Here is a 143,728-nt window from a genome sequence, read left to right as displayed (position 1 = left end):
TTGTTTACGTACATGTATCTCAACAAAGTTTGTTTTATTAGTCAACGATTTTGTGAAGTAGTTAATTATTTTCCTGTTGTGAAAACTTATTATATTAAATAATATTTATTATGGGTTATGTTTACTACATGTACGCCAATGATAGCCTTGCAAATACTAAACAATGGAGGGTTGCTTACGTATCTCCACAAAGTTGTATCATAGTCGACGATGTGATTGACCAATTAGTTGTCCAGTTTACGAAAACTTATTCCGTATTAAATAATATTTATTATGCTATCGGCTCTTGTCCCCACGTCAACGTACAGCCTTGCAAATACGAACATGTTTGTCAACAAAGTTTCCTTATTATTCAACGATGTAATGAAGTAGTTTTTCCAGTTTTGATAATTTATTCTGTATTAATTATGGGCTCTGTTTACTAAGCCAAAGTACAGCCTTGCAAATTCGAAACAATTGAGGGTTCTTGTTTACGTACATGTATCTCAACAAAGTTTGTTTTATTAGTCAACGTTTTTGTGAAGTAGTTAATTATTTTCCTGTTGTGAAAACTTATTATATTAAATAATATTTGTTATGGGTTATGTTTACTACATGTACGCCAATGATAGCCTTGCAAATACTAAACAATGGAGGGTTGCTTACGTATCTCCACAAAGTTGTATCATAGTCGACGATGTGATTGACCAATTAGTTGTCCAGTTTACGAAAACTTATTCCGTATTAAATAATATTTATTATGCTATGGGCTCTTGTCCCCACGTCAACGTACAGCCTTGCAAATACGAACATGTTTGTCAACAAAGTTTCCTTATTATTCAACGATGTAATGAAGTAGTTTTTCCAGTTTTGATAATTTATTCTGTATTAATTATGGGCTCTGTTTACTAAGCCAAAGTACAGCCTTGCAAATTCGAAACAATTGAGGGTTCTTGTTTACGTACATGTATCTCAACAACATTTGTTTTATTAGTCAACGATTTTGTGAAGTAGTTAATTATTTTCCTGTTGTGAAAACTTATTATATTAAATAATATTTATTATGGGTTATGTTTACTACATGTACGCCAATGATAGCCTTGCAAATACAAAACAATGGAGGGTTGCTTACGTAAATGGGTCTCCACAAAGTTTCCTTTATTAGCCAACGATGTGATGAAGTAGTTTAATGAATCCCTACTCACTGTGAATGAAGATCTAATAATTGTAATTATAATTTACCCGTAGATAGCTTCATTAGTCGTCAGGTTCTTGTAATGACAGGAAAAAGTGAAAATCACAGAGCGATGTTTTCAGGAGAGTCGCGTAAATGCGTTGTTTATGCTTAACTAATTTTCGTCTCCTGAGACGAACATTATTTTCGTGGCATTGTTTCACTCATTTCTCAAAACTACATCACCTTAGCAATAGGAGACTTTCCAACGCTAGGTGGCAGCAGACATACCGGGTAAATTTCCATTGTTTACGTAGTTCTGAACATGCGCATAATTCTGAGAACATAGATTTACCCGGTAAGTCTGCTGCCCTCTATCGTCCCAGAAAGTCTCCCATTAATATTTTAAAAGGGAAGCCTATTTCTACCATCATTGTCTTCAAACCGTGTAAGTTTGTGTTTTTGTGAGTACAAAAAGTACACACCCTTTAAAAAACATCTCCAACAAACGGATGGTTCGGGTTACAGCATCAGCGCCAGTCTGCCTCCTGCATATTAAGTTAGTCATCCCTTTGGGTATAAGATTCAGTGTATCAATTCCTCCTTGAAGATTGCCTACTCAATCCAAGAAATTGAAGTCGTTGCATAATTTGAGAGTCGTCCCAACTGCAGTTGGGACCGGTCCCATAACTTGAGTGTTACAGTTGGGCAGCCCAACTATAGTTGGGATCCAGAGATCTGTCTCCAAGCAGGGAACCAATGGTAATGGTAGTGGTTTCTTACAGATTTCCTGCAAGGTATGTGGGATTAGACTACGATTGAAGTATGAGATATATTCCTTAACATAGCACCATGTAATGATTTACAAGGTGCTGTGGCACAACATGCTGCCAATCCAGCCAGGAACACTGGGGCGAACCCCTTCTCTTTACGATATGTGCACGCGTTACACATCACACGGGACCAGCGGCTTAACGTCCCATCCGAAAAACGAAATGAACAAACAAAGCGGGTCTTATGCATTGGGTCATCACAAATACTACACTAGACTGTTGGTGGTTCTATTATGTACATGTAGCAAGTGATGCTACTAAATTGTTGTCATGGTTAGGGTTAAGTGACATACCATAATAAGTAAGAATTCAGACAAACGTCTGTAATTTTCGTATTCATGCATGAGAAAGACTATGCATCACTTATATAAGCCACAATGCAGGCCGAGGGAAACTTTTAAGTTTCTGATTTGTTAACCTCTTAAAAGAGGTTAACAAATCATTTTAGAAGCCCAACTTGAGGTATCAATATATATATGTATTTGGTTTGCGGTAACACCATCTGTGTATAATTTATGTATCTTCTTGCCAGGTAGAGTTTGTTCTTAAGAGAATTGTCTTTCTATATTCTACTACCGCGGCCTTATCGCGGAAGACTTCTCAGTTCTGAAAAGAACTGTCCTGCTTTTTAACCATTACCGGTGCGGAAGGTATAGACAATCACTATTTACTGTCACTATCGTCACTATTGGGCCTAATCCATAGTTGGGCCGTCCCAACGGTAACACTAAATTAGGGATCAATTCCAACTACAGTTGGGATGATTCTACAGTTGGGCCGTAAGAGCCTCAACCCTTTTCGTCCCTCTTTCTCTGTGAGTTCTCGGTAAAACAAATAACTTGAGATTTGTAGAGTTTGTAGAAGAGGTTTACCATCTGTGAGTATAAAGCAATCAGTACGTGAATTCGATACAGAGAGTTTAAAGGCACTGGGGCAGCCGATTTCACGAAATTCTAGGATTAATCCTTTCTCGAGTTAGGACGAGTTTAGGACGAGTAACTCGTCCTAAACTTCGAATGGGTTTAATGCGTTCTAAATGCCTATCAATATGGAAATTAACTCGTCCTAAGTCCTATGATTAATCCTAGCTTAGGAAGGGTTTGATGAAATTGCGACGGCTGGAGACATTTAGCATTGTCAAGAACCAGTGTTCTTACTTGTTCTATCCCAACATATGAATAAAATAACAAACCTGGTGATTTTTTTTTGCTGAATTGGTCATCATCGAAGTTGCAAGAGAATAATCACAAATTTGTGAAGGGTGTTTTTCTTTCACGAAAGAGACAACACCGTGGTTGCACATTGTGTGTGCTTGCAAATAAAAGGCTTCAAGCCGGAAGAATTTTAATTTTAATTTTATGTAACAGACAAATTTCCTTTTTCTAAAAAAGAAAAAAAATAGGTTACTTCAGAGGGAGCCGTTTCTCACAACATTTTATACTATCAACAGCTCTCCCTTGCTCATTATACCAAGTATAGTTTCTATGCTAACAACTATTATGAGTAAATACCTTAGTGTTCAGTGCCTTTAAGAATTACGCGAATCCACGCGTGCTCTGACCGGCTTGAAATTTTCCGCGAAAGGGTGAGAACTCGGTCATGTAAATTGTGTGTTAAACAGTTGATTTGTCTTGGGGGATGTAATGGGTGATAGCTTTCCATTATGCTTCACTGAAAATAGTAAATTTTATACAAGGGAAATGGGGGCATTGGTTATGGCATGAATACACATTTATTTTTAGTGATATCCCAATTATGACCGATGTGTTTTGATTAAACCAAATGATTTTCAGACTTTTCTATATCCTTTTATGAATAAATTACCAAACAGGCTGTAACAACATAAAATAAATTTACCGTAACAAATATTTTAAAGCCATCGCCGGAACTAAGCTAACGTTTTACGCTATAATCCTTGCTGTGAAACCACCGTGAAAACTAAGTAAAATGCAGGATTAAGCCTAAATTCAATGAGCTATTTCTCTCTCCTCATGCTTGGAGGAATTTAAATTCCCTTAAACCATCTATAAATAAGAGTTCCCAGACTAATTACCGTGGTCCTCCATAGTTATAGAGAAAGCTTCTTAGGCTGTTTATTTATTTTTCATTGCTTTGTACATGTATTGTTAATTTCTTTTTTTTTTTTTTTTTTTTTTTTTTGGAAATCGTTGTGGTACCTTTTTTTGTGTAAGAACACTATATACAGGCTTAGATTATTGCTATTATTGTTATTAAAGCCCAGACCCAATTCAGGGAGATAACTTGATTTACACTCTTTTTTCAAGAAGATAAATAATTGTGTGTTAGGGATTACATTACGAGGGGATAGAGGGACACGTCTGGCCACACTGCAAACACCCAGGCCGTTAAAATTGTGTCTCTTTCAATTAGCGCAACCCCGCCCCAGATGAAAGTAGTTTGAACCGGCAAGAGCTTACTTTTTCACCAGGGGTTTGTTATTCTATTATGTTTGGCCACATACCGAGGTTACCAGTGTTTGACATTGGAACCGTCCAATCAGAGATGAACTAGATTTGGTTGAACCATAATATTATTTTCCTTCCTCCATGGTTAAATATTAAAGGCACTAGATCCCCTTTGGTTAATAACAAAATAATATTAGCATGTTAGCATTAAAATTTACTTGGTAACTAGCAACGGGGAGCTTCTGATAGTAAACATTGTGGTAAACGACTCCCTGTGACGTAGTTTTTGAGAAAGAGCTAATGTCTCACTAAAATATTTGAATCTGACAAAAGGGACTTGGGCTGGAGCCTTTCTCATCCATTCGAAAGCATTGTTCAACATGCGTGTTTTTTCTTTCATTATTCTCTTGTAACTTCGATGACCAGTTGGGCCACAATTTTCACAGGTTTGTTATTTTATGCATGCTGGGGTACACCAAGTGAAAATAGGCCTACCCTACTGTTATGCTAATATGTTGGGCCACGTAACGAGGTTACCAGTGTTTGCCATTGAAACCGTCCATTCAGAGTTGAACTAGATTAGGTTGAACCATAACACTATTTTCCTTCCTCCATGGTTAATGGTTAAAGGTACTGGATACGTTTGGTAATTACTCAACGTATATATTTGCATACAAACTTACTTTGGTAACGAGCAACGTAGAGTTGTTGATAGTATAACATATTGTGAGACTCCCTTTGAAGAAACGCAGTGTTGTGCAATGATGTCCAATGGGAGACTTTCTGGGACGATAGAGGGCAGCAGACTTACCGGGTAAATCCATTGTTCTCAGAATTATGCGCATGTTCAGAACTACGTAAACAATGGAAATTTACCCGGTATGTCTGCTGCCACCTAGCGTTGGAAAGTCTCCAATTGATCCCAAATTTGCACAGGTTTGTTACTTTATACATAATGTAGGGATACACCAAGTGAGAATAGGCCTACTGGTCTTTAAAGGCAGTGGACACTATTGGTAATTATCAAAGACTAGTCTTCACAGTTGGTGTATCTCAACATATGCAAAAAATAACAAACCTGTGAAAAGTTGAGCTCAATCGGGGTCGTCGAAGTTGCGAGATAATAATGAAAGAAAAAACACCCTTGTCACACGAAGATGTGTGCTTTCAGATGCTTGGTTTCGAGACCTCAAATTCTAAACTTGAGGTCTCGAAATCAAAGTCGTGGAAAATTACTTCTTTCTCAAAAACTATATGTCACTTCAGAGGGAGCCGTTTCTCACAATGTTTTATACCACCAACCTCTCTCCATTACTCGTCACCTATTAAGGTTTTATGATGATAATTATTTTGAGTAATTACCAATAGTGTCCACTGCCTTTAACAACTACAAACAAATGTGTCTAGGCCTTTAAACCAACTTTTTCTGATGAATAACGTTGATATTATTACTATCAAGGCTACCCTGTGTATTTACCCAATTAGTCCATCGTAGAGTCTTATCTATGCGTAGGCGAGCATCTTCTATTTTTATCTCAGAGCGATGGCAGAAATAGCCAATTAGCCACCAAGATAAGTCACTGATTATATGTTTTCATTGAAGACAGAATAGGGAAAAAATGCCAATCACCACAATGGCCTGGACACGCAGAGAGGATCGGACTCGAAAAGAAACCCCGAGTGTGTCCTGTATCGCATAAACTAAAATGATCGACAAGGTGTAGGTGACAAGGCACAAATCGCACAGTTCATTCTCGATCTGGTCTGAGCAAAGCTTTGGGGACTTTCGTCTGGACGTTTACATCTTACAAACAAAGTCTTGTGCTTTTGATATTGTGCCATTGACTAAAGCAACTTACATAGAATCTGAGTGTCAAGTGAACCTGTACACAGGGCGAGTGGCTCGGAGTCGGAGCAGATTTTGTTGCGTGTCTTTTTTTTTTTTTTTTTTGCAAGACGTATCATTGTGACTGTACTTCAGCAGCCATTCCAGTGATGTTCTTCCTTGGAGAATTGAACGAGCTTCCATGCTTGGACTCTCCTGATCATTGACTTGTTATGCTGCGGCCGTCTTGCTTTTCTCTATTAAACCCATGATACCAGACCGAGGCTTGGGTGAAACTACATAGTCTGGTACCTTTCATGATGGAAGAATAGAACTGCGACTGTCACTGTTGTATCCAGGGTACCTTAAACGACCATAGCATACAGAACAGGTGCAATGATAGCACCAACGTTTCTAGCTCATTTTGTGTGTTTGTACAACAATTAGCAGCAAATAACTCTGACTGGACTCAAACCGGAGCACATTCGCTACATCACGAGCTGCCATTCATCGAAGCAACGAGTTACATGACGAAATATTATGTGGTACCTCTGGCTTTCATACGCTGCAACGTTGCCCAATGATGACTCATTCCTTATAAAATGCTGAACGTTATCTCCAAGCATGGCCACTAAAAGACATTACAGTTGCAACCACTTAAAGGTGTGCACGGCCGAGAGTACATCCATCTTTGAGAAGCCAGACAGCTTCGGTTGGCTCAAGGCTTTTGATCCCAGCAGAACTTACCCCGGAGCAAGCTACAACCTTCTCCCGTCCTCATCATCTCTAGTATTGCCCGCACTCTGCCCGAAGGCACCCGGGATGTATCGCCAAACCCATTACGACTCACCGCAGCGAGACACGCGGCCCAGGTCCCCTACCCCCGTTCTTCCCAGGTGCTCAACGGTACCCACTTTACCCCTCTTGACGATAGAGGAACAAGATCCTCCCCCAGACGGGCACTCCTACCCCTCCTCTAAACACACCAAGGAAAACCCAGAAGGAGCAGTAATTGAGGATCCGAGTTGTACCGGCGTCTCGGAGCGACTCAGCTGGCCGACTCGCCCTCGTCTTCCCCCGCGGCGCCAGACTGTTCCGATGTTCCGAAAGACGAGGAGAGTGCGTTTCCTCTCGGGTACCACGGATAATCAGGACTCGTTTGAAGGGCAGTATGAGAAAGCATTCCATGTGACATTTGTTCTGACTCACCAGGAGGCAGAGGCGGACGATAGGGTCCGGGCTGACCATACAAGAGGTTGTCGCTTCTATTAACACTATGAACCCGTGTGAACTCTAGCTGTCTCAGGATAACTACTAAAACTGAATAACTCTTTCTAAAAATATTAATTTACCCTCATGATCCTACCAGGTTTCGTTCCATTGCATTTCCGAAGAATCAACTTGGAAAATACTACTGCTAATTTGTTTAGCCAATACATCGTGGTCAAGTGGTTAGACTGCATGACTTGCGATCACACGGTTGGGGGTTCGAATCCACCAGCTAACTGCTGATTTCACAATGACTAGAATACATATTGTCGTCTAGTTAACGAGTCACAATTTCTTGATTTGTGTAATTCATAATCATAGACGTTTATAAACCAATGTTTGCGAGAGAGATTGGCTGTTGTCAGCTTGGTGTTTACATGTATATTCCTTTGTGGTTTGCCGAGTTCCCTTGATGGGAAGATCATTCAAACAAACAAATATAATAACTATATTTTGTATGATTACATAATGTTATGAATTCAGCTGTTGCATTGATATTTCAATTGTTTATGATTACATTGTAGTCGCCATAAAACAATAAAGAAATGCAACGGTTGTTTTTGGTTTTTACAACCATGACATTGTGCTTATAATAGCTGAACATTGTTCATTTTTTTGCTTCTATTTTCTCCTGACTCTCAAAGCGGATTATGCTTAAAATTACAAAGGTTTTGTGTTCCATCTGGGGATCACAAAACATGAACACTATATTATATGCGACTATTTTGTTGGTTTTACTGCAAAACGGACAAGCCAAAATTTCCACAGGTTTGTTATTTCATGTACGGTGTTGGCCATTTTGCCAGATCTATCATCAATCCCGTAGGCCAAATGTTATCTTTACTTCCAAAATAAATCTATCAGATTGCGAACATGTTTGGACACTCAGAAGCAATTCCAACACTCTATATATTTAAAAATACAATCTTGAATTTCTACTGTTTCTCTCGGTTAAAAAAAACTGTATCACTTTTATAACGAGCCGCGTTCGGTCTCATGCAAACGAAATTCTATCTTGAGCATAACAACTTGGTTTTATGTAAAGTAGTCTATTAAAGGCATGGACACTATTGGTAGTTACTCAAAATAATTGTTAGCATAAAAACTTACTTAGTAACGAGGAATGGACAGCTGTTGATAGTATACAATATTGTGAGAAACGACTCCCTCTAAACATGGAGCAAACTAGTCTATAGCACCATGGTATGAAGTAACGTATACTTTTTGAGAAAGAGGTAATTTCTAACTCAAATATAAAAAGGGTTCAGGCTTGAAGCCTTTTTCGGCATCTGCAAGCACACACATTTGTGCAATTTTGGTTATTATTTTCTTGCAAATTCGATTACAAATTGAGTCAAAATTTTTACAGATTTGTTATTTTATGAATGTGTTGGAATACACCAAATGAGAATACTGGTCTTTGACAACTAAAGGTGTCAAGTGCCTTTAACTGTAGTATGGAATTTCACTTCCGAGGATTCTTCTTGAATATTGCATGAGGCAACGACCGTTGAGTGTGGCTCGGAGACGGTAGGGTGAGTGGCGGTGGATGGATAGGGAATACGAAACGCCGCAACCCACTGTAAATGCAATATAACTGTTCCATTATACATGCAGCTCAAATACAGGCCTAGAGCCAAGGTTTTGTGATCAACATTAAACCTGGAATATAAAACCTGTGAAAGTTTGGGCTTAATCACTTGTGTTAGTCAGCAGAAAATAATGAAAAAGAAAAAAAGTACACAATTTTCAGCGTGTAAACGCATGTTCCTTATATTTAAATGTAGCAACCGAAATTATCTGCTGTTTTTATTATATGCAGTTTTCTCGAACATTGTGACTTAATTTCCAAAGAAAACATTTCATAGTCATGAACTTCGAAATCAGTGAACATCACAGGCTCCTCTAATCATAATATTTGAAAGTAAAACTGAGTAAGCTGTTAAGTTTTACTATCTCTTTTTTATTATTTTTTTTTGTTCAAAATCTGATATTTTTGTAAAATTTCTAAATTAAGTTTTTAATGTTACATTTGTATTGATACTTTGTTTTGGAACCTGTATAAAAATAGGCTATGGTTTTGTTGTTAATGTTTATTTTGCAGCTCAGCTTTATGGCTGTCAGGAACAATATAGATAAATAAACCAATATTTAAATAAGATTTGTCTGCACTGACTGCGTCCATTGTAAAAACATTTACTAAAAACACTGAATGACCATCGTCACAGTAAAACTATGTTTTGAAGAATAACATGTGAACGAGACAGGTCGTGGGAAAATATTCAGTATAAACAACACTCAAAACAAAAACATCCATGCCCCGTGATGGATCCGCCACCAAAACAACAACACAAAACAAACGCGTCAAATCCCCTGATGAAGCCGCTAACAAAAAACAACGACAAAACAAACGCACCACTGCCTCCCAATAGACCGTCACGTGACTGCTGCTCATTTTTCAGCTGCGTACCTGGCGTTGCGGTTCCTATGGTACCCGGATCCCCCAGTGACGTCACTCGGACCTGTCGGCAGTAAACACGATAGACTGGTCCCATGTTTCTATACACAAGCATAAATATTGTATTGGCTTGAAATGTATGCATATCATAACGTCAGATTTAACTTCAAATCTTTTAGTGACGCCACTCGGAGCTGTCTGCGATGACGAGAGCAGTAAACACGCTAGACTGGTCACATGTCTCTACCCGCAAAGATAAAGACATGTATCGGCTTCATATGTGTACACATGTACGTCAGATTAAACTGCGAATCTCCGTTACCGTGTATGAAGGCAATGTTAAATGAATGTGAGGTCAAAGGTGATAATGGACGTGGGCTTAAAGACAGATCTCTGGCGTGATTCAGGAGCCGTGTGACGTCATATTATGTTCAGGCTCTGTAGTAAACACGCTTGTTTTCACTGTGGCATTTGCGGTTGCACTACGTGCACCTAATATGCCTTTTCGAAACCGTGGCTTTTGCTTAGGTTTCGGCTCAAGATAGCTTGGCCCCCCAGTTGTTTTTACCAATTGCGCGTGCTTTGCGTATGCGCTTCGGGCTTCAGACGAGAGGACGGAGCCTGAAGCCGAATCCAAAGCAGAATCTGTCGTTTTCGAAAAGGGCCTATGTCGTACGATGCATGATTTCAAACACTCGAGTGAGAAAGGCAGCATCCATTAATTTGATCGGATACAATAATAATATTGGCTGAGAGACGAAGGTTGAAGGGGTTGCCGTGGAACGAGGTTGATGAACGGCGAATGATGTTGCAAGAAAGCGGCTTCGGGCATTCTTGATTCTCGAGTCGAATAGTTGAGACTCTTGTGAGCGGATGTAGAGAACGTGTTGAGAATAAGTTGTAATGGCGCCAAGGCCATTTGTTATTTACTGGGTTAAAAGGTGCAGGCCTATTGTAAAGCTGGCAAAATAGTCGTAGACAGTGTTCTGTTTTGGTGATTGACCGTACACTAACAAACCTGTACAAATTTGGGCTTGACTTTGTGTAGATGAGCCAGGAAAGTGAAAAACCAAAGCTGAACTTTTCAGCAACTCAACATTGTCCTTAATTTGGGTTGGACAACCGAATTAATCTTTTGTGTTTTTTGTTGAGGTTTTCGGATACAATTTTCTCAAGTTATTATGACTTTATTACAAACAAAAGCTCAGCCTGAAGGCGTCGCCATTTTTTATAACGCGCGGGGTGTGCAGTTACTATTGAGAGTTACTGCACAAAATTTGATTTCTGGCCCCAGACTCGCTGTAATCATGACGACAGTGCCCCTTTACGAAACACAGTTTCGACCAAGTACAAAATGTAATAAATATTTACATTTATTTTTATGATGCAATCAATGTTAGTTCAACGGACATTTTGGTTCAATATCCGGTATTAATCACGTCTTCGGAAAAAAACTATGTGAGTAAAAAAAACCCCCAAAAACCTTATGTTTCCACGGAATACGACCGGCACTTACCCGAAGTCGACTCAGCTCAAGCCGGCGATTCGCACGACTTGGCCCCACGGAAACTGACATCCGTGTCCCGGATTTTATGTTTACTTTCGGACTGCCGTATTGTGGTTATCTCAAGCATTGCAGATGACTAACGGCAAGCAGTATTTTTTATAACGTTCGATAGTCACCATGTTTTATTCTTGACATTATAGACCTATAGTATGAGCACGGAGTCTTTTGTGTTAGGGCCTAGCATTCAAACAACGTTGACATTATTTTGATATAATTTCCTGATTTTCGTAGACATTGTTTTGTATCCCCGATGAAACATTTTATTTGAAGCGCTGTTTCCAAACGACCCCCCCCCCAAAAAAAAAAAAAAAAAAAAAAATAATAATAATAATAATAATAATAATAAAAAAAAAACCAAAAAACCAAAAAACACACACTTACATTAGCCACAGACAATGCACACAAAAAATATATATCGCATAAAATTGCAAGTTATGGCTGATGGACGCAAAGTAATTGCGGGATCATGTACTACTCTTTTTTTATTGGTGATTTTCTTCAAACAATACCTAATTAAAAGCTTCATATTACTTTATTAAATCGAAATAAACATAGATTTAAAATATAAATCTAAATTTTCTGCCCGTTCGTATATACAGCCCTTGCACGTCAGTTTTGTAAACAAAATATATCAACTGAGAAATGAGGATTTTCACTCCACAAATCAAGAAGAATATTGTCACAACGGCTGTTACAGAAATCTTTGAAATGACTAACAATGTCAGGTCTCCCAATAGAGACACGAATCTGGTTGATTTTCCTGACCAACGCGGTCTAGACACCCGCCTCGACCGTTGATTACTACGCCTACGGCATAAACGAAGTAATCAAAAGCATGGTATCCAGGTATTCTTAATAAGAAATTAAATGGAAAAAAATCATTACTATTACATAATATGTAATCCTGTTCGAGACACCATTGCCTCTTTTTCAGGGCAACATTTTAAAGAGCTGCTAAATAATTACTAACAATGTCAGGTCTCCCAATAGAAACACGAATCTGGTTGATTTTCCTGCCGATACCAATTTCCTGACCAACACGGTCTAGACACCCGCAAATAAATAGATTGGCAAATAAATATTAAATGACCATTATGATTATAGATTACCAGTATTAAATGGTCATAATACATCAACCTGATCGGTAGAAATACGGAGGCTGAAATCGTGGACCGTCCAAACATGATGAGGGATAAACACCTCTGGCGTGACGTTGTGACTGGAATCTCGGTTGCGACCGCTAAATGATGAATGATGGTCTAGGAGAAGAAATACTTAAGCTATTGATTGTAAACCTATTTTGAGAAAATATTCCCTTCGAAGTAATTGGTTTGAATATTATTCAAACCAAATTACTTCGACTTAAATGCCTGTAAGATGCGAAAAGGTACTTTTTTATTTTTTCAGCATTTTCTTGCAACGGCGATGACCAATCTATGAACCCAAGTTTTCATAGGTTGTTTATTGCATTATTGGAATTCACTTTAGTGAGGGTACTAGTCTTTGACAATTACCACAAGTATATATACCCTGCATTTAATTAACTCTAAAATTGTTTATATTAATCACAGCCAGCTTCATTAAAGTACGGTACCCATTAAATCACACTTTCTTCACACTGTCGTCATTATACATGCTCCCCTGCACAAATCTCCAACCATAACTCCTCGTAATGATATAAATTCACTCTCTGCGGATATTAAAGGCACTGGATACCTTTGGTAATTGTCAAAGAGCAGTATTCTCACTTGGTGTACATCTCAGCATAATAATAATATGCATAATGAGTTAGTTTAGGCCTATATTTACCTATCATACATTTAAAGGCACTGGACACGTTTGGTTATTGTCAAAGACCAGTATTCTATCTTGCATGGTGTACCTCACCATGCGTAATTTACCAATCATACGTTTGAAGGCACTGAACCCGTTTGGTAATTGTCAAAGACCACAGTATTTTCAGCTCTCCTTTGCTCGTTATACCAAGTGAGTTGTTATGCTAATATTTATTTGGAGTTAGTGTCCAGTGCCTTTAACAAAAACAGCGAGATATTACGAACACATCCAATTTACGAATTTCGATTTTTTTTTTCTCCCCTCGACACGGCGGCATAGAATCTGCAGCCCCCGGTTCTACAATAAGCTCGAGCCTGTCATCATCGTTCAATTATTTCACGCACAGAGAGGAAAAGCTCGAGAGAGCTTCGGTAAAATCTGAGCCGCGGTTTTATGTGTCGATTTGACCTCGCCGCTTCTTGAAGTCGTACGAGATGCTCTGATGTAGTCTTTATGTACATCTAATGATTAAAGGCATGGACACTATTGGTAATATTACTCAAAGACTAAATTGGTGACGAGCAATGGAGAGCTGTTGATAGTATAAAACATTGTGAGAAACGGCACCCTCTGAAGTAACATAATTATGCAATGTTTGAATTGAATAAAATACCTCAGCTGAGGTCTCAAATTGAAGTATCTGAAAGCACACAACTTGTGCGACAAGAGTGTTTTTTCTTTCGTTATTCTCTCGCAACTTCGACGAACAACTGAGTCCAAATTTTCGCAGGTTTGTTATTTTATGCATATGTTGAGATACAACAAGTGAGAAGACTGGTCCTTGACATTTACCAAATGTGTCCAGTGCCTTTAAAGGGTTTAGGTACTTTTTGTAGGACACAAACACAATATCCACAGATTTACATTAAACTTACACGGGTTGAAGTGATATTGGTAGAAAGCTTCCCTTAAAATATTACTCACCGATGTGTTGCATTTTTCTGAGAGTTGAGTAAAAAGATTCAGGAATTTTTTTTTAGATCTCATGTACAACTGATTTAAACGACTCTCCTGAAAACATTGCTCTGTGATTTTCACTTTTTTCAAAAACCGAAAGACTAATCAAGCTGTAACTTTTAAATACTTGAAGCAAGGTGAAAAAAAAATAGCCCCCCCCCCTCCATGAATTTCAGCCAAATTACTTTACTGAGATTTCACGGTGGTTTCACAGCAAAGATTTTGTTATTGACACTGCATGCCCTCCTTGCGGCCCATCCTCCAACTCAAGAAATATTAAACAAATACAATCATCTGAAATTGCATTCCGATGGTAAACAAACATTGCTGAACCGATTAAGCAATTTCCGTATCTGAAGATGTGTTATTAAAACTACGAAGTGCACACAAAATACAGATTTCTGTGGGCCACTTGCTGAAAATTATGCAGTGGTTGTGAGTGAGCACCACGTCAAAGTTTTAAAGCCATGTACCTTGTATACCTATAGTTGTATACAATGAAATTAAAGATGCACGAAAATGGAGACAGAAAAACACAATTTTTACAGAAGTTTGAATGCTTTTAGATGCCTCCTAGAGAGGCTTCAGGCCTGAAGTATTCCAATATTTTAATGTTTTTATTTATTTAATAACCTCTTTCTCAAAACCTACGTTGCTTCACAATGTTTTATGGTTCCAACAACTCTCCATTGCTCGTTACCAAGTAAGTTTTTATGCTTACACTTATTTTGAAATTATCAATAGTATCCAGTGCCTTTAAAGGCAGTAAACACTTCTGATAAATTACTCAAAATAATTATTATCTTAAAACCTGTCTTGATTACGAGTGTAATGGGGAGAGGTTGATCGTCTAAAACATTGTGAGAAACAGCTCCCTCTGAAGTAACGTAGTTTTTGAGAAAGAAGTAATTTTCCACGAATTTGATTTCGAGACCTCAGATTTAGAACTTGAGGTCTCGAAATCAAGCATCTGAAAGCACATAACTTCGTGTGACCATGATGCGACAAGGTTTTTTCTTTCTTTCATAGATATCTCGCAACTTCGACGACCGATTGAGCTCAAATTTTCACAGGTTTGTTATTTTATGCATAAAATACACAAACTGTGAAGACTAGTCTTTGACAATTACCAATAGTGTCCAGTGTCTTTAAGAAACTGTTTTTCTCGTGAGGCAGCGATCGTTAGTGCACGATCCTGATGTTATCTTTTTAGGGTAAAAATATCCATTAATCAGAGACGGAGCAGGCCCTTCTAATCTGCTTCTCAGATCTGTGTCTTTTCAATTTGCTAAGCTGTTTCCCTGGCGATGAGGCAACCCATCAGTTTGTCTTATCTAACCCAACATACGTTCAATTACTTTGCTCAGCGCCCCCCCCCCAGTATTTTCTTCTTTCGGTCCTTCTTGATATTTAGTTTCTTCGATGCTTGTTTTTCTCTTTCTTCATTTGTTGTTTATCCCTGGGATGGGAGTCCAATCAGTTAAACTCTGTTGTTGTTTTCAAATCTGCAAAGCGGTTGAAAACATTCAGTTATATAAAATTTGCAAATTGTAATGAAACATTATAGCGATTTTGCAGTGTATAGATATAATGAATAGTGATATTTGGGGCAAGGCTAATGACGACATCATTAGGTAAGCTCCAAGACTAGTTATGAAACAAAAATATCTAGGCCAGTCAGCCGGGTTGAACAAGATTAATACACAGATGTTACTAAACGATCGGCCTCATACATTCCATTGCCTTTCTGTCAGGCAAGATAGTGCGCTGATTGCAAACTCCACCCTTTGTTGTTCCTATATCAAAACATACAGTGTCAATAACAACGTTCAGAATGTTCTTCCATGATGGACGGAGAGGTGTACAAAATAAGCCAGCTGGATTCCAGACCATTTTATGTGACTCTTTCTGTAAACTTTTGATGTCACAGGCTCTACTGAACCTGGGCCCAATTGCATAGAGCTGCTAAGCACAAACATTAATTTGCTTAGCATGACATTTCTTGCTTGATAAAAACAGGATTACCAACCAAATTTCCATTTGTTGCATATTGCTTGTTACTGGTATTCAATTGTTGTTTTCTTATCTTGAAAATCACGCGGAAATTTGGTTGGTAATCCTGTTTTTATCAATGAAGAAATTTCATGCTAAGCAAATTGTTGTGCTCAGCAGCTCTATGAAATTGGGCCCTGTTCATCTCATCATTTGGTGTTATCCCATGGACCCCAAAACAGATTTAATGCATGTATTCAGAATCATGTTATCTATAACAAGACCTCTTCCGGGCTCGTCTTAAAAATGCAGACGTCGATTGTGGTCCGGAATTAATGAATATACATCAGTGAGTCGGGTAAAAAACAAAAAACAAATTAATTAATAGTGTTACGTCACACACGCGCTGCTGTATCAATTCCATTGATTCACACTGCGCAAATTAGACCTATGTCACACAAACAGAAGCACTGTGTTGCTTGTGTGTTGTTCAATTAGACCCGTGTTTAAAGGCACTGGACACGTTTGGTAATAATTGTCAAAACCAGTATTCTCACTTGGTGTATCCAAACACAGTTATGCGGAAAATAACAGCCTGTGAAAAATTGGGCTCAATTGGTCATCGTATTAGCAAGAGAATAATGAAGTATTGTAATTCAGTAATTCAGTAACATTTATTTCAATGCTGCAATTCATTACAAAAAAAACACATTAAGTTGAAATTACCCAAGTAACACAGTAACATGAGATAATAAATATATTTGGTGCACAATGAATCAATAGTAATCGGCAGAATGACAACATTTAGGAGTAAAGTGAAGCTTTGCATGGTGTGGAGAAATAAGAAGAAACAAATAAATAGTAAACTTGCGGGTGTGTTGGCACTGAAGAATAATGACAGAAAAACACCCTTGTTGCTTGACTTTGTCTGTTTTCAGATGCATTATTAAAAGGCTTCAGCTGAAGTCTTTTATTATTTATCTGAAGGCCTACCTCTTTCTCAAAAACTACCTTAGTTTCAGAGTTAGGGGGCCGTTTATCACAATGTTGTATACTACAAACAGCTCTCCACTGCTCGTTACCAAGTTAGTTTATGCTAACAACTATCTATTTTTGAGAGTTACCATTAGTGTCCAGTGCCTTTAAAAATAACAAGTACTGTGAGTTGATTGGGTTGAGTTCCGTTGAGAGGAAAGCTTGGCTCTAAAAACAGGAAGCTTAGCGACAACGAAATGACGCTCTGGGACTCAGCTCGTCGACTTTTATTTTGTTATATCTAATTAAGTGATTTGTTTATTTCACACTAGGAAGTAGTCTCATTACAAAGTACAGGTCGTTAATACAATTAACAGAAACAGATGTCTTAATATTACCGTACTTGTTATTAAGTAGTATTTCTCGTTAGTGAATAGCAGTGTGGTGACGCGGTCACTGCGCGTGTTAACAGAAACAGAAACAGAAACAGATGTCTTAATATTACCGTACTTGTTATTAAGTAGTATTACTCGTTAGTGAATAGCAGTGTGGTGACGCGGTCACTGCGCGTTTTAAGGACCGGGTTGGTTGTTGACTACTGACTGTGGACCGAGCCAAGTCTTCACTTCGTGGTAATGACCGGGTCAGAACTGTCATAATTTGCCCATATCTGGGTTCCATGGGAACTGACCCATTTTGGGGGGTCACTTGACCCGGAGGTCAGTATGACCCAGAAAAGTGTGTCACAATTACCAAGAAATGGGTCAAAATTACGCAGAATCAAAGGTCCAAGCTAAGTAATATCGTTAACGTACACGATAAGCCTGAATTATCTTCGATAAGTTGTTCTACGTACAAGATAAGTTTTTGAAGTACGTAGACGTTTAGACTTATTATGTATAGGTAAGCTTTTAAATAACGCACGTATGTACGTTCGTGCACGAAATTTTGGAATTATCCTGTACGTGCATGATCTATTCTTGTACGTACACAATTCTTGTACGTACAGTACAAGTTCAAACGTACCGTGTACGTACACGATAACTTATGTACACGATAAGACCTATTTGTTTTATTCATGTGGCGACAAACCGTAATATCGTGACTGTTTCGAACCCATTATTGTTTTTCGTTATTTATGAATGTTATATCAGCATTTATGTAAGCGGCTCATCGACCCTCTTGACACAGATAGTGCGAGGACAAGCTGCCACTTGAGTCACCGGTGAAGCTAGCTCAGGAATCAGTTTGAAATCAGTTTGAAATCAGTTTATTAAAATTTTACATAGCATCATGTATTTGTGTACAAGGTGCTGTATGCTGCCAATCAAACAAGAAACATTGGGCAAACCCTTTCTCTTTTCAATTAGTGTACTGGGTTCTTTTACCTGTGTTTACGCAATGCACGGGACCAACAGTTTTACGGTAGCTCAGAAGTCAATTTGAAGTCAGAAGCTTTCATTCAAATTGGTGGTCGGTAAAGCATTGCAAACCCGCCTCCTCCTTTTGGCACTGGACAGTTTGATAATTACTCAAAATAATTTTTAGCAAAAAAACTTACTTGGTAACAAGGGTGTTTTTTTCGTCCATTGTTATCTCGCAACTTTTAGTTAAAAATATCCACAGGTTTGTTTTTATGCTTATATTGAAATACACCATGGTGACAAGACTGGTCTTTGGCAATAGTGTCCAGTGTCTTTAAAGACATTAATTAAATGTTTGCTTATTTTTAAAACTACATTTAAACTTCATCAAATATTATAGATAAGATTGAAAGTGAAGTAGTTTTTGTTTTTTGTTTTCTTTTAGTATTTGAATCCGAAAAAGACTTCAGCCCTGAAGTGCACAACAAGAGTGTTTTGAATGTCTCCTAGGACTTGTCCGAACTCTTTGTGAAATCAACCCCAGTGCCTTTAAGTAGATTCACGAACCGTAAACTTCGATCTCTGAACGAGCGGGCGAAAGGAGCTTAACGTATTGAAATTTATGCACCGGCTGGACCGCTTTACGTCAAATACCTGCAATATACCTACGTCTTGGGGGAAACGGATATTGGCTCTCGAGCATAATTAATCAGACAGGCTTCGGCATACAGGTGTGGCAATAAATAATAGGGTCAGGTTCGCCGAATGGCATTTTAAATTGATGCGACAGATTCGATTGTATCAAATTAGAAAGTAGTGGATTTTGTTTCCAAGAAAATACAGTTTTAATTTTGATGAAATTACACTCTGAACACTTCCGGGGTTGTCTCAGATTCTGGGTCACAAAGGGCGTGACCCATTTACGTGCCATTCTGACATGGAACTGGCTTTAAGAAGAAGAAAAAACGGAACCAAAAAAGATGATTGGATTATAAGCAACAGTTTTACCCATTTCTTGGCTTATTGTGGCCATGGTGGTCGGATTGTTGATGTATTTTGTTATGTAAAGACAAGCCGCTAACAAGAAATATCCAAATGGGTTATTATTGCTCTTTCACCATGCTTTAGGGAATTTTAGTTTACTTGGAAAAGGGTCTCACATACCGTCTTAACTTTCGTTGATTTTCTTCTCATTTTTAAGACGAAGAGTTCCATAGTGTTCCATAACGCCATCAGAAAATACCCCACTTAGCACACAGTGCCATTTTGTTTTCTTAAACCTAATTGCATTTTCGATCAGCAAGCATTTGGTGGAGAACACGAAATAAAGTAATGAGGAATTCATGGAAGCCCCATGAGTTGTTTAAGAGGCCTACAATTAAGCGAGCAAAATGTGTGCGATGTTAAAATTAACCCCGCGTCCTAAAGTCTTACGGTCCATAAACTCCCAAACCAAAGAACCGAACAAGACAACTGCCTCTCTTCTGAAAATCTTACTGGCAAAATCAAACAGGCTGTTGCTAAGAAACGCATCGTTGGCGAAACTTAAGACGCCTGGAGTTGGTAACATAACTCCGGGGGTAATCATCTTGAAGAGTCCACTTCCTGTGCGGTGTGTAAAGTCTGCAAATCACATGGGAGAATTGACCCCTGTGTCCCCTTCCGTGTGAACAGGTTGTCTGATTAGATACGTCATCATCCTGGTTTTTCTGGGACACAGACACAAGTGTGAGTTCAAAGGAATGTTCAAACATCTATAAGATATTCATCGTTTATGTGGAATGTGGACTATGGGTGAAAATAAACGACACCAGCAAAATATTAAGCACAAGTGATGGGAGGAAAATGCTTAATCTAACCAAAATAAAAAGAGTACGATGATGTCAGCTCAAGCTAAGGCTTGTAGCAGACAAACTATTATAGACAAACAGGGAGACATGACCAATAGTTAAATTGACTGGTTGTTTCATTACGAATTCAGGAATACAACCCCATAACCCCCATGTTGTTCTTTGGCAGCTTGTGGTTACGTATTCACTCCAAGCGCTTGCTTGGAGCAAGTTCGAGTGGGCACAATGGTTAACTAAAGGTTGACCATTTTGACTCAAACCCAGGCTGGTCGACCATTGGTTGACTACTTTGGTCGACCATTTGGAACCAGCCTCGATCCCATGGTTTCTTCACTGGTCCCAACAGCATGTTCCATTCTAACATGTGTTAAACGCAGAAGGGAACCACTGACACTTTAGCGAAAAGGTGGAAGGTTGACGAGACTCGTTCGGGTGAGCACGTCACTGCGCATGTGCGTTGCTAGTCTGTGGTCGACCACTGGTGGACTAAATGTGCGCACTCGAACTTGCTCTTGGTAGCCTGAACATCTGACGTCACACTTCGAGGCGCGTGAACTGCCTCCAAAACCGGCGTGTAGATTCACCTTTGACCTCAGTCATTTCACATAGAGAATACGCAGTCAAATTATATTGCGGACGTGACAGCACTGACTGTTTGGGCAGCTTCTCGTGTCACTGCACGTTTATCATTGTATTCAACCGAATCACTTGATCTAGCGGCAGGAACCTATCTTTATCCTTGCGGATAGAGACGGGCTCAGTCTACTTACTTGTCTAGTGTTACATCAGATAGTGCCAGGTGATGTCCTGCCCATCTCAGGCCGGCGTCTGTTGGCGATTGTGACACTCCGAGGTTTCTCGTTGGTCTTTTCATAGACAACTTTATGTGACACCTTTTTGGGCCACTGAAGGCCGAGGTATTTTTTTTTTTTTTTTTGTTCTTACTAAAGGGAACTTTTGATCATGACGTCTATAAAACTGTCATTAATTACCTATATGAGTAGACGATACGTGTTAGACACACTATAAGTTAGGAAAGGATTCCAGACACCCTTGAGTCTTAATAAGAGCGACAACTGCATTCTTAATCAAAGGCTCAGAATGAGTGATAACCAATCTCCGATTACATTATGAAACTTGTTGAAAATCACACCCGATGCAATTTTTAGCTCTCTATTTCGTGGAATTTTAACAACCGTTGTCTGGAATTAAGTGCATGACCCTTTTTGACGGGGAATCCCTCAGACACACCGAACAGACATGACCATTTTAACGTCATGGAAGGGAAAGTCCCGTCACTTTACATCACACAGTGTACAGTCAGCCATCTTAAAGGCACTGACGGACACTATTGGTAATAACTCATAATTATTAGTATAAAAACGTACTTGGTATTAGCATTAAACGTACTAATTGGTATAACGAGCAGGGGAGAGTTGCTGTGTGTAAAATATTGTGCATGTGAAGTTTAATTTTGTCCTTTGTTTAAGTCATTAGGCGTAAAGCCCCATTGCGTTGTGTGAAAATAAGCCACTCCAAAACAAAATAAAAGCAACAAACAAAAACAAGCTTTGTTCAAAATTTGTATACATCGTATGATTTATTATTATGTAATACTAGTTTTAATGAGGCATTTAAAACCACAGAGAATCGAACATAGAATACCACATTTCATGAACAGAGAATACTTTGAGTTATAAACAACCATGTTAAAAATAGCGTAGACCTTGAAGGTCCTGCACTGTTTCTTTACATATTCTTATTAAAAACTTTAAGGAGCCTGGGGAGATGAAGATCTGTTGATGGATATGTAACATGGTGCCCCCCCCCCTGATGAGTAATTCGATGACCAATTGAGTCAAAATTCCCAAAAGTCTGTTATTTTATTTAGGTTGGGATACACCAAGTGAGTAATGGTCTTTGACAATATTACCAAACGTCCAGTGTCTTTAACCGTCTCCTCACGAAAGCAGACACAAAAATACCAAATATCAGCCTGAAATAAAATCCGGCAATTTGTCTCGTTTCCTGCAAAAAGGGAGAATCCTCCAGAGGTCCCTCGAGTGCAAGCTTAGGTTATTTATAGCTAGTCGTGCGTCGTGGTTTAATGCCTTTAAGCACAGAACTTGTCACTGCATTTGTTTTTTTTTTGTTTTTTTATAACTCTCTCCGTCACGACGGCGAGCACAAAGATCACTCGACTCAGGCATTAATTCTATTTTGATATACTCAAGCAGTAATAATGAATGTGATATAGTTCATTTATGAGGTACTTTTTAAAGATTAAATGCTGACGAGAGTAAAAACAAAAACATCGCTTATAGTCGTTTGATGGAATCTTAAGTCTGTAAACCTGACTCCAAAAGGAGAAAAAAATCACAGTGAAAAACAAGATCTGGGATAAACATCCTTCGGGTAGTTTGTATGTTTTTTAGCCTTTAAAAATAGAAAAACTGAAGAAGAAAAAAAAGAAGAAGCATGTTCAAACAGCCCGGGTGCCTCATCAAGCCAAAGTATTGATTTCGTAAAGGCTTTTCGTCTTCGCATCTAAAATCTACAACCCTAAACACCCCCCTCTCTCCGCCTCCTAAAAAGATATATATAAAAATACAAAAATTTAAATAAATACAGTAAATAAACAATGAGCGTCAACTAAAGTACATGTTTAAATTAATTCAAAGTAAGAGAAATAGGACAACAAATCCTACCAGTCCATGTTTTAATTACTGACTCAATAATTTTATGTAGATTTCTTTTTGTGTGAGTCGTGATTCGGCAATCAGGATGCAGAGTCAGAGGGGATTTTACCGACCTTCCCAGCTTCGATGAGTCATGCTTCTATGAAAGAAATATATAGATCTACTCACTGTTACATAACACATGTCCAACTACAGACTCGGGTGAATATGATGTTGCATGCTACTGCGTGTGGACTGCGTGTGCGTATGCGCGTGTATCGTTGGACGGTATGTGTTGTGTGTACCGTACCGACGGACTGCGTGCGGTGGACGGCGGGAGCGCCCTTATGAATGTTGGGTCTTTAGACAATGGAACAATGGACACCAATAGAGAGTTCTTTGTTCAACATGGACCCCCACAAGGGAATACTTTAGAAAAGAAAACAATAGAACAGCAATAGCACCCCACAAGCAGGTTCCGTAGAGTTGCACGCGTGTCTGCGACTGTGTGTATCATCCTTTGCGGACTCCGTGCGCGGTATAAACCGCCTGGCAAAAGAATACCGTAAGAACACCTTGATTAAGGCTGAAGTCCTGTGCGCTTGACCGCTCGGCCACGACATGCCACAGTTCCCATCAGCGCCATTTGTCTTTTCATTCGGTCATTACTGTATGTCCCACAGGGTACACTTTACGGCCCACTGAAAGTCATGCTTGACCACAAATGGTTTCCATTACGACTGTCAGTCAGCCACATCATTATTCAAATAAAAATCTGCAGCAGAAAAAGTATGCGCTTTACTTTGTATTCCCACAAGCCATTTATAACAGTTGATGGATCATTGAATTAAAGAGATAGGTAATACTTAGGCGCATCTGAAATTGAAGTAATTCTAGCAAAAATACAAGTTCACTTCTATGCATGTGTACTTTTTTTGTATAAACACTTTCAGTCTCATCAGTATGTATATATATAAATCTGCAGTAGAACTCCGCGCTTTACTTCGTATTCCCAGTCCAACAAGTAATATAACAGTTGATGGACCATTACAATTAAATGAAAAAGATATGTAATAAAATCCGTGGGCTCGTGCTAATTTGATTCCACCCTTACACACCGATGTGTGTTAGCACTGCATACTCGGTACTTTCCCGAGTTTTGTGAAAACAAAATCACAAGGATATTACTCACATTCCCGCGTCGAGAGTTTAAGTAGTTCTAGCGAAACATCAGTTTAATTAAATCCATGTACTTTTTGTATAAAATAATATACTTTTATTGCATTGCTTGCAGGTAAATTTATATCTCAGACACCTGCCCACTGACCCCACTTAAGCTAAGATTTACCGAGAAATCAGCTGTTTTCAAGGGTCTTCCTGAGCAGGCAAGAAAGCCCACGACAAGTGTGCATTAAAGTGCTTTTAAGTGGGTGGAGAGTGTGAGCATGGTGAACTGTCATGGTCCAGGGGTAGGCTTTGCCGACGAGATCTTGCGAGAAAAAAAAAGAGAAATGAAAAAAATTGCTATAGTCCCAAGAGATCTTTCGAGAAGGAAAGAGAAATGCTTAAACATGATTTTGGTCCCATCGGGGACGTCTAACGCGAGGAGGATGGGTAAATAATGAGGTTTCAGGCTGGTGAATTTGCTAGAGCGAATACGACAGGGCTATGTTTCATAACTTAATCTAGGTCAGAGTGTCTGTGGTTTAAGCCTCATACCTTTCTCCATAAATTGATGATGAATTCATTTTGTTCCAAATACAGGGTCCTTATTAAAGTAGGGGAAAGTTTACAACTCTCAATAATCATATAAAAATGGTGTAACGTGCCATTTTTATTTGATACCTTTTTTCAGAGCGAAATTTAAATATGACTTCATTGAGAATAAATTGAGTCTCCAACATTATCTAAAAAAAATAAGGGTTTAAAATTAAAGTTCGTTTGAGCGATATATTTTGAAATATGAATTATGAAGTTTGAAATGTGAAACATCCGTGTCCCTTTAACCGTGTCCCTGACTCGTGTACCTCACCACTGTTCCTCACCCTGTCCCTCACCCTTGTGACGTCCTTGTCCTACGTCATTGTCCCTCAACCGTGCCTCTAACTCTTGTACCCTACCATTGTCCTTCACGCTTGTGCCTCGACCTTGCCATTGTCCCTCATCCTAATTGTGCCATCTTCCCCCTCACCCTTGTCCTACACACTGGTCGTTCCGTCTTGAACCTCACCCCTGTTTCTCACCCTCGTCATCCACTCGTGTGTCCAACCCCCCCTCCTTCACCATTGTCCCTCTTCTCACCCTTTTCCCTGTCCCTCACCCTTCGCTTTAATCCGTGTTCCCTCCTTTGTTTAACCCATGTACCTCACCCTTTTGCCCTCACCCTCGCCCAGCTCCCTTTTGCTCCTCCTTTTCTAGCCCATGTGCCTAACCCCTTCCTTTCTCCCCCTCCCTCACCCAGTGTCACTGAACTCGCCTTTCACACTTGTGCATTCACACTTTCTCTTTACATCGTCTGTCACATATGTTCCTCTCCTGTCACTCACCCCTGGACCTCATCCCTGGACCTCACCCTGGCCCCACCCCTGCCTGAAACCCCTGCCCCTCATCCCTAGCCCTCACTCTGTCCCTCACCCCTGCCCCTCACCCTTGTCCCTCACCCCTGCCCCTCACCCTTGTCCCAAATCCCTGTCCCTCACACTGGCCCTCACCCCTGCCTGAAACCCCTGCCCCTCACCCCTAGCCCCCACTCTGTCCCTCACCCCTACCCCAAACCCCTGTCCCTCACCCTGGCCCTCACCCCTGGCCCCCACCCCTGTCCCTCACCCTGGCCCTCACCCCTACCCCCTGCCCTAAAACCCTTGCTCCTCACCCCTGGCCCTCACCCTTGCCCTCATCCCTGGACCTCACCCTGTCCCAACACCCCTGTCCCCCGTCCTTGGCTCGTCACCCCTCGCCCTCACTTCGTTTTCACCCTATGTCCCTCACCCCTGCACGATTCATCTCCATTTATAACCGGGGTTTTGGTAAGAGTAAATAAGAGAGTGGGCGGAGAAAGAAAACAAAAACTGTCTCCTGTCGTTTCCGCCTTATACATGTTTTGTAATGTCTAGAAAAGGATGACCCATACACTCAACCCCCACGTGTCTGAAAATTGTATCTGGCTCTATTTGTTCTCATTCTTTTTCTTCCTAAAAAAAACAAAGCCGTTGGAAGAAAAACAGTCGAGTAAAATGTCTTTGTTATTATATTGGTTTATTTATTGTAATATTTTATTTTCAATAAAACATTTAGTAGACCAGCTACTCGATCATGTACGGCAAAAATAAACTTAAATTTTAATAAGTAGTGTATTTACATTTTCATTGACTGAGCAATGGTTATATTGGAATAAAACTACATTTATATTCATTACTGAATACGGAATAAGTATTTTGTAAAAACGGCCTCTAATGCATAGAAGCAGCACTGACGTACACTGAAGACATAATTATTAATCTCTAATGCGTTTACGCTATCGCAGTTACTTATTTATTATTCAAAGTACTAAAGGAGTTGGAGACATAGTGTCCCTAACATGTTTACGTTATCACAGTTACTTATTCATTTTTCAAAATACTGAAGGAGCTGTAGACAAATGTGTCCCTGACATGTATACGCTATAGCAGTTACTTATTCATCATTCAAAGTACTAAAGCAGCTTGTAAAATGTTTCTCTTTATAATGGATTGAGCTCTAAGTCTAAGTACATTTTGGAAGTAGAAGGACAAAAGCACTCTTATTGAGCTGAGTATTGCAACAGAGCTGCTGGTGGTAGTTTTTACACTTTCTTGACACCCCTTGATCAACATTGATTCACAACGTCCAGCAGATATACAATTAGTAAACCATGAATGCAATGGACACTATTGGTAATTACTCAAAATAATTATTATCATAAAACCATACTTGGTAACGAGTAATGGGGAGAGGTTGGTAGTATAAAACATTGTAAGAAACGGCTCCGTCTGAAGTGCCATAGTTTTCGAGAAAGAATTAGTTTTACACGAATTTGATTTCGAGACCTCAGATTTAGAACTTGAGGTCTCGAAATCAAGCATCTGAAGTGAAGTAGTTTTCGAATTTGATTTCGAGACCTCAGATTTAGAACTTGAGGTCTCGAAATCAAGCATCTGAAGTGAAGTAGTTTTCGAATTTGATTTCGATACCTCAGTTTCAGAATTTGATTCGTCCCGAAATCAAGCATTTCGAAGCACACAACTTCGTGTGTTAATGATGTTTTGTTCTTTCATTATTATCTCGCAACTTCGATGACCGATTTTATGCATAAAATATGTTGAGATACACCAAGTGCGAAGACTGGTCTTTGACAATTATCAACAAAAGTTATTCACACAATTAATTGTTTTACCTCTTTAACGAGTTATCGCTAGCTAGAAGTGTTTAGCAGATACGAGAGAAACCAATGTTTCTTTGAGTAAAGACTTTACACACACAAAATATATTTTTATTGTATATGCAGTTTCTGGAAGTTTATAAATGTGTTATTAAATGTTAATTATTTACACAAATAAACTGACACCTTTGGACACGTTTGGTTCTTAGGCTGTGTCTGCTTCAATAAACGCAGTTGTACAGAGCCAGTTCAATAGAGAGCTGCTTAAGCAGACAATGCTTAAAGTTTTTTCTTAGCAAACAAACTTAGCAGGGTACAGTCACAAATTGTACATGTGCCATTTTGTTTTGGCTTGTAACCTTATTCGGTTCAGAATGACAGTGCTTAGCTACTTCTTGTGCTTAAGCAGCTCTATTTAAAACTGGGCCCAGCATAAAGATCTTAAGCAGAAAACTGTGCTCAGCAAGAAACGAGTAGGATACCAGACACACCAATGTAAACTGTATAGTACTTTGGCTGGTAACCTATTTCTGCTTAGCATGATTCTTTAGTGCTAAGAAAGTTCAGTGCTCACACAGGCTTTATGTCATTGGGCCCATCCGGGGTGTACAACACATGGCGCTGTAAAATATTCACCTTGTTTAAATTTTTAACCCACCACTCTGGGAGTCTCAGCAATATTAATTATAGAGATTATCAATAAATATTAAATTTATAATTATACAAGTCTAGTCTACCATTCTCATGAATAAACATTGAGTATAAAATCTCCTCCATAAGATTGGTTACAATTACCATAATCTATTTATACACTTGTTACGTAATAAAGTGTAATTGTTTACAACTGGGAAGATTCTTAACTTCGAAACTCTCACACAAAAATCAATCCTGAATCTTAAAGTGGCGTTCAGCTTAATATAAAATGTTAAGCAGATAAAATGTTGCTTAAATAAGCCAATGTAAACCGCCCGTGACTTCTTCCCTGCTACGCTTTGTTTTAGCAGAATACATATGTTGTAGAAAAAGTGGAGTCAAAAATGTGCGTTAAATCTCTCGTAGATGCTCAGACAGGCAAATAATGATTTTATCTAGAATCTTCTTCAATGTAAAGAATAAAAAGAAGCAGAAAAGAGAACATGCTACAATTTCTGCTTCCCAGATCAATATTGCACATCCATGTTAAAAATAAACTTTTAAAAGTCTTCACAGATTTTAGAATTTGTAAATCTCTTTGTTGGAGTTCAAACGTGAGTACCAAATCACATAATAACACTTAAGTAAAATACCTGTTAATTATTATAAAAAAAATCAATTTACCTTTTGGCCCAATTCCATAGAGCCGCTTAGACAGCAATTGTCTACTAAGCAAAATTAAGCAGGATACCAGCCACAGACTGTACATGGTTGTGACTGGTATTTTGGCTGGTTACCTTTAATCTGGTAAGCATTGTTGTGCTTGGTTGCCTTTTTGCTTTTAGCAGCTCTATGAATGGGCCCCCTGCATCACTCAACGGTGGGAGATATAGATATAATATCCAAATAAGACATAATTATTTTCACACATTTCAAGAAATTATTATTTTGTTACGGCTGGATTACAAGGCCTTGAACCCAAAGGTGGAAGAAGGCTAATATAATACTAGCATTATATGGATACAAAATATAAAATAAAGTTCACGCTCACACATTATTTTGGGCCCAAATTTCATAAAGCTGTTCATCAGATAATTTCGCGTAGCACATATTCTTTGCTAAGCGAGAATTGAGTGGAGTACCAGTTGCAGCAATGTAAACTGTATTTTGGCTGGTGACCCATTTCTGCTAAGCAATAAATGTCTGTTATTAGCAAGTTTTGTTATGCTTTGCTTTAGTGAAGATAGGCCCTGTTGGTGTGCGGCGTAAATTGGGAGGCCATAATAAATGGTAAATGTCTTCCCTGAAAAAGTTTGTTGTGGCCTCGCTCTCAGTCCGAGGTCAAAAGGCAAGAAACCTTGATGGCGATACTTGGGATGTACTAGGACGAAGAGGGTCCATTGACATTAATCCCCGTATCCTCGGCCTCAGCTTGCTTGGCTAACCATTCGCGAACCATCCTCTCTCGTTCCTTCTTACCTTCGGCAATGTTCGGCAACTCGGTCGAGCCCACCACGAACGTTGCTCGGTATGCACGCTCGTAAAGTCCTTCGTACGAGTCCACTCCTTCAGAGAGTAAGCTGACCCGACTACCGGCGTGGGAGTCGGTCTGGGTTGGGGTGGATACTTGGACCGAACAAAGGGATAAATGACTCGGGCATCGCAGTGGGTCCGGAAGCTGTTGGTGAAGTTGCCTCATGAAAGATGGCGACTCGGTGTCCCCCTGCCTCAAATCACCGCAACTTTTGCTCAGGCTCTCCACAGCGCTCCGTTCAACGGAGAGGAATTTCTTAGAGCGTGGCGAACCGGTGGATACCTCCCGCTCCTGCTTGGGTTTAGGGTAGTTGTCGTTTGAGTTCACGTCTAAACTACTCAACGATTTGTGATTGTCCATGACGAGTGATATCGGCCGCCTGTTTCGTCGCTGGGTGGGGTTGGTTGTTGACTTACCACCATCAATTGGAGGAGTACGTGGGATGGAATTAGAACAGTCTTTATCGCTGAGTGATGCCGAGTCCGCATCGGACTGCGTCCGCGTGCGTCCGATCATACACGCGGACGCCGGACGGGGTGGGGTCTTGCTGCTCGCCATGACGGGCGGTAACTTCGACGAGACGCACCTCTTCGGATCGAATGCCCTCAGCCAGCCGAATTCGTCTGGTTTCTCACGGACCAACTCGTTATCCAGTCGACTCCGTCGACAGAATCTTGGCGAGCTGTAGAAGCTAAGTCGTTCGTCACGGGCTTGGTGGGCTAGCACGTCTTGCACTGAAGGCATGGTGTGTACGAAACAGTGATTCACACACTACTAGCAGCCTGTAGTATGCGGCGGCTAGATTGAACCTCAACTCTTTTGCACACAGTCCAGCGAACTAATAGAGAGTGATGTATGGCGGCACCACAGTATAGCTATCGTAACGTCATTTACGAGGAGTCGTCTACTCTGTGTAGTCGCGGCCGTTTTTATAATCGACCAATGATATGCAGCGCTCGCATAAGTAATGTGGTCACCGCCGGCACATTAAAGACGTATAGTACGCGGGTGTTGCTCTTGTGCCGTTCAAACGTATGTGAATGGTTTAAAAGGTTTGGGTACATTTTTGCACGACACACAACAGAAACTTACACACGCATTTTCAAATATGCATCCCTGTGAAGATATCTTTTGTTCTTCACCCTTTTGTTCTTTCCATTATCCCTGTACTTCGGATTTTGCCATAGACTTTCTCACACAAAATGTCCTTGTGGAGCGCCCCGGTCTTTAGGATTTCCCTAATGGGTCCCTATTCAAATTTATTTTTTTCTTGTTGTTGTCATACGTTTGGGTAAACTTGGAACCCACTGTTTGTTTTAATCATTATTTAGTTGTAGATATACCATAAAACTAACATTTGAAAATTTCATTTGAAAAGGTAGTTGCACTTTTTAGATATCGCCGACAAAAATCCAGACTGAATTATGTCTGGCACAATCACGCATGAAAATATATAGAAATACAGAAATCCGTAGCTATCAGTGGTTTATGGGATTGTGTACGTTCGGTAAATGAAACTAACTATTTGTTTCAATCATAGTGAAAACACTGGTCTTTAACAATACCAAAGGTGTCCAGCCGTCGATTTCACAAAACTCTTCCTAACGTAAGACTAATCTTAGGACTAAGGACGAGTCCCAACCCTGCACTGTAGCATGCAGACCTTAAGATTAATCCTAAGTTAGGACGAGTTACTCGTCCTTCTAACTCGAGATAAGACGAGTCCTAACTCTTTGTGAAATCGACTCCTGTCCCTTTAAAGGATTTGGGTACTTTTTAAAATGTCCATAGATTTACATTAAACTTACAGGGTTTGAAGATAATGATAGCGGAAAGCTTCCCTTCGAATATTACTTACTGAGGTGCTGTAGTTTGTGAGAAATGAGTAAAACAATGTCATGAAAATATGTTTGTAAATGATTAAAATAATTTTCGTCTCTGAGACGAAAATTATTTTCATGACATTGTTTTACTCATTTCCCCAAAACTACAGCACCCCAGCACGTAGTATTTTCAGGGAAGCTTTCTACTATCATTATCTTCAAACTGTGTAAGTTTAGTGTAAATCTGTGGACATTGTGTTTTTTGTCCTACAAAAGTTACATACACCCTTTAATACATGCGCCATAGATGGACAGCACGGACGTGACCACAGTCAGGTACACGAAGTGTGTGTTCACGTACGCCCTTACGGCATAGGCATTGGTTGACTACAGTAGGAATAATGGATCGTTTGCGGGCAAGATAAAACAAATGTTAAAGGATCTTTACAAAATTGGTAAGAAGCTCACATACTTAAAACTTACACGGTCTAAAGATAATGATTGTAGAAAAAATTCCACGAAATAGATGTGTATGAAATGTCATAATTGATGACAAATAAATAAAACTAATTTCCCGTTTGAAGTAAACCGCTCAGTAAACCGCTGAGCGTTTTATTAATATTTTTTTTTGTGTCATGCGAAATGTGTAATCGGTTTTTCATTATTTTCTCGTGAATCAGATGGCCGATCGCTCTGAAAGTCTACAGTTTTGTGAGTTTATGTATATGGTGGATTACATTGAGTGATTACACTGCCAGCAACTGTTTAGTTAGAAACAAGAAAATTGTGTTATGTTCCTTTAAAAGACGTGGTCAACTTGAGAGGCGCGGGGACGAGGGTGTTTGTGCTGGGTGTGGAGAGGCTGACTCACGCACGTATGCCATGACATTATGACGCAGTGGTCGGGCCTATATATCAGGCCATCCTAGGCATCATCATAATGTATAGACTTGTCTCAAGTCACAATCCCGTGCCATCGCCAGAAAATTATTGTTTTGTGATGCTCTGCGTATATTCCACAACCCATTTAGATCGGGACCACATTTTGACGGCGAGCGAGCACTGCTATTTTGTTTGCGTTGTAGTGTAGTTGGCGCGATATGCTTAGGGACATCTCACATGAGAAAATTACTTGAATCAAGTCTACATAATGTAGGATTGGGCAAAACATGACAATCACACTATAATCGTAATTTTATGTCAGTGCTCCTTGTTGTATAGTCACTGTGTTTGAGTTCCCTTTCGGTGCTTCTCTGATCTGTGCCCCCCCCCCCCCGCACTATGGAGTGTTGAATTGGATGTACGAGGATAGTACTTAGTTATCTCTATAAATGTACTTTTATTTATCAAAGTAATATCCGTTTACATTGAGCTAAATAATATTTACCACCAGGCGATCCCAAACATCAACATAATGTAGTATGGGGCAGAACAGTCCTTCTTCCTTGACAATATTTGTTTTATACAATTATAGTTACATTTTCTTTTTACAGTACATAATTTATGACTAGTTGTGTTTTAGTTCCCCTATGGAGATTTTCTGTTCAACCCCCAAAATGGGAAGTTCTTCTTCTTCTTCTTTTCTTATTATATCGTGTCCACACACTAGATGTTGTGTTTCAGCCAGAACTGATCACAGTTCCTTGCAAAATCATTGAACTCTGCAAGAGGAATGGCAAGATCAATACGTTCATCAGTAGACTGGTACCCTGTCTGTATTCTTAAGGAGAACATGTATTGGGTTTACGTGTATACACATGTACGTCTGATTTAACTGCAAATTTCCAGATGAAGGCCATGTGAAACGGTGCGAGGTCAAAGGTGATTTTGGGCGTGGGGTCAATGGTGGGTCTCTGGCGTAATTTACGAGCCTCGAAGTGTGAATATCAGTGTTCGCCACTAGAGGGCGCAGTTTTCATCAGGCGTGATTTCACATACTATGAGAAACCTTTGTAGACGTCGTCACAAGTCGCAAGATTTGACAACCTCGAGATACAGTAACTTGTAATACTATCACTAGATGCAAACAAAAAATACCCAAAACATTGAACAAAAAATAAACTCTTGTTTAAAATGTTCTTTAAAAGGGCGAAGGTTGATGGCCAGCTCTACAGAAACATGTGTCAATACTTGTTAAAACGCTATATTATACAGAAGAATGGCAATGGATGCCTTTTAAGTAAAAAGTGGAGTTCGCACGAGCACAAGCTAAATTTCCTGCTAACACGTGAAATACGCTTGACGCAATTAAGCGCGAGATCCCTGCTTCCGTAAGCGCCGATTATTTACTTACGGTGTTAAAGACAGTGGACACTATTCGTAATTACTCAAAATAATTATTGTCATAAAACCTTTCTTGATTACGAGTAATGGGGAGAGGATGATAGTATAAAACATTGTGAGAAATGGCTCCCTCTGAAGTGACGTTGTTTTCGAGAAAGAAGTAATTTTCCACGAATTTGATTTCGAGACCTCAGATTTAGAATTTTGAGGTCTCGAAATCAAGCATCTGAAAGCACACCGTACTTCGTGTGACCATGGTGCGACAAGGCTGTTTTTTTTCGTTCATTAATATCTCGCAACGTCGACGACTGATTGAGCTCAAATTTTCACAGGTTTGTTATTTTATGCATGTTGAGATACGCCAACTGTGAAGACTAGTCTTTGACAATTACCAATTGTGTCCAGTGTCTTTAATAAAGCAGAGTCACTTGCACTGATTGGTCTGAATCATGACATTGTCCAGCAGCAAAATGAAATCAGTTGCGAATGAGCACGTTGCAAAACACGTGTTTCCGTTTGCATCCACAATATTGACGTTTTTAAGTCGAAGGTCTTGACAGTTTTCGTCGTGGCTTGATTGGATCAGTTTATGTCGCCCTTAAAAACGTAATTTCCTTTCAGATCAAACGTTTTAAAGGCACTTGACACCTTCTTCTCTTTAATGTAAAAGAGCGAAAAATCACTCATTTTGTCCGCCACACCACTCTTGCAAAGAGCCATGGCGGACGGCTCTTTTTATACGGGTACTTCCGACTCGATTTTTAGTTTAGATTTTTGAAGTTTAAGTAGGATTTGAAGCTTTGCATGGTGGAAATACGATATAGAAAGGTTTGCGGTAACACGTAATGACCATCTCTAATGAGTTGGGGTGGTTCTGAAAAGAACCGTTGGTTTCAGAACCACCCCAACTCATTAGAGAGTGAAGTTTGTTTTAATTTCACTCGAAAAGAGTGACACAAGTTGACTTTCACTCTCAACAGAGCGAAAGTGACACCTCTTGGACTCAATATTGGTCATCGAAGTTGCAAGAGAATAATAAAATTTAAAAAAATGCACCCTTGTTTCACAAGTTTCGTGTGCTTTCAGATGCCTCAGAAAGCCTTCATCAGACTTGAAGTATTTCTCAGATTAAAATAATTGAGTGAGAAATTAACTCTTTTTAATCAAAAACAATTTTTTAAATTTTAGTGGGGGTCGTTTCTCATAATTTGTTTTTACTATCAACAGCTCTCCATTGCTCGTCAGTAAGTAAGTGTTTTAATCGACTAGTAAGTGTTTATGCTAGTAAGTGTTTATGCTAGCAAGTTTTTATGGTTACAATTAATTTCAGTAATTACCAAAAGTGTCCAGTGCCTTTAAGTGGCAGCATCTTTGATGTAAATTTTAATATTTATACCCTTTTTGCAGTGTCAAGATTAAGTGACTGCGAACACGTGGACTTTCACGAGACTCATCGCACGTTCATATTATCATATTATTGTCAAACACCTGTGCCCACAATAACTGACTATAGGCACTGGACACTATTGGTATCTAGTCAAACTAATTGCTAGCATTAAAACTTACTTGTTAACGAGCAATTGAGAGCTGTTGATAGTATAAAACATTGTGAGAAACGGCTCCCTCTGAAGTAACATAGATTTTGAGAAAAAACCATCTTCCACGAATTTGATTTCGAGACCTCAGAATTGATAGATTTTGATGTCTCGAAATCAAGCATCTGAAAGCACACAACTTCGTGTGACAATGGTGTTTTTTCCATTATTATCCCGCAATTCCGACGACCAATTGAGTTCAGTTTTTCACAAGTTTTTTATTTTTTATTCTAAAGATACACCAAGTGGGAAAACTGGCCTTTGGCAGTTACCAAAGGTGTCCAGTGCCCTTCAGCAACTCTTTGAAAGTGGGCCCTGGTGGTGGTGGCTAACAGATTTCATTTGAAAAGCGTTGATTGTCCGTAACCTATAACCTCGTAACCAATGGGTGCGCTCGATTAGCTTCCCCGGGTCGACCCCGGTGTGTGGCGTTTTCTTTTTCCAGGACGAACGTGTGCAGATAATTACCCACGCTCGTCCTGGGAAAAAAACGCCACACACCGGTGTCGACCCAGGGAAGCTAAACGAACGCACCCAGAATATAACGAAATACTTTGACCGTGGAGGAAGACAAATTGGATCGCCATGGTTCGACCCCAAAACTATATTGACCTTCCTGATACAACGTCACAGCCCGGGTTTTTTTCCAACCGAGGTTGGAAAACTCTGAAAAGCCGCAACATACAAACAGTCTTATACTTTAAAGGGAAGGTACACGTTTGGTAATTGTCAAAGACTAGTCTTCTCACTTTGTGTATCCCATCATAACCAAAAAATAACAAGCCTGTGAAAATTTTGGCTCAATCGGTCATCGAAGTTGCGAGAAAATTATGAAAGAAAATACACCCTCGTGTTAGACGAATTCGTGTGTTTTCAGATAAGAATAAAAGACTTCTAGCTAGAAGTCTTTTTATTATTTTAGTGAAAAATTACCTCTTTCTCAAAAACTACGTTACTTCAGAGGGAGTCGTTTCCCACAATGTTTTATACTATCAACATCTCTCCAATACTCGTTACCAAGTAAGTTTTTTAAGTTAATATTTGTTTTGAGTAATTACCAAAGGTGTACAATGCCCTGTAAGGAACACTTACGGACGGAACAGTGGGTTTCGAGTTAGGCTTGGCCTATTTTTGCCCCCCTTGAAGTATCGAGTTATTTTTGTTTTGTTTTTTTGCTACAATTGTCTTACTTCTTGCACTATAAAAATATACCATGAATCTTATATATAAGGTGCTAAATAATTGGGTCTCAAAATTCATCACTTTTTGTATATACTCAGCGCCTTGAGTACCTTGTTTGGTAGTTACGTGCGCTATATAAGACTTCGACACTACTACAATCTATCAAATACAAAACAATATTGTAGAACTCATTCGTGGTTGAAGGTGATCATTTTTAGAGAAAAGAAAGAAAACACCTTCACAATTATTGTACACCGATGAATTGACAACACTATTCTCAAAAGGGCAGGTGGCTTAACACGATTTTAAAAATAACCTCTAAACGATAATACTCGAGGCGTTCTAAGCGTGGGTTGTTAGATACCTGTGGAGTGGGCGGTTAAAGGGGCACGTTGCCTCGGATCGGGCGAGTTGGTCCATGAAATGCGTTTGTGGAAACCATTGTAATACATTTCATACTGGTTTAGAAAGATGTTATAAAAGCGGCATAATAACAATCCACACAAAATGCATCGAAATTGTGTGGTTTTCTTTTACTGTCTGAACTAACACGGTCCGCAATATTCGTGGAGCCAAAGTCCGCAATTTCACAAAATGCCGTACCATGCTAGTTCATCGTAAGACAAACCAAGCAGTTTCCAGGCATGTTTTATGTGGATCGTTGTACATGTATAGACCTTTATCACGCTGTCACCATCTTGGTCATGTCCCCTGTTTCCAATAACAGTAATGAATGCTAACATTCATTGCGCAAACGTGGCACCAGACTATTATTTCGTCCAGCCTCAGTTTGGTTTCAATGAGTTGGAATGGAGTAAAATCAAGATGGCCACACCGTGATGAAGGTATATTCTACTCTTAAGGAATTTGGGTACTTTTTGTAACACAAAACACAATGTCCACAGATTTACATTAAACTTACACCGTTTGAAGATAATGATAGTAGAAAGCGAACCTTGTTTCCCTTAGTTGCTGAGGTGCAGTACTTTTTGAGAAAAATTAGTAAAACAATGTCATGAAAATGCGTTTTTACATGCTAAAATAATTTTCGTCTCATGATCATGAATTATTTTCATGACATTATTTTACTCATTTCTCAAAAACTACAGCACCTCAGCAAGTAATATTTTCAGGAATTCTTTCTACTATCATTATCTTCAAACTGTGTAATTTAAACGTAAATCTGTGGACATTGTGTTTTTTTTTCCTTCAAAAAGTACACAATAGACCCTTTAAAGTATACGTCAAAGTGCATGGCTTGAGTACGCGGGCAAAACAAGGTTTAGGGCTATTTTGTGACTCGGTAGATTTGATAACCACGAAACCATGATTATTTATAGCGTAGGTAGCTTGAAGGCGGATCCATTTTGAGCACTTGGGGGGGGGGGGTAATGTGGTGTTTAGGTGGTTATATTCGGCGAGAGGTGAATCGCTGTTTTTAAATCTATTTATGTTGGTATTTCTTCGCGTGGGTTATACAGGTTGGTTGTTGACTCCACTGGATACATTTTCAGCCAATCTTCAGTAGGCGGGGTATGCCAAGGGGACCATTGAAGGCAGAGTTATAACTTGATTTTTGATAATTCAATGTAATTTTTTTAATTTTATATTTACAACAAAAGATGTAATAGAAGTCACTTTGGAAAGTTTTAGCTGAATACAGTCTCTACGTGCTAGAGAAAGTGGCAACCAAATTGTTGCGGTATTCTTTATACGAGAACGTCGTTTCAGAATTAAAATTATAATGTTTTATTGCCCGCATCATAGATATACAGAAATTTAATTTCCATTGGCACATTTAAGAATTAAATAATTATTAGTTAAAAACTACCACCGCGTGTGCAGTGTCATCAAGCCTCAAATGTTCATAACTACTAGACACACCAATAGGATACTTTGAAACGCTAGGTGGCAGCAGACATAAATTTTCGTAAATTGCTTTCATAGATCTGAGCATGCGCACATGGATTTACCTTGTTAGTCTTAACACACAGCAACTGCATGCATCCCAACGTCAAGCATAGACCTTTTTGCAAATATCCATTGCGCAGGCGCTTCCATTTGAATGAGGTGCATGTTGGTCTAGCTATAGACTGGGCCCAGTCTTTATAAGACAGGTCCCTGCTCCGCAGATCTAGTGATTCCATTGGATACAATGATATCATGTGATAAACGTGCAGTGACATGAGCTTTCCATAGATGACCAAACAGTCCGCAGTAGTATTTGACTGTGTATCTCTATGTGAAGTCAGGCTAGTCTAGCTAGCAATCAAAATTGATCGCTAGCTAGACCAGCATGCACCTCATTCCACGCGAAAAGTGCTCGTGCCGAGTATTTGCGTTTTAAAGGTCTATGGCAGTCGGGATGAGTTGGTTTAATATAGTTGGTGTATATGCTGCCACCAATGTCCCAAAAGTATCATATTTATAAATGAACTAAAAGAACATCGTCACAGGCTTTCAAATAATGGGTGCGTTCGTTTAGCTTCCCTGGGTCGACCCCGGTCTGCCCCGGTGTGTTCGAATAGCTTTGACGTCATTCCAGGGGCTCACCCGGGTCAGCCCCCCAGTGCCCTGTTTGTGGAGTGGGTCACTTTGGGGCTGGCCCCAGGTGCATGACGTCACTACGAGAGCGGTGAGTGATCGTTCGATTACCTCTTGTCAGGGGCTCACCCGAGTGAGCACCGCGGGGAAGACCTAGGGAAGCTAATCGAACGCACCCATTATCATCATAGAAGAGTCACACAGTTAACAAATTGCCACACAACCTAAACTATATCAAAGCCCTCAGCTCAAATTGTGTTGGCCTACAAAATTGGTAAACTTAAACATATCGTGATTTTCTAAAACACGAATGTTGCTGTAACCAGCGTTACAAGGGCAACCAGGTTGAAGGTCACAGCACCTGCGCTGTTGCAGTCATCTTTTTTGCAGCAGCATTTAGTGATGCCATTGGATTCGGACTTGCACTCCTCCTTTGTGCACAAGGCTGTGGTTCCGCAACCAGCCTCAAGAAGCACGTATTCCTTACTTTTTCGCTGTAAACATAAACAACAACAAATGTCTCTTGTTTATAAATGCACTGATACATTGATAGAATATAGCCAATATGTCAGGAAAGGGCACTGGACACGTTGGGTAGTTGTCAAAGACCAGTATTCTCACTTGGTGTATCCCTCAACATAATTGCATAAAATACCAAATCTGTGAAAATTTTGAAACACAATTTATTATTGGTCATAGAAGTTGCAAAAGAACAATGAAAGAAAACCACACTTGTTGCACAATGTGCATTTTCAGATGCCTAAATAAGGCTTCAGGCCTGAAGTATTTTATTATTTAGGGTGAGATTTACCTCTTCCTCAAAAACTATACTTCAGTAACTAGACAACAATACTTGTAAATGCAGTGGTTAATTTTAGAACTCAAACCCACCAGCTTGTGAAGTCCAGCAGTCTAAACATTGGAACACTGTCTTAGGGGTGTTTGTTGTTGGTGTTTGTTTGTTTGTTTGTTTGTGTGTTTGTTTGTTTGTTTGTCGTATAGAACCATTTTTTATATTAAAGAAATTGGTTGTGGTTTATGTTTACGTACATAACAGAAGGACTCGGTGCAATCCCCTGACGTCAACTTGGCAGCACACGCTGCCCCGGTGCACTTCTTGCATTTGAGCGCCAGACTGTGTCCTATATTGCAATACAATAACAAACAAAAAACACTTAAGAACAGGGCCCAATTTCCTAGAGCTGCTTAAGCACGAAATTTTGCTTAAGCAAAAAAAAAATCCTTGCTTAGTAAAATCAGATTACCGGCCCAGACTCCACTCAATTGATATGCTAAGTAAAGAACAGCTAATTAATACCAGTCACAAGCAATTTATTTGGCATGACATTTTTTTGCCAGTAGCATGTGAAAAAAAGCGAGCTATTTTCGTGCTTAAGCAATTTTTTTGTTTAAGCAGCTCTATGAAATTGACCCCAGGTGTTCCGAGTCTTAAGTTGCGCAATTTTGTTGTTTTTTCCAGTTGCAAAGCAAATAACAAGTTGAAAAAGGTTACTTATCCTAGACTGGATCGCTCGATTTTTTAAAAGGGTGGGTCAGTTCCCCAAAATATTTGTTTTAAATTGTGGGGGTGAAAATGAAAACATTGCCCTTTCTGAGTGTCGTATGCCGAGAATCAAACCAATTTCGTTCCACTCACAAATGGGAATTTCGGGACGCTTGTTGGCAGCAGAATTACCAGGAAAAATCACAGACATAAAGAAGGTCTTTATGGGTGCGTTCGTTTAGCTTCCCTGGGTCGACCCCGGTGTGTGGCGGTTTTTTTTTCCAGGACAAACGTGGGTAATTAACTGCACACGTCGTTCGTCCTGGAAAAAGAAAACGCCACACACCGGGGTCGACCCGGGGAAGCTAAACGAACGCACCCATAAAGAAGTTCTTTATATCTGTGGGTATGTGCGCATGATCAGAACTACGTAAACAGTGGGCATTTACCTGGTAAGTCTGCTGTCACCTAGCGTTCCATAGTCTCCCATCATAATCGGGGGCCGATATCATAACGCTGTTAAGCAGAAGAAAAATGTTTGACAGATTTTCTATGCTAAGCAAAATTGAGTCGGACACCAGCCACAACAATGCAAACTACATGCGATTTCGGTAAACAGTGGGCATTCACCTGGTAAGTCTGCTGTCACCTAGCGTTCCATTATGGCGAACGTTTGCGCAAGTGGAACGCACCCCTGGTAATTATATTCTGATAAGAACTTACCAATAACGGCCAGAATTAAAAGCACACACAGGACCCTCATTGTTGCAACGTTGAATCTTACGTCTTGGACTTGAAGCGAGAGAATCTGAGAACAAATGATGACAATCAAAGATTCTATTAATTTAAATTCAAATTTATTGCAGTAGTAAAGACTAGTTTGCGCAAATATTTACGTAAATAATTACGATTCGTACACCATTAAATCGCACAGATATTTATTCAGAATGAGGGCCGACGTGTGGCATAATCAAACAAAAAAGTTTTTTTTTTGCTATCCCGAAATATTAAAATGGTCCCAAATCAGACAAAAGAACAGGTTTAACCTTGCAGTTTTCTCAATGAAAAATCGTGGCTCAAAGGGTGCCATTTTTTTAACAATTGGCCGAAAATAAAATGGTCCCAAATCAGTCAAAAGAACAAGTTTCACCCTTGCAGTTTTTAAAACACTGAAAATCCTGGCTGAAAATAAAAACGTTTTAAAAATTGGCAGAAAATATAAATTGGTCCCATATCAGTCGAAAACCTACCAATTTTTTTTTTTTAAATTGGCCGAAACATCAAAAGGTTCAAAATCAGTCAAAATAACAAGTTTAACCCCTTGCCGTTTTGTAACAAAAATCCTGGCTCAAAAAAGGCCCATTTTTTTAATTTGACCGTAAAATAAAATGATCCCAAATCAGTCAACAGAACAAGTTTAACCCTTTGCAGTTTTCTTTAAATCTTGGCTCAAAAAAGGCCTGTTTTTAAAAACTGGCCGAAAAATAAAACCCCTTGCAGTGTATGTTAACCGAAATATCTGCTTCAAAAGGGCATATTTTCAAAGAAAAGGGTAAAAGAAATTGCCGAACAAAACAAAACGGTCCCAGATCAGTCAAAAGAACAAGTTTTACACCGTGTTCGCATTGGACTAACGTTTTACCGGGACAGTGGTTATTATTCCAAAAGGGGAAACTTACCAGCTTCCGCACTTGGATTTACTTGACTCGGGTAAACTAACAGAGACCGTGGGTAAACTAACCGAGCTGCCCCCCCCCCTGCGTGACATTGAATAGTTCGATAATCACGAAAATATTATTCTTCCATGACAAAACATGTCAGCTTCTTCGGGCCACGGACGGATGGGAGATTTAACCGAGTCGTCGCGTCCGCATTAGACTTTCTGGCTCGGTCAATCTTCCTGGGCACCTTTGGCTCGGTTAAACTACCCATTCGGGTTTGGGTAAATTACCTGGGAGGAAAACCTCCTAGGCTGTTCACATTGGACTTAAAATGGGTAAGTTACCCATTGGCTCGGTTAGTTTAGCCAAGTTAAGTCCAATGCGAACAGGGCTTAACCCCTTGCATTTTTGTTTTACCAAAAATCCTTGCTCAAAAAGGCCCATTTAAAAAAGAAATGCGAAAAATAGAATGGTTCAAAATCAGTCGAAAAAACAAGTTTAACCCCTTGCAGTTTTTAAAACCAAAAAGCCTGGCTCATAAAGGCCCATTTTTTTTTAAATTGCCGACAAATAAAATGGTCATTAATCAGTCAAAAGAACAAACTATACCCCTTTGCAGTTTTTTAACGATAATTTTGGCTCATAAAGGCCCTTTTAAAAAAGTGTCGAATAATAAAACGGTCTCAAATCAATCTAAAGAACATGTTTAATCATTGCAGTTTTTTTCAACCGCAAATCCTGGCTCAAAAAGGCCAAATTTTTTAAACATAATTTTGAAAAATGAAAGAAATGTCGCATCTTACCTTGTACGTTGACAACAGTTTGGTCCGATTCCAAATAATGGAGCGAAATATTGGCAGCAACACTTATTTTATACAAATGCTAATCAACCACGCCTAGTCCTCAATTGGTTGATACTGTTGTTTTTGTGTCACGTGATGAACACCATGGAAACCCATTGTATGCAGTAAATCACTTATTATTTTGTCTCTTTAAAGGCAGTGGACACTATTTTTTTAGTCAAGGACTAGCCTTCACAGCTGGTGTATCTCAACATATGCATAAAATAACTAACCTGTAAAAATTTGAGCTCAATCGGTCATCGAAGTTGCGAGATAATAATGAAAGAAGAAAACACCCTTGTCACACGAAGTTGTGTGTGTTATAGATGGTTGATTTCGAGACCTAAAGTTCTAAATCTGAGGTCTCGAAATCAAATTCGTGGAAAATTACTTCGAAAACTATGGCACTTCAGATGGAGCCGTTTCTCACAATGTTTTATACCATCTACCTCTCCCCGTTGCTCGTCACCAAGAAATGTTTTATGTTAATAAATATTTTGAGTAATCACCAATAGTGTCCACTGCCTTTAACAATCTTATTTTTTATTCGATACACACACAAACTTTGGAGAGGTGATTTTTGTTGGATCTATGATCAACCCCCAGTCAATGTTTTGTTAGGTTTTTTTGTACTCCATTAATCATTACCGCAGAGCTATTATGACCTAAAACATTACTCACAATTTGAAGGGGAAAAGCATCATTGCTAATTTGATTTTATAGCTCAGGTATTTTTACTTTAAAAATTACAATGATTTCTGTAATCATTCTACAAGATTCTGTAAACATACAAAGAAATAATAGTGAAAATTACTCGAAAACCTACTGAGAGACATTACTCATGTGTACAATTTAAAACAAAAAAAATACAATGATTTGTGTAATCCATATACTTTTACAAGATTATGTAAATATAAAAACAATTGAGTAAAATTACTTATGAAAAACATTAGTCATGTATTTTCTACAAATAATTACAATGATTTATGTTATCACTCTATAAGATGATTTAAAATAGGCCTACAGCAAATTGAGTAATTGCTTAAAACTGACTGAGAAACCATTCCCATGTACTTTTACAAAACAAATTACAATGATTTTTATAAAATTACGGATATTGTTCCTTTTTACGTGTGTGTAAACAAATGTTAACAGAAATTTACGAAATGTGTAAAGAAATCGTGTTTTTACAAAATTTGTTTCACTTGCAGACATTATGTCAGTAAAAATTAAATACTGGTGGTTTTTGTGTTTTTTCCGCCTACAAAAGTACTTTTGTTACAGCTAGTGACCAGTAAATATCCAGCAAAGACTCTGTACAAGGCAATGTGCACGTTTGATAATTATTCAAAATATACAATTAGCAACCGAACAACAGAAAGCTGTTGATAGTATAAACCATTATAAGAAACGGCTCCCTCTGAAGTAACATAGATTTTGAGAAAGAGGTAATTTCTCATTAAAATTATAATCAGCCTTTTATTCTCATCTGAAAGCACACTATTTTGTACAGCATGGGTGTTTTTTCTTTCATAATTTTCTAGCATTTCCAATTACCAAATTTTCACAGGCTTGTTATTTCATGCTTAATGTTGGGATACATTAAATGAAAATGCTTGTCTTTGACAATTACCAAACGTGTTCACTGCCTTTAACAAGAGTCATTTTTTTCTGGGGCAGCCGTACTTTGTTTGAGTGTCTTGTGTTAAAAATTTACATTCACTCTATTATGTTAACACAGTCTCGTGAAAGTGAGTAATGCAGCCTTATCGTTGATTCTGTTAATAATTAGACCAACAGATTGGGATCCATGACTACGCGCAGTAACTATTAAAAAATACGTTCGTCGGATGACAGACGGTTGGCTCTAATACAAAATACAAAAATGTGAATTTTCTAGGCGATAATTTTGTGTATTTGTTGTATTTGTTCGCCGGGTTCACATGTTTCTGGGGCTTGGTGCACTTGAGATGGAAAGTGTTTGTTTAGTAAAAACAAAAAAACAGTAACCATTAGTAAAAACGATAATGTGACCTTTGTTTACATTCAAACCGCCCTCTGTTGACAATACACTGTCAAAGTCATAATCGCCGGCCCGGGCAAAAAGACGCGTAGCCATGGTGAGATTGTGTATACTTCCGAGCTGGCTGCCAAAACACAAAGGTTTTGCCCGGCAGTGTATGGTTGCGAATCACGTTATGGTTTTCGAGTGACTTCAGAGGTCACAGCGTCTCTATGTTTTTGGTCAAGTACTAAAACTGTTATATTAATAATAATATGATAATTATATAGGAGTTGAGGCAATGCATGGAAAGGTATCAATATTTGGTTTGCAGTAACACCATGTGTGTATCTACTCGCCAGGGCCCAATTTCATAGAGCTGCTTAACGGTCGATTTTGTGCTTATCGGGTGCACCTAGCAAGTTTTTCATTTCATAGCCTTGCTTAAGCAAGGTTTTTTGCTTAAAACGGCGAGGCAAGCAAGCAAAAAGTGTCCTTAAAGCCCCATTGCTGAAGCACCCTGTTTAAGCGCCGGGCCCAGTTTTTAAGAGCTGCATCCCGTAACGGTTGATTTTGTGCTTAACGGGCGCACCTAGCAAATTTTTCATTTCATACCCTTGCTTAAGCAAGGTTTTTTGCTTACATAGGTAAGCAAACAAAAAGGGTCCTTAAAGCCTCTATTTTACTTAAGCACCCTATTCACACAGCGCATGGTGCAACACTCATTGCAAACGATGTTATTGTGCCGGCACAGCGGTGATTGTACGTGCGTTTGTATGTTAGGTGTAGCGAATAAAAGAGTGTCTAAAATGCTTCAGAATCATGCTGTACAATGTATTATCTTCTTGTTTACTTTCAAGTTAGTGTGTAAACCTTTCGAGGGGCACTTTGAACCATTAACCATAATACATATTAGCCACAGAAGGTGATGAATTTTTTTTTTCGCCACTCGAGTGCACTCCGCATTTATTTCGCCCGCCATTTTGTCAGCACCTTCTTCTTTTTCGCTTAAGCAAACGATCTAAAATGTTGCGCGCGCAGTTTGTTTACGTGCTTAAGCTAGCAACCGCTGGTGAAATAGGTTTACGCTTAAGCAATTTTTGTTGCTACGTTAAGCCAACATATTTGCTTACCGTTAAGCACAGTGCAAAATACGCTGCCTTCTTCTGTTTTGCTTAAGCAAACGAGCTAAAATCTCCGCGCGCAGATTGTTTACGTGCTTAAGCTCGTGTCGTTTTGCATGGAATCCGAATGGTTTTAAGCAATTTTTTTTGCTACGTTAAGCGAAAAAATTTGCTTACCGTTAAGCAGCTCTATGAAATTGGGCCCAGGTAGAGTTTGTTCTTATAGAGAACTGTCTTTCTTTATTCTACTACCGCGGAGTAGACTTATCGGATTGTTCGGGAGACTTCTCAATTATGAAAAGAACCGTTCTGATTTTTAACTATACTATATTATTTGTAACTACTATATTATTATTATACTTGTGGAGTGAATAGAGGCCGAACGGTTTTTAATAAGAGCACCGGACATAAGAGCACAAGACGACTGACTAAATCATTTGATTTTGTATTATTAACATTTATTTCCTTGCGTCTCATAAAATTCTAGTACATAGTTTATAAAATTGCATGTTTTTAATTCAATAATGCTGTGTAATATTAAAGGCAGTGAACACTATCGGTAATTGTCAAAGACTAGCCTTCACAGTTGGTGTATCTCAACATATGCATAAAATAATTAACCTGATAAAATTTGAGCTCAATCGGTCATCAAAGTTGCGAGATAACAATGAAAGACAAAAACACCCTTGTCACACAAAGCTGTGTGCGTTTAGATGGTTGATTTCGAGACCTCAAGTTCTAAACCTGAGGTCTCGAAATCAAATTCGTGGAAAATTACTTCTTTCTCGAAAACTATGGCACTTCAGAGGGAGCCGTTTCTCACAATGTTTTATACCATCAACCTCTCCCCATTACTCGTCACCAAGAAAGGTTTTATGCCAATAATTATTTTGAGTAATTACCAATAGTGTCCACTGCCGTTAAGTATAACAAACAACAAGGGAAACTGACTGGGTATTGGATAAACGAAGACATGACTACCATAACTATATATTTACATAAATCTTTTATAAAATGCAGTAGTATGTATGAATGGAAAGGAAGAGTTAAATCATACATGTAGCCTGCAGAGAAGAAAGTGTAGCCACGAAGACAGTTCGGATTGGGTTTTTTCCACTAGGAAATGTCCATCATTTTATTTGTGTATGTAGGTGCCTTGAGACAAACATAAAACGTAATGTAAAATGCAGTAGTATCACAACAAAAGCTATAAATTGTGCAAATATTTATTATAAATCACAGGCAACTAGACCTAGCATCATTAAGATTAGTTAACCAAAACATCCACATTACAATGTACAGACCCATTTTTCCCAGAATGATACCATCGGATATCAAAAACTTGCTCAACAGAGAATAGTATTACTTAGCAAAATCAGGTTACCAACCCAAATCACATGAAGTTTGCATTGTTGTGGCTGGTGTCCGACTCAATTTTTGCTTAGCATAGAAAATCTGTCAAACATTTTGTTTTGCTTAACAGCGTTATGATATCGGCCCCGATTACGATGGGAGACTATGAAACGCTAGGTGGCAGCAGACTTACCAGATAAATTTCCATGTAGTTTTGAGCATGCGCACATTACCGAGACTAATGGATTTCACCTTGTACGTCTGCTGCCACCAAGCGTCCCACAAAGTTCCCCATTATTAGTAAAGGTTGGTGACGAGGAAATAAGTTCCAACCCCTATACCAGCACATAAGATGATACCAGATATCAGACCAGCCACACTCCATGCATTAGCGCACCTTGCTGCAGCTTGTGCGCCATCGTAGTCCCCTGCCATATACAGAGATCGGGCCTGCAGGGAAAATAGAAAGACCACCATTAGTAAGATGATTTCATTCATAGTACGTACACGATAATGACCACGTACATGCACTATAATTTCCATGTACGTCCAATATTTAAATAAAATGTACGTACACTATAACATTTGGTACAAGATAGAGACATGTGCGTACACTTTAATTTTCATGTATGTACAGCATTTACATATAGAGTACGTACAAGATGCGATTGAAATCATGTACGGAAACCTACACAAACATTCCTATGTACATACACGATAAAAAAAATCTGACATGATAATATGTACGTACAAGACGAACCATTTGTACACACACGATAACTGCCATGCACGTATATAATTCATATACATACGAACGTACAAGTTAAAATTATGTACGTACACATAAATAACCATACGTAAACGACAAAAAGTACGCGACAACATCAAAATACCAGAACAATTATGAACTTTTTTACATCTTTCTAAAAGTAAGGTAATCTACCAACCCGTGTAAGCTCTTCCTTTGCCAGCCAACCAAGAGGGCGGCACCAACAGAAACGAACACATTCTGCGAAGCATTCCTCGTGAGCAAAGACTGCTGCTGTCGTCGGTTGCGCCTAAATTACGTAAGAAATTAGAAACCAATAAAGTATAACAAAAAAAAGAAGACGAACAAAATCTTGATTCCTGACACCAATAATGTTTCTACTCCCCGGTGTTCCGGTACCTTTACCCTAACCCTTAGCGACTCAAACCCACCCTATGTGCAGATCGGGGGTGTATCGGACCTTAGGGTAGTCACACTGACCCAGCTAAGGGTCAAGGCCCCCTTTGACCCGGAATGCGGTCAAGTCTGACCCCATAAGTGCAATTAAGGGAATGTAAACTTACTTGCAAAGTTGGATTTTGTAGAATACTGGGAGATTGGTCCGGGTACATGCCTCCGACATTTGGCTGAGGAAAAAAAGTTCACAAAATTTTAATTATTATGTACAAATTGGTACCTAACACTATTATGAACATCTTTGTGTGAAACCAGCGTAAAATCTCAGTGGAGTGCAGGATTTGGCTAAAATTCAAGGAGCCATATTTTTTCACTATGCTTAATGTATGTAATTTCTTGAAACCGTCTTGAACAATAAGTCTCTGTACCATTTTTATCTCAGACTCGAGCCTAGCAGGTGGATTGGGCTTTCAGCAGTCCCTATACCTGACTGCTTGGTGGGTTGTCGGGTCTCCCTTTGGGGTTTTCATCCCATATCTAAATACTGATCATTTTCTTCTTGTTTCAATTTCACCATCTGTTTTGCGCTCGTTCAGTTATTGGATGTGCATCAAACATAACATTTTAGAGTAGAAGTTTAATACAAACAATTCGGCCACAGTCAAAATAAAGACAATCCCTTTTAAAATGACATTTCATTTTACCTGTTCTGTAAAAGCGGGTGGCAACTGCTGTCCATGCTCGCCTGCAGGGGGTGACGCAAACTAACAGAAACAAAAATTTAAATATTATTTGTTATTATTGGTTTATTAAAAACATCCAAACTTGGCAGCCAGAGGCTGAATTGCGTTTTAAATTACAGAGCATAAGAAAATAATATACTATTTTTACAGAAAATTACAGAAAAACATTAGGATATAAAAATATTTATTTAAGTACAAATACAAAATACAAGATATTCAAAGACTAAAATACAAAAAGAAATTCCACAAGGGAGGCATAACACACCTCCTACTATAGACTCTGTTAAGTGAGCTTATCACAAAAAGACAGACACTCTTTCAAAAGCATTTTATTTTGTGGATGTTTGTGGGGGGCGACAAGTTGGTAATGGTTTTACAAACAAAAAATCTAAATCATTATACAACATTCACGAAATGTTGTATTTACATACTCCTTGCTTATGACGTCACATTTATAACATTGACGTCACTGAGAGGTCAAAGGTAAAAGAAGACTTGTCATTGGCCAAGAGTTACTAAGAGTATTAAACATGCATGTTCAAGCCTCATCTATGGAGCCCTTTTTTGCAATTATCTTTCTTGACTTCCATAATAAGAACTCTCATTTGCGGGGAAGTAAAGTCCATTACAAAACTGACCTTGCACTCTAAACTCTTTCGGGTCAGAACTGACCTCGCTGGATCTGGATCTGGATCTCTTGGGGCCTGTGCCATTTGGGGGGGGGGGGGGTCAACATGACATACGGTTATATTTGACCAACATGACCAACATGTCCATCATGACCAACATGACCAACATGACCCGGGTCTGTGTCAAGTTGACTCAGAATCTGAGTCAGTATCCTATTGCTTAACCATTCTCCGGGTGAGATTAACCCAGAAACGGCGGGTTTAGACTTCCCGAGACCGAGTTTTAGAGTGTGGGGCTCGCTCATGCTTTCACTGCGTGCTAAGAAAACATCAATTGGAAATCTGTTATAACGATGATCTTTCTGTGTATGAAGCTCATTGGTCGAAATCTACTTACATTGTACGGTGGTGGTGGTGGCTCGTCAATGTTAACTCCTACAGCATTCTCCACCAAATCTGTAACAAATAATTATTGACAAATGCTAAGATTTCACAAAGTCTTTGGAAACAATTGCCTTCAAAATGATATTGTTTCTTTGCATGTACAACAAAACATACACAAAAAAGAGAACAAAGTGTATAATTGTAACATACGTTAGGCCTATACATAAGCAAATGATTTAGAAATTATAATAAATCGCCAGTTATTGATTGCGAGGTTAAGCCAGAGAAACTATTGTGAAACTTCTGCTAAGCAGAAATGAGCAGGATACCAGACTTATATAGCTGGTATAATGTGAGATGCTAGTTAGGCTGGTAACCTTATTTTGGTAAGCACGTTGTGCTTAGCATTTGTTGTGCTTAAGCGGCCATGTAAAATTGGGCCTTTGTGACCAGCACCTCTCTCCAGAGCCGTCCTCCCACAGTTGACGGGGAAAGGGATGGGGTTGGAGACGGGGAGGGGATGGGGAAGGGGAACGAGGGGGGTATACCAAAAATGCCATGCTCGTAGAGGGTACCCTTTCAGTCACGAAAGGCCATAAGTAATAAAATTGGTTTTGCTAGAATTACGCCACTGTATTATCCATCGTGAATAATACCTTCATATAATGTCAGAAACCCGCTCAAACTTTCACATCCCGTTTTCTTGAAACACAATGTTACACATGAATTACTTTATGCTATCTTACACAGGCTGCGTTTCGTTACCAGTACGCCCTTCTGGGACACAAAACAAAAACAAACTTGCCTGTTTTCATATCGTCATCCATTTTGCTGTAAATACCAGAACTGCCTTGTAGAATAGAATGTTTGTTATACCGTGAAGTGTATACAAAGACCACGGGGGTTCAAAGCTGTTGCACACAAGTCTTCATAGTCGTAAATTATGATATCAAATATCGAGACCAAAGGCCAACCAAATTCCCTATTTATTTTATCTAAAGATTGCATACACAAATGAAACGAAACTCGTGGTGCTGCTATTTTGGGGTTTTCAAAACCAAACAATAAAATCATATTGGGTGCGTTCGTTTAGCTTCCCTGGGTCTACCCCGGTACGTTCGAATAGCTTTGACGTCATTCCAGGGGCTCACCCGGGTCAGTGGAGTGGGTCATTTGGGGGTGACCCGAGGTGCATGCCGTCACCACGAGAGGGCGAGTGTTACCGTTCGATTAGCTCTTGTCAGGGGCTCACCCGAGTGAGCACCGCGAGGTCGACCCAGGGAAGCTTTATCAAACGCACCCAAAGTGAGCTTTGCGTTTCATTCATCGCAGCTTTAAAAAAGGTTAAGAAAGTTTACCTAACACCACCAAAAGTCTATGGACTGCCACTTGAAGGTGAGGGATACCCGTTTGCATGTTAGCCTCATAAAAATAGTATAACAAAATGGATTTTAAACTCAGATTATGTGTCATATTTTGAATCACAAGACAGTTGTTTTCTGTTTCCTCAACAAGTACACACTACATTCAGCTGACTTTCACATGACTTTCAACCTACTGTTATCTTGACCGTATCTACTTGCTAGTCCACCTTTGGACTTCCAGCTCCCTGCGTGGTGGGTTCACGTTGGGGCTTGCTATATGATGATACTTGTTAAAGTGCATTGATCGAGACATTGGACCTAGATCTGACTTGAACTCGAGTGCAAACTTTACAATTTGCATATACGTGACTCAGTTCTGACTATTGTTAATGGAACGAGTATACCCGTATATTAGGAAAACTAAACTCATGTATGTTGGGCATGTGAACAGAAAGGGCAATGGCCGATACACCCAAAATACTTCTAGAAGGCCACATTGCAGGAAACAGACCCAGAGGAAGACCAGCAGGGAAATGATGGCTGGAAGATATCAAGCACTTCTGTGAAGAGGCTGACATACCATCTGTGGCAGCAGCAGGACACCTAGCAAGGAACAGAGACCTATGGAGATTCTTAGTTGGGAAGCCATCTCCGGGATCTACCTCGGGAGGACGGCTATGATGATGATGATGATGATGATGATGATGATGATACCCGTATAATCAATCAGGTTGCCAGGCACCTGACTTATGTGCGCCCTCTAGTGTCAGATTGTACAACTACCAATGCCAAAATATCCGACTCGAGTCTTATCGCTTTAAATTAAGAAGTGAGGCATCAGACCAAAATAACAAAACTTTTTTGTTAAAGATATTTATTTTGATAGGATTTTAAATAACGTTGATTTTTAATCTTTTGAAAACAAAAATATTAGTGTTACATTTTAAACTATATTTCACCGTATAGTTTAATGCATCTTTATGAGAAAAATAATATGTACAGGATTACATGTAGTGAAGTTTTCCCATCACACAAATCGTGTGGTATGTGCTTTACTAACGTCAGGTGACGTCATCGAAAGAATAACGTTGCCGCAGCCATTTTGTAAGTCCATTCAGTGTTCCCAAGTGTAACACTTTGAAGTGGGCTTACAAAAGCATCCATGTGGGGTCTCTTATACAACGGAACAAAGGACCCAAAAGGGGTCAACCTGGACCCCACAAGCAATGGGTAAAATTTGTACTTCTAGAACGAACTTCATAATCAGTAATCTTTTTGACTCAGACAATAGTATCTGTTTGCTCATATCCAAACATGTATACATTGTACCTTCAATATGTATTGACAATTAAATCTCGAATTACATGCTCAATCTAGCAATATAATTGTTAGCACAGTGCAAGTAGAAAATACAATTATTATTAAGAAAGAAATGTGCTGTTTATCATAATTACAGTCAGATTTTAGATTTCAGAAGGCAATTAAGAAAATATATAATTTTGTTAAAGAAAAATGTTTTCTCATAACACGATACTTTGAGATGAAAACTCGTAAATAAATCAAAAGGAAATAAAACAAAATTGGCACACAGTCGATTTTAGATTACAGAAGGCGTTTCATAAAAGAAAAAAACATGTAAAAAATAAAGGCGTTCTGATAGCACGATATTTTTGAGATGAAAACTGACAAATTATACCAACAAATTTATTTTTTGATTTTCATTTATAAGGCCATAATTGATTTTGTGCTGAAAGGCTAATTGGATATAGTTATAATAATTAGTACTTGTTTCATATTTACAGTAAATCTGAAAACATCAAAGTTTCTTCATCTTTACTTTGTTCCTCTGCAAAATCATTTTAAGCAGCATGTCCTTGTAGGTAAGGAGAAAATAAACTCAAACATAGACTTGACCAAGGCGGTTCCGTGCAACAAAAACATCCACGTGACTTTGAGTATTGAACACAGGCCTTCTCTGTGCGTACGGTGTTGAAAAGAAGAAAAAAACTGTGCATTATAGGTCCAGATGTATTTACACAGTTTGTGTCTGTCGTGCATTAAAACAATCTGTACTTGTAGCCTGATGTGACGTCACTCTTCCCTGAACGCGAACAACGCCGTTCCACTCGCGCAAACATTGCCAACAGTTGCGCACGTTCGCCAACAATTTCAAGTGGAACGAGTTGTTCGCCGCCACCGTTGGCGAACGTTGGCAACTTTAGGCGAACATACTTCGGAGGTGTTGGCGAGTGATTTTTAAAATGGCGGACAAGCATACGGTATTATTTCTTTGTCACAAACATAATTACATTGTATTTTTGGTGGATGATAATGCAGATTTGGAATAACAAAGTTAATTAGTTGATGTAATGATGTCAAAAAGAGGACTACTGCAGCAAAAACGAAGTTTAAAAAAAACCTCCGTGTGGTGCGCGCCATCTTCATTTCAGGGCGCCGCCATATTGACATCGCGTATACGCACCAATCGTTCAAACGATAAAAAAACGTTTGCGCGAACAGTTGCGAGTCGTTTGCGCGAGTGGAACGCACCCCTGATACCGGTCTTTCGAATATGTTGGTTTCCTGCCAGATTAACCTTTGACCATGCATTACAATAATAAATCGTGTGTGCATTATAGGTCCAGTTGGGTACGTCATTACGTACACATGTCCATCCAATGAAACCATTGTGTCTGTTAGACCAGTGCCCGTCTTAAGCGGTAACCGGCATTGTACCTTTGTCAGTCTAAGTAGTCATTGATATAAGGCAGTTTCTATTAAAAGGCCACCGGGACGGCGAATCACTGTTTTAGTACTGTAAACTAAAGAGCATAAACTGATGCTTGAAGGACGCCCTCAACTTCCACTTCAATGAGTTAGAGGATAAGCCTGAACATCTGAAGTCATTACTTTTGAAAAAAAGACGCACTCGACGTCAACTTAAATGAGATAGTGGATTAGCCTGAATATCTGACGTCACACTTAGAGTTTTGAGCCCTCTTCCATGCCATAGTCATCTTTGATCTCTCATTCATTCACATGGCCTTCACTTTCCTGGAGATTCACAGTTAAATCAGACAAACATGTTTATACTGTACATATAAACAATTCTCCTTGGGGATAAGGACAGGGGATCAGGCTAGGTCAACTGTAGTATTTGTCAGGAGAGAGACTATGCTTGAATCAGTTTCAATAGCATGAAGACCATTGCGGATAAAGCCATGCCTAGGATGATGAAGCACCCCGAGAGGGCAGCTGACCACGCCCACCAGGAGGAAGCATCCGATGCAAGCGCCGATGACGTGTACTTCCCTGCCTCTCGTAATCGTCGCGCCTATAAAGAAAGAGAAAGAGAAACATTGTGGTATACTTTATCAAATTTTACAAAGTTCTCGTGATGAAACAAAGCATTACTCAGAGAGGTTTGCGGTAACACCAAACCTTTTTTTTTGGACGTCGCCAGACACACACAGCCTGCTGAAGAATGCCACTAACTTCAAGGTTTGGGCTACAATTTATTTTCGCCAGGGGCCGTTGCCACCTACACCTGGGGCTGAAACAGGGTAAGGGCCTACCCGTTTACAGTCCATAATGTAGGCTTGGGTATCATCCATCAGAAGTCTGGCTGGTAGAGCAGACAGCACTACCTCACCAACTTAAAATTACTATGATAGGTTGGCGGGACCACCATTTGCATATCTATTTTTGAGTAGTGTTGGTTCTGAAAAGAACCGATGGTTAATGACTCAACGTTTCGATCTGTATGACCTCACCGTCTTCAGGAGGATGCTATACTATGTTGCTGGATGCTGCTTTTGTACTGTATTGTTGTGGAATGTAGACGAGCTGTCTTGATGGAGTGCGCGAAGGCAAGCATAGGAACTTGACAAGGATGCCTCATAAGTGATTTAAATCACTGTAGCTTGCAAGCCTGATGAGGATACTTGTAAACTATGGTGCTCGCTACGTGAACCAGAAACAAGCGAGTTGAATATTCTGGTAACGAAACCATGCAAGGATGCCTCATACGTGAACTTAATCACTGTAGCTCACCACAAGCCTGAGGAAACATGTAAACTATGGCGATTGCTATGTGAACCAGAAAGAAACCCGGGTTGTATATACATGTACATGTACTATTTCTGGTAATGAAAACAACGATGCCTTATAAGTAAGTTTAATCACTGTAGCTTGCAAGCCTGAGGAAACCTGTAAACAGGGGTGCTTGCTATGTGAACCAGAAACACATGAGTTGTATGTATTTCTGGTAATAAAACCATGGAGGTAGCTCATACCATGGAGGTAGAAATAATCACTGAAGCTTACAAGCCTGAGGAAACCAACAAGCTACTGTGCTGTGTGATTCAGAAACACGGGACCATGTGGGTTTATGTCCCATACGAAGGACAAAACATTGTGGAAAGTATACATACTTTTCTAGCTTGTGATATCGCCATGCATCCACACACAGGACAGCAAAACGTCATCAGTATTGCTGTAGGAAGTACGTCAGAATCTCGTGGGTACATGACCGGCATCCCAACCACCGTAGAGGGCGCTGGTGGTCTTACTCTCTCTATGTCTACTGCTACGTTATTGCATCGGTCCGTATTCTGCAAAATTCGAGATAAACCACAAAATGTATAGCATACCAATAAATATAACAGTTGTATGTTTGTTATAAGTACGTTTAAACTTCATTGATTTGTGGTCGACATTTTTTTTCTGAATGTCCTCATTTTAATAATTACATTATTAGGAGGCTAGGAGTTTTTTTTTCTTGAAGACCACGACGAAAAGTCCCCTCAATCCACTAATAAAAGCTAGAGCCTTGAACAAAGATGTTGACAAAATAGGAAGGCCGCCAATATAGGAATAGGATGCTATAATAGTTGGTAAAGCGCCGGTGTGGCAGGAGACTCTGTGCCCCCCCCCCCCCCATATGGCAAACTATATACGTACATGTATTCTGATAGCAACCATTTGAACCATCCTCCCTCAGCCCATGTTAATTTCTTAAATCTCCGGCGGCCTATGTGACACACCAGCATGTTAATCCATAGGTCATGTTCAAGTCATAGGACCAATTTCAGAAAGCTGTTCACACATTTCTTTGCTAAGCAATAACTGAGTCGGGCACCAAGCCACAACAGTGCAAACTTAATGTAAGCTGGGCTGGTAAACCTGATTCTGCTAAGCAATACTATTCTGTGTTAAGCGAGTTTTTATGCTTAAAGACTTTATGAAATATTGGCCTCAGCTCTAGCAGAAACGAAATTACAAATAACACATACTGGGTCGGTGGGTTCACCATTGCTAGACTTCATCTGATGTGTATTCCTCAATGGATTCTCCCCTCGTTTCGGGCCCACTGTTTCGGTTGGGTATTGATAGTGGTCGTAGGAACTAGCGCCCCCAGCGTTGAGCTGTGACGCCGATGAGGTGCAAGGTTCATCCTCCTCCCCAGGGTTGAGATAGTTCTCGGATTGAGAAATGAGAGCTGTGAATGGTGAACAAAGGTTGAAACGTTATGCCGTGTGTATACTATTATATTATTTCGGCATCCCAAAACGAAGATATTTACGAAACGGGGAGACAGGCAAGATAGGGCTAGATAGCTCAGTTGGTAGAGTGCCGGCACGGTACATCTGGAGGTCATTGGTTCAAATCCTGTTCTAGTCAATGTTTCTTCAACCCCAGAATCAATAATATTTCTGTAGAAACTGTAAGTTTTTGTTGTTGCAGTTTTTAACACATTGCAATTACCGTTTATACATGTGCAACAAGCATTATCAGCGCCTGTTGAACTGTGGGTGAAATCTTAGTCAAAGCATGGAGGAGGTAGACATAGATCTATTTTCTACCGCCATGGTCTTTGGCAATACCAAAGAGAAGAACACTGCCAGTGAACGTAATTTCCTTACACATACCTTCTTTCATTGCGTCTGCATCCATCTTGAAGGAGTACGACGTCCTCTTCACTCGCTCGAAATAACACAGCAGCCGTCGAGTGTTTTCAACCTCGTGGAACCGGGCATTCCACAGCCACAAACCCTTCTATTTCACAGTTGCAGAACCTCCTTTTCCACAGTTACAAAACCTTCTATTCCACGGCTGCTACCCCCTTCTTTCCAACAGTCACAGATCTTTCGTTGTTGGGGTAGGGCACACGTTTCTGTGCTCAATGTCTGCTCTGGTCATCAAAAGAAATTCTCGCTGAAGTACAGTGTTGTAGCCCTCCATAGGTCGTCACTTTTGCACTGTCCGTGTTTATTCAATGACTCAGGATCTAAAGGGCTGTTTGTTCAAAGTAAACAATATGGTAATCAATGTTTCGATCGTTTGATCCATCGGTCCCAACTTGAAAATTGTCCCAACAATAGTTGAGAGTTACAGTTGGGACGGCCCAGCTAGCTATAGTTAAAGACAGTTGACACTATTGGTAATAATTGTCAAAGACTAGTCTTCACAGTTGGTGTATCTCGACATATGCATAAAATAACAAACCTGTGGAAATTTGAGCTCAATCGGTCGTCTAATTTGCGAGATAATCATGAAAGAAAAAAACACCCTTGTCACACGAAGTTGTGTGCTTTCTGATGCTTGATTTCGACACCTCAAATTCTAAATTTGAGGTCTTTAAATCAAATTAAATTGTGGAAAATTACTTCTTTCTCAAAAACTATGTCACTTCAGAGGGAGCTGTTTCTCACAATGTTTTATGTATCCATCATCTCTCGCCATTACTAGTAATCAAGAAAGGTTTTATGGTGATAAATATTTTGAATAATTACCAATAGTGTCCACCGCCTTTAAGACTGTCTGCCACTTTTATAACTGCTCATTATGTAATTATTTATTCGGTATATCAATGGAAAATAGAAGAAGTCTTGTGTGTAGTAGCCTATCTATTCGAACATTTCTCGACCTGGTCAAATCATAACATTATATTATATGAGCAAGGAGAAATTATACGACACAAGTTTTCATGGATGGCGTTCGCGGGCGCGGAACACCATGGAGGTTCTACCTCTATATGCACCATAGAGAAGATTTTAAGTTCCACCAGTTGTGACTGCACGCACCGACCATGGAGGTAGAATGACTATGCACCAACAGACCCTCAAACATTTTGTTAGTTTGGGCCATTAAACTTACCTTGACAAAAGTTGCACGTGTTTTATTGTAATGCTCTGCATAAAAAAAAAACTTTCCAACGTCGGCGTTTTAAAGACACTTCTACCTCGCGCATCTTTAACGCGTCCATTTTGTTCGATTTACGCGCACGAGACTTGCACAAGTCTACATCGCTCATTGGGACCCAACCATACTTGGGATGAAACTTCAGTTGGGACGGAGCATTATGTTGTCACCATGGAGGGGTGTTATGCAATAGGGACCGCGGTTCGATATACGTGTTGTTCATAGCTTAACAAGATCTGAGGCGCAAACACTAATGTTTTCGTAAGCGATGGATACGCAAATCTCTAATAATGTTTTGGTTAATCCGATCGAGAGTAGAGACAAAAAGGGAGTTGTTCGTTCGGTCAGTTAAACAAAAATTATGTTTAGGGTCAAGTGCCTTTGAACAAAAAAAAATCGTCTTAGATAGTTATAAAATAATTATACATAATTTTTTTTTCATTTAAAAAGAAGAGACACACAAATTAACAACATGCAATAAAATAATTACACAAAACCACACAACTTCAAGGGTTACTTTACTTTAACTGTGAATATCAATATTGGTATCTACTTCAAACCCAATCACGGCCACGAAGATGATGATGATTATAATATGTGACAATTTTTTAAATATAATTTTGACCTCGATGAATTACAAATGATAACACAAGAAGAGTACGGCACCAGCAGAGTGTACATGTTATAAACAAAATACGAGAATATTGGCGTTAACTTCCTGATAATTCATTTTATGTGCAACGACTGTGTGCTACAGCATGCCTGGGTCCATCCAGGTACGAACCTCATTATAAATGAAAACAAAACTGAGGCTAATTGGCCTTTTAGAGAGTTCAAGCATGATTATTCATTTCACACGGAGTTACGGTAAACCATGGAGGTAGTTCGAACTACCTCCATGCGGTAACAAGGCGATTGCCTCCACATGATAATTTATGCCCCCTGGTACGGGTCTTTGCTTCGTATATAGTGCCCTTGAAATGCTTCTGCAGTAAACAAATTACAAGAAATCCATGGATGCCCTTCCTTTTATAGCAAGGAATAAATGCCTTTGGTGCCCTCGAAAACGAAGCATACATGGACTATTTCTGAGATTTGCGTTTTATGGTTGGAGGGCAGAAAGACAGACAGAGACACGGACAGACGTAGTCAGTATGGACAGACAGACAGACAGACAGACAAGCTTACCGATCGAGGGCAGGGAGGAACATTATGCCATTTCTGTGGATGGCTGTGTGATTTATAGTAAGCTATGGATAATCATATAATATGGTGGGATGGTTATAAATTCTCCGCGCTCTGCCCACATTATTCAGACATAAGATAAGACAATCGTGCCATCCTGCACATGCATACCACACACAACATACTAGAACAACATACTAGAACCATTTTCTTCCTCCATGCTAGAACCATGCAGTGTTTATGCATTATAAAACATAATGGTATACCTTTTGTACATGGAGATAGGCCTACGGTCGCACCAGTGGTATTTTTGCCCGTACGGTTTCGAACACGGTTTCCTCAATACTTCAGCGTTGGAGAAATTCAGAAAGAGCATCATCTAAAAATGCACAATGATCAACCCCACATTACACACGTACACCGTGTACTATAAACCCTACATTAATTTGTTATCAATAAGCTCTAACAATACTCGGTCTTTTCACCATTTTTTCATTCAGCTTCACTGCAAGATAGATTTTGGGTTTTACCATTCAACAATCGGGGTTTTCTTTTCATGCGATGGTTTTACATATCAAAACAAGTTTCATGGAGCTTGAATAGCAACAGAGCGCGGTGTCGAAGGTCATGTAATAATACATCCGCATCGGATTTAACGGCGAAGTCCCAGTATTTTCCGTAAAAGGTCGTCGCACTTTTGTAGTCACGAGGGGAGCTGTTTTTATTTCCTTCCTCTTGGTTTCGTTTCGTCATGGTTTCATGTTCCGTCAGTTGACAAAACAGGTGTAATTGATCGCATACCAATGGAGCTAGCTGTTGTGCTTCTTAGTCTTATCCCAAGACGTTATCGATAGTGGGTGGTGCACTGTGCTCGGTTTTATAAATTTGTAGCGCGCCCTCTAACGACACAATTTTTCATTTTTAGAACCAGGCTCCCTAAATCACTACTGTAAAATCTTTAGAAGAGTTTGCGGTAACACCATGTAATAACTATCTCTAAATGAGTTGGGAAGGTTTTGAAAAGAACCGTTGGATTAACTCGACGTTTCGATCAGTATGCTCTGATCGTCTTCTTGTTTTCTGGTTTCTCCAGAAGACGATCAGAGCATACTGATCGAAACGTCGAGTTAATCCAACGGTTCTTTTCAGAACCACCCCAACTCATTTAGAGATAGTTATTACACGTACATGGTGTTACCGCAAACTCTTCTATTATTTCCACCATGCAAAGTTTCAAATCCTACTTACTGTAAAATCGTTCATTGACGTCTTGGCCCGAGACTAACGTACTCTCTGGTGATGCGTGAAGCCGTTGATCATAGGGGATCAATGGTTGATGCTGACTAGCCTTGATTGGCGACGTTTGTTACCTCCATGTTTTGTTAGCCGTTGTTGGTCGTCAGTGCAACACGATACATCTGCATAACGGGATTCATAGAGTTGGCCAGTCCGTTTTCTACTACCCCCCCCCCCCCCCTCGTAGCAATGCTAAAATACTCACAGGTTCTAAAATACTTGTTATAACGTCTCCAAGCCTCTTGAAAAAAAAACCAAATAATTATTTTCTGACGACTAACCTTCATTTGTCTTTTTAACTTTTGATTGGTTAACCCGTTTTTAGCCGTTTAGTTTTTGAGCCAATCCAAAAAAAAAACACCCCTGACTTGCGGCGCCCGCGCCCTCTACCGGCGACAACCGTTTCAAAAATTAGAGTCAAAAGGGGGCGCTTGCTAGTGTTAAAATGGCGGCGCCCATGGCAGTGGAAGTTTTGCAGTCGATCAACACGTTTTTGACTTCAGGGAGACACAGGGAAGCTTTAGCAGTCCTGAAAGGCCTCCGTAATGGAGCTGTGTGAGTATACATACACTTGTTAAATTATATACCGTGTTTTGGGGCTTGAAATTGAAGGCAAGTGTGGTCGAACCGTTGTGCTGCAATTCAATTCAATCAAAACAAGAACAGCAAAAATGAGCGCCGCCTCGCCTACTTCTAGAAACTATAAAGGGTGCGTTCGCTTAGCTTCCCTGGGTCAACCCCGGTGTGTGGCGTTTTTTTTTTCCAGGACGAACGTGGGTAATTATCTGCACACGTTTGTCCTTGAAAAAAACCCACGCCACACACCGGGGTCGACACAGGCCAGGGGAGCTAAACGGGGGAGCCTTATCTGCTTATAGTTTCTAGAAGTACGCCCCGCCCTTCCCGCTGAACCACTCCCATGGCCGATCCATCCAACCAACTAGGTTTAGAAATTACTATAACTAAGTCTCAAAACAGCAAACGCAAGCAGCAAGGGGGAAAACCTACAAGTAACTGCTGCACCTACTTACTACTACCTAGATTCTAGAACCCTGGCTAGAACTTTGGATGTCTTGTTTTACGCTCTCGCTCGTGGGGACATGGGATGAGACGACAGTGGAACTAACTGACCTCGTTTCATAGCTCTAGGACTAGGAATAGGTGGAACATTATTTGTGTCATGATTGCCGTCCAACCTCCACATTGAAAAAGACAATGATTTTGCAATATTGCACCTCTTTGATTTTTGATAACAAAATAAATAAATACAATTTGTTTTCCTTCTCGCTAATTACCGTTTTTTTTTAAACTGTGTTAGTGTTTGACCTTTTTTTGTACTAGAGTTTTAAATTTTGCAATTCAAACAATGTGGAGTTGAAATTATCATTCTGCTACCTAGTTCTTTTCAATTTACTCTTTCTGAAGCAGCACACAGTAGAATAATACATGTACTCGCTCAATCAAATATTTTAGTTTGACTTTTTTTCTGAACTGTTCTTTTGAAGAATTATTAATCAATTATTTTTGACCTCTCCACAGGTATGGCGTTAAAATCAGAGCTCCACATGCTCTGGTCATGACATTTCTCTTTGGAAGAGGAAGGTAAGTTCTAGATATTCCTGAGCCTGAAAACTAAATAAATGCTTGTTAGCAATGCATGTAGGGGAGCAGAAAAACCAACACTTTGAAACAGGCATATAAGCAGTTTGCAACAACTTAAAGAAACGTTACAGAATTGGTAAGAAAAGAATTTGTGAAGATCACAGATTTACATCAAACTTACACGGTCTTTTATAATATTGATGCTAGAAAACATCCCTTGAAATATTTCTGTCTGAAATGTCATATTTGATGAGAAATAAATAATCTAATTTCGCGTTAGGAGTTTATCACTCAGTGAGCGTTTTATTAATTTGTTTTGCATCGATGTCATGCAAAATTTGTACTCGGGTTTTCACTATTTTCTCGTGACCCAGATGGCCGATCGATCTCATACTTCTACAGAATTGTCAGTTTATGTATATGGTGGATTACATAAAGTGCTTACGCTGCCAGCAACTGTTAGCAAAACCAATTCTGTAATGTTCCTTAAATTTATTTTCTTCTTTTCCAGTTGGCGTCAACAAATCCTATCAATCCTTAGAGCGACGTACACACATTCTAAGAACCTCGCTTCCTTCGTGTTTCTGTATAAGTCTCTACTGGCCATTATGAGATGGGCTGAGGGCAAAGCACATAACCTCCACCCATTGGTCGCAGGTTTCATTGGAGGATATCTTATATTTGGCAGCAATAATAATGTCAACAGTCAGGTAGGATATCTTTGGCCCTCTACTTTATCATTTCATCAGAGTTTTTTTTCTATTGATTGAAATAAAAACGATCATTGAAAACAACTTTAAAGGCTGATAAATCATGGATAAAAATAGTATGATAAAGAAACTGTTCAAAGTACAAAGATAAAGCCACTTTATGTAAAAAGCCATTAGATGGGATAGAGAAAAAAAACGGGTCGGAAAGCGTGGGTTTGAGCAAGATCATTTTACTTTATGATTAGCTTTTGGCTTGAAAAGGCATGCTAACCTTGCGGTGCTTACCACACGAAAATAAATGCCGTCACAATGCAAATCCACGGTAAACACACAATATGGCCGCCCAATTTTTCTGCTAACCTGTGAAATACGCCAAGGCTTAAGCAAATTTGTCTGCTACAGTAAGCACGCAAATTTGTTTCCGTTAAGCAGCGCTATGAAATTGGGCCCAGTCATCATATAAATTGAAAATGAATCTCCTAATAACTGGTTTGGTTCCACACACACAGATAAACATGTACCTTCTGTCTCGGGTGCTCTTCGGCTTCGCTCGTCTCGCAGTCAAAACAGGCGCTATCAACCCACCAAAGAGAGACCCGTTCCCGGTCTTTGCAGCAGTGGTCTGGGCTGTTGTCATGTGGCAGTTCTCAAACCACAGGGAGGTCCTCCAACCTTCGCTCCAGAAATCAATGACGTATCTTTACAGGGATTCTGACATCTGGCACGGACTTAAAGACTTTCTATGGCACAATAAGTTGTAGGAGATGTTCAAATTGTTGAATGTTTTTTTCTAATTGTATAGGTGGAAGAACTCGAACATTGTATAAGAATATGGATCTATAGCTTTCCTGGCAAATTTCAGCAAACAAATTCATTAATTTAATTAATACGCGTTTAAAAACGTATTTTTTTATAATCCACTCAAACTAGGGTTTATTGAAACAAAGGTTTTCCTTTTATTTCAACGAAAATACATTCACTTTCACACCCGACGAATTCAAAATCTGCATTGAACAATCAATAGGATTTAATATTGGTGGCTTTAGCATTCACTGGTCAAATTTTGAGATGAAAATAACTTCTTTCTTTAAAACTACATTTCTCAATTAGAGGATTAATTGCTTCTTTTCTAGGATTATTGTATAATATCAACAGCTCTCCAGTGCTCTTTTTATTAGGTTTAAATGGTCATTCTTTTTTTTTTTGGGGGGGGGTGGGAGTAATTAACAAAGGTGTAGTCTGTCGGAAATTAACTTGTGTAAATAATTGTATAACCATACTTTTTGAATTTACTATCAAACTTGAGTAATTCAATGTTTAAATTATTATTTTTCTAGTGTAATAAACATGGACAATTAATTTTGGTGGCATAGTTTGTACTTTGTATGGGTTGGAATACTTTTTAAAAAGTCTTTATTTGTCGAACGTGTTTCGATGCTGTCAAGAGATTTGTCTCTTCTTAGTAGGCTACATAGCGCCCTCTGTTGTTCTTATGGAAGAAAAAAATGTATGGGACGAAATAATGTAAAAAATGTTTTTTATTTAGTGAACAACATTTCTGCACACTGGCCAGACCTCTTCTTGGAAAAGAGGTCTATGCTATGGGAATTATGCTATGGGAATTATGTCCCAGCTCTAAAAGTTGACTGGTCCACATGATGACGTAACAGGTCCCACTAGATCAATACCAAACTGTATTGAGCCAGTTGTTAATCCCAAAATGCTAGGCAACACTGGCCTACAATGATATCATTATTCACAGGCACTGCCTGCATGTTTTACCATAGGCCATTACAACCAAGTGCGTGGTCTCCCCTTCCAGTCGCTTGGGATCGAGCGGCTCAATGAAGTTGTCCAAAGCCAAGGAATGTTTTGATAAAAGGCTACGAAAAGGGTGGGGTTTAAGCATCATTGATATGTTGGCCGATTTAAATGTTAATGCCGTTAAAAATGTACTCAGCATTTGCCTTTTCTTTGTTTTTTTGTTGAGGATAAAACCTCCATCAATTTCAAAATACTCCACTGTTTTTTGTTTTAGCTGTTTAGCTGGGGGGGGGGGGGGGGGGTCAGCATTCTTGTAATTATACCGTTTCGTAGTTGATAATATGGTTTGGCGGTAACGCCATGTATTATGGTAATCTCTAAAAAGGATTCGTTTAATAATTGTTTCAACTCGACGTTTCGACCATGCTCTGATCGTCTTCACCATCATTTGAGGAAGAGGTACACATACCCTGTCTGTGTGATGTTAATTATGCCTCTTAGGTTTTAGACATGGGAGGAGCAAAGCCATATTATAACTTGTAGTGTAAGATTTAAAAGTTTGTTGCTACTTCTATTGGGTAACGGTATCGTCGTATTCAGTTAAAAAATAACTTAGCTTATTCCGAAGCTTTTTCAAATACCATGGTCTACCCCTCATTGAAAGTTTGTTCCATGGTTCCAAAGAGCAGCTAGATCTGGAGCAAGGTTGGTTCATATCAATTCCATTGCGACCAAAGTCTACTACATCATACACTATAAGTCTGTGCAGATTAGATGCTACAGTAGGCAACAATGCATTACTTAAAGCGCCAACCGAGAACACCCTCCTGTGAATTCAGCACTCAATGCCCTAGTGCAGTCACGGCACACTCACCCGTGTCCCCCATGTCACTTCCGCACGCCCATAGGAGAACTCCTTTCTCAATATAATGCATCGATGGATACGTGGCATGGATGGATTTAGTCTTGGTACACGCACACCCGCTCATCCAGCTCGCCGATAGCTCCGCGCTGTGCGTGAAAGGTAAACGAGAAACGTCTTGTACTAAGACTAGTATGGAGTTGGTAGATGACGGTATTGAATCGGTAAATGGTGCTACTACTACCACAGAGCATGGAGGACCATACAAGAATGGAGTGAAACTGACCCAACTCTCAAATCGGTCTTTCAAAATTCTGGTTTTCCAGAAAGTTTATTTTATGGAGAGGAGATACCGTTTCTGCAGCTATTTTTTGTAACAACCGTTGACGCCGTCGTTGTGTGGATAAGTTGACTTTTGCTGGTAGGTTAGTAAGGTGAAGTACATGGACAGAACCATTCTTCATCCGTGGTGTGTCGAACCTTTCCTTTATGGAGAGACGCCGTGTTTTGGGGTTGTGAATAGGCCTAGTTAATGCAATCTGTATGGTTGGCAGTTGGTGTCAACTACTAATGCGGTGTAAGGTTACACGCCTTGGGACTTCCGTATCCTGCATGCCGCTCGGTGACCACTCTTTCACTCATTTTTTTTTTTATACCGAAAGGAATATCTCATTTTGAGTAAGTTTGATACTAATTTATTTTGTAATGAATGAAGAAGTGGTATTCGGCAAGGATTCGGCAATGCACCCTATATCCCTGTTTTAACATCCTGTTCCGATGTTTTTAAAACCCTTACCATGGATGAAGAAAATTGTCTTCATCCACCACAGTGTGTTTTTAAAAGTAATTACATGATTTTTTTTTTTCCTGAAATTGTTGCTCTATGTTTGAACAGAGCAAGTTTGAACGAAATATGGATGTCGGAACATGTCGGAATACGGAGCATCTACCTAGTGGATGATTTGCTAGCGCATCGGACTTCCAAATGTATTAAAGGCAGTGGACACTATTGGTAATTGTCAAAGACTAGCCTTCACAGTTGGTGTATCTCAACATATGCATAAAATAACAAACCTGTGAAAATTTGAGCTCAATATTGGTCATCGAACTTGCGAGATAATAATGAAAGAAGAAAAAACCTCTTGTCACACGAAGTTGTGTGCGTTTAGATGGTTGATTTTGAGACCTCAAGTTCTAAATCTGAGGTCTCGAAATCAAATTCGTGAAAAATTACTTCATTCTCGAAAACTATGGGACTTACGATGGAGCCGTTTCTATACTCTTAATCAAGAAAGGTTTTATGCTAATAATTATTTTGAGTAATTACCAATAGTGTCCACTGCCTTTAAACGGGATTGGCAGAGCCGACAAATATAGTCACAAACAGTGTTCATGTTTGTGTGAACATCAACTAATATACATGAATTAACAAACCCGTGAACATTGTTGGACTTATAAAATTCGAGTATGTGAGTCGAGAGAAAAATAGTTTAAAACAAATCCATGCACAATTTCAGCAAGTCAAATTTGTTCTTATGTAATGTTATGTAATCTGTAATCTGTTTGTTCGTTAATACATATATTATTTTTGAAGGTTTACCAGATAGGCATAACTAATACATTTCAGAGGGATATCACAAATAACTTAAAGAATAAATAATTACAAATCTGTTAAAAACTGAGGCTCAGTTGGTCATCAAAGTTTCAAGAAAAAAACAAAACAAAAAACATGATCCCCCCAAGAATTGTGTTCTTTCAGATGCAAAGCAAGGTCTTTAAAGCCTTTCTCGGATTAAAAAAATATATATATATTTCTCTAAAGCTATATTACCCTAAAGAGGGGTCGATCAAACAATGTTTTATTATATCAACATATCTCAAGGCTCTTTACATGAAGTATGTTTTGTTGTCGTTAATTTGTGGAGAAATAACTCAAAAGTACAACCTCCCTACAAATCCATAATACCGGACAAGTTGCAGTACAAAAACAGCTGCACTCACTCCCTAGTTTATTAATAATACAAATACTCAATCGATAACTCTACTGCTTGGTCTTATTTTTTTCCTGTGTTATTTTATTTTTGCTATTAAGTATTATTATTATTACATATCCTTGATTATATTTTGATCTCTAATCTCTAATGTATTATTTTAGCCTTGAGAATTTTTTCTTTTGTTTTTCTTCTTGCAATTTTTAAACTGATTAATTTTGCGATAGGCCTACCTTGCAAAACAGTACAGCCCCTGCTGGGATGCGATGTTTGCTTTGTTAAAGTCTTAAAGGCAGTGGACACTATTGGTAATTACTCAAATCAATTATTAGCATAAAACATTACTTGTTAACAAGTACTGGGGAGAGAATAAAACATTGTGAGAAACGGCTCCCTCTGAAGTGACGTAGCTTTCGAAAAGAAGTAAATGTCCACGAATTAGATTTCGAGACCTCAGAATTGGATTTATAGGTCTCGAAATCAAGCATTTGAAAGCACACAACTTCGTGTTTTGAATAATTAGATTTCAAGACCTCAGAATTAGATTCATAGATCTCGAAATCAAGCATCTGAAAGCACACAACTTCGTGTTTTTTCTTTCGTTATTATCTCGCAACTTCGACGCCCAATTGAGCTCATATTATTTTCACAGGTTTGTTATTTTATGCATATGTTGAGATCCACCAAGTGAGAAGACTGGTCTTTGACAATTTACCATGGTGTCCAGTGTCTTTAAAGGCACTGGACTATTGGTGATTGTCAACGACCAGTATTCTCACTTAGTATGTTTTACTCAATTGGTCATCGAATTTGCAAGAGAATAATGGTTTGGAAAAAACACCCTTGTTGCATTACTTTGTGTGCTTTCAGATACATAATAAAATGCTTCAGATGAGAAGTCTTAAATTGTGAAAAATTACCTTACCTCTTTCTCAAAAACTTCAGAGGGAGCCGTTTTATCACAATGTTTTAATTATACTATCAACAGTTCTCCATTGCTCGTTACCAAGTTTGCTAACAATTATTTTGAGTAATTACCAATAGTGTCCATTACCTTTAATAGTCTTAATCCAATAAAAACAAAACTACGATTGCGGACGTATGCAGACTCCATTTGGGGCTCATTTGCATAATCGTAACAGTCTCCTAATAATAAATAAAGAGACAGTGCAAGGGATATTTCAAATTCAATACTGGGACGTAGAACTGACCATTTCTCATTAGAAAGGCCATTATGTGAGTAGGGACTACACGTTTGTTAATCACTCCATTAAATTTAATGGCAAACCAACTTACTATGTTAAAAGTACAGCAGCTTTCGATAGAGTAAAGCATTTTGAGAATCATTTCAACTTTCACTTCGAAATAATGCTGTTAAAGGCAGTGGACACTATTGGTAATTACTCAAAATAATTATTAGCATAGAACCTTTCTTGATAACGAGATAATGGGGAGAGGTTGATGGTATAAAACATTGTGAGAAACGGCTCCCTCTGAAGTCCCATAGTTTTCGAGAAGAAAGTAATTTTCCACGAATTTGATTTCGAGACCTCAAGTTTAGAATTTGAGGCCTCGAAATCAAGCATCAGAAAGCACACAACTTTGTGTGACAAGGGTGTTTTTGTCTTTCATTTTTTTTCTTGCAACTTCGACGACCGATTGAGCTCAAATTTTCACAGGTTTGTTATTTTATGCACATGTTAAGATACACCAACTGTGAAGACTAGTCTTTGACAATTACTAATAGTGTCCACTGTCTTTAACTATTTATTTTGTATGCGAAATTCACTCCTGTGTCTGTAAAGGGAAGGTACATGTATACGTTTGGTAACCATTCTTAAAATTGAAAACAATAATTACATTTTTTTTGGCGTTTGGTTCTCGTTTTCAGTTTATACAAGAATCGTCATGAAGATACGGCGGAAACTGGCACTCGGTGTGGTCGTTGTCTTAAGTATTGCCCTATTTATTATTGTTGATGTGACGACTCTGTGGAGACGCCGTATAGACGAATACGCAGGTAAGCATGGTCAACTGTAACACTAACTATGGCACTTCAGATGGGGCCGTTTCTTACAATGTTTTATACCATCAACCTCTCCCCATTACTCGTCACCAAGAAAGGTTTTATGCCAATAATTATTTTGAGTAATTACCAATAGTGTCCACTGCCGGAGGTTTGAATCATCACTCAGCTTTATTGATGTTGAAATTCACAACTCTTTGTGTAAATTAATAGTGCTTACGTTCATGTATAGTCGGCAGTTGACACCATTGTACTGTTGATATACTCTGCCCATACCAGGCATTTCTAAGGACTTCCAGTTGACAATTTTTTGTTCCCTTTACGTGCCTATATAGATAGGCTATCTGGTTTTGTCATTAAAGCCAGTGGACACTATTGGTAAATGTCAAAGATCAGTCTTCTCACTTGGTGTATCTCAACATATGCATAAAATAACAAACCGGTGAAAATTTGAGCTCGATTGGTCGTCGGAGTTGCGAGATAACTATGAAAGAAAAAAACACCCTTGTCACACGAAGTTGTGTGCTTCGAGACCTCAAATTCTTAACTTGAGGTCTCGAAATCAACTTCGTGGGAAATAACTTCTTTCTCGAAAACTACTCCACTTCAGAGGGAGCCGTTTCTCACAATGTTTTATACCATCAACCTCTCCCCATTACTCGTTACCAAGTAAGGTTTTATGCCAACAATTATTTTGAGTAATTCCCAATAGTGTCCACTACCTTTAATGGCAAAGTGAACGCCATTCTGTTTCCTTAGGCCAATCTGTTATTGTCATAAAAGCAAATTGGTTTTTGGGATCCGTTTGATCGTTTTTCTTTGTCTGCAATAGTTATATAGACAATTTATAGATTGTATATAATTTAAATTTAAATGTGGATATAAAATATCTACAATAACTATAGATAGACCATGGAGGTAAAACTAACCTATATGCAAATTTCGGCACCCCGAACAAAGATATTGACAACATAGGGACACCGCCAATATAGGGCTAGATAGCTCAGTTGGTAGAGCACCGGCACGTTAATCCGGAGATCGTTGGTTCGAATCCCAGTCTAATCTAGTCAATTCTTTGTTCAACCCCCCAAATCTATGAATTTTCAACTCGAAATTTTGTCGCGTTTTTGAGATATATCGCCAACAATCCGGAGCGGTTTAGTCCGATCCACGAAGGAAAAAAGTTCGTAAGTTGGAATACACAATGTAGGTTTTTATGCTAGCAAAAGGACAGCAGACGAAATAAAACATGGGCTGCCTTCTGTGGAGTAAAACAAAAAGACGAAATAAAACACTCGCCCGTCGAGGAAGGAAATTGCCCCCTCCACGTACACCACAGGGATGTTAAATTAATGATTACACCTCCTTAAAGGCAGTGGACACTATTGGTAATTACTCAAAATATTTATTAGCATAAAACCTTTCTTGGTGACGAGTAATGGGGAGAGGTTGACGGTATAAAACATTGTCAACAACGGCTCCCTCTGAAGTGCCATAGTTTTCGAGAAAGAAGTAACTTTCAACGAATTTGATTTCGAGACCTCAGATTTAGAACTTGAGGTATCGAAATCAACCATCTAAACGCACACAACTTCGTGTGACAAGGGTGTTTTTTCTTTCATTATTATCTCGCAAGTTGGATGACCGATTGAGCTCAAATTTTCACATGTTTGTTATTTTATGCATATGTGGAGATACACCAACTGTGAAGGCTAGTCTTTGACAATATTACCAGTAGTGTCCACTGCCTTTAAATGCATTGTTTATAACAAGCAAATTAAAGTATAGATTATTTTGTCCTCGGAAACTAATAGCAGATGTTTCAGCGAGAAATGACGTCATGGTGGAACAAGTTGCCTTGGATTTACCAGTTCGTTGTGAAGTGGTTGAGAAGATGGTGTACATGCAAACTATACCTTATGGGTTTTTGGAAACGTTTTGATTCTTTAAACCCAAAATTAGAGAAGCATTACTGCAGTAACGCTTGTCAGATTAAACTTTTGGGGTAAAACAAATTGAATATGTCTGTTTACATAACCACATATGGGTTCACTGTTTGGTTTGGGTGTGTACAGACAAATTTACCCAAACTTAATTTTGTCATATTATGAACGTGTCCACCATACCACCGTAATTATTAATATTTATGCTGTTTTCCCCCTCCAAACACAACCTAGTGAGTTTTTATTCATACTGCATTTTATAGCATAATTATCATCACTTTGGGCTGTCGTATGGTCGTTCCTAGTCTAGGTTCCTAGACCAGGTGTTGCGTGGTCCAGACACAACAAACGTTCCGATTATGCACGGCAAAAACTGTACAGCTTGTAATGAACGAACGCTAGCGGGTGTACAGTTTTTGCCGTGCATAATCGGAACGTTGGTTGTGTGTGACCGCGCAACACCAATGGTCTAGGAACCTAGACTAGGTCGTTCCAAGTGGCTATACTAAAATGTTCACTAATTATATACAAATAAACACAAAATAAGGACACAAATCCCATTACGATTTCCGCAGTGCATTACCACGGTCGTTCCACCAAACAAAGATCGGTGTAAAGTTAGGACACAATGCACTCTCACTTTTGTTGGCAGGAAGCTGGCTTTGCAGGAAGGTCGTTGGGGTCATTTCTGGTCGCGGGGCCAAACTCGGGCCATGCTTGTGGGACTCTTCTCGGTCTTAGACTTGTGGACAAGTCGGTAAATGTCTGTCGCAATCACAAGAGCGTTCCGACTTTATTCCGAATCTCCCACGATTCCTGAGGTATTCTAGCGAGATTGCTGGCCCCGCGAGACTGCTGGCCTCGCGAGACCCCCTGCTCTCACTGACGACACGGTCCCATTGGGAGCAGGTCGGCAACCAGCAGTTCGCGCGAGAGCAGTGCTCTCGCGAGAGCACCACCACAACTTGACTATCTCACTGCGGTAGACCATTAACGACTTGTCCACAAGTCTATGTCAGTCTCGGTCTGGGCGTGAATGACTAGAGTCTGAGAGTCTGGGCGCGTAGAGAAAGAAACAAGGAGATGGAGGGAGCTGGGCTTACTCCGTGTGGTTGCGGAAGGAGCGCTCCAAGGCCATTGGTCTCCAAACCACAGTCTCGCATAGAAATTAATGACGTTCTTTGGGGTTTGTTTTTTGAGGTGTTGTAGCCTTTCGTCAAGGTCGTCGTGGCTTTGACAGCTTCGTAGAGATGCTATCCAAGCGACTTGAAGGGGAGACCACGTGGCAGCTGTATGCACCGTAGCACATTGTAAACCCTTATAAGGTGCTTAAAGGCAGTGGACATTGGTAATTACTCAAAATAATTATTAGCATAAAACCTTACTTGGTAATGAGTAATGGGGAGCTGTTGATGGTATAAAACATTGTGAGAAACGGCTCCCTCTGAAGTGAAATAGTTTTCGAGAAATAAGTAATTTTCCACGAATTTGATTTCGAGACCTCAGGTTTAGAATATGGGGTCTCGAAATCAACCATCTATAAACGCAAACAACTTCGTGTGACAATGGTGTTTTTTCTTTCATTATTATCTCGCAACTTTGACGACCAATATTGAGCTCAAATTTGCTAAGGTGTGTTATTTTATGCATGTTGAGATACACCAAGTTAGAAGACTGCTCTTTGACCAGAATTACCAATAGTGTCCAGTGTCTTTAATAATTGGGTTTCAAAATTAATCACTGCAACCTATCATTCTGAAAGTTTGAATATTATACTCAGCGCCTTGAGTACCTTGTTTGGTAGATACGTGCTATATAAGACTTCGATTTATTATTATTATTATTTATTGTTATTAGGGGGTGGGACACGCCCCATGGATGTCTATGTCATTAGTTGCTTACACAATGAAATAAATACACAACATCCTGCGCAAAGTAACGATATAGCGGAAAAAAGGGTGCTCACATTTTAATTCAACACTTTACACAAGAAACTATCCATGACTGCAGATGACGTCTTGTTTTGGAGTTTTGGTTTGCACCATGGAGGACGGAAACTCCATGGTCTGACAGTGTGTTCGGCTCGTTTATCGACAATGCACTTCAGGCTGCTTGAGCTACTACCGTTAAAGGCATTGGACACTATTGGTAACTGTCAAAGACTAGCCTCCACAGTTGATGTATCTAAATACATGTATATGCATAAAATAACAAACCAGTGAAAATTTTAGCTCAAGCGGCCATCGAAGTTGTGAGATAATAATGAAAAAAAAATAACCCTTGTCACACGAAGCTGTGTGCGATTAGATGGTTGATTTCGAGACCTCAAGTTCTTAATCTGAGGTCTCGAAATCAAGTTCGTGGGAAATTACCTTTCTCGAAAACTATGGCACTTCAGAGGGAGCCGTTTCTCGCAATGTTTTAAACCATCAACCTCTCCCCATTACTCGTCACCAAGTAAGGTTTTATGCCAATAATTATTTTGAGGATTAATTACCAATTGTGTCCACTGCCTTTAACCTTGCGTAAACATAAGCCACACAAAGTACATTAATTTGGTTGTTTTGAGCAAAGTTGACTTTGATTTTTTAGTGAACTTATGCCCCTCATTGACCTTCCCGCCCCCAAGCTTATCAGGCGATAGGTGGCTTTTAGTGATGTGACAGCAAGCAACAGCCGCATATGCGAACGGACACACAAATAATTAGAAATCTGAGAAACGATTTCAAAGTGGTTTCTAATAATTACTATTCAAATATGTTGAGGTGGAAATCAAGTCATATAACTTCGAGAGGAAATCTTGTATCAAAATGTTTACTCTCAACAGCTGCAGTTATTCTTGTCCTATCTCTATTATCTTACCGAGTACATGCCTATGGTCAATAATGGTAAATCGGTAAATTCATCGTATTCAATGAGATATTCAACAGCTCAAAACATTTACAGCTTCCTAGTTTCGTGCTGCTCATTGTTTAAGTAGCCCATATTTTTCTTCTCACTCTTGGTCATTTTTAGACACGGCTGAACTATGGAAGCCTTTCCGCATGGTCGATGTGCCACGTAGTCTCCAAGCACAGAAGTTTGTCTTACCATCCAACATGATAATGTCGGGCTCCCCACTTGAGAAGTCTTATAACACGACTCGAAAGACGCCTACTCAACGGCCAGCACCGGTTCTTCCAGAGCATGTCACGGTAAGGTGTGCTTTAGACTGGTCCCCTGTTACAGGTATTGGCTTTAATGTATACACATGTACGTCGAACTTAACTGCGAATCTCAAAAACCATGAAAGCCATGTGATATGATACGAGGTCAAAGGTAAACGTACGTGGGTCCAACAGCAGATATCTTGCGTAATCACGAGCTTCGAGATGTGACGTCAGATGTTCAGACTATGTGTGAGTGACGGCGTACGTTTCTATTATTATTAGCCACCGATAATCAGTGTGTATTGGAACAGTGGTCCGCTGGCCAAAATACCAGTTAAAATACCTTGGCCAAAATACCAGTTGAAATACCTTGGCCAAGTCAACATTTTGTCCAGCTATACCTTGGACACTTGAATTGTATTTGTATTTTCACACGAGGTACATTCTTTAAAGTTTTACAACCTTGCTACAATTTAGCATTGGACCCTTGCTAAGTTATAGTCATCCTTGAGATCTTACCACCCATATAAGTACCAACCCATTGTTTCCCGTATCATGCTCTATAAGTACTCCTTCTTTCCTCGTGCAGTCACCTGGTGGAACACCCTTCCTGGAAGCACCTTATCCTCACCAACATAAGGAAGTTGTAGTGGCAGTCACATGTAATCCATATTTTATGGACCCCTTTTAACTTGCACCTTGTAAATTCATTTAAGTGGCACTGTATTTAGAGGCGCCCACGTTGCGCATGCACATTTAGTTTTTTTTCCTTGGCGTTATATCCTGAATTACGGACATTGCCGAGTATCACGTAAAAGTCACGTAGAAGTCTTGTGAATTCTTCTTATTTCACTGCATTTTATCATTGTGGAATGTAAGGCCGTGGAGGAGACGTATTTTCAATGAGCTAAGAAAATTAAGGAGAAAAAAAAAACCCACAAAGGTGAAATAGAGTTCTTGGAGATGCCATGTTCATGACCATCACTCATGGCCAAGGTCACAGGTTAAACACGATCGAAAACAGATGGATGTGACAGTTTATCAAAAAACATATGGTTCGCAGTTTATTGACCAAGCACGTTGTGATTAGACTGCTGCCGAGTGTCAGTCAAGGGTCACTGCGCATGCGAGTTCACATTGTTAGGTCACCCATAAGCGAACTGGCGTGGCATTCAAACGGTACATTGAAGCCTTCCTTTAGAAAATGAAATAAAAATGGCGATCATAGTGTTAAGAATGGAGTGAAATACACATGTTGTCATTGAAATTAGTCTGGGCTTGGATGGAGAGCATTCTCTGAAATTAAGGTGAAATTCACTGAGGCAAACATTAATAGTATGAGGACTTTTTTCAAGATGGTTTAGGGAATGTAATTCTAAAAGCATATTGAAAGAGAAATAGCTCCTTGAATTTCAGCAAAATTCTGCACTTCACTGAGATTTCTTGGTGGTTTAACATACATAGATTTACATTGAAGTAATAATAAAAAAATAAAACTTAAAACAAATCCACAAAATTCCTAAACAAAACTCTATGGTTAAAGTCTAAAAAGTGATCGGTACAGAGAATTGGTGTGAGGGTAAAAAATATATCACTATTCAATTTTAGTCTGCAAGCTCACTGATTGTTAAAGTCACACCAGAACCATTTCTGTTTGTGGAATCTTGGAGTCATGTTCGAGAAAACTATCTAAAAACATGTGATCCTTAGAAATCACATGTTTTTAGATAGTTTTCGAGAGCATGGCAGCCCAAATTGAGGACAATTGAAAAATAATGTGCCATTCTTTTTCAATACTTTCTCCTGATTCAGTCACACCAAGAATTACGCCCACATTTTGGCACAGGTTTGTTATTTCATGCTCGGTTGATCACCCAAAACGTGAACTCTGCGGCTCTTTTGCCACCTAACAATAGTGTATAACCTTGGACGGCGATTTAGTGCACTTTGTTTGGTGAGTTTGGTGAGCGCTTCTAGCATTAAAGGAACACGTTGCCTTGGATCGGTCGAGTTGGTCTTTGAAAAGTGTTTGTAACCGTTTATATAAAATGCATATGGTTAGAAAGATTTGTTTTAAATTAGAATATAATGATCCACGAAATTGCGTGGTGTTTTATTTTACTAGTTGCGAACATGGGAGTCAGAAATTTGACTCCCATACTATGGCCAACCGTGTTAGTCGACAAGGGAAAAGGAAAACTACGCAGTTTCGAGTGATACCTGTGCATGTGGATCATTATATTCTACTTTTAATATATCTTTCTAATCATAATGCATTTTATAACAAACGGTTACAAACGCTTTTCAAAGACCAACTCGACCGATCCAAGGCAACGTGTTCCTTAAAGCATAGGCTTACCACACGGAGGCAAAAGGCAATTGTCTCCATGCCCCAAGGCTTTAGTCCTTGCCTTAGAGTTAGAGCCAGTATTGACATGACTAGCCGCCATTTTGGAATATTTTTTTTTCGACGTAAAGTGAAAAATTAGCCATTCCCAGCATGCTCACCGCTTGAGGGGGCACCGCGTTGTGAATCGCCCGATTTTCCTCCATGCCCTTTAGTCATTGCCTTGGAGCCCTTCAAATGCTTCCGTAGAAGTGTACAATTTCCTCATAGGGTGCTGGCCGTTTACAAAGGAGAAAATGCCTTGGTGCCTTTGCCCTTTCAAAAACGAACTAGCATACATGACCGAAAGCCCCGTTACTTCTTGCGAATGCTAACGTCACGGGGCTGTTTTATCAACGGATGTTTCACACAAGAGTGCAGCGCACAAGTCAATAGGGGACTTTTGGGACGCTAGGTGGCAGCAGACTTACCAGGTAAAATCAATTGTTTGCGTCGTTCTGAGCATACGCCCATTCCCGAAAGTCCCCTATTGATGAAAATTATTCCTTGCATTTTTTTGACGTCAAAATCTATATTGCATTTTGAATTCACAGGAAGTATGAATCGGGCGCTAAGTTTTACGTAAATGATGTTTGTGATAGTTTAGAGCCAAGAGCATTTCCATCTGTCGTGTTGTAAACCCTTTTGAAATTATTATTTCAGGAGAAACTGTCACCGGTCACAAAGAAGGCTTGGTCAGCAGAAGACGAATTCTCACAACGCATGGAGATGGTACAGAAGTTGCGGCACGACCTCATTCACCAGCAGTGTAGAGACCTTTACAACTTATCGCTTTTGGACTTCCAAAAAGACCGGGAAAAAATTCTCTCGTGGAAGACATTTTACGAGCACGCGTACGCAAATGACGATTTCAAATTCATTATCTGCCGAGTGCTTAAAGTGGGATCTTTCAGCTGGCGACAGGTTATTAGGTCGCTATACACAAAAGGCAGCCCGTCTTTCAAAAAATCCCAACCTTTTGGGGATTACTCTATCAGGGAATATGATAATGGAAGGTTCCTACGTGATCTACAGAACTACACTAAAGTTCTCTTCGTACGGGAGCCCTTCGCTAGGCTTTTATCCGGGTACAGAGACAAGTACGTAGAGCTGCGTCATTTCCCGTACTACAAACCAATCGGCTCAGAAATGATCAAGGCTTTCCGGAAGGGCGCCACCAGGGCTGAGATAGCCAGCGGGAAGCCAACGTTTGAGGAGTTTCTCCGGTGGCTGGTCAGGAACCAGGAAGACCGCACTGGAGATTACCATTGGAGGCCGCTCTTCGATTGGTACCACCCTTGCGAGATTCACTACGATTACATAGGAAAGCTGGAGACAGCAACGGAGGATGCTAAATACATCTTTAAGAAGATTGGAATTGATAAACTTGAGACGTACCCATCCACTGAGACCCACCATACGTTTAGCTCGTCCCAAGATGTAATGAAGAAGTACTACTCACAAATCTCACCGGATCTTATACCTCGACTCGTCAGTAAACACAAGGAAGAGTTTCTTCTGTTTAACTACACCGTTCCTCTCACTTTGAGTGAGGTATGGACGAGAAAACCTTAACAAAAACAACTTTGTTTCCTTTCATTTTGTTACCGAGTTTGTTAATAATTCTTTCATCTCCTTATTTTTGTTTTCTTATGAACGTTTATTTTACAACATACGAGTCTCACACTACCAGCTTCCTCTTGGGAGCCGTAATAATTTTCAGAATGGAAGAATTTTTGGGGACTCTAGGTGGCAGCAGACCTACCGGGTATATCCATTGTGCTTGGAAATTGACCTTACCAGTCTGCTGCCACCTAGCGTTCAAAAGTCTCCCATGAGTGGTATTGGAAAAAAATCAAAACTTCCTCAAGAACGTTGATTTTGAATAGCACCTTCATAATACTATAAGATGCTAATGTTTCTCAAATTTTTTGGAACAAAATCATTTCTTGAAATGGCCAAAAGACTTGGTAATTGGCATACAGGGAACAAGTTATTTTCTAAACTTAGATTGAAAAAACCCGCAGGCTGACCATACACACTGGCACCATGACATCAGGGGTCATCGCCTCAGCACACAGACCAGATGTTCTTATTGTATTTATATTGTATTAACTATGTACACTAAACTGGAATTCTTTTATTGTAATTAAACTTCCAATTTCTACTATTTCATTGCTGAAGTACTTTTAACCTTACCTGTACGTAATTTTGTCACAGATTCGGGTCAAATTGATCCAGAGAGGGTCAGGCCTCACACACCTGATCCGGGTCTTATCTGATCCGGAATTTTTTCAAGAGTGCATTAATGTCTTCTTTCTTGCTACTTTCAATGCGAGACTTCAGGCGCTAGGTGGCAGCAGACTCACCAGGTAATTAACTTAGTTCTCAGCGAGGATGTGCACATTACCGAGAACATTCCTTGGTAAGTTTGCTGCCACCAAGCGTCCCAAAAAGCGTATTCGGTGAAGGCCTGTTTTGTTTTTAATGTTTTCATTATTTAGACCAATTACCAAAGGTTTATCAAGGTGACAGGTTATTGAAAAAATGCAATAATTATCTTCATAACTATTTAAGTAAGATTATTTAACACATTCAGTCGGAATTGTAACCGCAATTTTTTTCTAATTTTGGGTTGTGTCTGCTGCTCTGTATCTTGTACAAAATTGGTGTTATTAATACTTAATAAATCATATTATTTTTTACTTTGCATTTTGTTTCGTTGTTTTTGGTAGTGTGAAAACAGATTATGTATAGGATAATGCACGAGGTGCGCGCCATTCGTGGGTAAGCATGACGTCACAGGTGTGGGTTAATCAAATTTAACGGCCTTGCGTTTCGACTCTATCTAGCAGAGTCTTTCTCGAAGGCTAAAGAGAAAGACTCTGCTAGGGCCGAAACGTCGGGCAATTACTTTTTTTCTCTGCATAACCATAGATCCTTTTTGTTGATGATCAGCTTGCCACTTTCTCCAACAGAATGTTCATTCACATAGTTCGGGCACACACAACTGATGTAATTAATTTGTTTCTTTCGACCACAAATCGAAATTGGATTTCTCTTAATGTTGATGCCGAATTAGTATTGTGCTGTTTTAACACGCGATTTTGTCCAATAAGCTGCACGGTACCATGAACACTTACGTACCTTTGATTTTTTCTATGTCAAACATCATGGGAGAATACTGATTTTCGGCAATCCCCCCAAAAAGTGTGTTGAGTGCCTTTAAAAAATACGTAATATTTTGGTGAACAAAGGTTGCATGGTCATATCTATACTTGACATAGACTAATCATGAGTTGTGTTTAAAGGCAGTGGACACTATTGGTAATTACTCAAAATAGTTATTAGCATAAAACCTCACTTGGTGACGAGTAATGGGGAGAGGTTGATGGTATAAAATATTGTGAGAAACGGCTCCCTCTGAAGTGACATATTTTTCGAGAAAGAAGTAATTTTCCATGAATTTGATTTCGAGACCTCAGATTTAGTATTTGAGGTCTCGAAATCAACCATCTAAACGCACACAACTTCGTGTGAAATGGGTGTTTTTTCTTTCATTATTATCTCGTAACTTCGACGACCATTATTGAGCTCAAATTTTCACAGGCTTGTTATTTTATGCATAATGTTAAGATACACCAAATGAGAAGACTGGTCTTTGACAACTACCAATAGTGTCCAGTGTCTTTAACCATAACGAGTCCTCTCCGTACATCTCATCAACAACAAACACACTCCCACCTGCATGGTCGGATAGAACTGAACTGCCATCCTAAAAAATGTAACCCCATTTGTTTGAAGATTCTCTCTTGTGAATCGATTTAGAACAACAACTATTCCCCATTAGCATTACGACGGTGGCATGTTTGTGTACAAAACCATTGCGCCCGGTCGACCACACGTCGCAGTTGGAGTGAATAGGAGACTTTCCAACGCTAGGTGGCAGCAGACATACCGGGTAAATTTCCATTGTTTACGTAGTTCTGAACATGCGCATAATTCTGAGAACAATGGATTTACCCGGTAAGTCTGCTGCCCTCTATCGTCCCAGAAAGTCTCCCATTATTAACCTCACTCACATCTCTCATATCGACCATCAGACAAGACTTTGATTATTGGAACAACCTTGCCGCAGTGAAGTCCATCAGCATAATCAGTGGGTTTCTGGTGTTTATCGAACCACTCATATGCATTTTTTATTTCATTTGGGAGGGAGGGGGCGGCCTGTGCAGGGATGGTGTTCCTGCACCGCCCCCCCCCCCCCCCACACCAGTAATGTCCACGTATACCTGAAAAAATAAATTAATGGACAGAATACCAAATTAGGGATAGATGTGTCATTATTGTTGGCAGCCTGGAGCTGCGCCGGTGTCAGATGCAATAATATTGTTTCCGCCGTGCAATATTGTCCGCTCCGCACACTTTTGCATATGCAATCGTGTCCGAGATTATGCAAAAACCGTCCGGCGGACATGTACATTGTAAACGAGCGTGCATGCACTGAACCTACATTTGTACAGCATGGATATTAAATCACGTATTTTTTATGATTGCAGTGAATCGAACATTTCCTATGACATTCATGACATCATGGAGGTAGCATGCACTAATAGCTAACAAAACGGCGAACTTATTGCAAGGACTGTTTTGCACGGGGGCGGACACAACTGCATATGAAAATGTGTCCGGGCGGACAGAAATTGCACTATGCAGTAGCGTCCGGGCGGTCACGATTGCAAATTATGCAAAACCGTCCGGCGGACATTATTGCATATGCAGTAATGTCCTCCGGATAGTATTGCATAGAGGACATAATTGCATGCGACACCGGTGAGTCCCGCATGACATATTATATCCGTAGGTCGATGAAAGTCTGTCCACTAGGTGGAAATTAACATGGGCCGGATAAGTGGGGGGGGGGACACATAAACTCCTATCACTGTCCTTGGCAAATCTGGCCCCGCCCCCATGGAGGAGGATGGTTCAAAAGAGGGCGATACACATGAAGAGCGTAAGTACACATTTCGTCGAATCCGGGGCACCAATTAAGCTGTAGTAAAACGGTTCTTGTTCAACCCCAAATTATTTTAAATTTTACTTACCTCAATCACAGATTTCATTAGAACTTAGGGGGCGAGATGACTGGCATTCCTTATAAACACGTGACGATTACGTAAAAAAAATAGATACCTACACACAGTCGGGTACCCTATTAATCACGACATGCGTTTCTTGAGATGGCTAAACGCCACCATACTATTTTCTGAGATCCAAGATGGCGATGAGCAGAGGTGAGTTGTCCGTGCAGCACAGATTCTTTTTTTAAACTGGTGAAGCTTTTACCGTCTGTTTAGCTATTGGTTGTTGATTTTGTAAATTGCAGTAGTTTTAACGCTGCATTAATGTATGGTAAAGAATTGCTTGATATAAAAACAAATAAGCAATACAACTTCGTGACAAAATAGCCACCGACGACCGTCAATGTTTTCTTTATATACAAATGGCTTAACCAGTTACGATATATTTTGCGTGGTTCATTTATGACTTAGTTTATTACAATACAACTATACTACTTACTAGGCCGAGTGCGCAATTTCCACGTTATTATTGAGTCTGTACACACTAACGTAATTCTGCTAAGCAAGACTTATTATTGCCATGCTGGTTAACGAATACTTTAAGTTAGCAAATTAATATAAATTTGTTTAATTAATATTATTAAATTATTATAAATCATTATGGGTGCGTTCGTTTAGCCAATTTCCACGTTACTATTGAGTCTGTACACACTAACGTAATTCTGCTAAGCAAGACTTATTATTGCCATGCTGGTTAACGAATACTTAAAGTTAGCAAATTAATATAAATTTGTTTAATTAATATTATTAAATTATTATAAATCATTATGGGTGCGTTCGTTTAGCCAATTTCCACGTTACTATTGAGTCTGTACACACTAACGTAATTCTGCTAAGCAAGACTTATTAATGCCATGCTGGTTAACGAATACTAAGTTAGCAAATTAATATAAATTTGTTTAATTAATATTATTAAATTATTATAAATCATTATGGGTGCGTTCGTTTAGCTTCCCTGGGTCGACCCTGGGTCGGGTGAGCCCCTGAGGCCTGACAAGAGCCAATCGAACGATCACACTCGGCCTCTCGTGGTGACGGCATGCACCTCAGGTCACCCCCAAGTGACCCACTCCACAAGCGGGGCACTGGGTGACCCGGGTGAGCCCCCCGTCAAAGCTATTCGAACGCACCGGGGCAGACTGGGGTCGACCCAGGGAAGCTAAACGAAACGCACCCAATATTAATCACCACAGTCACTTACGTGACTCAGCAGCATGCAGAATCACTGTCACTGGACTGTGTTGTGGTGGTCCTAAGCAAGACTTATTCTATTGCCATGCTATAAATACTAAGCACATATTAAAACAGGCTAGTTAATTTAGGGCCCAAAAAAAAAAAATTGTATTGTATATATCTCATCTGGCTGCATTTTTTATTTTCTTAGTTTTATTATGAAATAAAATACTTTCTTTCTTTAAAAATCTTACTCAAACAGAATAATGTCTAACAAGATATTTATATTGCTTTAATAAATAACAAAATAATGATTGAAAAGCATAGGTGGTCAGATAGTACGTAGTAGGCATTTACTTAGTCGTCAGTTGCAGGTAGTTGCCCGTCTGAGTTTACATGTAATTTTTGCCCCAATTTTTTGGTGGATCTAAGACAATGTTTTAAAATTGATTGGTGTGCTACCAAAGTGGTCCAGTAGCATGCACTGCAGCTGACACTATTGGTAGTTATTCAAAATAATTATTAGCGTGAAGCCTTTCTAGGTGACGAGTAATGGGGAGAGATTGATGGTATAAAACATTGTGAGAAACGGCACCCTCTGAAGTGCCATAGTTTTTGAGAAATAAGTAATTTTCCACGAACTTGATTTCGAGACCTCAGATTTAGAACTTTATATGTACGTACAGTAGGTCTCAAAATCAACCATTCAAACGCACACAACTTTGTGTGACAAGGGTGTGTTTTTTTTTCATTATTATCTCGCAAGTTCGAGGACCGATTGAGCTCAAATTTTCACAGGTTTGTTATTTGATGCATATGTTGAGATACACCAACTGTGAAGGCTAGTCTTTGACAATAACCAACAGTGTCCACTGCCTTTAAGTTGACTACAAAAGTTGCCTCGTGTGACAAGGCCCTAAGTATCAAAAGCCCTTGGGTGTATCAAGTGTGTTTTCAATGGGGCTTCAATATTAAAGTTGACTGTAGGTCGATGACTCTCCCCATGCTGATTCTGCTGGTAATAGTGTTATATGGCTATGTTCTTTTAGGGAACTTGTGAAGTTTCTTTATTTTTGACCATACTATTTAAAGGATTTGGGTACTTTTAGTAACACAAAATAACATGTTCACAGATTTACATTAAACTTACACCGTTTGAAGATAATGATAGTAGAAAGCTTACCTTAAAAAACTAGTTGCTGAGGTGCTGTAGTATTTGAGAATTGAGTAAAACAATGTAATGAAAATACGTTTTTACACGCTAAAATAATTTTCGTCTCATGATCACTGAGACATAAATTATTTTCATGACATTGTTTTACTCATTTCTCAAAAACTACAGAACCTCAGCAAGTAATATTTTAAGGGAAGCTTTCTACTATAATTATCTTCAAACCGTGCAAGTTTAATGTAAATCTGTGGACATGGTGTATTTTGTTTTACAAAAAGTACATAGACCCTTTAATGAGTTACAACAATTTGTTTGCAACCGTTAGGTCATGGACCGCATCATGCCCCAGCGCAGGGTTAAAAAGTTTAAATGACTAAAATAAAGTTTTAATTGTCCGACTTAATCCTTCCAGGTATATTCGTTGTTGCTGCTAAGCGAACCCCCTTCGGAGCGTTTGGAGGGAAGCTAAAAGACCTATCGCAGACAGATCTTTGTGAAGTGGCAGCGAAAGCTGCCCTCGCTGCTGGGAATATCAATCCAGAGATCGTCGACAGCACATTCGTTGGAAATGTTGCTCAGGTATGTTCAGGGGCTCAAATTTCCACAAGTCTGTCTGGGCTTGTAGATTAAGTGCCAAAGGAACGCATGGCCTTGGATCGGACGAGTTGGTCTTTGAAAAGCTTATGAAACCGTTTGTTATAAAATGCAAATGGTTAAGATAGATAATTTAAAAGTAGAATAAATTGATCCACATGTACATCGAAATTGCACGGTTTTCCTTATATGTCGTGAAGAAACACGGCTGGCCATTTTGTGGAGTAAAAAGTTTGACTCCACAAAATGGCCGACCTTGTTACTTTGCGATGTAAAAGGGAAACCGTGCACTTTCGAGTGACACTTTTGTGGATCATTATATGCTATTTTTAAAATATCTTTTTAACCATATATGTATTTCATAACAAACGGTTTCAAACGCTTTTCAAAGACCAATTCGACCAGGGCAACCTGTTCTTTTAAGATAAGCTCCCAATTTCATAGAGCTGCTTTGACAGTAGAATTTGTTCTTTCCATTTCGTACACCTCTAACCCTAAAGCACACGAAAAGGTATGCTAGTTTGAAGAAAAAATGATAAGTGTAACTATATACATATATCAATGGTGACTGGGCAACTTGGTCGCCTAATTTTTCTTGCTAACCTGGGAAATATGCTAAATACTTAAGAAAATTTGTCTGCTGCATGTACTACAGTTAAAATTGAATTAAGCAGCGCTATATAATTGAACCCAGGACTCGAACCTACACTTAGCTGATCAGAAACACCAGCCGTCGATTTCACAAAACTCTTCTTAACTTACGACTAATCTTAGGACTTAGGACAAGTCCCAACCCTGCACTGTAACATGCAGACCTAAGTAAGGACGAGTTACGCATCCTAACTCGAGATAAGACGAGTCCTAACTCTTTGTGAAATCGACTCCAGGGCTCGGTCTTGGGTTCCGATCCACTCCACAACGACACGCTGTTAGTTTTTGTCTTCAATGTTTTATATCAACAGACATCCCCTGATGCCGCATATGTTGCAAGACATGTGGCTCTTCGGTCTGGTGTCTCAGAAGATAAACCTGCTTTGACTGTTAATCGCCTATGTGGGTCCGGGTTCCAGTCCATAGTCAGTGGAGCTCAGGTAACTAATATCAAGTATTGAACAAAGAAAAATTTCGTTATACTATCGTAAGCTCCTGTTGGTTTTTGTTATTGCCAATCATTTTAAGAGTGATTACCAATAGTGTACAGGGTTTGCCCTTTACTCTTTCGGTGACAAGCCAGCAGTACCAGGGCCCTATTTCATAGAGCTGCTAAGCACAAACATTTGCTTAGCATGAAATTTCTGCCTTGATAAAAACAGGATTACCAACCAAATTTCCGTGTGTTACATATTGCTCGTTACGGGTATTCAGCTGATGTTTGCTTATCCTGTAAATCACGTGGAAATTTGGTTGGTAGTCCTGTTTTTATCAAGGCAAAAATGTTATGCTTAGCAAATTTTTGTGCAGCTCATATGTCCAATGAAATGTCAGCACTGAACTAGCCATCGAGACAAGAGAGACTATGGGTGCGTTCGACTAGCTTCCCTGTGTCGACCCCGCGGTGAGCCCCTGACAAGAGCTAATCGAACGATCACTCACCCTATCGTGGTGACTAGTGCTGGGCGAATAGTGAAACTTTTATATTCGAATACCGCTGGCCAACTATCCGAAATTAACCGGATATTTGAATAGTTTTTTTTTTGCCGATAGAGGGCGCTATAATAAAAAAAAAAATTTAAAACATATTTAAAATATTTTTTTTTGCCGCTAGAGGGCGCTGTTCGTTTGTGAATGAGATCGTATGGGCGGATTGATATTAGTTTTAGACAGTGTCACTCGGTTCATTCATAAAAATAACCGGATGTAATTTAAAGATGGCGATTTGCTTTTTCTTTTGATCGTGATTGACTCTACGTGAAGGAAAACTTTCGTAATCTCTGAACAAATTACGTCAGAAATGTCATTGTTTAACTCTTCACGGAGGTGAGCATAGTTAAATACTTAATTTATGCTGTTTTATGCTGTCTTAATAGAAGTTTCATAAGGATTCAGACAAAACATTCCTATCAGTTGTTGCCCGACGTCCGCGGATATTCGGATATTAAAAGAATATCCGGTTACTTGGTTGTAATTACTCAACTAACCGATTTATAAATAGGTATTCGCGCCCTACGCGGATATCCGGTTAAGAAAAGAAAGGCATTCGCGGTTACGGATAGGAAAACATATTCGCCATTAACCGGATATTCGAATAATTCGCCCAGGCCTAGTGGTTACGTCCATGCACCTGGTGCCAGCCCCCAAGTGACACACTCCACAAGCAGGGCACTTGGGGCTGACCCGAGTGAGCCCCTGGAATGACGTCAAAGCTATTCGAACGTACCGGGGGCAGACCGGGGTCGACCCAGGGAAGCTAATCACACCCTATATGAGAGAATTTGAACTAGCATTTGGCAAACAACTGTTAGGGGGAACACTGGTATACCTTCCCTTTAAAGGGTCTATGTACTTTTTGTAGGACAAAAAACACAATGACCACAGATTTACACTAAACTTACACAGTTTGAAGATAATGATAGTAGAAAGCTTCCCTGAAAATATTGCTTGCTGAGGTGCTGTAGTTTTTGAGAAATTAGTAAAACAATGTCATGAAAATAATTTCCGTCTCAGTGATCATGAGGCGAAGATTATTTTAGCAAGAAAAACATATTTTCATGACATTGTTTTACTCATTTCTCATAAACTACAGCACCTCAGCAAGTAATATTTAAGGTAAGCTTTCTATTATTATTATCTTCAAACGGTATAGACGATGTGACCTATGTTTACATTCAAACCGCCCTCTGTTGACAAAACACTATATACGTCATGTTTCGCCGGGCACTGAGTTGCGCAGTCATAGTAAGATTGCGTACACTTTCTAGCTGGCTGCCAAAACACAAAGGTTTTGCCCGGCGGTATGCGCGCGAATCATGTAATGGTTTTCGTGTGACCTCAGAGGTCACATCTTCTATAAGATTAATGTAAATCTGTGGACATTGTGTTTTGTATTACAAAAAGTACATAAATCCTTTAAAGACGCAAGTGACACATGACTGGGACCATAATGACAGCATTGGTTTATTATTTTTTCAATATCAGGATATTTTAACAGGAGATGCAGAGGTAGTTCTGACTGGCGGCACAGAGAATATGAGCATGGCTCCCTACACCGTCCGAGGCACTCGCTTTGGGACTAAACTGGGAGTGGACCTCAAGGTTGGTGGCCATCTTTGTCTTGTACCCAATCCACACACTAATAATTAAAGGGTGAAAAGTCATCAGTGAAAATGGACCATACCATTTTCACTTCAATCTTGGCATGGCCCCTTACATCGTAGGAAGCCATCTTTGTCTTGTACCTAATCCACACACTAATAATTAAAGGGTGAAAAGTCATCAGTGAAAATGGACCATACCATTTTCACTTCAATCTTAGCATGGCACCTTACATCGTAGGAAGCCATCTTTGTCTTGTACCTAATCCACACACTAAAAATTAAAGGGTGAAAATTTATCATTGAAAATGGACCATACCATTTTCACTTCAATCTTGGCATGGCCCCTTACATCGTAGGAAGCCATCTTTGTCTTGTACCTAATCCACACACTAATAATTAAAGGGTGAAAAGTCATCATTGAAAATGGACCATACCATTTTCACTTCAATCTTGGCATGGCCCCTTACATCGTAGGAAGCCATCTTTGTCTTGTGCCCAATCCACACACTAATAATTAAAGGGTGAAAAGTCATCAGTGAAAATGGACCATACCATTTTCACTTCAATCTACGCATGGCCCCTTACATCGTAGGATACCATCTTTATCTAGTACCCAATTCACACCCTAATAATTAAAGGGTGAAATTTGTCAGTGAAAATTTGTCAGTGCCTGGCTGTGGCTGCTGAATGCGCCGTAGCACTTTGTAAACCCTTATAAGGTGCTACATAATTGAGTCTCAGAATTCCTATTTTAAATATTTATCTTTCTGTATATTAAAATAATGAATAGGGTAGATGGCCTTAGCTTTCGATCTAGTCCGGACCTTCTTCAGAGGCATAAAAACAAGTACAATACATATCCATTTATAGAAAAAGAGAGGGGGAAGGGATTAAAGGAAAGGACCTAGAAAGAAGTGGGAAAATAACAGCCAATCAAAGTTTCTATTTCAGAAACAATAATGGTGGCTATGAACCAATATGAGTGGAGTGGCGAGGACAAAGGATGTTTAGTATGAAAGGATGGGTTACTGGACCATATAAGTGGTAAAATGTATCTTTCTGTATATTTGTATACTAAGCGCATTGGTAGATATTTCGTAGCGTGTTCTTCGCTGGAATATTTTATGACTAAATGAAATTACGAACATTACTACGAGCTTGGCTGCCTTGCCTGCTTAGTGTAAACAAAAAGGGGACAACACTTTGTGGCAACAAAAATTATAATGTACTTAACTTGTAGGAATTAATTAATTGACTTGTAGCTGCGGTGTGCCTATTAGCTGTGTGCACACCACAGCAACAAGAGTTCTAGGAAAAGTAATGTGAAATAAGTTTCAAATTGAAAATGATTGTTGGTTGTACTGAAAGCGATAGTTGTTTAAAAAACAATATACATTCAACTGGTTTGGTTAGTTTGCTGTGCCTGCTCAGTAGTAGAAATACTAAGTGTGAGAGTGAGAGCGTGTGCAGGCGAGCGTTATCAACCTCGTTCCCAGGGGTGATCAATCTCACCGCGCCATTTTTCCCCAGCATGCCTTGCTCGATCATAACCCCTGGAATTGGCAAATTTAAATGTGCTATTATGCTAGCACATTTAAATGAGCCATAAATGAGCGTACATATTCATTATTCAATCTTTTCTACGCGCGCCAAATGTTTTTCGTCTTATTAAAGAATGTTTTTGTTTTTTAAAAACGTGTTCGTGTCATAAAAAATGCGGGCGTGATCAACAGAAAAATATCTTAAAACTATGCGCACACGCACTTGACATCTAATGCATAACCAATTTCCTGAGCCAATCAGAGTTGTTTCCTAGTACATCCCTCCCAGGGGTTAGTGACGAGAGGTATCGATACAGTGCACTGCCCATGGTAGTGAGGCTGGAGCGTTATATACCTGTGGAGTTGGAGTGACGTAATGAAAAGAATGGATGAGAACCCCCTGAGTGTGTTTAACGGGACAAAGGAAAATACTGTAATGGCCACTACAGATACGTGCGCGATAGACTTGCTGTATAAGACACTGTCTTGCCTTGTGTTCTACAGCTTGAAGATTCCTTGTGGGCGACACTTACTGACTACCACATTAAAACCCCTATGGGAATGACCGCCGAGAAACTGGGTGCAAAATACGGCCTGACCAGAGAAGATTGTGATAAATTCTCACTGTTGTCACAGCAACGGTGGAAGAAAGGTAAAAATAGATAATTGTACTAAATTTGTTTATTAATCTATTTTATTTACTTAATATGGAAATACATGTTGATTGAATTGAATATAGTTGAAGCTAAGCATTACAAAATGTACATGTTTTCCTGGTGATGTTATTACAGGAATGATTTCGGGGTAGAAACCTGGGCCCAATTTCATAAAGCTGGTTAGCAGAAAATACTGCTTGAAAAAAGTTCTCTGCATTTTTAAATGGATATGTGTGCCCTATAAATGAACATTGTTATTACTATCTTGCTCAAGGACACGAGAGCCATGATCAGGCGGGGCCCGAACCCACACTCCAGAACTTGAATTTGATGCTCTCAACCACTCAGCCTTGACACTACGTTTGATTTTTTAATTATGATTTATTTTTCAGCCAATGACGAAGGACGGTTCAAAGCTGAGATGGCCCCTATTGAGATAAAGACCAGAAAGGGGGTTCAGGTCATCGATACCGACGAACATCCCCGAGAAACAACTCTGGAGAGTTTGGCAAAACTTCCTCCAGTCTTCCAGAAGAACGGACTGGTTTCTGCCGGAAATGCCTCAGTGAGTTCAGGCTAGCAGCTGATTTCACGAAACACAAGGATTAATCCTAACTCGAGTTAGGACGAGTAACCCCTCCTAGCTTAGGATGGGTTCAATACGTCCTACGTATTTGGATATGGAACTGAACCCGTCCCAAGTCCTAAGATTAATCCTAAGTTGGGAAGAGTTTGGTGAAATCGACGGCTGATACTTCACGAAGGCAATTGCCTCCATGCCCCCTGGCCATTGCCTTGGTGCCCTTGAAATGCTCCAGTAGAAACTTACAATTTTCTCATAGGGTGGCCTTTACTAAGATTCAAATTTTGGAGGAAAGAAACTGAAATATTTTTACACAACCACAGTGAAATGTTTTGTCAAAATGCTTCTTACTTTAAAAAAGCTGCTGTAGGCTTCTAAACCAAAAGTTTTTGATGCAGCTGGTGGAGCCATTTTAATCTTGAGGTCACAGGTTCAAGTCTCGCTCTATTTAACGGCACTGGACACTATTGGTAATTGTCAAAGACTAGTCTTCTCACTTGGTGTACCTCAACATATGCATACAATAACAAACCTGTGAAAATTTGAGCTCAATCGGTCATCAAAGTTGCGAGATAATATTGAAAGAAAAATAACCCTTGTCACACGAAGTTGTGTGCGTTTAGATGGTTGATTTCGAAACCTCAAGTTCTAAATCTGAGGTCTCGAAATCAAATTCGTGGAAAATTACTTCATTCTCGAAAACCGTGGGACTTAAGATGGAGCTGTTTCTTACAATGTTTTATACCATCAACCTCTCCCCATTACTCGTCACCAAGAAAGGTTTTATGCCAATAATTATTTTGAGTAATTACCGATAGTGTCCACTGCCTTTTAACTTATTTATCTCTCTTTCCTTAGGGTATATGTGATGGAGCTGGCGTCGTAATTCTAGCGAGTGAGGAAGCCGTTGCCAAACACGGCCTGACACCTCTAGCCAGGCTCGTCAGCTACCATGTTTCGGGCTGCGACCCGAGCATCATGGGTATTGGACCAGTGCCAGCGGTCCGACGAGCGCTGGAGAAGGCTGGGCTAAGCATCGCAGATATGGATCTATGCGAGGTAAGGTTGAAGATTGGATTAGGTATCACCTTTGACCGCAAAACGCCCTATGTGTTAATGGATTATAGCATGCGTGTCGATACGTGTGAACATGTCGAATACATGTGAACTGCGTGTCGTTGCGCCGATACACTCCCCTGCTGATTCGCGGAAAATGTGGTCAAATGCACAAAATAATAATAAATTATTATTACTGCGCTTGATACTGCGCTTTGAGGAAAATAGAACGAAAAAAGCTGTTACCAGCTGCTTACCAACTTAAAAGACCAGGGCCCAATTTCAAAGAGCTGCTTAAGCACATTGTTTTGCTTAAGCAAAAAAATCCTTGCTTAGTAAATTACCGGCCAAGACTCCACTCAATTGTTATGCTACGTAAACAACAGTTAAATACCAGTTACAAGCAATGTATATGGCATAAAATTTTGGCCAGTAACATGTGTTAAATAAGCAAGCTAATTTCTTGCTTAAGCAGATTTTGTGCTTAATCACCTCCATAAAATGAATAGAGAGAGGGAGAGAGACTCAGAAAGCCCACAGCACCCCTTGTTTTTTTCTATGTGCTGTCTGACTCTCTATCTATTCACGTATTTCCACTTCACTGCTTATGTTACACTTTAGTTACCTTTTCATGGTTGTTGCATTGTCATTCTTAGCCTTCGAGAAAGACTTTCCTATTGTGGAAACATCAGGCCATAAGGTTTATCGCGAATAGCAAAATATCAAGAGAGGGCGCTGTTGAACCCACACAAAGGTATTGGCGTTACGTGCGCGAGTCGTAGAAACTGCATAGAAACCGCCCAATATTCCTTCCCACACTGCATTGCGGTTCTGAATCGTGATAAACCTTATTAACTATTTTTTGCCTAGATACTCTTTGGTGAATTCAATTTTTAATGGAGTTTCTGTCTGCTGTTTTATTCCACCAAGGTCAATGAAGCCTTTGCTGCGCAGTTCTTGGCCGTCCAAAAGGAGCTCGGGCTAGACATTGAGAAGACTAACACCAATGGGGGCGCTGTTGCACTGGGCCATCCCGTTGGCGCTTCGGGAAGTCGGATAACCGCCCATCTTGCTCATGAAATCAGGTGAGTTGACTTAAAGGCACTGGACACGTTTGGTAAACTGTCAAAGACCAGTATTCTCACTTGGTATATCCCAACATATGCATAAAATAACAAACCTGTGAAAATTTGGGCTCAATTGGTCATCAGAGTTGCAAGAGGAATTGAAAGAAACAACACCAGTCAAAGTCTTTATTATTTGAGTAAGGAATTACCTCTTTCTCCAAAACTATGTTACTTCAGAGGGAGCCATTTCTCACAATGTTTTTAAACAATCAACAGCTCTCCAATGCTCGTTACCAAATAAGTTTTTATGCTAACATTTATTTTGAGCAATTATTATTGCTTTTAAAGAGATCTTCATTAAGCTGAAAATACTGCTCAACAAATGTGCCATATTTTACTCCCTTTTCATTGTTTACTTTTACTGTGTTCATGACAATGTTTTGTTCCCCCTTCTAAAGGGGTGAGGTTTTCTGCTTTTTAAAAATTGTTTGTGAAATTCACTGCTGCGTATTTAATTGCTCCTGCATCTCTAATTTCTCCATGAAGTTGGTAAACTGTTGTACTTTTAGGCTGTATTATATGTATTGATGTAATTTTTATTGGCTATATTTTGATTTTGTGATTTAATTTGGTGCTTTGCTCAAGGCATAAGTGGTATGACTGGGACACGGTCTAAGTGAACATGAGGGTACTAACAATAATAATAAAATAACAGAAACTTATGTTGCGCCAAAGTCCGCCAAAAAGACCCTCAAGGCGCTTCACATAGGTACAATTTAAGAAGAAAAAAAACAAAGGCTAAAATGAACTAAGTTAAGTAATTAATCATTAACAAACCTAAGATATTAAAAAAAACAGCAATACATTAAAAAAAAAAAAAAAAAAAAAAAAAAAACGCTTAAAAGTCTTGAAATGAACCATCCCTTAAACCTGGACCAGCCAGAAGCAGATCTAAGCAAACAAATTACAATATTGAGTAAACTTAAACCAAACAGTAACTAAAAACTGGAAGGCAATACAAACATTTAGAAAAACAAGTGGGACTAAGGATTTTGAAGGAAGCCAGTAGCAGTTCTAAGCAAACACATAACAACATTACTACTTCTTCTCTCGTATGTCGAGAATTTTTTAATTTTTTTTTATATCCAAAGTACTGTGAAGCAGCCACTCTCTAGTAGTGGCCTCATCCACTTCCATCAGATAATAATATCAATATTTTGATTTTTTTCACAGGCGTGTTGGTGGAAAATACGCAGTCGGATCGGCTTGTATCGGTGGAGGACAAGGCATTGCTGTAATTCTTGAAAATATGGAGTAACTGGGACATCAAAATCAAAGAAGTTGAACTGTCTATGGTCTGAATGACAGTGGCACTGAGCAAAATGAGTTATGTGCTACTTCTATGTAATTTCATGACCTGTGACCACTTTCATACCCCTGCTTAACGGTAAGCACATTTTCATGCTATTTACAGCAAAACAATTTGCTTCAAGTGTAAGTATTTTTCAGAGGTTATCAAGAAATGTAGGCGCACAGCCGTCGATTTCACCAAACCCTTCCTAACTTAGGATTAATCTTAAGACTTACATGTAGGGTGAGTGAATTTCCATATCTAAAGATGTCAGGACGCATTGAACCCATCCTAAGTTAGGACGGGTTACTCGTCCTAACTCGAGTGAGGATTAATCCTAGCATTTTGTGCAATCGGCTGCCGGTTCACTATCAATTTATATTGTATGTCATCCATTTTCATACAGTAAGCACCAGTAGTTTAGCATGCCTTTTGTTGGCTTACGGTAAGCAGGGCTATGACGTTGAAACTCGCGCAATAAGCACAAAATCAGCAATTCAGCAACTCCATTAAACTTTGGCCATATCCTGTGTGTGTGTGCTCAAAAGTTTGAGAGAAGTCACTTGTCATTTTGTTAAACCTTCAATATGAATATGTCACAGTGCGTAAAACAAAGATGGTGGAATAAATTTTTGAGCCTTCTACGTAAATTTCTGATAATTATTTATTTTCCCTCTGGATCCAGAAATAATATAATCATAACTTCATAGATACCAACATTACCCATAAAAATATGTGAGACCAGGGGTGGATTTTACACAGAGTTAAGACGAGTTACTCGTTGTAACTTAAGAATAACCTTAAGCTTTTAGTATCTCCTAGGACTAGTCCTAAGTTAGGATTAGTCCTAACTTGTTGTCAAATCGACCCTTAACCACAGTATTCACTTTGATACCTAGGAACGTTATGTACGTTTTTGTGTTTGGATAATATTCATTGAGTTCTAGGTTTTGTATTTTTGCATTGCGTGTAAAAATTGTTTTCTCTTCTTCTTTGTTTATGAAAGACCAAATTTGTGTTCAGTGGTTTTACTAAAAGGTTTTACTGATTTGCAATTCCATAAGCTGTAGGGTTATATGTGCCTCAACATTGCAATGTACATAAAGATGAACAAATAAATCTACTCGGATTTATATAACCAAGTCAAGATTTATATAACCAAGTCAATTTGTATCGTTTTATTTTGCGGCGGTCAAGCACATTGGACCTTCTGTTGCTTGTCCTGTGCGTTGTGTTATCCGTGTACAAAAACTGTAATACATTTGTCGCAAAGAGAAGTGCTTTGCCCAGGTGTTTTTGTATTGTTTTATTTTGTGGCGGTCAAGTGCACTGCACCTCAAGTTCTGTTGTTTGTCAACAGCATAGTCATGACACTTGTGTCCTTTTAAAGCAAGACACTTAACCATTGCTGCTCTATCCTTTGGATGGGACCTAAAGCTGTAGGTCCTGTACGTTGTGTTCTGCGCGTAGCAAGAAGCTGTAGGTCCTGTACGTTGTGTTCTGCGCGTAGCAAGAAGCTGTAGGTCCTGTACGTTGTGTTCTGCGCGTAGCAATAAGCTGTAGGTCCTGTACGTTGTGTTCTGCGCGTAGCAAAACTCGCTGACATGTGTCGCTATTAGAGAAGTGGTTAGCCCAGGTGTTTCTGGTAGTGGATGTTGAATGCGCCACAGCACCATGTATGTTGCTACATAAATGCGTATTAAAGTTCATAAAATTTCTCTTTTTTAGTTAAAGTGCCTTGAGTAAATTATCAGTAGATCTGTGCGCTATGTAAGGCTCTGGTAGAGTTATCACAAAGACACAAAAAAACTGATAAATTTTGAGTAACCTTTTGCAGATCTTTTACTCCACAAACTCAACTACATGTGCGTATAATTCCTCTTTGGCGAACAGTTTACTAACAGTTGGCTTACAGTTTACTTTAAAAGTACATAAATTTGCAAAACTTACACATTTTACCTGATAAAATTGTTAAATTAGGAACTTATATACATTGAGTACAGGAAATATTTTTCAGATCAAAATTTACAGTTAATTTTTCAATAATGCAATATGAAAGTGATGTCATTCTATTTCTTTGTGGAATTTTCAGTACATATAAGTGCTATTGAGTATTATTTACATTTGAATAATAAATGAACTATCAAAACATTCAGGGAATTCAGAAGAAAACGAAATAATGAAATACAGTATCAGATAGACAAAAAACAATTGGCAAAACTAGATGTGTAATGAAGAGAGATGTGTAACTATCTTTTAAACATAAAATACAAAATACAAAATCTTTTTTGTAATATACAGAATTGGTAGGGCTTTCAAAATAAACGCAGACAGGGTTTGCGATTTGTGTGATCATCAACAAACCTGTGAAAATTTGTGCTTTAACGGAGTGGTTCTAGTACATTGTATATTAACTTTATTATCAGTAAGCTTTCAGATTAAAATTAAACAATGGTGTTTTTATCCTTACAAATATTTTAGTAATCGATGATCTCCCCTTCCTCAAGAGACGTTCCTAATTTCTGAAGGAGCACGCCCTCAAGTGTTTTACTTTCCTCTTCGTAGCCGTGGTCACTTTTATTGCCTGTCTCTGCATCTTCGTGGTGGTAAGAATCACCACGTTGCTCTCTGTCTGTTGCCTGGGGATGTGCTTCCAATAGTCCTAGGGGTTCATCAACGTATACTTGTGACATGTAAAACAGATTGGACCGGGACTGGTTAGTGTTTTCTTCGACCTCTTCGAGATCTTCTGTCCTGCCTTCAATTATTACGTCATCGTCATCGGGAGACAATTTGTGACAGGAGATAACTGGAGGTACATCTTCCTCACCATCTGATAGTAGATGTTGAGGAGGGGGTGAGGTGGAACTGGGATCTCCATATTGGTCGGTTCTTCGGGATTCAGGCATGAAGAGAGCAAAGGCTTGAAGCCCGTTCAGGTCTGAGTCAATGGTTCCGCTTTCTGCCAGGAACTGAAGGGTTTCATCAGTCAGGGTCTGCGGAATGAAGAACCGAGGAGTGTCCTGACCGGGATGCAGTGCATCTTGAATCTCGGAGTAGTCTTGGATTGGACTTAGATTGGGTGGATACCCATAGGGTTCAATGCAAATCTTGTCATCGGAACCCAAGACAGCAGCGGCATCTGGTAACTCACTCTTGATGTCAACTTGAGAGGAGACTACAGTATCAGTGTCTTCCCTGTAAACATCACAGTCGCCTTGCTGAGAAAATGTTGACGCATCCCTGAAGCAGTCGGTTGTACAAACACTCAGCTCAGACACAACAGGTGGCGTCTCCACAAAGGCGCAACTTGTCATTTCGACTGGCCAGCCCTCCTCGTCTTCGACCTTGGGTACCGTCTTTCCCTCGACGGCCCCTACCTGAGCAGTTTGGACGATGCCGTCCCATGTGGACATAAGCAGCTTCTGGAAGCATTTCTTATCCTTGGAGGGACCTGTTCTCGAGGGAGTGGCCAGCTCATTTGTCATGACTTTAAATCCTTCATCGTTCGTGAGGGTTTCAGGACTCTCGCTTGTCTCTTTCCACTTGAGGTAGGTGCACCGGTAGCAATCCTCCCAAGTCTGGGCTGAGAGCGAAGCAAGTGTTCGGCGTCCTACCCGGGCCAAAGGAGATGCTGAGGAGGCAGTGTCTGGCAGACTGCTGAGCGAGTCTGAATCTCGTCTTGTCCTTAAACGTGTCTTTCTTCGAGAATCGAAGTCTATCGAGGTGAGGCTTCCGGATGCAGGATCGGTTGTGCTCTCTGGTGAAACCTTTGCCTTCTTGATTATTCTTCGTCTCTTGTGATGTCGCCTCTTCATTTTCGTCTTTGTTTTCTTCTTGGGACTCTTCTTAGAAGCACTTTGATGTCCCTTTACATGCTGTTTTTCTTCTGTCTGGCTTCGGTTCTTTTCTTTACCTTTGTTTTTCGTAGAGAGTTCTTTAGTCTCAACCATTTTTTCTTCGCGCAAACTTTTGTCCTTCATTTTTCCTAAGCGCCCGGCAGACTCAGCTAAGGACTCGGCCAGAACCACCGACGAGCTCCGTCGTTTGTGCCACATCGTTCTGCCTGATGGTGGTGACCGTACAGGCTTCTTTCTCAGACCAAGCATCTTCAATACCTTTTGCCACAACGGGGCAGCAGGTCTCTGCCTCATTTGTCCATCGTACAGCCTTCTTGGTGACGCTCGTGGACGTCCACTAGGAGAGCTGGTCGCAGTCTCTGCAGCCTTGTTGAGACCCTGTCTGGAACTGGTCGTCTTGGAGTATTTGGTTGACAGGTTGTCAGAGTCGCTACTGCGGCTTTGAGATGCGCGCTGATGAAGTCGCTTAGATGGACTGTTCACGTTGCTCCCAATTTGCGACTTCACATTTGGTGTGCCTGGGATGACTGTCTTTCTAGCCTGTTTCTTATGTTTGTTTGAGTTACTCTTGAGACAATTCTCGGGTGTCCTTGGGGTCTTACATGGTGTACTCTTGCTTGGTGAAGCTTCCAGTTTCCTTCCAGCCTTCAATGACGACCCTGAAGAAGATATTGAAGATGGGGGTGATTCATCTCCATCGGTCTCACTTCCAAATATATTTTTTGATAAGTCACGGGTTTCTGGATTTCCCAACTCGTCTGTACTTTTCAAATATCCTTCTGAATCAAATCCTCCATGGTTAAGTTTTACACAAGTAGCTTTTCTTTTACTCTTTATTTCAGGTTTGGTTTGCAAATCTTCCTTTCTGATGTCCTCTTCGGTTGTCGGACTTCTCAATGTTCCATCTGTGGGGTGTCCCGATCCTTCTGTTACAGATGCCTGGACGTTCATTTTAGACAAGCCACCAGTCCGTGGGTTTCTAATTCTCCTTGTGAATTGTAAAGGCGATCTTCTTGGCCCAGGATGCCAAGTCTCGTCACCATCATTATCTTCATCCGACTCTGCCTCTATGTATTTTACGGAGGATTTATTATTACCTCCTCTTCTTTGTCTTTCTGTAGCATGATCTTCTTGTACCTTATTGTAATCTTCCGGCTCTGGTTCATGTCTAAGTGGCGCTGACTTCACGGCACAATTTTCCGAAGTCTCCCCGTTCTTGCAGACGTCACTTGTTGATACATTCAACTCCTTATTGTCTAACGGTGTCTCAGATTGAGATTGGTCTTTCGATCCTTCCTCACCAGTCTCCCTGCCTTTATTCACTCCTAACACTGATGGTGCCTTAGGGAAGTACATGCACTTGACAGTAACTGAACTGTCAAGAAACTTCACATAGCTACTTTTTGGTAAACCGGAAACGCTTTTGTTGCATTGTCGTTCAGAGTCGTCTAGTTGAGTGGCTTTGATTTTTATATGAGGTTTGGTTTTCGATGCAGCATCACTAAGATTTCCCTTTCCATTTGAAGTATTACGTTTGTCTATGTACCCATCTCCATTAGTCTCAGATGCTACCAAGGTCTTTGAATGTTTTGTTCCTTCTTTGGACCCATTTGTGACTCCATCTTTTGTGGTCTCATTGGTGGTTGTACCTGTCAACTTCTTACTGTTACCTTCCGCAAGTACTTCATTTTTGTTCTGAATGGTCTTCCTGTCCGATCCCGCGCAACGTCTTTCAGCACCCTTGTGTTTGTTGTCAGTGTTTGAATTGATGTCACCTTTAACTTCATGGTCTGAAGGCGGGGCATCAATCCTTGTCTTTGGAGGATTTTGCATTTCGGTTTTTCTCAAGAGAAATAGAAGCTGTTTCTGTGTTGGCATCGGGTATGGCAAGCGAACCCCAGTTAACTCGTCGAACTTCCTCAACACATTCGACGCTGGTGTTGCTACTGCTGCTGCGGAAGGTCTCTGTCCTTTAGAACCAGAGCTCCCTTGATCTTGTCTCTCAATGGTTCTTGATCGCCCCGCACTTTCTTGGTTGGTCTTTTGTGTTGCTGCTGTTTGTGGCTGACAGCCTGTTTGAGGTCGGTTCATTTTTTGGTTGTGTTGTTGGATTTGCACGAGTCCTTGTGGAGTTTGAACAAAAAGTGTGCCATTAGGAATGAAGGAAGACGGAGCAACTCTAGCTTGTATAGCGCTAGATGTGACATGTTGCTCTCTAATTGTTCCACAGGGGTGCTTCGTGACCCGAACTTGACGCGGATGCTGTCGAGGTGGTGGTGGTTGTAGGGATGGTGGCGCCCTTCTCTGAGGGAGTGGTGAGTTTATTAAAGACCGTCCAGTTTGTGGAGTCAACTGAGGTGGTTGTGTTTGAGTAGTAGGCATTGATGGAGCTGTCTGGTTCTGGTAAGAAGCTATAGACCCCCTGCATTGGCGGCCATTGCTGAGCTCAGCCGACGGAAAGGTGTGCGCTTGTACGCGCCGCGCACAACTCCCAGCCAATGATGGATCTTCATTTGATCTCAGTGAGGGCCCTGTATGGGCTTGTGACGTCATATCCAAGGGGACTATCTGAGATGGCGCTGCAAAAACGGCTGGCCGTATTAGCTGATTGCCTGTCTTCACTGAGGGTTGTTTCAGCCTGACATATTGAGGACTCATCTGATTCCATGGCTGGGGTTGTGTAAACCTCTGCTGCAGAGATGGTGGTCTGTTGATTCCGAAACTTCTTTGTCCACCGGGATAAGTTGATTGAACAGCCGTCTGTTTATACTGCGCTGGCCCGCCTGTTGACGCGTGGGGTGCTCGATAGAGAACAGGTGAATTTGTTGGAACAAACTGAGGTCTGACTGAGGCAATTTGTGGACGAGCAAACTGAGTTTGATGTGCTCCTTGTTGGGCAGTCGCAACTTTACGCGCCAGAACCATGTATTGAGGTCCTGTATTTGCCAGTATTCGGACAGGTGGGGAAGTTGTTTTAGCTTTAGGCAGCGAAGAGTGGTTGTCGGTCTGCTTGTTAAAGTGGTTGACAAATGAACTCGTTTGCAGGTTTTGTTCGGGTGGGCATGACCTTTTGAAGTAAGATGGGGCGAGGAGTCTGCTCGTCTCGACACTCTGTCCCGAGATCAACTGTTCCGGTATGGTGTTTCGACTTTGACTAGGATGTCTTATTCCTAGAGATGAACATAAAGATCCCGCACAATAGCCGCCATCTTTGATGTCAACCGACGGACACTTGCCCACATGTAGGGGCCGCGTTCGACTCTCAGCCATTGATAGCTCGTCGTTGTAGTCAGTGATGAGGGGACTAATTTGGACTTGTGACGTCATGTGCAAGGGGTCTCTTCTTGAACTTCCTGTGGTGGCCGTCTGCAAACGCGCTGCCATGAGCCGAGTCGGTTTTGACGTGGTGTCTGCTGGTGTCGATGCAGCGTAGTGTGATTTGCCTCCAGGGCTTTGAGGTGTCTTAGCCGAGAGGGTCTGGGGAGTTGAATATGACGAAGAACGACTGCCGCATAAGACCAAAGATGGTTTTGTAAAACAAACAGCCAATGAGTTTGGAAGTACTGTCAAGTTAGTTTGACTGTCGTCACTTTTACCTTTATTTTCTCTGCTCTGGGTTTTAAAACAGTTGTTGGGATGACTTTTGGGGTTGCTGCGTACTGGATAAGATGGCGATTTACACTCGGTATCAATTTGGTTGGTATCCTGCTGATTGTCTTTCCTTGATAACCCTCCAGGCAAAACCACCTCATCAGTTGTTTGATGTTTTGTTGTATTTAGGGTGTCCTCTGTTCTGTTTAGGGTATCCTCTGTTCTGTCGATAGACCAACCAAGGAGACTAACTGTATTTTCTGCAGTTGGTCTCCTTGCAACTGATCCCTCATCGTCGACTAAAGTTTCGTCAATCACAAGAACTTTGTCTTCATCCTCTTCGGAAAAATTTCCTCCTTGATGTCTTTGTTCATCTGTCGTGGCAACCGAGATGTGTTGGGGAGTGATGAGGCTTGCGTCATTGTTTTCCTCACCAGCTGGAGTGACTTTGCAGATTCTGATGGTGGGGCGTCCCTGCCTCAAATCACATTGGTCACAGGGTGGTTGATCTGATGCCATCGCAAGCTGATCTGCATTTTTCACGGTGCGAACATGACTTGGCTCAGCTTGTGTCGAACTCATTTTTGGTTCTGGATGGGTCATGGTTTTATCTTGACAATACTCGGCAGTGACCTCCTTAGATTGACCATCATTTCCTTGTTTAAGTATCTCGGCCACTGGAGACTTACTGATACATGCTCTTCTTACGACGGTTGTTCCATTTGACTCATCACTGGCTGTTTCATGTTCTGCATCTTTGCCATCGTTACACCACTTCCCATCTTTGGTTGGACACAAATCATGGTCTCTTAAAAAGTTGTTTTTGCCTTGTAAAACCTGTCCCTTTATCGACGAAAGAGTTGTTGCGTCCTCAACACTCTCCTTTGTTTTATGTGGAAATTGTTGTTTTTCATTCTGCGTCAAGTTTTTGGTGACCACCACTTTCGTGAGTTCATCCTTGAAAGTTACCCTTCGCTTGGCGTTCAATGGATTCCCACAAGCTTCCAAGTGGATACCACAATCTACCTCCGGGGGGTGATTCGCCTCCGTCGTATTAAGTTTCTTAGATTTCTCCTGTGGCTGCTGCTTCATGGGTCTGCTGTTTTTCTTCTTTCTCGGTGGCCGCGTCTGGTTGCTAACCGGTGGGGAAAAGGCAACTGCCGCAAAGTTGAAACCATCGTGTACGGAGTGGGCTGATGCGGGTGGTTTGTTGCCCGCTCTTGAGTTTGATGTGCAGGGAGAACTTGATGGCGATTTGGCCTGATCTCCTGCAGGGGGAAAAAAGAAGTTATAGGTCACAGATTAGTAAGAACTGCAAAAATTTGTGACCATAAAAATCTGACTTGAAAGAAGCACTGCAGCTGATGATGGTACAAACTGATTTGAGAAATGTTTATGCAAGAAGGGAGTTTTTTCTTTCATTATTTTCTTGCAACTTTGATGATCAATTGAGCTCAATTTTTCACAGGTTGTTGTTTATATGGATGGTTTGAATACAACAAATGGGGATACTTGTGTTTTGACAATTGCCAAAAGTATACCCCTGCTTTTAAGCCTGTCGTTTATTTGTCGTTTAATTGTCAAACATTACTAACAAAACCTCTGTTTGGTATAATATGCAGCACATATTAGTAACAATCTTATCGCAAATACTTGATACGCACGCATTATGCCTGGAATAAGGTGCATGCTGGTCTGGCAGCGATCAAAGTTGCTAGCTAGACCAGCATGCACCTCTTTCAACAGTTAGTGCTTGCGCAATAGACCTTATGCACATGACGTCATTTCAGTAGGGCGCCTTCACCTAGAGGTCAAAAGGAGGTTGTTCATTGGCCAATACTGTGCGCGGCGCGTACAAATCTGTGCATCTCGATTGTTTCGTCATCGTTTTTCCTCTAAGATGGCGGCTGGATGACATCAATGCATTTATGACCTTATAAGGTCTATGGGTAATTGCGAAACAGTTTATACAGCTACCTTGTATCATAGAGGGCGCTCCAAGAGTTGCCTCATGACGACGTGTATGAAGGGAAACGTTTAGAGCATCTCGGCCACCCATTGTAGTTCCTGGATGACTCAGAGTCCCTGGCGAACTCTTGTTAGTTGACGCCTCCGTGGAAGCCGCTCTCCTTTGTACCTGTAGGTTTTAAAACATCACAATGCACCTTCATTCCAACTGCTACCAAACAAGTCGGGAAAAAACAGCAACAAGGACTGCTTAAGGAGGCACTGGACACTATTGGTAATTACTCGCAACAATTGTTAGCATTAAAACTTACTTGGTAACATGCAATGGAGAAACGTAGTCTTCAAGAAAGAAGTAATTTATCACTAAAACAATGAATTGATTCCGAGACCTCAGCTGAGGTCTCGAAATCAAGCGTCTCAGAACACACAACTTGTGCGACAAAGGTGTTTTTTCAAGGGTGTTTTTTCTCGCATCTTCAACGTCCAATTGAGTTCACATTTCAACAGGCTTCGCACAATTGAGAAGACTGGTCTTTGACAATTTACCAACAAGGTGTCCAGTGCCTTTAAAGAGTGGAACAAACTACCATCTACCCAAGATAATATAGACTTCTTATTTAAAGGAGCTGCTCTTGAGCACTTCAGCCATCATTACTTCATGCGCACACCTAACCGGGATCAACTAGGATAAAATAAATATACACTTTGGAAATGGCTGCCGATTCAAAAATCCCTTTTTTTTAATTGGCCCAAAATAAAGTGGTTCAAAACCAGTAAGAAGAACAGGTTAAACCCCTTGCAGTTTTGTTATCCGAAAATTCTGGCTCAAAAAGGCCCATTTTTTTAAATTAGCCGAAAGATAAAATGTTTTAAAATCGGTTAAAAGAACAAGTTTAACCCCTTGCAGTTTTTATTTCTGAAAATTCTGGCTCAAAAAGGCCCATTTTTAAAAATTAGCCGAAAGATAAAATGTTTTAAAATCGGTTAAAAGAACAAGTTTAACCCCTTGCAGTTTTTATTTCTGAAAATTCTGGCTCAAAAAGGCCCATTTCTGAAAATTTGCCAAAAAATGTAATGGTTCAAAATCAGTGTCAAGAACAAGTTTAACCCCTTGCAGTTTTTATTACTGAAAATTCTGACTCAAAAAGGCCTATTTTTATAAATTAGTCGAAATATTAAATGTTTCAAAATCAGTCAAAAGGCCAAGTTTAACCCCTTCCAGTTTTTATTACTAACAATTCTGGCTCAAAAAGGCCCATTTTTGTAAATTGGCCGGAAAATGAAACGGTTCAAAATCAGTCAAAAGAACAAGTTTAACCCCTTGCAGTTTTTATTACTGAAAATTCTGACTCAAAAAGGCCCATTTTTTTAAAATGGCCGAAAAATAAAATGGTTCAAAATCAGTCAAAAGAACAAGTTTAACCCCTTGCAGTTTTTATTACTGAAAATTCTGGCTCAAAAAGTCCCATTTTTAAAAATTAGCCGAATTATAAAATGTTTCAAACTCAGTCAAAAGAACAAGTTTAACCTTTTGCAGTTTTTATTAATGAAAATTCTGGCTCAAAAAGGCCCATTTTCAGAAATTGGCCGAAAGATAAAATGTTTCAAAATCGGTCCAAAGAGCAAGCTTAACCCCTTGCAGTTTTTTAGCAACAATCCTGGCTCAAAGGCCCATTTTTAAAAAATGACGGAAAAATGAAATGGTTCAAAATCAGTCAAAAGTTTAACCCCTTGCAGTTTTTATACCCAAAATTAAAATATTTCAAAATTAAATGTCATGCATGTTTTGATACATCAAAGGCGAGAATACCCTTTTTTGGATAATTAGTGCCCTGTGCTTTTATATTTTACAAAGAGAACTATTGCGTTTGGACTTAACTTAACATACTCATTCAATATTGTAAACAATACTTACGTTTGCGATGGCGTTGTTTTGGGTTCCTTTTGGTTTCATTGTTTCCACATTGTTTCCCCCACAACTTGACAAGGTTGGTTTCCGTATGGATTCGTGCTTTGTAAGCGAAGATTCTTCGTCAGTGAGATTTGTAAAGTTGTATCGATATATCTCTAATCGTTCTCTTTCCCGCCTCTCGAATTGTTTTTTCGCGCGCTCTGATGTTAGTTTTTATGAATGGTTTATGCGCGTGATTTGTGGGAACGCGCGACACAACGCACTTTGTGGTTGGGGGGGGGGGGGGGTACAATTCTTGTCTGTGCAATAAACTTGCAACTGTCGTAGTGCGTTTCAATGACGATTTGTTTTCTTAAACAAAATCTCGAGGGAATTTCTATAATACAGAACTAAAATCCAGTATCACTCAATTTAAGCTTATTATTATTATTAAAAGTGTTCATCGTTACGACTGGTGACCCACTCAGGATTGTTTTCTGCTATGCTAAGTAATTCGCCGAGTGGTATTTTCTGCTTAAACATCTTTATGAAATTGTGTCTCGGACCTATGGTTTTGTAAGGTGGGCCGGGCATCTACTAACATTTATTTTTGGCAGTCACCATTACCAAACAAAAATCATACAACAGATAAATTTCATTCAATACTTGTTTTATTAGTATCAGCACGCACCAATAACAGCACAGCACAGTAAAAAAGATTTTGATGTGTTAAGGTCAGAGGTTAGAACAAGGCCTGCCTTTTTGTCAAGGCCTTCGTGGCTTGGGGAGCTGCAATCCCTAGCGACTTGAATGGGAGACCACACACTCGAGTGGCGAACGTGACTTTGCAATGCCTCTCTATAGTCATCATGGAGCAAGAAAATACCTCCATGATAGTCACTCACGCGCGTGGTCTCCCGTTCCAGTCGCTCTCTGCTCTTTGCTCCACGAAGGCATTGACAAAAATGCTCGAACAAGGCCTGCGTTAAAGGCAGTGGACACTATTGGTAATTACTCAAAATAATTATTAGCATAAAACCTTTCTTGGTGACGAGGGGAGAGGTAGATGGTATAAACCATTGTGAGAAACGGCTACCTCTGAAGTGCCATAGTTTTCGAGAAAGAAGTGAATTTCCACGAATTTGATTTCGAGACCTCAGATTTAGAACTTGAGGTCTCGAAATCAACCATCTAAACGCACACAACTTCGTGTGACAAGGGTGTTTTTTTCTTTCATTGTTATCTCGCAAGTTTGATGACCGATTGAGCTCAAATTTTCACAGGTTTGTTATTTTATGCATAATATGTTGAGATACACCAACTGTAAAGGCTAGACTTTGACAATTACCACTAGTGTCCACTGCCTTTAACGCAATGCGTGACTACATCAAATTACAGTGTAAGATTTGTTACCAATAATCATGGCACTCATATGGAATTCTATAAATCTATATCCCCCAAAGATGAACACTTGGGAGCCCTAAAAAAAGATTAAAAAAAAAAAGAGAGTTTATATAGAGAAAAATGTATGTGCTTCATTCATGCCGAAAGCAACATAATTCATGTGTCAAGCTGAAAGCAAAACACAATTAAAAGATGTATTCTGGGTCAAACGGACCTTTTAAATGGGTCAAGCCATTGGACCTGACTTGGTTCCAGGTAAATTCTGACCGGAAGTTCTGTGCAACACTCGACCCTTAATCACTCGCATAAACTTAGTAATAATTTCAATTAAATTTCAGCTTATTATTATCAAAGTCAAGCTATAAGCAAACCGCAATTGAACAAAGATGTTTTCCAGGTCAAACTGACCCTAAAATGGGACAAGCCATTGGACCCGGATTAAGGATGATCCTGACGTGGAAGTTTAGTGTTGCGCAGCACTCAATACAGGATAATTCACATTAACTATGTTATTAATTCAATCGAACTTCAGTTTATTGTAGTCAAGCAAGCTACAAACAAGTAATATTAAAAACATAATAAACTTTTTGAGATTATCATTACATGGTGCTACCGCACTACCGCAAACCTGTTGTTCACTATATCGTATTTCCACCTTGCAAAGTTTCAAATTGAGGTTTGTTGCTTTCCCCTGCATTATAGAAAATTCAACATCTGAAACTGTTTACCCATAAGAGACTGTGGTTGCCTGGTGGTCATAAAATAAATTATTTAACGCTGAGTTTCCATGAGGGAAATCAGAGCTGCAAGTTGTTTGTTCATTATACGAGTTTCGTCAAGGTGGTCAATCTCGATCTGAAGGCGATCCTGATCCAGTTGCAACTGAGCTCTTCCCGTTTCTAAGATGGAGAGGAGTGGTGGACTGTCGGTAGAGGGCGGTGTTTCGTTACTTATTTCTTCATCGCCTGCAATGTCTTCAATGACTGTCGTTGGTGGTGCTGTGTAAAACAAGAGCAAACTATTTTACTAATAATAACAATCGGTTTCATTAATAATAATTTGACAAATTTCTTTTGCGAAAAACAAGAGGGTTTTTAAAGGTCAAAACGCACTGGTACCTTTGAACTTTCAAGAGCAAAGCGCTATGGCCTGAGCTTAGACTGGCCCCGTCTTTATCCACAAGGATAATCCACAAGGATAAAGACAGGCACCTGTTTTTCAGAAACAAAGATATCATTTGATACAACGACGTCATTGGACGAGCGTGCAGTGACGTAGCTTTACATATCTGTGTTTTGATTGGTCTGAGGTGATATACGGGTGTAGCTGCACTTTCGGCTGTCTGCTTGTTTGTGAATGTAGGTGAAAGGTGATAATGGACCATGGATTGACCTATGGTAGAAGCCAGTTTAAGCATACGGTGGATTACATAGGGTGCGTTCGTTTAGCTTCCCTGGGTCTACCCCGCGGTGCTCACTCGGGTGAGCCCCTGACAAGAGCTAAACGAACGACCACTCACCGCTCTCGTAGTGACATCGTTTACCTGGGGCCAGCCCTCAAGTGACCCACTCCACAAGCAGGGCACTTTGGGCTGACCTTAGTGAGCCCCTGGAATGACGTCAAAAGCTATTCGAACGCACCGAGGCAGACCGGGGATGACTCAGGGAAGCTAAACGAACGCACCCATAGAGTGCTTACACTGCCAGCAACTGTTTTGTTATAAAAGAAGAAACAGATGTTCTTTTATTACTTACTCTGTGAGCAGACTTTGCAGCATTGCCCTTCAACTTTGATTTTGTGTCTGCAGTTGAGCGGTGGACATGACTCAAACATACAGCTCACTGTATAATTATCACAGGTGCATACTATACAGTCGTGCTTGATACTCTCGCCATGGAGTAGAGGTTTGCCTAGGTACTCACAAGGAAGATTGTCTCTTTCTCCATTTGCTAGAGGAAGATATTAGTAAAAGACAATTCAACAAACTGAGGTAAAAGTATTTATTTGGGTTGCGGTATAACACCATGTGTGTATCTACTTGCCAGGTAGAGTTTGTTCTTAGAGAACTGTCTTTATATATAATTCTACTACTACCGCGGAGTAGATTTATCGGATTGTTCGGGGAGACTGTTCTTGTCTGAAAAGAACTGTCCTACTTTCTATCACCTGGGCGGAGAAAATTGGCTGGGACTACTACTTTAGCTTATAGGAACGTTAGCTGCACTACGGAGTCAGTTCTGAACTTTGGTCTCGGCGTTAGCAAAAACAAATCTTTTAGAGATGACTTACCCTCTAAGCAGACTTTGCAGCATTGCCCTTCAACTTTGATTGTGTGTCTGCAGTTGAGCGGTGGACATGACTCAAACATACAGCTCACTGTATAATTATCACAGGTGCATACTATACAGTCGTGCTTGATACTCTCGCCATGGAGTAGAGGTTTGCCTAGGTACTCACAAGGAAGATTGTCTCTTTCTCCATTTGCTAGAGGAAGATATTAGTAAAAGACAATTCAACAAACTGAGGTAAAAGTATTTATTTGGGTTGCGGTATAACACCATGTGTGTATCTACTTGCCAGGTAGAGTTTGTTCTTAGAGAACTGTCTTTATATATAATTCTACTACTACCGCGGAGTAGATTTATCGGATTGTTCGGGGAGACTGTTCTTGTCTGAAAAGAACTGTCCTACTTTACATTACCCGGGCGGAGAAAACTGGCTGGGACTACTACTTTAGCTTATAAGTTATAGGATCGTTATTAGCTGCATTACCGCGGAGACAGTTCAAAACATTGGTCTCGACGTTTCGACTAGCTTGCTCTAGTCATCGTAAGGAGACAATTAGATGCGTTGGTTTTTTTCAAAGACAGTGGGTTGAATTTCACAAAGATTAGACTCTAAAGACAGTGAACACTATTGGTAATTGTCAAAGACCAGTCTTCTCACTTGGTGTATCTCAACATATACATAAAATAACCAACATGTGCAAATTTGAGCTCAATCGGTCGTCGAAGTTGCGAGATAATAATGAATGAAAAAACACCCTTGTCACACGAAGTTGTGTGCTTTCAGATGCTTGATTTCGAGACCTCAAATTCTAAACTTGAGGTCTCGAAATCAAATTCGTGGAAAATTACTTCTTTCTCGAAAACTACATTACTTCGGAGTGAGCCGTTTCTCAGAATGTTTTATACTATTAACCTCTCCCCATTACTCGTTACCAAGAAAGTTGTTGTGCTAATAATTATTTTGAATAATTACAAATCACTGCCTTTAAAGGCACAGGGGTGGATTTCACAAAGATTTAAGACAACTCAGATCTCGAGTTAGGAAGATTTACTCGTCCTAACTTAGGGCGAGCCATATGCATAAAATAACTAACCTGTGAAAATTTGAGCTCAGTCGGTCATCGAAGTAGCGAGATAATAATGAAAGAAAACACCCTAGTCACACGAAGTTGCGTGCGTTTAGATGGTTGATTTCGAGACCTCAAGTTCTAAACTTGAGGTCTCGAAATCAAATTCGTTGAAAATTACTTCTATCTCGAAAACTACTCCACTTCAGAGGGAGCCGTTTCTCACAATGTTTTATACTGCCAACCTATCCCAATTACTCTTTACCAAGTGAGGTTTAATGCTAATAATTATTTTGAGTAATTTCCAATAGTGTCCACTGCCTTTAAGGTGGGGGCGGGGCGGGGGCGCAGGGGCCTTACCAAGAAAGAAGACCCATTGTTTTAGTACCTGGAAGAGGTATCCCGGCGGGCTTAACTTCAGCGCTAACACACCAAAATATTGCTATATAAAGCAAGCCGCAGCAAGTTACTGATTCAGTGAACCTGATGCCGTATAACTCGTTTGCCTGACTGTGTGGTGTTGCTCTACCAATAAGTAACTACTAAGAAATACTGCGTGTATAGTCATGTGTGTCTTCGTAAGTCGAGTTGTCTTGGTCTTATCCATTGCAGTACGTCACTTCAGAGGGAGCCGTTTCTCACAACGTTTTTTACCATCAACCTCTCCCAATTACTCGTTACCATGTAAGGTTTTATGCTAATAATTATTTTGAGCATATACAATAGTATCCATTGCCTTTAAAAGACTAGTCTAATCTCGAGTTAGGACGAGTTACTCCGCGTTACTCCGCGGTGTGCAATTATCAGTTAGTAACGATCCTATAAGCTAAATAGTAGTCCCACAATTTTCTCCGCCCGGGTAAAAGTTAAAAAGTAATTAGGACGAGTAACTCGTCCCAACTTAAGAATATCTCTTAACTCTTTGTGAAATCGATAACAGGACACATTTCCTTTGGTATTGTCAAAGACTAGTGTTCTCACTTGGTGTGCATAACATAATAAATTGATGTGAAATTTTGGGCTCGATAGGTCATTGAAGTTGCCGAAGATTAATGAAAGAAAAAACACCCTTGTTGCACAAACTTTTGAGAGTGAGAAATTGCCCGTTTCACAAAAACTACGTTGCTTCAGAGGGAGCCGTTTCCACAGCTCTACATTTCGGCGTTACCAATAAGTGTTTACGCCATAAATTATTGTTCACACTATTATATAATAAATATATCGTTTACGCTATCGGAAAGATTAATTACACATTTAGTTGTTTACCTGTATCATCCCGAGTCATGACGTTAGCCCAACAGCAAGCCACTGCAATGGATAAGACCAAGACAACTCGACTTACGAAGACACACATGACTATACACGCAGTATTTCTTAGTAGTTACTTATTGGTAGAGCAACACCACACAGTCAGGCAAACGAGTTATACGGCATCAGGTTCACTGAATCAGTAACTTGCTGCGGCTTGCTTTATATAGCAATATTTTGGTGTGTTAGCGCTGAAGTTAAGCCCGCCGGGATACCTCTTCCAGGTACTAAAACAATGGGTCTTCTTTCTTGGTAAGGCCCCTGCACCCCCGCCCCGCCCCCACCTTAAAGGCAGTGGACACTATTGGAAATTACTCAAAATAATTATTAGCATTAAACCTCACTTGGTAAAGAGTAATTGGGATAGGTTGGCAGTATAAAACATTGTGAGAAACGGCTCCCTCTGAAGTGGAGTAGTTTTCGAGATAGAAGTAATTTTCAACGAATTTGATTTCGAGACCTCAAGTTTAGAACTTGAGGTCTCGAAATCAACCATCTAAACGCACGCAACTTCGTGTGACTAGGGTGTTTTCTTTCATTATTATCTCGCTACTTCGATGACCGACTGAGCTCAAATTTTCACAGGTTAGTTATTTTATGCATATGGCTCGCCCTAAGTTAGGACGAGTAAATCTTCCTAACTCGAGATCTGAGTTGTCTTAAATCTTTGTGAAATCCACCCCTGTGCCTTTAAAGGCAGTGATTTGTAATTATTCAAAATAATTATTAGCACAACAACTTTCTTGGTAACGAGTAATGGGGAGAGGTTAATAGTATAAAACATTCTGAGAAACGGCTCACTCCGAAGTAATGTAGTTTTCGAGAAAGAAGTAATTTTCCACGAATTTCATTTCGAGACCTCAGACTGAGAATTTGAGGTCTTGATATCAAGCATCTGAAAGCACACAACTTCGTGTGACAAGGGTGTTTTTTTCTTCCATTATCAACTGGCAACTTCAACGACCGATTGAGCTCAAATTTTCACAGGTTTGTTATTTCTATGCATATGTTGAGATACACCCAAGTGAAAAGACTGATCTTTGACACTTACCAATAGTGTCCACTGCCTTTAAGTCTTGAAGCTCGATAGTGACCTTGAACATGAGCCAAGTTGTAAGTAGGCCTACGTGGGCAGGGGGCCTCTACCAAGAAATAAAACATAAATATTGTTTTGAACGCGGTCATGACACTTGTGTCCCATGAGTTTCTCTCCACACCCAGGGGGCGGGGGGGGGGGGGTGGTGAATGATATAGCTGGTATGGAGGCGGTAAATCACAGTACTGGCTGGCTGATCGATCTCAAACTTCTACAGGTTTGTCAGTTTATGTATGTGGGGGTAAATAAAGTGCTTACAATGCCAGTAAACTGTTTTGTTGGCAAAACAAATTCTGTAATGTTCCTTTTAATCACTCTTTTTCTATAGCCTCTCAAACAATAATTAGGTATATGCACCATTATGCATGTGTTATAAACACATGGCGGACCATTCCTTTATAAGTTAAGTCGAACATCAAGATGTATTACATGAAAATATAAGTTGAGCCATGCATTTTGTAGGATTTTAGAAGAAGTATAAACTCCACCACCATCCATCAGCGATACACAACATAGACCTTTTCGTAAATACCGGGGCGCGCGCGTAACGCTTGGAATTAGGTGCATTGTGGTCTAGCTGGTATCCGAATTTTGATCCATATCTATCCCACAATGCAGCTCATTCAACAGTCTGCGCTTGCGCATTGGTATTTGCGAAAAGGTCTATGTGTAATGAATGTTAGCTGGGGTTTAACAACATCATACTCATTCAATCATTCCTTTCATTCATTCATTCATTCATCATACATCAATGGATGCGTTCGTTTAGCTTCCCTGGGTCGACCCCGGTGTGTGGTGGGTTTTTTCCCAGGACGAACGTGGGTAATTATCTGCACACGTTCGTCCTGGGAAAAAACCGCCACACACTGGGGTCGACCCAGGGAAGCTAAACGAACGAACCCATACATTGCTGCCCTTACATTTCACATTTCAAAATAAAGTTTGTCAATTCAAATAAGTAATACACAATAATACATAGTAGATACTATGAAGAAATTGCAAATTCAAAATGATTTTGTATTGATCAATAATACACAATAGTTATAAATAAGAAGATTAATAGGACAACAGGTTTGTGAAACCTAGGTTTTGTGCTTGTCGAAATGTCATTGGCTTATGACGGGCCTTTTCAGCGCCGAATGTAAACCAATATGAGCACAAGGGGTGGTGCACCACGTTATGTTTTAATTTTTTTTTTATAATTGGGATGTTTTGTTCATCAATAGGAGACTTTCCAACGCTAGGTGGCAGCAGACATACCGGGTAAATTTCCATTGTTTACGTAGTTCTGAACCTGCGCATAATTCTGAGAACAATGGATTTACCCGGTAAGTCTGCTGCCCTCTATCGTCCCAGAAAGTCTCCCATTCCAGCCTTAAGCTTTGCTTCTTCCACGTACAAAACAATATTAATATGTTTAATTTCTTGGTAAGGCCCCCTACCCTCTTTTAGGCCTACAACGTAGCTCATGTTCAATGTTGAGATAGAGTTTCAAGAACCCTCCTACTAGATGCCATTAATGTTGCGTCGGAGGTCTCATACCAAGAAAATAAGACCCATTCTTTTATATCGAGTGAAAGAGGGCTATCCCGGAGAGCTAAACTTCAATGCTATAACACCAAAATAATTGCTGTAAAAGCCAAGCTGCAACAAGTTACTGATTCAGTGTACCTGGTGCTGGACTTGTTTGCCTGACTCTGTGGTGTTGTTCTACCAATAAGTAACTAAAGACTGCGTGTTGTCATGTGTGCCTTTGTAGGTCGAGTTGTCTTGGTCTTATCCATTGCAGTAGCTTGCTGTTGTTGGGCTGACGACTTGACTTGGAGCTCGACCTCCATTGATCCAGGTAAAATAACATTGTGTAATGAACTATTACGCTATTAGTAACGATAGTGTAACAACTGATCTCCCTTAAACCACCCGTTTGGGAATCATTTTTAAGAGTTTAAATCACCGTTCACACGAGATCGATATAACAGGAGGGGTCCCTTGCTTAAATTTTGCACTGTTGCACTTCGTGTGAAAGGACAACAATGCGTGAATTCTCAACGGTACCTAGTGAAATTTGCCATCCTTTAGGACAGGTTACACAGCACAATGTTCTTTCAAACGAGATGCATTGGTAAAATTTTGCAAGGGACCCTTGTCAAATTGATGCCGTGTGAAAAATAATGGCTTTTCATAAAGTGTTTCTCACCAAACTCCAATGAACAAACAATTTGCAGCTCTAATTTCCATCATGGAAACTAAGCGTTTAAACCAACACAGGTCTGGTATCTTATTATGTGAGTAACAGTATCAGATGTTGAAGAATAATTGTGTATCTCTGTGCAGGCTAGGCCGAGAGCAAACCTCAACATTTTAATTTATTTAAAGTTCATTTTCTAAGTGTAATTTTGCTTGTAGCTCGACTAAAATTAGATAAACTGCATAGAACATTGCACAACACTCTAAACTTCCGGGTCAGGATCGACCTTGATTTAGGTCATGGATCGACTCATTTCAAGCCAGGTTCACCCGCCGGAATACATGTTTGCTTTTTTGCTTGACTTTTATATTAAACTGAAATTTAATTGAATTGGAAATTATAGTTAAAATGAGTGATCCTTTGGCTTTGGATTCAGCTTCAGGCTCCTTTCTCTCGCCTGAAGCCCTGAGCACGTGTATGCAAAACACGCGCTATTGTCAAAACACTCTCGCGGAGCCAAGCTAGAGCCTGATTCGACTCGGGAGCTGAAGCCGTCGTTTCTAAAAGGGCCAGTGGTGCAGTGCGCCCTCTCTCGGCTTGCATTTTAACACATGAATGTGGTGTGTGTAAGAAAGGGACTTTCCGCCGGTCCGTCGCTCCGTTTATGCAGTGTGTTTCGGTTATTCAATGCAAATCTAGAGGGTTTTTTTCCTCGGAATTAGTTTCCTGCTCTCTCGACCAGCAGGAGACCCACAATGTTCGGCTGTTTGGTCGCTGGACGATTGGTAAGTCAAGTAATATTTTCGGTTAAAAAAATAACAATCATATTCAACTACAAATCAAGTCTGGCTTCTCGGAGTCTTCGGTTATGATGTCGCGGGAATACTTGGGATAGTTTTACTTTTTGAGTAAGCTTCAAAGAGGGTACCAGCCTATTTTTTTTGTTTCTTAAAAAAATTGTTTAAAAAATAAATTCATGTTTTAGTTTAGTCTTTTACTGGATTAAATGCACACACACAAACAAATAAAATGGACGTTTCGGGAAACGTTTCTGTATCTTGCTAGTTGTCTAGCTAGGCTAGTGCCACCGGCCACTGCACAGGACAGTCTATTGCAATTATGATTTTTGAACAAGTACTAATGAAGTAGAGACTCTACTTCATTAGTACTTGTTCAAAAATCATAATTGCAATATCAACAATTATCATTGAAGTTGAACTTTGAACAGCTAAATTTATTTACTCTGAAACAAGATAGATACCTTTTTCGTTTGTTGTGAAATCAGTGATATAAAAACAGTGGTGGCAGGACTTACATGAAACGGATAGGGGATAGTTTTCTGTGTTTTAAGTAGAGACAGAGCAGCTAGGCCCTACGCTAGGGGCCACAGCAAGAAGCTGTACACAGCAAGAAGTACAGCGCTCTCTTTTTAGACTAGAGTAGAGCTATTGACCATTGAAACAGCTTATCAAAATGATATTTGGTTGTGTTGACGGAGTGGACGACACCAAACGAGTTGACGGCAAGTACATGTAGTAGTAGGAAGGATTGCGAGTGTAAAGTCAGGTTCATACTTCCTGCAAATGCGAATGCAAATATGCGATAGAACAAATGGTGACGATTTCACATGGCTGTTTAGCACTTAGCAAACTGATGTGAACTATTCCTGGCGAATTTGGGGTGCAAAACTAACAACACATTCAGATTCGCTTTCGCAGGAAGAAGTATGAACCGGGCTTTACACTCGCAATCATCTCTTAACTATTCTCACCCATTCTATTCTCAGGTCCAGACGGACATTCAAAGGTTTACGACTCGCACGTCATCCTCTAACAATGACAATGCGGCTAGCATCAACCACATCGTCTTTCTACAGAGACCTCGGAGTGAGGGAGACCCCTCTGTTCCCCATCCCCAACACTAAACTCGCAATCAGATCAATTGTGGTTTTACCCTTTACACCGATATGTTAGTAGTTAGTACTCAGTACTTTCCCGAGTTCTGTGGACAAAAAATCACAGGCATATAACTTGGGTGGGATTCGAACCATCGACCCTTGCAGTTATAGAGCAGTGTCTTCTTACCATCCTAAATAAAGGGTTCAAACTGCCTCTAGCTACCAGGCACTCTAGGTAGTCTAGTTTGTAAGACACTGCTACAGATTTGCAAAGGTCCTGGGTTCTAATCCCACCCAAGTAATCGAGTATGCCTGAGAACTCATGAAAGTTACTCGTCGGTGTAATGGTAAAATCAAAAGTATATGAAATTCTTTATCCCAAATGCAAATTTAACATCTAGTTCTCGCAACCATCTCTTAACTAGTTTCACCCATTTTACTCTCTAGGTCCAGACGGACATGCAACAGATAGACGACACTCATGTCCTCTTCAACATTTTCAATGCGGCTACCATCAACCACATCGTTGTCTTCCTGACCGGAATCAAAGCGTTTCCAGAGGGAATGGGCGGGGCCATCTACTTCAGTTGGCCGTCACCGGAGGGCGAAATGGTCTGGATGTTTCTCGGTTTCATCACCAACGATAAGCCAAGTGCCATTTTTAAAGTAGTCGGCTTAAAGAAAGGTATGTTTGACAAAAAAAGGAGTCAATATGTTTCATCAGGCCGGTGTTTATATTCGGTGTATTATTAGCATAACTGTCACATCTCCACCCGCCAAGTATTATTATTACATGTACGTGCGAATGTCTACAGGAACAAATTCTTGTCCAGAGCAAGACTAGTGGGATATTCTCTAAAGCAAAGCAAGGAACACTATTGGTGGTTACTCAAAATAATTGTTAACATAAAAGCTGACGTAGTAATGAGCATTGGAGAGCTGTTGATAGTATAAAACATTGTGAGAAACGACTCCCTCTGAATCTGAAGTAACGTAGTTTTTGACAAAGTAATTTCTCACTGAAATATTTGATTTGATTTCGGGACCTCAGCTGAGGTCTGGAAATCAAGCATCTGAACTGAAAGCACACAACTTCGTGAGACAAGGGTGTTTTCTCTTCCATTATTTTCTCACAACTTCGAAGACCAATTGAGTTCAAATTTTCACAGGTTTGTTCTTTGTGCATATTGTGAGATACACCTAGTGAGAAGACTGGTCTCTGAAAATATTACTAAAGGTGTCCAGTGTCAATGATCAATTTTTGGCAGCCAGTGGTTCCACTTCGTCAACAACAATGAGGTCACCCAAAGAACGTGCCCGCCCCCCATCAACCAACTAATTCAACACCGCCGCTCTGCCTTCTTCGGTCAGGTCGCTCGCCTAGCTGACAACATCCCAGCTGAAAAAGCTCTAAGCATCGCCATCAACTCCAGGGGAGGCCTAGCACCAGCTCCTGGCTGGAAGAGACCTAGAGGCTGCCCTCGATCATCCTGGGCCCAACAACTTGGCCGGCCTAGCGAAATCGACCACATGTGGCGTTGGGCTGTAGGACGTGGACACATGAAATCGCGCGATGGACCCTTGCTGTCTCTGCGGTTGATTGATTGATTTTTTTTTAATGATTTGTTTGAATGTGTCTTTCAAAGGAAGTTCTGCAAACAACTCATTCATGCAGTCTATGCCTGTACAGCAGCCGATGAAGACGATGTCACAGATTGGAATCTCTGTGGAACCCCTTCACGTTATCCAGCATCAGATACCAGCAGAAACTACTCAGGTACATTTTTATTTTTTTAGTTGTGCAAAGTCTGCTGGGTCTGACAAGGTCCCAATTGCATAGAGCTGCTCAAGTAGAAAATACTGTTACAAAAATTCTTACTGGCTGGTAACTTTATTCCGGTTAGCATAATTTTGATTTGCTTAGCTTATTTTGTGCTTAAAGGCAGTGGACTCTTTTGGTAATTACTCAAAATAATTATTAGCATAAAACCTTACTTGGTAACAAGTAATGGAGAGCTGTTGATGGTAACAAACTTTGTGAGAAATGGCTCCCTCTGAATTAAGGTAGTGTTCAGGAAAGGAGTGATTTTCCACGAATTTGATTTCAAGACCTCAAATTTAGAATTTTGAGGTCTCGAAATCAAGCATCTGAAAGCACACAACTTCGTGTAACAAGGGTGTTTTTTTCTTTCATAATTATCTCGCAACTTAGATGACCGAATGAGCTCAAATTTTCACAGGGTTGTTATTTTATGCAAATGTTGAGATACAGCAAGTGAGAAGACTGGTCTTTGACAATTACCAATTCGGTCCAGTGTCTTTAAGCAGCTCTATGAAATTGGGCCCAGTATCTCAGGAGTTCAGGTTGCGCCTAGCCCTCTATAGGACTCTTCCTTTGTGCTGTTCACAGAAACAGAGTCCTAAATATTAGGGCTTTTTCTGGGGCGGAAACATTTGGAAGCTTTAGTAACATTTGAAAAATGAAAGGGCCGCATCGGATTTGTTAGGTGTCATGACTGAGTGATTAAGGGCATTGAGTTTAAGTCACCATAGTGTGGGTTCGAATCCCAGTCATGACACTTGTGTCCTTGAGCAAGATACTTGACTATAATAGTTACTTCTTTCCACTCAGGGGTATAAATGGATACCTGCAAGGGTAGAGGTTGATATTGTGTATGAAAAAGCCACTGGTGTGCCAAGGCAGCTCAGGGCTGTATACTCCCCAGGGGGGGGGGGGGGGGGGGGGGGGGGGGGGCGGCCAAGGCAGCTCAGGGCTGTATACTCCCCAGGGAGCTGAGAAAGATTACAGGGATGTAAATTGGCCCAATGACCAGGGCACTAATCTAAAGCGCATTGAGATGGTTATTGAAAAATGTGCTGAATAAGAACTTGTCTTTATTATTATTATGTCTTCAATTAATCTTGATGCAGTTAAGCCTGGGCGACTATTGCAACTAGTGTCAAAGTCCCGACTATTGATTGCTTAGTCGAGTTGCGAGTACCGTTTTTTTAACTACTCGGTAAATCGTACCACCACGACAGCTACAAGAATAGTCGTGGCTTCCTGCTTGGTGAATCAATTGTGTTGCTCACCACTATTTACGACGACATAATTTACTTACGAAACACAATCTGACATCACTATCAGAAACACAATGCGACTCGATGAGAGCTGTTGGTAAAATAAAACATCGTGAGAAACGGCTCCCTCTGAAGTAACAAAGTTTTTGAGAAAGAAGTAATTTCTCACTGAAATATTTGCATCTGCGAAAGATTTCAGGCGTGAAGCCTTTCTCATTTTTTTCTTCAACCATTTTCTGGAAGCTTGATAATCGATTAAGGCAAACTTCCACAGGTTTGTTACATTTTATGCATACATGTTGGGATACATGAGCATGGCAAGTGCTTGAAAACTGGTCTCTGACAATAGACCGATCCATTAGGCTCCGCCCACGGCGCACATGTGAGCAAGAACACTTGAGGCTCTCCTATGCCATTCTGCACAACTCGTCCGCCCACGCCAAGCAAACGCATGTCAGACTTTATTTGTCAGACTTTTTGTTGCGCAATGGGTTGTGATTGGTCAAAACGCAATGGGTCGGAGCTTAATGGATCGGTCTATTACCAAAGGGGTCCAGTCCCTTTTACTTACTTTTTGTTTTCTCTCCATTTATTTAGACGTCGACTTTGACCAGCTTCTCAGAGTTCTCCATGAAGATGTTGGAGAACTTCTACAACTACGCCTCGTCGTTCGGAATAAACCAGTCGCAGATGACACCCCAGCCAAACGTCAGCTGGATCCCCATGACGGTCCTAGATAAATGGTTTCAGAACTTCAAGAAAAAAATGGCTCAAGATCAGAATTTTTGGAGGAAGTAGCTGTACTTCGGTAATTTTAGTATTTTAAAAATTTTAAGATTTGGGTACTTTTTGTAACACAAAGTAGAAAGCTTCCCTTACAATATTACTTGCTGAGGTGCTGTAGTTTTTGAGAAATGAGTACAAAAACAAGTCACCAAAAGCATTTTTCTCTCACTCTCAGTGATTGCAAGTAAAAACGTATTAACCAGTTACATGTATGGTATGTTATGGTTTTTACATGCTAAAACTGAGACTAAAATAACTTGTGTGACATTGTTTTACTCGTTTCTCGAAATCTGTGGACATTGTGTAAAAAGTACCCAGACCCTTTAAAGGCACTGGGCACTGTTTGGTAATATTGTCAAAGACCAGGGGTGGATTTCACAAAGAGTTAAAGACAGTGGACACTTTTGGTAATTGTCAAAGATCAGTTTTCTCACTTGCTGTATCTCATCATATGCATGAAATAACCAACCTGTGAAAATTTTAGCTCAATCGGTCATCGAAGTTACGAGATAATAATGAAAGAAAAAACACCCTTGTCACACGAAGTTGTGTGCTTTCTTATGCTGGATTTCGAGACCTCAAATTCTAAACTTGAGGTCTCAAAATCAAATTTGAGGAAAGTTACTTCTTTCTCGAAAACTACATCAATTTAGAGGGAGCTGTTTCTCACTATGTTTTATGCAATCAACGTCTTCCTATAACTTATATCCAAGTAAGGTTTTATTCTAAAAATTATTTTGAGTAATAGTGTCTACTGCCTTTAAGACTAGTCTTTTAACTCGAGTTACTCGTCCTAACTTAGGACTAGCCTTGGGATGTTAATATCTTCTAGGACTAGTCCTAAGTTAGGACTAGTCCCAACTCTTTGTGAAGTCGACCCGTGTATTCTCAATAGTGTCCAGTGCCTTTCACATTTACTAAACAATTTTTTAATAACTGTATATAAATCATGTTGCACGATGTCTTTACTTTGAAATTGATGCAATTATTATAGTGATGTTTTTTAATTGAGCATGGTGTTCTTTCTAACTTAGTCTGATTACCGTATTTTGTTCACCCTTGAAAAATCAGAAAAATTGTGATCAAACGGCCTTGAATGTCCATTAAAGACTATGCCATGTGTACTTATCTTCTGCGCTGATCCTCTAATCGATGATCGAACCAGAGTGTGCTCCTGTGTGTTGTGTAATGCACAGTAAAGAACTAAGTGCGCTTATCAGAAGAGTAGGGGTACGCCACGGTGTTCCTGGTTTAAGCGGAAGCATATTGCGCCACAGCACCTTGTAAAACCAATTACATGGTGCTATAAGAAAACGTTACCATACTTCAAAAACCTGCCCCCACATACCTTGCAGGGAAAATACTGAGCGCTTTGTTTCGACCCTTAAGGGTGTGATACAAAGCGCTATATAAGAACCAAGTATTATTATTATGTTGATGCATTTTATTTAAAGGGTCTGGGTACTTTTGTAGGACAAAAAACACAATGTCCACAGATTTACATTAAACTTACTCAAATTGAAGATAATGATGGTAGAAAGCTTCCCTTAAAATATTACTTGCTGTGAAGCTGTAGTTTTTTAGAAATGAGTAAAACAATGTCCTGGGAAAAAAAATTTGACTCGGTGATCATGAGACGAAAATTATTTTAGCATGTAAAAACATATGTTCAGGACATTGTTTTACCCATTTCTCACAAACTACAGCACCTCAGCAAGTAACACTTTAAGGTAAGCTTTTTACTATCATTGTCTTCAAACGGTGTAAGTTTAATGTAAATCTGTGAGCATTGTGTTTAGTGTTACAAAAAGTATCCAAAGAACTTTGTAATGTATTTATTTGCAACTGCTTTGAGAGATTACCAAAGGAAATAAACTTAGTACATTATATGACATAGGATTTAAGGCATTGCATCTATTTGGTTTGCTGTAACACCATGTGTGTATCTACTTGCCAGGTAGAGTTTGTTCAGTCTCCTGACGATGACTAGAGCAAGCTAGTCGAAACGTTGAGACCAACCCAAGAACTGACTCCGCGGTATTACAGTTAATTACGATCCTATAAGCTAAAGTAGTAGTCCCAGCCTATTTCTTTACCATCCGCCCAGGTAATAGTTAATAAGCAGGACAGTTCTTTTCAGAACACCCACTCCGCGGTAGTAGAATAAAGCAAGACAGTTCTCTAAGAACAAACTCTACCTGGCAAGTAGATACACACATGGTGTTACCGCAAACCAAATAGATATACATATAGAACGTTTAAAAAGAACTTCGAGATACAGCCATACTTAAGTTGTTTGTACACAATCCTCAATATCGTCACTGCTTAGCAAGGTTTAGGTGCTAGGCACATAAATTACAAGTTGAGGTTGGGAGATATACAGGTGTAGAATTTAAGGATCGTAGATGTATTAACTGCTTGGAGGATGTGGAAACGGAAATTCATTGCATTTGTTTTTGCCCAATGTTTACTGTTATCAGAAAGAAATTGTATGACACCATCATCATGGGTCAAAGATACACAGTTTTTAGTATCTTATTTGAGAAGGAAAACATTAACTTTCCTTATGCATTCTCAAAATAAAACCATTTTGCATTGTGTTTCGAAACCCAATCATAATTTAGTATTTATTTTTTGCTGACCTCTCGAGAGCTCTTCTTCTTTGTTGAATAATAAGTTGAAATTTTGTGATCCTTGTTGTAACCCTTCCCCAGGGTATGAGGTTTGTTCTGTTTAAGGAATACAATTGGATACAATACAATACAGTTATTATTATCCAATATTTGCAATATATTGTGTGTAGTTATTTAAATTCCTCGTAGTTTTAATAGCAACTGTATGAAATTAAATTGCAATGGAATAAGGTTGAATCTGTGTTTCATGTTTTCTCTTTCATTATTGTTGTGCAAATCCCTTTAACGTAAAATCAAACTTCATAATTGTGCACCCTCAAGATTTGAAAACATCACAAGGGGTAGTAAGTCCAGAGTTTGTATCCATTACGGGCCCGAAATTAAACAAAATCACATTAAAAACAACACAAAAGCATTTTCATCCAAAAAGACCTACATGTAAAGTTTAAGGAACAAAAACGGCAAGTCCATTTTTTTCTTTTCTTTCAGTTTATAAAAAGAAGGATAATTTGAATACACATATTTATAATTGTCCAGAAGAAAAAACTTCCGAGGTCAAATAAATAAAACAAAAATTACGTCTTTAATGGTGTGGTTAATTGGGTTCATTTAATTAATTGTACTAAATCTCATGACGTATGGGACTGGGAGCCACGAGACCCTTGTTCAACTCTACTGGGTGTATGTTTCTTTTCTTTTTTGTTTGAGTGGACGCAGTGAATTATTATAAGTAGTATACAAATCACCCCAGACACAACAACAAGCACCTAGGTACACTGGATAGTTCCAATGCGTGTTCACCGAGAGCTGGTACACCCGGTTCGAATCCTGTACCCGTACATTATATAGACTTGATTTTACTGCTTGTCGCGGGAATGAATTTGGGGTAGCTCATACCAAAACTAGGTTGGATTATTTTGCCAGGTGGTAGAGTAAAAGACAGTCTCCAAGTTACAGGTTGCTGGAACAATAGGATGGGTCTCAAATATTCATTTTAATCTGGATTTTAAACCGTCGTACTATCCGAAATAAGGCATTATCTCAAAAAGTAGCCATCGTAGACGACTAAAACCAAGATTTTCCTGCTCCTCGCCCTCTATTACACCTAGGTATGAAATTTCAGGCGATTTGGAAGACACAAATTTCGGCCGATTTTTGAAAAAACGACAAGGGGGTATAAGCTTGACGTTTTTTCAGGCTCGGAATTATTTTCTCTCCGAATTGCCTCAAAATTTAACCAAAGGAAGTTTGTCTTGTGTAAAAGACAGTCTCCAAGTTACAGGTTGCAGGAACAATAGGATGGGTCTCAAATATTCATTTTAATCTGGATTTTAAACCGTCGTACTATCCGAAATAAGGCATTATCTCAAAAAGTAGCCATCGTATACGACTAAAACCAAGATTTTCCTGCTCCTCGCCCTCTATTACACCTAGGTATGAAATTTCAGGCGATTTGGAAGACACAAATTTCGGACGATTTTTGAAAAAACGACAAGGGGGTAAGCTTGACGTTTTTTCAGCCTGGGAAACATTTTCTCTCCGAATTGCCTCAAAATTTAACCAAAGGAAGTTTGTGATGTGTAAAAGACAGTCTCCAAGTTACAGGTTGCAGGAACAATAGGATGGGTCTCAAATATTCATTTTAATCTGGATTTTAAACCGTCGTACTATCCGAAATAAGGCATTATCTCAAAAAGTAGCCATCGTAGACGACTAAAACCAAGATTTTCCTGCTCCTCGCCCTCTATTACACCTAGGTATGAAATTTCAGGCGATTTGGAAGACACAAATTTCGGACGATTTTTGAAAAAACGACAAGGGGGTAAGCTTGACGTTTTTTCAGCCTCGGAAACATTTTCTCTCCGAATTGCCTCAAAATTTAACCAAAGGAAGTTTGTCATGTGTAAAAGACAGTCTCCAAGTTACATGGTTGCAGGAACAATGGGATGGGTCTCAAATATTCATTTTAATCTGGATTTTAAACCATCGTACTATCCGAAATAAGGCATTATCTCAAAAAGTAGCCATCGTAGACGACTAAAACCAAGATTTTCCTGCTCCTCGCCCTCTATTACACCTAGGTATGAAATTTCAGGCGATTTGGAAGACACAAATTACGGACGATTTTTGAAAAAACGACAAGGGGGTAAGCTTGACGTTTTTTCAGCCTCGGAAACATTTTCTTTCCGAATTGCCTCAAAATTTAACCAAAGGAGGTTTGTCATGTGTAAAAGACAGTCTCCAAGTTACAGGTTGCAGGAACAATAGGATGGGTCTCAAATATTCATTTTAATCTGGATTTTAAACCGTCGTACTATCCGAAATAAGGCATTATCTCAAAAAGTAGCCATCGTAGACGACTAAAACCAAGATTTTCCTGCTCCTCGCCCTCTATTACACCTAGGTATGAAATTTCAGGCGATTTGGAAGACACAAATTTCGGACGATTTTTGAAAAAACGACAAGGGGGTAAGCTTGACGTTTTTTCAGCCTCGGAAACATTTTCTCTCCGAATTGCCTCAAAATTTAACCAAAGGAAGTTCGTCATGTGTAAAAGACAGTCTCCAAGTTACAGACTGCTGGAACAATAGGATGGGTCTCAAATATTCATTTTAATCTGGATTTTAAACCGTCGTACTATCCGAAATAAGGCATTATCTCAAAAAGTAGCCATCGTAGACGACTAAAACCAAGATTTTCTTGCTCCTCGCCCTCTATTACACCTAGGTATGAAATTTCAGGCGATTTGGAAGACACAAATTTCGGACGATTTTTGAAAAAACGACAAGGGGGTAAGCTTGACGTTTTTTCAGCCTCGGAAACATTTTCTCTCCGAATTGCCTCAAAATTTAACCATAGGAAGTTCGTCATGTGTAAAAGACAGTCTCCAAGTTACAGGTTGCTGGAACAATAGGATGGGTCTCAAATATTCATTTTAATCTGGATTTTTAACCGTCGTACTATCCGAAATGAGGCATTATCTCAAAAAGTAGCCATCGTAGACGACTAAAACCAAGATTTTCCTGCTCCGCGCCCTCTATTACACCTAGGTATGAAATTTCAGGCGATTTGGAAGACACAAATTTCGGACGATTTTTGAAAAAACGACAAGGGGGTAAGCTTGACGTTTTTTCAGCCTGGGAAACATTTTCTCTCCGAATTGCCTCAAAATTTAACCAAAGGAAGTTCGTCATGTGTAAAAGACAGTCTCCAAGTTACAGGTTGCAGGAACAATGGGATGGGTCTCAAATATTCATTTTAATCTGGATTTTAAACCATCGTACTATCCGAAATAAGGCATTATCTCAAAAAGTAGCCATCGTAGACGACTAAAACCAAGATTTTCCTGCTCCTCGCCCTCTATTACACCTAGGTATGAAATTTCAGGCGATTTGGAAGACACAAATTTCGGACGATTTTTGAAAAAACGACAAGGGGGTAAGCTTGACGTTTTTTCAGCCTCGGAAACATTTTCTTTCCGAATTGCCTCAAAATTTAACCAAAGGAAGTTTGTCATGTGTAAAAGACAGTCTCCAAGTTACAGGTTGCAGGAACAATAGGATGGGTCTCAAATATTCATTTTAATCTGGATTTTAAACCGTCGTACTATCCGAAATAAGGCATTATCTCAAAAAGTAGCCATCGTAGACGACTAAAACCAAGATTTTCCTGCTCCTCGCCCTCTATTACACCTAGGTATGAAATTTCAGGCGATTTGGAAGACACAATTTTCGGACGATTTTTGAAAAAACGACAAGGGGGTAAGCTTGACGTTTTTTCAGCCTCGGAAACATTTTCTCTCCGAATTGCCTCAAAATTTAACCAAAGGAAGTTCGTCATGTGTAAAAGACAGTCTCCAAGTTACAGGCTGCTGGAACAATAGGATGGGTCTCAAATATTCATTTTAATCTGGATTTTAAACCGTCGTACTATCCGAAATAAGGCAGTATCTCAAAAAGTAGCCATCGTATACGACTAAAACCAAGATTTTCCTGCTCCTCGCCCTCTATTACACCTAGGTATGAAATTTCAGGCGATTTGGAAGACACAAATTTCGGACGATTTTTGAAAAAACGACAAAGGGGTAGGTAAGCTTGACGTTTTTTCAGCCTCGGAAACATTTTCTCTCCGAATTGCCTCAAAATTAAACCAAAGGAAGTTCGTCATGTGTAAAAGACAGTCTCCAAGTTACAGGTTGCTGGAACAATAGGATGCGTCTCAAATATTCATTTTAACCTTGATTTTAAACCGTCGTACTATCCGAAATAAGGCATTATCTCAAAAAGTAGCCATCGTAGACGACTAAAACCAAGATGTTCCTGCTCCACGCCCTCTGTTACACCTAGGTATGAAATTTCAGGTGATTTGGAAGACACAAATTTCGGCCGATTTTTGAAAAAACGACAAGGGGGTAAGCTTGACGTTTTTTCAGCCTCGGAAACATTTTCTCTCCGAATTGCCTCAAAATTTAACCAAAGGAAGTTCGTCATGTGTAAAAGACAGTCTCCAAGTTACAGGCTGCTGGAACAATAGGATGGGTCTCAAATATTCATTTTAATCTGGATTTTTAACCGTCGTACTATCCGAAATGAGGCATTATCTCAAAAAGTAGCCATCGTAGACGACTAAAACCAAGATTTTCCTGCTCCGCGCCCTCTATTACACCTAGGTATGAAATTTCAGGCGATTTGGAAGACACAAATTTCGGACGATTTTTGAAAAAACGACAAGGGGGTAAGCTTGACGTTTTTTCAGCCTGGGAAACATTTTCTCTCCGAATTGCCTCAAAATTTAACCAAAGGAAGTTTGTCATGTGTAAAAGACAGTCTCCAAGTTACAGGTTGCAGGAACAATGGGATGGGTCTCAAATATTCATTTTAATCTGGATTTTAAACCATCGTACTATCCGAAATAAGGCATTATCTCAAAAAGTAGCCATCGTAGACGACTAAAACCAAGATTTTCCTGCTCCTCGCCCTCTATTACACCTAGGTATGAAATTTCAGGCGATTTGGAAGACACAAATTTCGGACGATTTTTGAAAAAACGACAAGGGGGTAAGCTTGACGTTGTTTCAGCCTCGGAAACATTTTCTTTCCGAATTGCCTCAAAATTTAACCAAAGGAAGTTTGTCATGTGTAAAAGACAGTCTCCAAGTTACAGGTTGCAGGAACAATAGGATGGGTCTCAAATATTCATTTTAATCTGGATTTTAAACCGTCGTACTATCCGAAATAAGGCATTATCTCAAAAAGTAGCCATCGTAGACGACTAAAACCAAGATTTTCCTGCTCCTCGCCCTCTATTACACCTAGGTATGAAATTTCAGGCGATTTGGAAGACACAATTTTCGGACGATTTTTGAAAAAACGACAAGGGGGTAAGCTTGACGTTTTTTCAGCCTCGGAAACATTTTCTCTCCGAATTGCCTCAAAATTTAACCAAAGGAAGTTCGTCATGTGTAAAAGACAGTCTCCAAGTTACAGGCTGCTGGAACAATAGGATGGGTCTCAAATATTCATTTTAATCTGGATTTTAAACCGTCGTACTATCCGAAATAAGGCATTATCTCAAAAAGTAGCCATCGTATACGACTAAAACCAAGATTTTCCTGCTCCTCGCCCTCTATTACACCTAGGTATGAAATTTCAGGCGATTTGGAAGACACAAATTTCGGACGATTTTTGAAAAAACGACAAGGGGGTAGGTAAGCTTGACGTTTTTTCAGCCTCGGAAACATTTTCTCTCCGAATTGCCTCAAAATTAAACCAAAGGAAGTTCGTCATGTGTAAAAGACAGTCTCCAAGTTACAGGTTGCTGGAACAATAGGATGCGTCTCAAATATTCATTTTAACCTTGATTTTAAACCGTCGTACTATCCGAAATAAGGCATTATCTCAAAAAGTAGCCATCGTAGACGACTAAAACCAAAATGTTCCTGCTCCACGCCCTCTGTTACACCTAGGTATGAAATTTCAGGTGATTTGGAAGACACAAATTTCGGCCGATTTTTGAAAAAACGACAAGGGGGTAAGCTTGACGTTTTTTCAGCCTCGGAAACATTTTCTCTCCGAATTGCCTCAAAATTTAACCAAAGGAAGTTCGTTATGTGTAAAATACAGTCTCCAAGTTACAGGTTGCTGGAACAATAGGATGCGTCTCAAATATTCATTTTAACCTTGATTTTAAACCGTCGTACTATCCGAAATAAGGCATTATCTCAAAAAGTAGCCATCGTAGACGACTAAAACCAAGATTTTCCTGCTCCACGCCCTCTGTTACACCTAGGTATGAAATTTCAGGTGATTTGGAAGACACAAATGTCGGCCGATTTTTGAAAAAACGACAAGGGGGTAAGCTTGACGTTTTTTCAGCCTCGGAAACATTTTCTCTCCGAATTGCCTCAAAATTTAACCAAAGGAAGTTCGTCATGTGTAAAAGACAGTCCCCAAGTTACAGGTTGCTGGAACAATAGGATGGGTCTCAAATATTCATTTTGACCTTGATTTTAAACCGTCGTACTATCCGAAATGAGGCATTATCTCAAAAAGTAGCCAACGTAGACGACTAAAACCAAAATCTTCCTGCTCCACGCCCTCTGTTTACACCTAGGTATGAAATTTCAGGCAATTTGGAAGACAAAAATTTCGGCCGATTTCCGTCAGCCTCGGAAACATTTTCTCTCCGAATTGCCTCACAATTTAACCAAAGGAAGTTCGTCATGTGTAAAAGACAGTCTCCAAGTTAAAGATTGCTGGAACAATGGGATTGGTCTCAAATTCATTTTAATCCCTCTTTTGGAGGCACTGCAATATCAAGAAGTAAGCGATATTGCGACAAGAACACGAATAGTCGGGTACCCTATAGTTGGTCTTATAACCCATGCTTCGTACCCAGTAATGTACGCACACATGTATTCAAAATGATCTCCAAGCATGCTGTTTACTCCGGCTGTCACCGTGGACAATATTTAGTGCCTTTTTGATGTGGTTTTAATCTTCAGGGAACTGTTCAGGCAAGACTAATGTATACTCGTTTATTCTGATTCAATATAAAGTCGTTCAAACCCATGGTAAAGCAATGTTTGTGATTTGTATGTTTCTATTAGCTATAGGTCTACACTACGTCTAGCTGGTATGCTTGTGTATGTACGTGTAGGTCTACTGTGCACAACACAATGGGCGATGGTTTGTTATTGCTCAATATAGTTCAAAACTAAACAAAACGGACAGAAATTGGTGGTGAGATCGTAAAATTGTTCCAATCTTCCTTATTGGATAACTTTCCGTATGGCGCCACCACCTTTTCACTCATTTTTACAAAAAGGGATATCTCATTGAGGTTACTATATTATTTAATATCGAATAAAAAAGTGGTGGCGCCATACGGAAACTTTTCCTTTGAAACTTTGCATGGTGGAAATACGATATAGAAAGGTTTGCGCTAACACCATGCAACGACTATCATCTCTAAATATGGGGTGGTTCTGAAAATAGCCGTCGGTTTAAATTTTGACGTTTCGATCAGTATTCTCTGATCGCCGTTGGAGACAAACAACATTCTTGTACGATGCACAAACACTTGACGTTTAAAATATTTTAATTGTTTAAATAAATAAAAAAAAATAAAAAAAATTGCTGCTTAAAATAAATTTGAATGTGTCAAATTATTATTGTCTGAACTCTTTTTATATTGATTTAAAGAGCAGTCATAATGTGAAATGTAGAAACTCGAACATTAAACAAAATGTTGAATTAAAACATAAAGAATACTCCGTCCCGTGTCTTATTTAGAGTTCAATTTACTTAGATTATCAAATATTTATTACATATAATAATAAATGGTTTACACATGTTGGTCACATTGTTACGCCGCCTGTTTGAATATGCTCCCCCCCCCCCCCCATTCGCCCGATTTGCCCCACTTCTAGAGACTTTTTCAATCGCTGATATTTTCTCAGTTAAATAGACCCGTTTTAGTCCCGTGCATTTTATTTATCCCAAACACCGTCGATTTTGTGCATGCATCAACTCTGTTGTACCCAGTCCCAATCTTTTCATTACCTGGGGTACTATTGCATCGGGAAATCCTTGTAAAACACGCGAGTGGAAGGCACTCGCTATATACGTTTTGATTTAAAGTTGTCCACTCTAAGGTTTATAATTAAACTCGAACCCATTGTTCGTAAGAAGAGCGGTGGCCCAGTGGTAGAACTCCGGATTCTGAAGCCAAAGGTACTGAGTTCGAGCCCCGGTGTAAGTGTCTTTTTCTACGCGTAAGAACATTGGTTTAAGCGGAACCCTATGGCATAGGGAAATCCTTGCTTTATACCTAATAAATAACATGCGAGTGGAAGGCACCCGCTATTGCGTTTTGATTTAAAGTTGGATTCATTCTAAGGTTTATATTTAAACTCGAACCTTTTGTTGTGAAGAAGGACAGTGGCACAGTGGTAGGGCTCTGGACTCTGAAGCCAAAGGTGCTGGGTTCGAACCCCGGTGTGTGTTCTTTTTTGTGCGTTGAAGAACATTGGTTTACGCGGTACCCTACGGCATAGGGAAATCCTTGCTTAACCCCTAATCAATAATTAATGTGAGTGGAAGGCATAAGTTACAATATGTTTTGATATAAAGTTGTTCACTCTAGGGTATAAAATTAAACTCGAACGCAAATGAAGTAAGAGTAGTAGTGGCCCAATGGAAGGGCTCCGGGCTCTACACCCAATGGTACACGGTTCGAACCCCGGTCTGTGTTCTTTTTCTACGCTTGAGAACATTGGTTTGCGCGGTTCCCTATGGTATAGGGAAATCCTTGCTTTACACTTGGTAAATAATTTGCGAGTGGGAGGCAAATAATACGTTTTGATTTAAAATTGTTCATTCTAGGGTTATAACATTAAACTCGAACGCAAATGAAGTAAGAGTAGTAGTGGCCTAATGGAAGGGCTCCGGGCTCTACACCAAATGGTACGGGGTTCGATTCCCGATCTGTGTTCTTTTAGTATGCTTGAGAACATTGGTTTGCGCGGTATCCTATGGCATAGGGAAATCCTTGCTTTACACTTAATAAATAATTTGCGAGTGGGAGGCAAATAATACGTTTTGATTTAAAATTGTTCATTCTAGGGTATAACATTAAACTTGAACGCAAATGAAGTAAGAGTAGTAGTGGCCTAATGGAAGGGCTCCGGGCTCTACACCAAATGGTATGGGGTTCGATTCCCGATCTGTGTTCTTTTAGTATGCTTGAGAGCAATGGTTTGCGCGGTACCCTATGGCATAGGGAAATCCTTGCTTTACACTTGATAAATAATTTGCGAGTGGAAGGCATAAGCTATAATACGTTTTGATTTAAAGTTGTTCATTCTAAGGTATGACATTAAACTCGAACGCAAATGAAGTAAGAGTAGTAGTGGCCCAATGGAAGGGCTTCCGACTCTACACCCAATGGTACGGGGTTCGATTCCCGTGTGTGTTCTTTTACTACGTTTTGATTTAAAGTTGTTCATTCTAAGGTATAACATTAAACTCGAACGCAAATGAAGTAAGAGTAGTAGTGGCCCAATGGAAGGGCTCCCGACTCTACACCCAATGGTACGGAGTTCTATTCCCGGGTGTTCTTTTACTACGTTTTGATTTAAAGTTGTTCATACCAAGGTTTAAAATTAAACTCGAACGCAATAAAAGTACGAGGAGACGTGGCTCAATGGAAGGGCTTCCGACTCTACACCCAATGGTACGGAGTTCGATTCTCGGGTGTTCTTTTACTACGTTTTAATTAAAAGTTTGTCATACGAAGGTTTAAAATTAAACTCGAACGCAAATGAAGTAAGAGGAGACGTGGCTCAATGGAAGGGCTCCGGACTCTACACCCAATGGTGCGGAGTTCGATTCCCGGGTGTTCTTTTACTACGTTTTAATTAAAAGTTTGTCATACGAAGGTTTAAAATTAAACTCGAACGCAAATGAAGTAAGAGGAGACGTGGCTCAATGGAAGGGCTCCGGACTCTACACCCAATGGTGCGGAGTTCGATTCCCGGGTGTTCTTTTACTACGTTTTAATTAAAAGTTTGTCATACGAAGGTTTAAAATAAAACTCGAACGCATATTAGTAAGAAGGAGCAGTGGCCCAGTGGAAGGGCTCTGGTCTCTGGACCGGAGGGTCCCGGGATCGAATCCAGCTTCAGAAAAGTTGGAGACGTTTTAAAAATGTTTTTTTAATTATTTTTTTTAAACTTATATAAAAAAGAGCATAGGTTCGTTTTAAGTTTTAAGTTTTAAGTTTCTTTTCTAAGCGAGTGCTAGCGGTGAGTGCCACTGCGCGGTGTGTGACACTGTCTGGTGGGTCGAGACTTCTCGGACGGCAACCGCGCTGCCACCACCGGGGTTCGAACCGGGGACCCTTCGCTACGGAGGCCGACACCCACCTACGACACCCACTTGGGTCCCCCCCAAAATCATTCGCATTTTAGACCTGATAAACCTTCGGTTCATACTTTACACAGAAAGCTATGGCATGGGATTTCAGTGCTTTATACTTAGTATATAATTGAATACTTTTAATAGGATACTATGGTATGGGAATATCAATGCTTTATACTTGTTGTATAATTTGCGAGTTGAATACTTTTCATAGGATACTATGGTATGGGAATATCAATGCTTTATACTTAGTATTTATACTTTATACTTGGTATATAATTTGCGAGGGGAACACTTTCCACATGATGCTATGGCATAGTAAAATCAGTGCTTTATACTTAGTAATTTCGAGTGAAATGCACAAGTTGTGGGCTGGTTACATAGGCATGGGAAACTCATTGGTTCGGACTTAAAACATATTTGAGTTAAAATCTACACACTGTATAGTTTAAAATGGGAAAAGGGGTACGCATGGTACTATGGCATAGGGAAATCCTTGCTTTGGACTTGGTAAATAATTTGCGAGTGGAAGGCATAATACGCTTTTACTGACGGGTATTGGTAGTAGATAGGGGACTCTTGTGTTCGGACTTAAAAAGTATTCGACGAGTTGAAGGCACACGCTGTAGGCAATAAGATAGACAATTAGTTTAATTAATGGGGAAATGGTACGCATGGTACAATGGCTTAGACTTGGTAAATAATTTATTGACGGGTAGACAGGGGACTCTTTGGTTGTGATTTAAAAAATATGTGAGTGGATGGAAGGCACACGCTGTAAGTATATGGCGCATTATAGTTTACAAGGAAACATAGGCATAATAGGGGACTTACAAAATAATTATTTGAGTCGAAGGCACACGCTGTAGGTATAGAAAATTAGTTCACAGGGGAAGTTGGTCTGGCATTTCGATGGGAATTGGGGATTGTCGGTCGCTGTGGAAAGGGTAGCGGGGTACACTGGGGTTGGGTGGCTGAGTCTTTAGTAGGCTAGCTGGGATCAACATGACGGCGGGTATACATCGTTTCATTTCCACCAGTGTTCTTAGTGGGTACTCGCCGTGATGGTACAATTTGTTTTATTGAGTTTTATACAATAATTTTTTGAGACATTGTTATATCGAAAATCAGGCAATAAAAACAATTATATCAAAAAGTTACTAAGGTAGACGACTAAAACCAAGATTTGTCGCACTCTAATAGTGTACACTTAGGCCTATGTATTAATTTTCGGCCGAATTTTGAGAAAACGGCATTGGGCATAACTTGACGTTTTTTTTCACCCTCAAAAATGTTCTCTCAGATTTGCCTCAAAATTTAACCAAAGAAAGTTCTTTATGTGCAAAAGACGCTCTACGGATTACAGATTGCTGGAACAATTGGAAGGGTCTCAAATTAATATTAATTTTAATCTTGATTTGGGGGCATCGAAAACTAGACATAATCTCAAAAAGTTGCCAAGGTAAACGACTCAGACCAAGGTTTTTCTGTGCACCTCACCCTCCATTACACATCTGGATGAAATTTCAGACGATTAAAAAAAAGAAAAAAAAAGAAAAAAAAAACCGCCAGTTTTATTCAGACCATGTTCAGACTTTAAAAAGTTACATTATTTTGTCTTAACACACCATTTGGCAGTATAGGTGGCAAACCGGTTTTAGATTTACAACCTGATATGAGAAAGGCAATCTGCAAATCAATTCTTTTGGATGGTAGGCCTACGACTCCGAATGTCAGAGCACCGGTCATTTTGGTTGGTAAATAGTTTACGACAGCTCAGTGTTACATAACATGTAAACAAAAACTGACATAGAAACATGTAGGAGTGGCCGATACAAGTAGTGGTAGATAATCTGAGAACTACACAGAAAAGTCGATTGTTTCATCAGATCATGGAGGAATTCTTCATCCACGATCTGATCATAGAGTAAACATCCTTACTCTATGATCTGATTGACGGCAAGTTGGCAATGACAATGCAATGACCTATGCTCTAACGTTACAGCTACTTCCGGATTGCCGTTGTTTATGTTGAGCATGAAGGTTGAATAAAATTGCGACAAGAATTGCCCGTTTTATGACAAACTAGGTGGTTACACGCCTTCCACGAGGCCTTCATCCTATTCTACATTATTAACTTAAATAAGCTGCATGATAAAGCTTACCCAAAGAGACATTAAATCACATCAAATCATCCTAAGTATATCCAGGGTGTTGACAACTTCACAAGCATGGCTGGTGGCCATTTTGAATATCGCGACGCGGCATCAAACCGTCGAGTACCCAGACCTCTACTACTCTGTTGATGTTTATTTCGCGTAGCGTGGAAATCGGGTACCTGTCGGTTGCTTTAGCTGGTTCCAATCACCGGTGCCTGTCCAAGATCAAAGGGGCAAACTGGCTCCCGCAAGATCTCGCGGAATGATTCGAAATGCGAGAATCGAAGGCTTGAATCATATTAAAAGTGATGAATAAACGCTTACACTGTAACTAATTGTAGTAATTAAACCAAGTAGCCTTACGTTTGTTTAATTTGAAATGATTTAGCGCAAAGTTGAAAGAACTAAAGGTAATATATGAGGTCTATTTTTTGTTTGTTTCTCAGCTTATTATGAATGTAGGAATAAATAACTTGTAGGTAGATTATTAAAAAGTGACCTTATTTCGTTGTTGAAATATCTCACTAAAATTTGCGCCAACAAATAATCTAACTTTTAAAGCCTTCGGTACACTTCAACTACCCCCCCCCCCAAAAAAAAAATAATAATAATAATAATAACAAAATATGGCCATCTTATGCATGTTGTGTTAGAAAATTGCAAGGATTTACTAAAACGCCAGGCTTACCATTTGAATTTTTGTAAAACAGAATGCAAGGCTTTGAACATCCATTTTTTGTAGGGTAAACCGTTTTTGTTTACTGAAAAAGGTTAAAGAGATGATCCTTGTGCCTCCAAATAAATACATCAATAAAAAAAATACAAAAAAAATACAAACAAAACAAGGGGTAGATGTCCTACAATTTATCAAATTTTGGGCCATAAATTTAAGAAAACACAAAGAGTTGTTTTTATTCCCTAAAATAATGCGATAGGTACCTCTGGACTCTGATGTGTTTTTAACTTGAGGAATAACTTTTTTAAATAATATTTTCAACTTGAGGAATGGTTTTAGATATAGATTGGTCAACATAAAATCTCAATCTTAGAAAAAAATGAAAGGTACATTATGCCATCACTGAAGAAACCAGCTTCATTTTAATGCATACAAAAATGTGGTCAAATAATACAAATAAATAAAATCACAAGGCATAAGTCAAGCATTTTTTATCAATGTTTTGTAATTTTGTTTATTGGAATAGTACAATATAACACATTTGGCTTGATCAGAAATGTATAAGGTTAAATCACAATGGTTAAACCTTGGTATGTTGATTTAAATACACTGGACACGTTTGGTAATTGTCAGAGACCAGTATTCTCACTTGATGTATCTCAAAATATGCATAACATAACAAACCTGTGAAAATTTGAGCTCAGTTGGTCGTAAAATTTGCAATTAGAGAACAATGACAGCAAAAACGCCCTTGTTGCACAAGTTGTGTGCTTTCAGATGCTAGATTTCGAGACCTCAAATTCTAATTCTGAGGTCACAAAATCAAATTCAAACATTTTTGTGAGAAATAACGTCTTTCTCGAAACATACGCTACTTCAGAGGGAGCTATTTCTCATAATGTTTTATACTATCACCAGCTCTCCATTGCTCGTTACCAAGTAAGTTTTTAATGATAAAAATTATTTTGAGTAATTACCAATTGTGTCCAGTGCCTTCAAAGGAATTGTATAATGCTGAACCACAGTTCTATAAGGTTATATCGCAAATTGTATAAATTTATATCGCAATTGTATAAAGGTAATATTGTAATTGTATATACAGTTATATTGCAATTGTATAAGGTTTTATTTATATTCAAGTAATAATGACCCAGGATTCTGTGTTGTTTTTGTCTTGGAATTTTGACATTAAATTTGCTTTGACAGTGTTTCCCATAGTAATTGAAGTTTTAAGTAAAATAGTCTTTTATGTTTTCCATAATTTTTGTATTGAACATAACAGGAAAGCTCTACAAAAGAATTCCCAAGTGTGGCCTTTGAATTACTTGGCTCATAAAAATTAATGGATGAGCAGTTAATATGACAGGGGTAGTCAGCCCAGTGATCTCCATGAACCGTCCTGAAATTCCAGCCCGGACGCCCACGATTATGAATTGTAAATCAAGAACTTGTGGTTCAGTAACTAGACGCTAGTCATTTTTAATTTAGCGGTTACCTCGGTAGCATTTGAACCCACAATCTTGTCACTGCAAGTCCTGTAGTCTAATCACTGAAACACAATGAGCTTGGTAGGATTCAAACCCACAACATTCTGATTGCAAGTCCAGAGTCTAACCACTGAAACACAGTTAGCTTGGTAGGATGCGAACCCACAACATTCTGATTGCAAGTCCAGAGTCTAACCACTGAAACACAATTAGCTTGGTAGGATTCGAACCCACAACATTCTGATTGCAAGTCCAGAGTCTAACCACTGAAACACAGTTAGCTTGGTAGGATTCGAACCCACAACATTCTGATTGCAAGTCCAGAGTCTAACCACTGAAACACAGTTAGCTTGGTAGGATGCGAACCCACAACATTCTGATTGCAAGTCCAGAGTCTAACCACTGAAACACAGTTAGCTTGGTAGGATTCGAACCCACAACATTCTGATTGCAAGTCCAGAGTCTAACCACTGAAACACAGTTAGCTTGGTAGGATGCGAACCCACAACATTCTGATTGCAAGTCCAGAGTCTAACCACTGAAACACAGTTAGCTTGGTAGGATTCAAACCCACAACATTCTGATTGCAAGTCCAGAGTCTAACCACTGAAACACAGTTAGCTTGGTAGGATTCAAACCCACAACATTCTGATTGCAAGTCCAGAGTCTAACCACTGAAACACAGTTAGCTTGGTAGGATTCAAACCCACAACATTCTGATTGCAAGTCCAGAGTCTAACCACTGAAACACAGTTAGCTTGGTAGGATTCAAACCCACAACATTCTGATTGCAAGTCCAGAGTCTAACCACTGAAACACAGTTAGCTTGGTAGGATTCAAACCCACAACATTCTGATTGCAAGTCCAGAGTCTAACCACTGAAACACAGTTAGCTTGGTAGGATGCGAACCCACAACATTCTGATTGCAAGTCCAGAGTCTAACCACTGAAACACAGTTAGCTTGGTAGGATTCAAACCCACAACATTCTGATTGCAAGTCCAGAGTCTAACCACTGAAACACAGTTAGCTTGGTAGGATTCGAACCCACAACATTCTGATTGCAAGTCCAGAGTCTAACCACTGAAACACAATTAGCTTGGTAGGATGCGAACCCACAACATTCTGATTGCAAGTCCAGAGTCTAACCACTGAAACACAGTTAGCTTGGTAGGATTCGAACCCACAACATTCTGATTGCAAGTCCAGAGTCTAACCACTGAAACACAGTTAGCTTGGTAGGATTCGAACCCACAACATTCTGATTGCAAGTCCAGAGTCTAACCACTGAAACACAGTTAGCTTGGTAGGATTCGAACCCACAACATTCTGATTGCAAGTCCAGAGTCTAACCACTGAAACACAGTTAGCTTGGTAGGATTCGAACCCACAACATTCTGATTGCAAGTCCAGAGTCTAACCACTGAAACACAGTTAGCTTGGTAGGATGCGAACCCACAACATTCTGATTGCAAGTCCAGAGTCTAACCACTGAAACACAGTTAGCTTGGTAGGATTCGAACCCACAACCTTGTGATTGCAAGTCTTGCAGTCTAACCACTGGACCACAGTTAGCTTGGTAGGATTTGAACCCACAACCTTGTGATTGCAAGTCTTGCAGTCTAACCACTGAAACACAGTTAGCTTGGTAGGATTCGAACCCACAACATTCTGATTGCAAGTCTATAGTCTAACCACTGAAACACAGTTAGCTTGGTAGGATTCGAACCCACAACATTCTGATTGCAAGTCTATAGTCTAACCACTGAAACACAGTTAGCTTGGTAGGATTCGAACCCACAACATTCTGATTGCAAGTCTATAGTCTAACCACTGAAACACAGTTAGCTTGGTAGGATTCGAACCCACAACATTCTGATTGCAAGTCTATAGTCTAACCACTGAAACACAGTTAGCTTGGTAGGATTCGAACCCACAACATTATGTTTGAAAGTCCTGCAGTCTAACCACTGGACCACCATTAGCTTGGTAAGATTTGAACCCACAACCTTTTGAGTGCAAGTCCTGCAGTCCAACCACTGGACCACCGTTAGCTTGGTAAGATTTGATTTGAACCCACAACCTTTTGAGTGCAAGTCCTGCAGTCTAACCAATGGGCAAATAGTGATTCAGTGACAATAGCGGACAATATTTATTCTAGTCATTGTAAAATTAGCACTTAGCTTGGTAGAATTCGAACCCACAACCTTGTGATTGCAAGTCCTGCAGTCTAACCACTGAAACACAGTTAGCTTGTAGGATTTGAACCCACAACCTTTTGAGTGTAAGTCCGCAGTCTAACCAATGGGCAAATCGTGATTCAGTAACTATCGGACAATATTGATTTTAGTCATTATAAAATCGGTGGTTAGCTAGGTAGGATTCGAACCCACAACCCTGTGATTGCAAGTGCTGCAGTCTAACCAATCGACCACAGTTAGCTTGGTAGGATTCGAACCTATAACCTTGTGATTGCAAGTCCTGCAGTCTAACCACTGGACAACCATTAGCTTGGTAGGATTCAAACCCAGAACCTTGTGATTGCAAGTCCTGCAGTCTAACCACTGGACCACGGTTAGCTTGGTAGGATTTGAACCTATAACCTTGTGATTGCAAGTCCTGCAGTCTAACCACTGGACCACCATTAGTTTGGTATGATTTGAACCTACAACCCTTTTAGTGCAAGTCCTGCAGTCTAACCACTGGACCACGATTAGCTTGGTTGGATTCGAACCCACAACCTTGTGATTGCAAGACCTGCAGTCTAACCACTGGACCACCATTAGCTTGGTAGGGTTCGAACCCACAACCTTGTGATTGCAAGTCCTGCAGTCTAACCACTGGACCACGATTAGCTTGGTAGGATTCGAACCCACAAAATTCTGATTGCAAGTCCTGCAGTCTAACCACTGAACACAGTTACCTTGGTAGGATTCGAACCCACAACCTTTTTGAGTGCAAGTCCTGCAGTCTAACCACTGAAACACAGTTAGCTTGAAGGATTTGAACCCACAACCTTTGAGTGTAAGTCTGCAGTCTAACCAATGGGCAAATCATGATTCAGTAACTAATGGACAATATTGATTTTAGTCATTATAAAATCTGTGGTTAGCTAGGTAGGATTCGAACCCAACACCTTGTCATTGCAAGTCCTGCAGTCTAACCACTGGACCAAGTTGAACACCATCCTGGAATAGTTGCATTAATTCATTTGTTGAGTTGTGGACTGCACTATCATTCAAGAGGTCAAAGTGCAAAAGAAGACATCTGGAGATGCTGCATGTTGTTCCGAGCTAAACAAAAAAAGGGAGACGGACAAGTAACCTGTTAAAGAGCTGTTAAATTATCAGGTTAAAGGAAAGGGATATGTTTGGTAATCACTCTTAAAATTAATAATACTAATAATAATACTAATAATTATAATAATAATAATAATAATAATAACAAAAATAATAATAATAATATCGAAGTCTTATATAGCGCACATATCTACCAAACAAGGTACTCAAGGCGCTGAGTATATATACAAACTTTCAGAAAGATAGGTTATTGCAGTGATGGATTCTGAGACCCAATTATGTAGCACTTATAAGGGTTTACAAGGTGCTACGGCGCATTAAGCAGCCACAACCAGGAACACCGGGGCGAACCCCTTCTCTTTTCGATAAGTGCACCGGGTTCTTTTACATGCGTTACAGAACACATGGGACCAACGGCGTTACGTCCCATCCGAAGTATGAAGCAATGGTAAAGTGTCTTGCTTAAGGACACAAGTGTCACGGCTGGGGATTCGAACCCACACTCTGCTGATCAGAAACACCAGAGTTTGAATTCGGTGCTCTTAACCGCTCGGCCACGACACTTCCATTTATAGTGGCAATAAGGACCTTGGTCAGAAGCCTACAGCGGCTTAGGATATATAAAGCACTTTGGAAACTAGTTAACCTCATCAACAAACAATAGCTTGTTTATTCCTCTTGTCAGGAAGTCCGCCACTGTATAATTTTTATAACTGTTGTTCATATGCAATGCTTTCCAGATCTGGTTAGGGACTGTGCTGTGATTTTTATGTTTTTTGTTTTGTGCCATTCTGTGTCTTTTGCTCTGTTACTTTCGTGGTCTATTGTCGTTTGTGCATTTTCATTTTTTATGTTTTTTAATTGTATTACATGTACATGAAACTATCTTATTAATGTATTAACTGACCAATTGTAAAGTTAAGACCGCAATTCAGTTTTCTTTTACTGCCAGTGTCTTTTTTAAATATTGTTGAATAAATA

The 143,728-nt window shown here is 39.8% G+C and overlaps 10 protein-coding genes across 12 annotated transcripts in view; 4 read left to right on the top strand and 6 right to left on the bottom strand.

The window, feature by feature from the left end:
* Window positions 1-27,518: 27,518 nt before the first annotated feature.
* Window positions 27,519-30,637, bottom strand: LOC117305881. The gene has a single exon (XM_033790768.1). It carries the CDS (start codon window positions 30,488-30,490, stop codon window positions 29,594-29,596), a length of 897 nt encoding a protein of 298 aa, XP_033646659.1. The 5' UTR covers window positions 30,491-30,637; the 3' UTR covers window positions 27,519-29,593.
* Window positions 30,638-39,359: 8,722 nt separating this feature from the next.
* On the bottom strand, window positions 39,360-43,193 carry LOC117305869 (short neurotoxin 342-like). The gene is made up of 4 exons (XM_033790754.1): window positions 43,142-43,193; window positions 41,401-41,485; window positions 40,224-40,315; window positions 39,360-39,667 (listed from the first exon to the last, which is right to left on the bottom strand). Exons 2-4 carry the CDS (start codon window positions 41,438-41,440, stop codon window positions 39,473-39,475), a joined length of 327 nt encoding a protein of 108 aa, XP_033646645.1. The 5' UTR covers window positions 41,441-41,485; window positions 43,142-43,193; the 3' UTR covers window positions 39,360-39,472.
* Window positions 43,194-47,189: 3,996 nt separating this feature from the next.
* On the bottom strand, window positions 47,190-51,457 carry LOC117305879. The gene is made up of 6 exons (XM_033790765.1): window positions 51,386-51,457; window positions 50,594-50,652; window positions 49,529-49,588; window positions 48,992-49,054; window positions 48,607-48,717; window positions 47,190-48,109 (listed from the first exon to the last, which is right to left on the bottom strand). The coding sequence occupies exons 1-6, from the start codon at window positions 51,405-51,407 to the stop codon at window positions 47,957-47,959; spliced, it is 468 nt and encodes a 155-aa protein (XP_033646656.1). The 5' UTR covers window positions 51,408-51,457; the 3' UTR covers window positions 47,190-47,956.
* Window positions 51,458-54,427: 2,970 nt separating this feature from the next.
* On the bottom strand, window positions 54,428-61,716 carry LOC117305878. 2 transcript variants are annotated; one of them, XM_033790764.1, is made up of 5 exons: window positions 61,581-61,716; window positions 57,875-58,241; window positions 57,239-57,444; window positions 56,378-56,557; window positions 54,428-55,278 (listed from the first exon to the last, which is right to left on the bottom strand). In XM_033790764.1, the coding sequence occupies exons 2-5, from the start codon at window positions 57,897-57,899 to the stop codon at window positions 55,117-55,119; spliced, it is 573 nt and encodes a 190-aa protein (XP_033646655.1). In that variant the 5' UTR covers window positions 57,900-58,241; window positions 61,581-61,716; the 3' UTR covers window positions 54,428-55,116. The 2 variants fall into 2 exon arrangements, with proteins under 2 accessions (XP_033646655.1, XP_033646654.1); XM_033790763.1 differs by lacking the exon at window positions 61,581-61,716 and adding an exon at window positions 60,599-60,858.
* A 347-nt stretch (window positions 61,717-62,063) lies between these two features.
* Window positions 62,064-65,146, top strand: LOC117305876 (peroxisomal membrane protein 4-like). Its single transcript, XM_033790760.1, has 4 exons — window positions 62,064-62,183; window positions 63,168-63,230; window positions 63,742-63,940; window positions 64,450-65,146. The coding sequence occupies exons 1-4, from the start codon at window positions 62,074-62,076 to the stop codon at window positions 64,699-64,701; spliced, it is 624 nt and encodes a 207-aa protein (XP_033646651.1). The 5' UTR covers window positions 62,064-62,073; the 3' UTR covers window positions 64,702-65,146.
* Window positions 65,147-66,517: 1,371 nt separating this feature from the next.
* On the top strand, window positions 66,518-80,657 carry LOC117305880 (carbohydrate sulfotransferase 11-like). Of its 2 annotated transcripts, none has more exons than XM_033790766.1 (4): window positions 66,518-66,987; window positions 70,449-70,577; window positions 75,542-75,720; window positions 78,725-80,657. In XM_033790766.1, the coding sequence occupies exons 2-4, from the start codon at window positions 70,466-70,468 to the stop codon at window positions 79,634-79,636; spliced, it is 1,203 nt and encodes a 400-aa protein (XP_033646657.1). In that variant the 5' UTR covers window positions 66,518-66,987; window positions 70,449-70,465; the 3' UTR covers window positions 79,637-80,657. The 2 variants fall into 2 exon arrangements, with proteins under 2 accessions (XP_033646657.1, XP_033646658.1); XM_033790767.1 differs by having other exon boundaries at window positions 66,518-67,000.
* A 2,554-nt stretch (window positions 80,658-83,211) lies between these two features.
* Window positions 83,212-96,797, top strand: LOC117305877 (3-ketoacyl-CoA thiolase, mitochondrial-like). The gene is made up of 9 exons (XM_033790762.1): window positions 83,212-83,355; window positions 85,959-86,125; window positions 87,103-87,231; window positions 89,276-89,392; window positions 91,440-91,587; window positions 91,984-92,156; window positions 93,033-93,233; window positions 94,161-94,315; window positions 95,531-96,797. Exons 1-9 carry the CDS (start codon window positions 83,340-83,342, stop codon window positions 95,613-95,615), a joined length of 1,191 nt encoding a protein of 396 aa, XP_033646653.1. The 5' UTR covers window positions 83,212-83,339; the 3' UTR covers window positions 95,616-96,797.
* Window positions 96,798-108,256: 11,459 nt separating this feature from the next.
* Window positions 108,257-113,167, bottom strand: LOC117305868 (cysteine-rich motor neuron 1 protein-like). The gene is made up of 4 exons (XM_033790753.1): window positions 112,984-113,167; window positions 110,652-110,846; window positions 110,117-110,311; window positions 108,257-109,360 (listed from the first exon to the last, which is right to left on the bottom strand). Exons 1-4 carry the CDS (start codon window positions 113,069-113,071, stop codon window positions 109,134-109,136), a joined length of 705 nt encoding a protein of 234 aa, XP_033646644.1. The 5' UTR covers window positions 113,072-113,167; the 3' UTR covers window positions 108,257-109,133.
* A 3,657-nt stretch (window positions 113,168-116,824) lies between these two features.
* Window positions 116,825-122,331, top strand: LOC117305875 (protein Hikeshi-like). Its single transcript, XM_033790759.1, has 4 exons — window positions 116,825-117,094; window positions 118,654-118,891; window positions 119,853-119,983; window positions 121,885-122,331. Exons 1-4 carry the CDS (start codon window positions 117,065-117,067, stop codon window positions 122,083-122,085), a joined length of 600 nt encoding a protein of 199 aa, XP_033646650.1. The 5' UTR covers window positions 116,825-117,064; the 3' UTR covers window positions 122,086-122,331.
* A 20,081-nt stretch (window positions 122,332-142,412) lies between these two features.
* The window catches only part of LOC117305884 (serine/threonine-protein kinase greatwall-like), a 17,842-nt gene continuing 16,526 nt past the window's right edge, over window positions 142,413-143,728 (bottom strand). The window contains exon 12 of the mRNA XM_033790769.1: window positions 142,413-142,741. Within this exon, the coding sequence (XP_033646660.1) occupies window positions 142,695-142,741 (47 nt within the window). The 3' untranslated portion in view covers window positions 142,413-142,694. The remainder of the gene's footprint in view (window positions 142,742-143,728) is intronic.

The sequence above is a fragment of the Asterias rubens genome, unplaced genomic scaffold (genome assembly GCF_902459465.1).
Source record: "Asterias rubens unplaced genomic scaffold, eAstRub1.3, whole genome shotgun sequence".
Classification (NCBI taxonomy): domain Eukaryota; kingdom Metazoa; phylum Echinodermata; class Asteroidea; order Forcipulatida; family Asteriidae; genus Asterias; species Asterias rubens.
The sequence above is the reverse complement of the archived record's forward strand: the minus strand, read 5'-3'. Positions and strand labels throughout refer to the sequence as shown.

Excerpts from the sequence above, each read along its gene's own strand:
- LOC117305881 (XM_033790768.1), bottom strand. The coding sequence starts at position 30,490 with ATGCCTTCAGTGCAAGACGTGCTAGCCCACCAAGCCCGTGACGAACGA.
- LOC117305869 (XM_033790754.1), bottom strand. The coding sequence starts at position 41,440 with ATGAGGGTCCTGTGTGTGCTTTTAATTCTGGCCGTTATTG. Across the intron at positions 40,316-41,400 it reads TTTAATTCTGGCCGTTATTG|GACACAGTCTGGCGCTCAAA; the intron begins GTAAGTTCTTAT and ends ATTGCAATATAG. Across the intron at positions 39,668-40,223 it reads GCACCGAGTCCTTCTGTTAT|CGAAAAAGTAAGGAATACGT; the intron begins GTACGTAAACAT and ends TTATGTTTACAG.
- LOC117305879 (XM_033790765.1), bottom strand. The coding sequence starts at position 51,407 with ATGGATGACGATATGAAAACAG. Across the intron at positions 50,653-51,385 it reads GGATGACGATATGAAAACAG|ATTTGGTGGAGAATGCTGTA; the intron begins GCAAGTTTGTTT and ends TATTTGTTACAG. Across the intron at positions 48,110-48,606 it reads CAAAGGAAGAGCTTACACGG|GCCCGATCTCTGTATATGGC; the intron begins GTTGGTAGATTA and ends TTTTCCCTGCAG.
- LOC117305878 (XM_033790764.1), bottom strand. The coding sequence starts at position 57,899 with ATGGATGCAGACGCAATGAAAGAAG. Across the intron at positions 56,558-57,238 it reads ATGGTGAACCCACCGACCCA|AATACGGACCGATGCAATAA; the intron begins GTATGTGTTATT and ends CGAATTTTGCAG. Across the intron at positions 55,279-56,377 it reads CGATATCACAAGCTAGAAAA|GCGCGACGATTACGAGAGGC; the intron begins GTATGTATACTT and ends CTTTCTTTATAG.
- LOC117305876 (XM_033790760.1), top strand. The coding sequence starts at position 62,074 with ATGGCGGCGCCCATGGCAGTGGAAGTTTTGCAGTCGATCAACACGTTT. Across the intron at positions 63,231-63,741 it reads TTTCTCTTTGGAAGAGGAAG|TTGGCGTCAACAAATCCTAT; the intron begins GTAAGTTCTAGA and ends CTTCTTTTCCAG. Across the intron at positions 63,941-64,449 it reads ATAATAATGTCAACAGTCAG|ATAAACATGTACCTTCTGTC; the intron begins GTAGGATATCTT and ends CCACACACACAG.
- LOC117305880 (XM_033790766.1), top strand. The coding sequence starts at position 70,466 with ATGAAGATACGGCGGAAACTGGCACTCGGTGTGGTCGTTGTCTTAAGT. Across the intron at positions 70,578-75,541 it reads CCGTATAGACGAATACGCAG|ACACGGCTGAACTATGGAAG; the intron begins GTAAGCATGGTC and ends GGTCATTTTTAG. Across the intron at positions 75,721-78,724 it reads TTCTTCCAGAGCATGTCACG|GAGAAACTGTCACCGGTCAC; the intron begins GTAAGGTGTGCT and ends TTATTATTTCAG.
- LOC117305877 (XM_033790762.1), top strand. Across the intron at positions 91,588-91,983 it reads ACAGCAACGGTGGAAGAAAG|CCAATGACGAAGGACGGTTC; the intron begins GTAAAAATAGAT and ends TTTATTTTTCAG. Across the intron at positions 94,316-95,530 it reads CATCTTGCTCATGAAATCAG|GCGTGTTGGTGGAAAATACG; the intron begins GTGAGTTGACTT and ends TTTTTTTCACAG.
- LOC117305868 (XM_033790753.1), bottom strand. The coding sequence starts at position 113,071 with ATGTGTGTCTTCGTAAGTCGAGTTGTCTTGGTCTTATCCATTGCAGTG. Across the intron at positions 110,847-112,983 it reads CATGACTCGGGATGATACAG|CAAATGGAGAAAGAGACAAT; the intron begins GTAAACAACTAA and ends ATCTTCCTCTAG. Across the intron at positions 110,312-110,651 it reads CTGCAAAGTCTGCTTAGAGG|CAAATGGAGAAAGAGACAAT; the intron begins GTAAGTCATCTC and ends ATCTTCCTCTAG.
- LOC117305875 (XM_033790759.1), top strand. The coding sequence starts at position 117,065 with ATGTTCGGCTGTTTGGTCGCTGGACGATTG. Across the intron at positions 118,892-119,852 it reads AGTAGTCGGCTTAAAGAAAG|GAAGTTCTGCAAACAACTCA; the intron begins GTATGTTTGACA and ends TGTCTTTCAAAG. Across the intron at positions 119,984-121,884 it reads TACCAGCAGAAACTACTCAG|ACGTCGACTTTGACCAGCTT; the intron begins GTACATTTTTAT and ends CCATTTATTTAG.